Source organism: Neovison vison, chromosome 12 (genome assembly GCF_020171115.1).
Source record: "Neovison vison isolate M4711 chromosome 12, ASM_NN_V1, whole genome shotgun sequence".
Classification (NCBI taxonomy): domain Eukaryota; kingdom Metazoa; phylum Chordata; class Mammalia; order Carnivora; family Mustelidae; genus Neogale; species Neogale vison.
In genome coordinates this window covers 109,299,454-109,443,632 of record NC_058102.1, presented here as the reverse complement: position 1 = coordinate 109,443,632, position 144,179 = coordinate 109,299,454, and the positions used below count along the sequence as shown (strand labels likewise).

General features: G+C 39.2%; 1 protein-coding gene across 1 annotated transcript; it reads right to left on the bottom strand.

Moving 5' to 3' along the window:
• Positions 1–78,709: 78,709 nt before the first annotated feature.
• USP18 (ubiquitin specific peptidase 18) lies at positions 78,710–141,150 on the bottom strand. Its single transcript, XM_044226682.1, is given in 13 exon segments — positions 78,710–79,214; positions 89,209–89,258; positions 90,268–90,399; positions 104,209–104,376; positions 105,056–105,151; positions 105,515–105,661; positions 105,953–106,032; positions 113,616–113,761; positions 120,440–120,536; positions 123,490–123,636; positions 123,639–123,748; positions 141,010–141,098; positions 141,100–141,150. Coding segments are annotated over 13 exon segments (1,359 nt in total). The 3' UTR covers positions 78,710–79,168.
• Between the last annotated feature and the right edge of the window lie 3,029 nt (positions 141,151–144,179).

Sequence of the window (144,179 nt, the reverse complement as noted above, 5' to 3'; positions counted from 1 at the left end):
TTGAGCATCTTTTCATGTGTCTGTTGGCCATTTCTGTGATGTCTATTCAGGTCTTCTGCCCATTGTTAACTGGATTTTTATTTTTAGGTGTTGAGTTCTATAATTTATTTATATATTTTGGATATAAACCCCTTATAAGATATGTCACTTGCAAATATCTTCTCCAATTCTGTAAGTTGCCTTTTAGTTTTGTTCATTGTTTCCTTCTACACAGATTTTTATGCCAATAAAGTCCTCATAGCTTACTTTTTGCTTTTGTTTCCCTTGCCTCAAGAGACATATCTAGTTAGAAGTTACTAGGGCCATGTGGAAGGTGTTAGTTATTGTGTTCTTCTCTATGAATTCAATAGTTTCCTGACTTATTTTGATCTTTTATCTATTTTTAATTTACTTTGGGTGTGATATAATAAAATTGTCCAATTTCATTATTTTGCTTGTTGCTGTTTTCCCAACATCATTTGTTGAAGAAACTTTTTTTCCACTGGATATTTTTTCCTGCTTCATTGAAAATTAATTATCCATATATTTGAGGGTTCATTTCTGGGTTTTATATTCTCTTCCATTGATCTATGTGTCTGTTTTTGTGCAAGTACCATAGTGTCTTGAACACTAGAGCTTTGTAATATAATTTGAAGTCTGGAATTGTGATGTCTCCAGCATTACTTTTATTTTTCAAGTTTACTTTGTGAATTTGGGGGGGGGGCTGTTGTGGTTCCATACCAGTTTTAGGATTATTCATTCTAGCTCTGTGAAAGCTGCTGGTGCCATTTTGATAGGACTTGGATTATATGTGTAGATTACTGTGGTGGTGTAGACATTTTAACTATATTCATCCTTCTGATCAGTAAAAATTGAGTTTTTCCATTTCTTTGTGTCATCTTCAAATTCTTCCATCAGTGTTTTATAGTCTTAAGAGTACACCTCTTTTATCTCTTTTGTTAAGATGTCTGTACACTGATTCTAGAAATTTTTGGTGGAATCGCTTGTGTGTCCTATATAGAGCATCATGTGATCGGCAAATGAAAGACTGACTTCTTCCTTGCTGATTTGAATGTCTTTTTTAGTTGTTGTTGTTTTGTTTCGTTGCATGCTTACTGTGCCTAGGACTTCCAGTACTATGTTAAATAACATTGGTGAGAATGTACATCACTGTCCTGTTCCTGACTAAAGAGGAAAATAACTGTTTTTCCTGATTGATGATGTTATTGGATGTTTGTTTTTCATAAATGGCCTTTACTGTTTTGAGGTATGTTCACTCTCACACTACTTTTTTGACAGTTTTTATTATAAGCGGATGTTGTCCTTTATTAAATACCTTCTCTGCACCTATTTAGAGGATCATATGGTTTTTAATCCTTTTAAACAAAATTTATTAATATGGTATATCACATAGCTTTACTTGTGAATACCAAACCACCCTTGCAGCTCAGGAATAAATCCTACTTGATCTTGGTAAATGATCTTTAAGATTTGGTTTACTGGTATTTTTTGATTTTTGTTTTTTTGGGTTTTGTTTTGTTTTTATTTTTGTTTTTGTTTTGAGAATTTTTGAATCAGTGTTCATCAGGGAAATTAACCTGTGTTCTCTTTTTTCATGTAGTCTTGATCTGTATTTGGTATCAGGTGAATGCTGACATAATAGAATGAATTTTGAAGTTGCCTTTGTTTATATTTTTTGGAAGAGTTTGAGATGAAGAGGTATTAGATCACCTTTAAATATTTGGTAGCAATCACCTGGGAAGTCATCTGGCTCTGGACTTCAGTTTGTTAAGAGATTTTTGATTATTGATGCTATTTCTTTGCTGGTTATCAGTGTGTTCAAGTTTCATCTTTTTTCTGTTTCAGTTTTGGTATTTTAAATGTTTCTAGAAATTTATCCATTTCTTTCCATTTGTCCAATTAGTTAGCATGTATTTTTTTCATAATATTCTTTTTTAAAAAATTTATTTATTTATTTGAGAGAGAGACAGTGAGAGAGAGCATGAGCGAGGAGAAGGTCAGAGAGAGAAGCAGACTCCCCATGGAGCTGGGAGCCCGATGCGGGACTTGATCCCAGGAATCCAGGGTCATGACCTGAGCCGAAGGCAGTTGTCCAACCAACTGAGCCACCCAGGCGTCCCCATAATATTCTTTTATAATTGTATTTCCATGGTGTTAACTGCTATTTCTCCTAATTTCTGAGTTTATTTATTTGGGTCCTTCATCTTTGCTTTTTGATAAGTCTGGGTACAGGTTTATCAATGTTATTAGTTTTTTTTTTTTCAAAGAACATGTTCCTTGCTTCAATGATCTGTTCTACTGTTTTCTTAGATTCTATAACATTTATTTCTGCTCTAATCTTTACTATACCCCTTCTTCTGCTGGTTTAGGCTTAGTTTGTTGTTCCTTTTCTAGCTCCTTTAGATGTAACTTTAGGTTGTTTATTTGAAAATCTTCTTCCTTTTTGATGTAGTATGGACATAGCTCTATACATCTCTCTTAGGACTGTTTTTGCTAAATCCTAAAGGTTTTGGACTCTCCTGTTTTTATTTTCATTTTTTTCCACGTGTTTTTTTTTCTTCTTTGACTTCCTGTTTGACCAATTCTTTATTTAATAACATGAGGTTTAACATCTTTCCAAATTTTTCCTGGTGATTGACTTCCAGTTTCATCTCATTGTTCAGAAAGTATGCATAGCATGATCTCAATGTTTTGTACTTGTGAATGCCTTATTTGTGACCTAGTATGTGATCTGTTCTGGGGAATGTCGAACATGCTCCTGAAAATAATGTGTACTCTGTTGTCTTGTGATGAATGTTCTGAATATATCTTTTAAGGTCAGCTAGTGCAGGCTGTCATTCAAAGCTACTGATGATCTGTCCGTTAATGTAAGTGAAGTGTTAAAGTCCCCTATTATTATTGTATTATCATAATTGTGCTCCTTTATGTTCATTGTTAATTGTGTTATATATTTTGTTGCTCCCAAGTTGGGACATAAAGATTTATAATTGTTAGATATCATTGTTGGTGGTCCCCTTTATTATGCTATAGTGCACTTCTTGATTTCTTGTTACAGTCTGGTTTAAAACCTAGGTATTTTTAAAGGTTTTATTTATTAGAGAGAAAGACAGACAGAGCAGAGATAGCATTGGCTGGGTGAGAGGCAGATGGGGAGGGAAAGATGGACTTTCTGCTACGTATCCCAGGACCCTGGGATCATGACCTGAGCAGAAGGCAGATGCTTAACAAATGGAGCCACACAAGTACCAAAAACCTGTTTTGTTTTTTGTTTTTGTTTTTTCTTTCCTGATGTAAGTATTGCTACTCTAGCTTTCTTTTGAAATCCATTTGCATGATAAGTGGTTATCCATTCCCTCACATTCACTCTGCAAATGTCTTTAGATCTAAAACAAGTCTTGTGGGGAACCTGGGTGGCTTGTTCAGTTAAGCATCTGACTTCAGCTCAGGGGATCAGGTCATGATCTCAGGTTCCTAGGATCGAGCCCTGCATATGACTCCCCTCTCAATGAGGAGTCTGCTTCTCCCTCTTCCTCTGCCCCACCCCTGTTCATGATCTCTATCTCTCTATTCTCTTCCTCCCTCTTTCAAATAAATAAATACAATATTTAAAAAAATAAAATAAGGGTCTTACAGGCAACATGTAGATAGGTATCTTTCTCTCTCACTCTTTTTAATCCATTTTGCCACCCTATGTCTGTGATTGGATAATTTAGGCCATTTACACTCGGAGTAATTATTTTTATAGTAGTTTTTAAAAGACTATTTATTTGAGAGAGGGAGAGAGAGAAAGAGAGAGCAAGCACAAGTAAGGATGAGAGGGAGAAGCAGGTTCCCTGCTGAGAAGGGAGCCTGATACAGGCTCAATCCCAGGACCCTGGACTCATGACCTAAGCCAAAGTCAAACCCTTAAAGTATTGAACTACCTAGGCCCCCTTCAGAGGAATAACTGATATATATATATAGATATAGATATAGATATAGATATTCATTTTTTAAACTTTTTTAATCATCTTTCATCTTTTAACTTTTTTAACTTTTTGCTATTTTTTTCTGGAGATTTTTATGTTCCTTTCTAGTCTTTGTCACTTTTGGAATTTCCTTCCCACTCTACTTAGAGTGCACCCTTTCAGACCGCTTGTAGGACTGGTTTAGTGGTCACAGACTGCTTTAGATTTTGCATGTGTGGGAAAATAACTCTCCTTCTATCCTGAATGATAACCTTGATGGATAGAGTATCCTTGGCTGCCTATTTTTTTCCTCACCCTCCATATTGAATATAGTATGCCACTGCCTCCTGACTTTCCAGCAATCTGTGGAGAGATCTGCTGCTAACACTATGGATATTTCCTTGTCAATTAGGGACTTCTTTTATCTTGCTGTTTTTAGGATTTTCTTTCTTTATATTTTGCAAATTTAACTCGATGGTGTTCTATTTTGTCAAATTTGATGAGAGTTCTCTGTGTCTCCTGAGTTTAGAAGTCTGTTTTCTTCTCCAGATTAGGGAAGTTTTCACTTGTAATTTTCTTAAACAAAGCTTCTGCCCCCCTTCTCTCTCTTCTTTTCTTGGGATCCCTATGATATGAATAGTATTATACTTGATGGAGTCATTGAATCTCATAAATCTACTTTAATGATCTAAAATTTTCTTTCTCTCTTTGTTCAGCTTCATTATTATATCCACTTGGTTTTGAAGTTCACTTATTACATTTTTCATTTTGGCCTGATTTCTTTAGCTCTTCTATCTCTGTGGAAATGGTCTCCCTGAAGACTCTGATGCTTTACTCAAGCCCAGCTTGTCTCCTCATGATTATTGTTTTCAATTTTGGATTAGGCATTTTACTTATATCTGTTTCAATTAAATCTCTGGACATAACCTTTTCTGGGTCTTTCTCTTGGAACAAATTCCTACATTTTGGCATTTTTTTGAGGTCTCTATGTTCTTCTCTGTGTTAAGAAAACCTGCCATGTTTGCTGCTCCTGAGACTAATGGCTTTGTGAAGATGAGGTCATATAGTGTCCAGTGCCTGGCACTTCAGGGAATGTCTCTCGTATGTCTTGCATGTGCTCTGTTGCTATGATAGGACTATTCTATGTTTCTGGCCAGTCCTCCACAGAGTTTCTCCTTGCCTGCAGTGGGGAATGTTTGGACCTTAGCCAGGGTTGGTGAGTTTTAACTGTCCTTTAACCCTTCAAAAAGAGACCTAATGCTATTTCTATTAGAATTGAAACTTTGAAGAATTTTATGGTCTATAGATATGTTGTGTGCAAATTTGTGGTGGTCTTCTGGGGGAGGGGCCCACTGCTCTTGACATTAGGCACACCTACCCTAGAAGAGAAATATCAATAGAGTGCAGCAGGCTGGGGATATGGTGTCAGCAGGTTAGCCAGCCGGTGTTGGTACTGTGCTACTTTGTAAATCTGGTTTATGCTAAGGGACATGGGATGGTAACTCTGCCAGCCTGCTCCTTTATTCATGGAGACGGAAATCCGTTCTTGCTTCTCCAAATGAAGCACTTTCAGAGGAGCAAATAATTTCTCCTCATGCATCACAGATGTTTTTCAGATTGGTGAAATCACACTGAATGTCTCTGGGTTGCTTGTCTGTTTGGATCTAGTCAAACCAGCTTCCTTTAAGAATTCCAAGTTTCAGGAATCTGGGGTGGTGGAGACTTATGATTAATCTCTTGGAAAGGGTCTCTCCATGTGGACTGATCCATATTTGACTCAGAAGAGAATTTGTGTCAGACTGCAGAAGCAGAGCACTAGGAACATGTTGGCTAAACAGCTCTTGTCCTGGTTAGCAGGTGTATCTACACCTACTCTGAGTAACAGAGGAAGAAAATGACATCTGCTGATTCTTTTGCCCCCAGAGAGACATGGCCACCTCACACAGATACAATACAAAATGTTCAGTAGCCTCTCTCTGTGTTCTTTAGGCCATCCCCAGATCATGCAGTGAGCTCAAGACTGTTTGCCTGCCTCAGCTCCAGGAGTAGGGTAGCATCAGGTCTCTATCATATCCAAGCCTGAGGACGCTTGAAACTCCACTCTTTGAGCCTCATTGCTTGTAAAATCACAAAATTCAAGAACTCATTTTTCCAGCCCATTCCTTTAGTGAACTGTCTTCCTTGTGCTTTTCCCTATGCTCTCCACTCTCTTTAGCCTTTCTCTATAATGATGATGGTCCCTTCTCTTCCACAGCACCCGAGATCCCTTTCTTCACGAAACAATATCTCCACACTTCCTACTTTCAATGAAGTGGACTCTTCTCTCCCTCTACTTGGTCATTTTGTACTATCAATTTTCAGGTAGATTTCTTGTGTATTCAGAATGATTTGATAGTTATCTTGATGTGTTAAAGGTACGAGGTATTCCTAGGGTCCTCCTGATACATTGCTAGCTTAGCTCCACTCCATTTTTTTGTGTTTCTTAAATTCCACATGTGTGAAATCATATAGTATTTGTTTTACTCTGATTACTTATTTCATTTAAGATAATACACTCTAGGTCCAACAATGTTGTTGCAAACTATCTTTAATGTATACTATTATATGTAATAAAATATTTATAACATAGTATATATCTACTATATATATATATAATCTATATATATATAATCTATATATATATAATCTTTATTCATTCAACTATCAATGAACAGTGCATTTTGGTTGCTTCCACATCTTGACTATTGTAAAAAATGATGTGATAATCATAGAGATGGATGTATCTTTTCAAACTAGTGTTTTCATTTTCTTTAGGTAAATACTCATTATTAGAATTACGGCATCCTGTGGTAATGATGATTTTAATTATTTGAGGAGCCTCTATTGTATTTTCTATGGTGGTTGCATCAATTGGCATTCCCATCAAGAGTAAATAAATGCTAATTTTCCCATCTTACCAATACTCCTTATTTTTGGTTTTTGATTTTAGACGTTCGGCAGGCATAATGCAGTATCTCATTTTGGTTGTAATCTGCATTTACCTTGAAAATTAATGATGTTGACCATCTCTCCATATGTGTTTTTCATCTATATGACTTTAGAAAAATATCTATTTAAGTCTTCTTCCCATTTTTACTTCGATTATTTGCTTTTTGGGTGTAGAATAATATAAATTTTTTATCTCTTTGGATATTAAACACTCATTGGATATGTAATTTGCAATTATCTTATCACACTTAGTTGGCTGTATTTCTTTTTTTTTTCTTTTTTCCAATTTATTTATTTTCAGAAAAACAGTATTCATTATTTTTTCACCACACCCAGTGCTCCATGCAAGCTGTGCCCTCTATAATACCCACCACCTGGTACCCCAACCTCCCACCCCCCCGCCACTTCAAACCCCTCAGACTGTTTTTCAGAGTCCATAGTCTCTCATGGTTCATCTCCCCTTCCAATTTACCCAAAAGCACATATCCTCCCCAATGTCCATAACCTTCCCCCCTTCTCCCAACCCCCCTCCCCCCAGCAACCCACAGTTTGTTTCGTGAGATTAAGAGTCACTTATGGTTTGTCTCCCTCCCTATCCCATCTTGTTTCATGGATTCTTCTCCTACCCACTTAAGCCCCCATGTTGCATCACCACTCCCTCATATCAGGGAGATCATATGATAGTTGTCTTTCTCCGCTTGACTTATTTCGCTAAGCATGATACGCTCTAGTTCCATCCATGTTGTCGCAAATGGCAAGATTTCGTTTCTTTTGATGGCTGCATAGTATTCCATTGTGTATATATACCACGTCTTCTTGATCCATTCATCTGTTGATGGACATCTAGGTTCTTTCCATAGTTTGGCTATTGTGGACATTGCTGCTATAAACATTCGGGTGCACGTGCCCCTTTGGATCACTACGTTTGTATCTTTAGGGTAAATTCCCAGTAGTGCAATTGCTGGGTCATAGGGCAGTTCTATTTTCAACATTTTGAGGAATCTCCATGCTGTTTTCCAGAGTGGTTGCACCAGCTTGCATTCCCACCAACAGTGTAGGAGGGTTCCCCTTTCTCCACATCCTCGCCAGCATCTGTCATTTCCTGACTTGTTGATTTTAGCCATTCTGACTGGTGTGAGGTGATATCTCATTGTGGTTTTGATTTGTATTTCCCTGATGCCGAGTGATATGGAGCACTTTTTCATGTGTCTGTTGGCCATCTGGATGTCTTCTTGGCAGAAACATCTGTTCATGTCCTCTGCCCATTTCTTGATTGGATTATTTGTTCTTTGGGTGTTGAGTTTGTTAAGTTCTTTATAGATTTTGGACACTAGTCCTTTATCTGATATGTCGTTTGCAAATATCTTCTCCCATTCTGTCAGTTGTCTTTTGGTTTTGTTAACTGTTTCCTTTGCTGTGCAAAAGCTTTTGATTTTGATGAAATCCCAAAAGTTCATTTTTGCCCTTGCTTCCCTTGCCTTTGGCGATGTTCCTAGGAAGATGTTGCTGCGGCTGAGGTCGAAGAGGTTGCTGCCTGTTTTCTCCTCAAGGATTTTGATGGATTCCTTTCTCACATTGGGGTCCTTAATCCATTTTGAATCTATTTTTGTGTGTGGTGTAAGGAAATGGTCCAGTTTCATTTTTCTGCACGTGGCTGTCCAATTTTCCCAACACCATTTATTGAAGAGGCTGTCTTTTTTCCATTGGACATTCTTTCCTGCTTTGTGGAAGATTAGTTGACCATAGAGTTGAGGGTCTATTTCTGGGCTCTCTATTCTGTTCCATTGGTCTATGTGTCTGTTTTTGTGCCAGTACCATGCTGTCTTGATGATGACAGCTTTGTAATAAAGCTTGAAGTCCGGAATTGTGATGCCACCAACTTTGGCTTTGTTTTTCAATATCCCTTTGGCTATTCGAGGTCTTTTCTGGTTCCATATAAATTTTAAAATTATTTGTTCCATTTCTTTGAAAAAGATGGATGGTACTTTGATAGGAATTGCATTAAATGTGTAGATTGCTTTAGGTAGCATAGACATTTTCACAATATTTATTCTTCCAATCCAGGAGCATGGAACATTTTTCCATTTCTTTGTGTCTTCCTCAATTTCTTTCATGAGTACTTTATAGTTTTCTGAGTATAGATTCTTAGCCTCTTTGGTTAGGTTTATTCCTAGGTATCTTATGGTTTGGGGTGCAATTGTAAATGGGATTGACTCCTTAATTTCTCTTTCTTCTGTCTTGTTGTTGGTGTAGAGAAGTGCAACTGATTTCTGTGCATTGATCTTATATCCTGACACTTTACTGAATTCCTGTACAAGTTCTAGCAGTTTTGGAGTGGAGTCTTTTGGGTGTTCCACATAGAGTATCATATCATCTGCGAAGAGTGATAATTTGACTTCTTCTTTGCCGATTTGGATGCCTTTAATTTCCTTTTGTTGTCTGATTGCTGAGGCTAGGACTTCTAGTACTATGTTGAATAGCAGTGGTGATAATGGACATCCCTGCCGTGTTCCTGACCTTAGTGGAAAAGCTTTCAGTTTTTCTCCATTGAGAATGATATTTGCAGTGGGTTTTTCATAGATGGCTTTGATGATATTGAGGTATGTGCCCTCTATCCCTACACTTTGAAGGGTTTTGATCAGGAAGGGATGCTGTACTTTGTCAAATGCTTTTTCAGCATCTATTGAGAGTATCATATGGTTCTTGTTCTTTCTTTTATTGATGTGTTGTATCACATTGACTGATTTGCGGATGTTGAACCAACCTTGCAGCCCTGGAATAAATCCCACTTGGTCGTGGTGAATAATCCTTTTAATGTACTGTTGAATCCTATTGGCTAGTATTTTGGTGAGAATTTTTGCATCTGTGTTCATCAAGGATATTGGTCTATAGCTCTCTTTTTTGATGGGATCCTTGTCTGGTTTTGGGATCAAGGTGATGCTGGCCTCATAAAATGAGTTTGGGAGTTTTCCTTCCATTTCTATTTTTTGGAACAGTTTCAGGAGAATAGGAATTAGTTCCTCTTTAAATGTTTGGTAGAATTCCCCCGGGAAGCCATCTGGCCCTGGGCTTTTGTTTGTTTGGAGATTTTTAATGGCTGTTTCAATCTCCTTACTGGTTATGGGTCTGTTCAGGCTTTCTATTTCTTCCTGGTTCAGTTTTGGTAGTTTATATGTTTCTAGGAATGCATCCATTTCTTCCAGGTTGTCAAATTTGTTGGCGTAGAGTTGCTCATAGTATGTTCTTATAATAGTTTGTATTTCTTTGGTGTTAGTTGTGATCTCTCCTCTTTCATTCATGATTTTATTTATTTGGGTCCTTTCTCTTTTCTTTTTGATAAGTCTGGCCAAGGGTTTATCAATTTTATTAATTCTTTCAAAGAACCAGCTCCTTGTTTGGTTGATTTGTTCTATTGTTTTTTTGGTTTCTATTTCATTGATTTCTGCTCTGATCTTTATGATTTCTCTTCTCCTGCTGGGCTTAGGGTTTCTTTCTTGTTCTTTCTCCAGCTCCTTTAGGTGTAGGGTTAGGTTGTGTACCTGAGACCTTTCTTGTTTCTTGAGAAAAGCTTGTACCGCTATATATTTTCCTCTCAGGACTGCCTTTGTTGTGTCCCACAGATTTTGAACCGTTGTATTTTCATTATCATTTGTTTCCATGATTTTTTTCAATTCTTCTTTAATTTCCCGGTTGACCCATTCATTCTTTAGAAGCATGCTCTTTAGTCTCCATGTATTTGGGTTCTTTCCAAACTTCCTCTTGTGGTTGAGTTCTAGCTTCAGAGCATTGTGGTCTGAAAATATGCAGGGAATGATCCCAATCTTTTGATACAGGTTGAGTCCTGATTTAGGACCGAGGATGTGATCTATTCTGGAGAATGTTCCATGTGCACTAGAGAAGAATGTGTATTCTGTTGCTTTGGGATGAAATGTTCTGAATATATCTGTGATGTCCATCTCATCCAGTGTATCATTTAAGGCCTTTATTTCCCTGTTGATCTTTTGCTTGGATGATCTGTCCATTTCAGTGAGGGGAGTGTTAAAGTCCCCTACTATAATTGTATTATTGTTGATGTGTTTCTTTATTTTGTTATTAATTGGTTTATATAGTTGGCTGCGCCCACGTTGGGGGCATAGATATTTAAAATTGTTAGATCTTCTTGTTGGACAGACCCTTTGAGTATGATATAGTGTCCTTCCTCATCTCTTATTATAGTCTTTGGCTTAAAATCTAATTGATCTGATATAAGGATTGCCACTCCTGCTTTTTTCTGATGTCCATTAGCATGGTAAATTCTTTTCCACCCCCTCACTTTAAGTCTGGAGGTGTCCTCGGGTTTAAAATGAGTTTCTTGGAGGCAACATATAGATGGGTTTTGTTTTTTTATCCATTCTGATACCCTGTGTCTTTTGATTGGGGCATTTAGCCCATTAACATTCAGGGTAACTATTGAGAGATATGATTTTAGTGCCATTGTATTGCCTGTAAGGTGACTGTTACTGTATATTGTCTCTGTTCCTTTCTGATCTACCACTTGTAGGCTCTCTCTTTGCTTAGAGGACCCCTTTCAGTATTTCCTGTAGCACTGGTTTGGTGTTTGCAAATTCTTTCAGTTTTTGTTTGTCCTGGAAGCTTTTAATCTCTCCTTCTATTTTCAATGATAGCCTAGCTGGATATAGTATTCTTGGCTGCATGTTTTTCTCGTTTAGTGCTCTGAAAATATCATGCCAGCTCTTTCTGGCCTGCCAGGTCTCTGTGGATAAGTCAGCTGCCAATCTAATACTTTTACCATTGTATGTTACAGACTTCTTTTCCCGGGCTGCTTTCAGGATTTTCTCTTTGTCACTAAGGCTTGTAAATTTTACTATTAGGTGACGGGGTGTGGGCCTACTCTTATTGATTTTGAGGGGTGTTCTCTGAACCTCCTGAATTTTGATACTCGTTCCCTTTGCCATATTGGGGAAATTCTCCCCAATAATTCTCTCCAGTATACCTTCTGCTCCCCTCTCTCTTTCTTCTTCTTCTGGAATCCCAATTATTCTAATGTTGTTTCGTCTTATGGTGTCACTTATCTCTGGAATTCTCCCCTCATGGTCCAGTAGCTGTTTGTCCCTCTTTTGCTCAGCTTCTTTATTCTCTGTCATTTGGTCTTCTATATCGCTAATTCTTTCTTCTGCCTCATTTATCCTAGCAGTGAGAGCCTCCATTTTTTATTGAACCTCATTAATAGCTTTTTTGATTTCAACTTTGTTAGATTTTAGTTCTTTTATTTCTCCAGAAAGGGCTTTTATATCTCTGGAGAGGGTTTCTCTAATATCTTGCATGCCTTTTTCAAGCCCGGCTATAACCTTGAGAATTGTCATTTTGAACTCTAGATCTGACATATTACCAATGTCTGTATTGATTAGGTCCCTAGCCTTCAGTACTGCCTCTTGTTCTTTTTTTTGTTGTGAATTTTTCCGTCTTGTCATTTTGTCCAGCTAAGAGTATATGAAGGAGCAAGTAAAATACTAAAAGGGTGGCAGCAATCCCAGGAAAATATGCTTTAACCAAATCAGAAGAGATCCCAAATCGTGAGGGGGGAATTCTCCCCCCTCACGATTGGGTGAGGGATCTCCTCTGATTGGGATCTCCTTTGATTGGGATCTCCCAATCTCTTCCGATTGGGATCTCTTCTGATTTGGGGATAAAAAGAGGTTCAAAAAGAAAGAAAGAAAAAAAGAATTAAAAAAAAGAGATTGAATTAAAAATTCAATCAAGAATTTAAAAAAGAATTAAGAAAAAAAAGATTGAAGAGATTAGGATCTCTTCTGATTTGGGGATAAAAAAGGTTCAAAAAGAAAGAAAGAAAAAAAAGGAAAAAAAAAGAATTAAAAAAAAGAAAATGAATAAACAAAAGTATAAAAAAGAAAAATATATATATTAGATAATCTAGTTAAAAAACGTTAAAAGAGAAAAGGGTAAAAGTTATAAAAAATTTTAGCAGAAGAAGAGAAAAAAAATGAAAAAGAAAAAAATTAAATTAACTGCAAGACTGAAAAATCACAGGCAGAAAGCCATGAGTTCCGTGGTTTGTTTTCTCCTCCTCTGGAATTCTGCTGCTCTCTCCTTGGTATTGAAACTGCACTCCTTGGTAGGTGAACTTGGTCTTGCCTGGATTTCTTGTTGATCTTCTGGGGGAGGGGCCTGGTGTAGTGATTCTCAAGTGTCTTTGCCCCAGGCGGAATTACACCGCCCTTACCAGGGGCCGGGCTGAGTGATCTGCTCGGCTTTGCTTTCAGGAGCTTTTGTTCCCTGAGCGCTTTCCGTAGAGTTCCAGAGGACAGGAATACAAATGGCGGCCTCCTGGTCTCCGGCCCTGAGGAGCCGAGAGCCCGGGGCCCCGCTCCCCTGTGCGCCCTCAGCGAACAGCTCCCAGTAACTCGCGTCTGCCCAACCTCCGGCCGCGCTCCGAGCTCACCGAGCCCGCGGCCGGTTCAAGGCAACTCCAAGCTGCGAGCTTACTGTCGGCTCTGTCTCTGAGGCCGGCTTTCCCGTTCCAATATCCGCAAGCTCTGCGACACTCGGACACCCCCGATCCTTCTGTGACCCCGCTGGACCTGAGGTCACGCCGACCCCATGTGGGCTTCGCCCCGGTTTAGCCTCTGGAGCGATGTCCCTCAGCGGAACAGACTTTTAAAAGTCCTGATTTTGTGCTCCGTTGCTCCGCCGCTTGCCGGGAGCCGGCCCCTCCCCCCGGGGTCTATCTTCCCGTCGCTTTGGATTCACTTCTCCGCCAGTCCTACCTTTCAGAAAGTGGTTGTTTTTCTGTTTCTAGAATTGCTGTTCTTCTTCTCCTCGATCTGCCGATGGATTTGCAGGTGTTTGCAATCTTTAGATAAGCTCTCTAGCTGATCTCCTGCTAGCTGAGGTAGTCTCAGCCTGCTACTTCTCCGCCATCTTGACTCCTCTCATTACTTAATTCCTTAGCTGTCTAAAACTTTTTACCTTGAGGTAGTCCCAATAGTTTAATTTTGCTTTTGTTTTCCTTGCCAGAGGAGACATATCTAGAAAATGTTTCTATAACTGATGTCAAATAAATTCCTGCCTATATTTTCTTCTAGAATTTTATTGTTTAAAGTCTTAATTTTATGTCTTTAACCCATTTAAGTTTATTTTTGTTTGTGGTCTAAGAAAGTGATCCCTTCTCATCACTTATATTCAACAGGGTACTGAAAGTCCTAGCCACAGCAATCAGACAAGAACAAGAGATAAGAGGCATTCAAATTAGTAAGGAATTATTAAACTTTTATTATTGACAGATGGCATAATTATATATGTAGAAAACCTCAACGATTCTAAACAAACAAACAAACAAAAAGCCTACTAAACATACTAGAACTAATAAATAAATTTAGTAAGTTCCAGGATACAAAATTAACATACAGAAATCTGTTGTATTCCTAGAGAGTAATAATAAGAGGAGAGGTGTGTAGGGGGATGAGTGAAATAAGTGATGAGGAAAAAAAAAAGAATAAGGAGGGCACTTGTCATGAGCACTATCTGTTGTAATGAATTGGACAATCATTATATTATACACCTGAAATAAATCTACCACTCTATGTTAACTATACTTGAATCAAAAAACAAAAACTTAATAGAATGTGTAAAAATAAAAATAAAACAACCTTATTTAAGTTGCATATGAACAAATAAAACACTTGGGAATAAATTTAACTAAAAAGTAAAAAACTTGTACTCCAAAAACAAACCATTGATAGAAGATAATCAAGAGGACAAAAACAAATGGAAAAAATAAAAACCAGTCTGCTCATGGATTGGAAGAAAGAATATTGTCAAAATTTCTCTACTACCTAAAGATATTTACATATTAATATAATACCTGTCAAAATACCAACATAATAATTTACAGAAGTAGAACAAATCATTCTAAAATTTGCATGTAACCACAGAAAATCCTGAAATGCCAAAGGAATCATGAAAAAAAAGATAAAAACTGGAGTTATCACAATATTAATCTTCATGATATATTGGAAGTCTCTAATCAAAGCAGTATCTTACTGGCACAGAAACTGACACATAGATCATCATAACAGAATACAGATTCCAGAAATAAACATAGCATTGACACTAAGTTAATATGGAACAAAAATTGCTAGAATACATGAGGGGAATAACACATCTCTTCAACAAATGTTGGGAAAGGTAGATGGGTACATAAAAAAGAATGAAACTGGGGCACCTGGGTGGCTCAGTGGGTTAAGCCTCTGCTTCGGCTCAGGTCATGATCCCAGGGTCCTGGGATCAAGACTCACATTGGGCTCTCTGCTCAGCAGGGAGCCTGCTCCTTCCCCCTCCCCTCTCTCTGCCTGCCTGGCTGCCTATTTGTGATCTCTGTCTGTCAAATAAATCAATAAAATCTTTAAAAAAAAAAGAATGAAACTACAACACTTTCTTGTATCACACACACACAAATAAACACTTTGGCTCTTTTTTTAAATTTATTTTTAAAATTTCTTATCAGTGTACCAGAAATCATTGTTTATGTTACACAACCAATGTTCCATGCAATAGGTGCCCTCCATAATACCCACCAGCAGGACCACCCAACCTCCCACTGCCCGCCCCTTCAATCCCCTCAGATTGTTTTTCAGAGTCCATAGTTTCTCATAGTTTGTCTCCCCCTTCAATTTCCCACAACTCCCTTCTTCTCTCCATTTCCCCATGTCCTTGTGTAATTCCTTATGCTCCACAAATAAGTGAAACCATATGATAATTGACTCTCTCTGCTTGACTTATTTCACTCAGCATAATCTCTTCTAGTTCCTCCCTTGTTGATAAAAAAGTTGGGTATTCATCCTTTCTGATGGAAGCATAATATTCCATAGTGTATATGGACCACATCTTCCTTATCCATTGGTCTGTTGAAGGGCATCTGGGTTCTTTCCACAGTTCGGCCACCATGGCAATTGCTGCTATGAACATTGTGGTACAGATGGCCCTTCTTTTCACTACGTATGTATCTTTGGGGTAAATACCAAATTTAGTCCAAATCTACCCTGCAATTGCAGGGTCGTAGGGTAGCTCTATTTCTAATTTCTTAAGGAATCTCCACACTGTTTTCCAAAGTGGTTGTACCAACTTTCATTCCCACCAACAGAGGAGGAGAGTTCCCTTTTCTCCACATCTTCTACAACACACGTTGTTTCCTGTCTTGTTAATTTTGGCCATTCTAACTGGTATAATGTGGTTTTGATTTGAAACTCCCTGATAGCTAGTGATGATCAACATTTTTTCATGTGTCTGATAGCCATTTGTATGCCTTCATTGGAGAATTGTCTGTTCATGTCTTTTGCTCATTTTTTGACATGATTATCTGTATTGTGTGTGTTGAGTTTGAGGTGTTCTTTATAGATCTTGGACATCAGCCCTTTTTCCATACTGCCATTAGTGAATATCTTCTCCCATTCCGTGGGTTGCCTTTTTGATTTGTTGACTGTTTATTTGGCTGTGCAGAAGCTTTTGATCTTGATGAAGTCCCAAAAGTTCATTTTTGCTTTTGTTTCCTTTGCCTTGGAGATATGTCTTGAAAGAAGTTGATGTGGCTGTTGTCAAAGAGGTTACTGCCTACAATCTCCTCTATGATTCTGATGTATTCCTGCCTCACCTTGAGGTCTTTTAATCATTTCGACTTTATCTTTGTGTATGGTGTAAGAGAATGGTCGAGTTTCATTCTTCTACATATAGCTCTCCAACGTTCCCAGAAACACTATTAAAGAGACTTTTTTCCACTGTACATTTTCTCCTGTTTTGTCAAAGATTATTTGACCGCAGAATTGAGGGTCAAAATCTGGGCTCTCGGGACGCCTGGGTGGCGCAGTTGGTTGGACGACTGACTTCAGCTCAGGGCGTGATCCTGGAGTCCCGGGATCGAGTCCCACATCAGGCTCCCAGCTCCATAGGGGAGTCTGCTTCGCTCTCTGACCTTCTCGCTCGTGCTCTCTCTCACTGTCTCTCTCTCTCAAATAAATAAAATAAAATCTTTAAAAAAAAAATCTGGGCTCTCTACTCTGTTCCACAGGTCTATGTGTCTTTTTTTTTTTATGCCAGTACCATGCTATGTTGGTGATCACAGCTTTGTAGTAAAGCTTGAAATCAGGCAACATGATGCCCCCAGTTTTGTGTTTCTTTTCCAAGATTTCCACAGCAAGTTGGGGTTTCTTCTGATTCCATACAAAATTTAGGCTTGTTTGTTCCAGCTCTTTATAAAATTCTGGTGGAATGATGATCTGAATGGCATTGAAAGTATAGATTGCTCTAGGCAGTAGAGACATTTTAACAATGTTTATTTTTCTGATCCATGTGCATGGAATGGTCTTCCATCTTTTTGTGTCTTCTTCAGTTTCTTTCATGAGTGTTCTGTAGTGCCTTCCCTCATTAGTTAGGTTTATTCCTAGGTATCTTATGGTTCTTGTTGCTATACGAAATTGAATCAATTCTCTAATTTTCCTTTCTGTATTTTCATTGTAAGTGTAAAAGAAAGCAACTGATTTCTGTACATTGACTTTGTAACCTGCCTCATTACTGAATTAATGTATGAGTTCTGGTAGTTTTCGGGTAGAGTATTTTGGGTTTTCCATATAAAGTACCATGTCATCTGTAAAGAGAAAGAATTTGACTTCTTTTCTTTTTAACTTTTTAATTGTGCCTACCAACACATTTATTTTTTATAATTTATTTTCAGCGTAACAGTATTCATTGTTTTTGCACCACACCCAGTGTTCCATGAAATCCGTGCCCACTCCAATACCCACCACCTGGTTCCCCCAACCTCCCACTCCCCACCCCTTCAAAACCCTCAGATTGTTTTCCAGAGTCCATAGTTTCTAATGGTTCACTTCCCCTTACAATTTTCCTCAACTCCCGTCTCCTCTCCATCTCCCCTTGTCCTCCAGCTTATTTGTTATGCTCCACAAATAAGTGAAACCATATGATAATTGACTCTCTCTGCTTGAATTATTTCACTCAGCATAATCTCTTTCAGTCCCTTCCATGTTGCTACAAAATTTGGGTATTCATCCTTTCTGATGGAGGCATAATACTCCCTAGTGTATATGGACCACATCTTCCTTATTCATTCATCCGTTGAAGGGCATCTTGGTTCATTCCACAGTTTGGGGACCATGGCCATTGCTGCTATAAACACTGGGGAACAGATGGCACTTCTTTTCACTCCATCTGTATCCAAGGGGTAAATACCCAGTAGTGCAATTGCAGGGTCATAGGGAAGCTCTATTTTTAATTTCTTGAGGAATCTCCCCATTGTTCTCAAAAGTGGCTGAACCAACGTGCATTCCCACCAACAGTGTAAGAGGGTTCCCCTTTCTCCACATCCCCTCCAACAATGTTGTTTCCTGTCTTGCTGATTTTGGCCATTCTAACTGGTGTAAGGTGATACCTCAATGTGGTTTTTTTGTTGTTGTTTTTTGTTTGTTTGTTTGTTTTCCAATTTATTTACTTTCAGAAAAACATTATTCATTATTTTTTCACCACAGCCAGTGCTCCATGCAAGCCGTGCCCTCTATAACACCCACCACCTGGTACCCCAACCTCCCACCCCCCCCGCCACTTCAAACCTCTCAGATTGTTTTTCAGAGTCCATAGTCTCTCAAGGTTCACCTCCCCTTCCACTTTACCCAAATTCCCTACTCCTCTCTAACGCCCCTTGTCCTCCATGCTATTTGTTATGCTCCACAAATAAGTGAAACCATATGATAATTGACTCTCTCTGCTTGACTGATTTCACTCAGCATAATCTCTTCCAGTCCCGTCCATGTTGCTACAAAAGTTGGGTATTCATCCTTTCTGATGGAGGCATAATACTCCATAGTATATATGGACCACATCTTCCTTGTTTGTCTTGTTTTTAATTTGGCAAACACCTGTATGCTTATTTCTTATTTTTTAAAGATTTATTTATTTCATCAGGGGCCCACATGTAGGGGAGAAGAAGAGGGAGAGAGAATCCTGAAGCAGACTTCCTGCTGAGCACAGAGCCTAACTCAAGGCTAGATCCCAGGACCCTGAGATCATGACCTGAGCCAAAATCAAGAGTCAGTTGCTTAAGCCACCCAGGTGCCCCTGTATGTTTATTTTTATAAAAGCACCACAAGTATTCTATAAATAGTGAGTACCTCTGATGTATCCACATGGTGTAGTTGGAAATACCCCTGGTCACAGAATCCAAGTAATTAGGAGAGGGACAGAGATGACTATTTGACCCTGGGTGAGACACTTAGTCTCTCTGGGTCTCATTTTTTCTAATAAAACAAGGAATGGGATTAGACTGATGACCTATATGATCCTTTCCAGCACTAACATTCTGTGATCCTGAAGTTTACACTTTTGATTTAGACATACTGTTGGCATCTGTTACTTCAAGCAAGGTTTGAAAAAGAAACAACTGGGAAATTTCATTTATGTGGATGAAAAAGAAAAAATGGAGTTGGTTCAGCAAAGAAGTTAAAGGATTTGGGGACTGTGGCTTTGTGTTCAATATTATAACCCTCATAGAAGATAGGATATCAATTATCAGAATTCATCTTCATTCATAAGGACCAGGTTATACGATGTCCTGCTTATTTATTTATTTATTTATTTATTTATTTATTTTCAACATAACAGTATCATTATTTTTTTTCCAATTTATTTATTTTCAGAAAAACGTATTCATTATTTTTTCACCACACCCAGTGCTCCATGCAAGCCGTGTCCTCTATAATACCCACCACCTGGTACCCCAACCTCCCACCCCCCCGCCACTTCAAACCCCTCAGACTGTTTTTCAGAGTCCATAGTCTCTCAAGGTTCACCTCCCCTTCCACTTTACCCAAATTCCCTACTCCTCTCTAACGCCCCTTGTCCTCCATGCTATTTGTTATGCTCCACAAATAAGTGAAACCATATGATAATTGACTCTCTCTGCTTGACTGATTTCACTCAGCATAATCTCTTCCAGTCCCGTCCATGTTGCTACAAAAGTTGGGTATTCATCCTTTCTGATGGAGGCATAATACTCCATAGTGTATATGGACCACATCTTCCTTATCCATTCGTCCGTTGAAGGGCATCTTGGTTCTTTCCATAGTTTGGCGACTGTGGCCATTGCTGCTATAAACATTGGCGAACAGATGGCCCTTCTTTTCACTACATCTGTATTTTTGAGGTAAATACCCAGGAGTGCAATGGCAGGGTCATAGGGAAGTTCTATTTTTAATTTCTTGAGGAATCTCCACACTGTTCTCCAAAGTGGCTGCACCAACATGCATTCCCACCAATGGTGTAAGAGGGTTCCCCTTTCTCCACATCCTCTCCAAAACAGGTTGTTTCCTATCTTGCTAATTTTGGCCATTCTAACTGGTGTAAGGTGGTATCTCAATGTGGTTTTAATTTGAATCTCCCTGATGGCTAGTGATGATCAACGTTTTTTCATGTGTCTGATAGCGATTTGTATGTCTTCATTGGAGAATTGTCTGTTCATATCTTCTGCCCATTTTTTGATATGATTGATTTGTGTGTGTTGAGTTTGAGAAGATCTTTATAGATCCTGGATATCAACCTTTTGTCTGTACTGTCATTTGAAAATATCTTCTCCCATTCCGTGGGTTGCCTCTTTGTTTTTTTGACTGTTTCCTTTGCTGTGCAGAAGCTTTTGATTTTAATGAAGTCCCAAAAGTTAATCTTCCCTTTTTATCCTTTGGTTTTGGAGACATATCTTGGAAAGAAGTTACTGTGGCTGATATCGAAGAGGTTACTGTCTATGTTCTCCTCTTGGATTCAGATGGATACCTGTCTCACATTAAGGTCTTTTATCCATTTTGAGTTTATCTTGGTGTACAGTGTAAGGGAATGGCTGAGTTTCATTTTTCAACATATAGCTGTCCGGTTTTCCCAGCGCCATTTATTAAAGAGACTTTCTTTTTTCCAGTATATATTTTTTCCTGATTTGTCGAAGATTATTAGAGCATAGAGTTGAGGGGCCATATCTGGGCTCTCTACTCTGTTCCACTGGTCTATGTGTCGGTGTTTATGCCAGTACCATGCTGTCTTGGTGATCACAGCTTTGTAATAAAGCTTGAAATTAGGTAACGTGATGTCCTCAGTTTTATTTTTGTTTTTTAACATTTCCTTAGAGATTCGGGGTCTCTTCTGATTCCATACAAATTTTTGGATTATTTGCTCCATCTCTTTGGAAAATACCCGTGGAATTTTGATCGGAATGGCATTAAAAGTGTAGATTTCTCTAGGCAGTATAGACATTTTAACCATGTTTATTCTTCTGATCCAAGAGCATGGAAGGGTCTTCCATCTTTTTATGTCGTCTTCAGTTTCTTTCATGAGTGTTCTGTAGTTCCTCAAGTACAGATTCTTTATCTCCTTGGTTAGGTATATTCTCAGGTATCTTAAGGTTCTTGGTGCTATAGTAAATGGAATTGATCTCTAATTTCCCTTTCTGTATTTTCATTGTTAGTGTATAAGAAAGCCACTGATTTTTGCACATTGACTCTGTATCCTGCCACATTGCTGAATTGCTGTATGAGTTCTAGTAGTTTGGGGGTGGAGTCTTTTGGGTTTTCCATATAAGGAATCATGTGATCTGTGAAGAGAGAGAGTTTGACATCTTCTTTGCCAATTTGGATACCTTTTATTTCTCTTTGTTGTCTGATTGCTGTTGCTAGGACTTCTAATTCTATGTTGAATAAGAGTGGTGAGAATGGGCATCCTTGTCATGTTCCTCCTCTCAACGGGAAGGCTGTGAGCTTTTTCCCATTGAGGATGATATTTGCTGTGGGTCATTCATAGATAGATTTTATGAAGTTCAAGAATGTTCCCTCTATCCCTATACTTTGAAGCGTTTTAATCAGGAACGGATGCTGGATTTTGTCAAATGCTTTTTCTGCATCGATTGAGAGGACCATGTGGTTCTTCTCTCTTCTATTATTAAGTTGTACTATCACATTAATTGATTTGCAAATGTTGAACCATTGTTGTAGCCCAGGAATGAATCCCACCTGGTCATGGTGGATAATGTTTTTAATGTGCTGTTGGATCCTGTTGGCTAGGATCTTGTTGAGAATCTTAGCTTACATATTCATCAGTGATATTAGTCTGAAATTCTCCTTTTTGGTAGGGTCTTTGCCTGGTTTGGGAATCAAGGCAATGCTGGCTTCATAGAGAGAGTCTGGAAATTTTCCTTCTGCTTCAATTTTTTGAAACAACTTCAGGAGAATAAGTGTTATTTCTTCTTTGAATGTTTGGTAGAATTCCCCAGTGAATCCATCAGTTCCTGGGCTCTTCTTTTTTGGGAGGTTTTTGATTACTGCTTCAATCTCGTTACTAGATATCAGTCTATTCAGGTTGGCAAACTCTTCCTGATTCACTTTTGGGAGTTTGTAGTTTTCCAGGAATGCATCCATTTCATTTAGGTTGCTTAGCTTATTGGCATATAACTGTTGAAAATAACTTCTGATGATTGTTTCTACTTTCTTGGTGTTAGTTGTGATCTCTCCCTTTTCATTCAAAATGTTATGAATTTGGGCTTTCTCTCCTTACTTTTGGATTGTTGTGGCCAATGGTTTATCGGTCTTATTGATTGTTTCAAAAACCTGCTCCTAGTTTCATTGATATGATCTACTGTATCTCTGGTTTTTACCTCATTGATCTCAGCTCTAGTCTTGATTGTTTCCCTTCTTATGTGTGGAGTTGGTTTGCTATGACTCTCCAGTTCTTTAAGGTGTAGAGACAGCTGGTGTGTTCTGGATTTTTCAGTTTTTTTAAGGACGGCTTGGAGGGCTATGTATTTCCACTTTAGGACCACCTTTGCTGTATCCCATAGGTTTTGGACTGAAGTGTCTTCATTCTCATTGTTTTCCATGAATTGTTTAAGTTCTTCTTTGATCTCCGAGTTGATCCAAGCATTCTTAAGCAGGGTGGTCTTTAGCTTCCAGGTGTTTGAGTTCCTTTTGAATTTTTCCTTGTGATTGAGCTATAGTTTCAAAGCATTGTGATCTGAGAATGTACAGGTAACTGCACTGGTATCAGTTGAGTCCTGATTTATCACCCAGTATGTGGTCTATTCTGGAGAAGGTTCCATGTGCACTTAAGAACAATGAGGATCCTGTTGTTTTAGGGTGGAATGTTCTGTATATATCTATGAGGTCCATCTTATCCAATGTGTCTTTCAAGGCTCTTGTTTCTTTATTGATTTTCTGCTTCGAAGATCTGTCTATTTCTGAGAGAGGCATGTTAAGATCTCCTACTATTAATGTATTTATATCAATATGATTCTTTATCTTGATGAACAGCTTTCTTATGTAATTGATTGCTCCCATTTTGGGGGCATAGATATTTACAATTGTTAGATCATGTTGGTGGATGGTCCCTTTAAGCATTATGTAGTGTCCTTCTATATCTCTGACTATAGTCCTTAGTTTAAAATCTAATTTATCTGATATGAGAATCGGTACCCCGGCCTTCTTTTGAGGCCCATTAGCATGAAAGATGCTTCTCCATCCTTTCACTTTCAGTCTGGGTGTATCTTTAGATTCAAAACGGGTCTCTTGTAGACAACATATGGATGGGTCCTGTCGTTTTATCCAATCTGCAACCCTGTACAGTTTTGTGGGTGCATTTAGGCCATTCACATTGAGATTGATTATTGATAGATACATTTATATTGACATCGTGTTACCTTTGAAGTCTTTCTTTCTGTAGATTGTCTCTATATTTCTGTTCAATGCTATTAGGGTTTTTCCTCTTTTATAGAACCCCCCTTAATATTTCCTGCAGTGTCGGCTTGGTGGTTGCATAGTCTTTTAAGCCTTGCCGGTCTTGGAAACTCTTTATCTCTCCATCTATTTTGAATGTCAGTCTTGCTGGATAAAGTATTCTTGGTTGCATGTTCTTCTCATTTAGTGCTCTGAATATATCTTGCCAGCCCTCTCTGGCTTGCCAGGTCTCTGTGTATAGGTCTGATGTTATTCTGATGGGCTTTCCTTTGTAAGTAAGGAGCCTCTTTGTCCTAGTGGCTTTCAAGTGATTATACCTACAATTATGATTCCTCAATTTGACTATCACGTGCCTTGATGTTTATCTGGAATATATAATCTTGGGTGGAGTCCTTTCGGCCTCTAGTACATGAATGCTAGTTCCATTTGGGAGATTGGGAAAATGTTCATGAAGAACTTGTTCCACTATATCTTCTAGACTTCTTTCTTTTTCTTCCCCTACAGGGATGCCAATAATTCTGATGTTGGGACGTTTCATGTCCTCGTTTATTTTCCTGATTCTGTTTTTGTGGCTTCTAAGCTGTTTGTTCCAGGCTTCCTCCTGATCCTTTCTCTCTATCTGTTTGTCCTCCAGATCACTAATTCTGTCTTCTCTCTCAGTTACCCTAGCTTTGAGAGAATTTAGATTAGATTGGAACTCATGGAGAGCACTGTGAACCTCATCCCTGGTAGCTTTCAGCTCTTCCCCAACATTGTAAACATCATCTCTGGTCGCTTTCAATTCGGCCCTAATCAAATCCATTTGGTCATCCATGGCTTTCTCCAACCTAGCTATTGCCTGGATAATTGTTAGCCTGAATTCTCTTTCCGACATATTGTCTATGTTGATAGCCATTAGCTCTGTTGCAGAAGGCCCATTCTCTGTATTTTTCTTCTGTTGGGCATTCCTCCTCCTAGTCATTTTGGTGAGATATGGCAGAATGGATGTAGCTGGATGTATCAACCATGGTGCAGTCAAAGTGCACCCGGGAATGCTTCTGAGCAATTAGGATTCCCCACCTAAATGAAAGAAAAAAGAAAATAAAAAGAAAAAAAGAGACAAGAAAGAGAGGGAAGATAAAAGAGAAGGTTCAACCCAAATGGGCCCCAAGGTAACATTTATGAAGTATACAAACAAAAAGACTGATAAAAGTATATGACAAGAGGAAAATAATTATATATATATGTATAAATATATATAATTTTTTTCTTATCATATACTTTCTTTACATATATATACATATACGTATGTATATATGTAATATGTATATTAGATAAATGTATATTTATATTATAAATGTACATTTATATTAAATAAATGTATATTAAATATATGTAAATAAACAAAGAACCTCTTCAAAAAGAACCCCAAGTGTAAGATTTATATACTATCCAGACAAGCACAAAAACACAGAAACACTGGTGGAAGAAAAAGATGGCAGAGTGGTTATAAATTCTCAGTGTGGGCGGGGAAGTTTGTTTTGATTCTTCCTGGATGTATCTTGATATCGTTGTTGAAGGACTCAACTTTCCCAAGATAAAGGGTGAATAAAAATTGGTTTACCTATAGGGGTTGCATTGATTGGGGAAAGGGGATTACCTTGAAGTTTAACTCTATATGAATATTAGAAAGTAAAAATAACAAAGGAATAAACTAGACTAAATTTAAATAGGAGTACATTTAGGAATAAAATTAGGAGTAAACTAGACTAAAATAAACTAGACTAAAATTAAAAAAAAAGAAATTTTAAAAAATAGAAATGCAAAAGAAAAATACAGTTGTATGTATCAAAAAGTTCAGACAGAAGGTTATTATGGAATTTGATGTACTGGACATCTCGTTGTGATGGTAAATAGGTTAAAAATTATCTATATAAAAAAATGAACCAGATAGTGGGAACGAATTAAAAATAAACGTTGTCCTATGAAGTATCGGTGGTTGTTCTCTTGTCGTCTTTTTTTTTTTTTCCTTTCCTGGTTGGTTTTCTGGGGGAGGGGCCTGCCACGTGGGTTTTCAGTCAATGATGTTCTCTGAGTTATGTCCTCCTGCCCACCTCAAGAGGGTGGGCTCTGAGGAAACTCTTTTTTTCAGGCTTTTGCTCTCTGGAGGTTTGTCTGTTTGTTCACTTTTGTTTTTCTCTCTCGCCTTGACCGCTTTTGATGGTTTTTGTAGGTTTAGAGGAAAGCAAACTGCACCCTGACCTCCCTCTCCAAGAGAAGCCTCAGTCTGGCTGCAGAGCCCAAATAAATTCCCCCTTGGCCACTGGCAGAGCAGGTTCCGAGTTGCGGTCCCTGGGGACGCAGGGTTTTTTGCTTGTACCCAAAACCACGGCAGCGGCTGTCTGGGCAGCTCCAGACTGCCAGAGAGGTTCCAAGCAGTGATCGCACACTGAGATTATCCCGCTGGCCTGGGTTGGGAGTGCCTGGTCTTTCTGGGTCCAAGAGCACTGGGCTGGCACCTGTGTGCACGTTTCTCCAGGGAGGGTGCGGTGCGCGACCCGGACTCTGATAGCACGACACAGCACTCAAGTGGGGACTTCAAAAAGGCTGTGCTTTTGCTGGCCAGCGAGGCCCCTAGCCCCTCAGCGGAGCCGGATCCCACGCTCACTCGGGCGCGCTGGTGGCTCAGGTACCAAGACCTGTTTTCTCCACTGCCCTCTCTCTGCATCTGCACCCAGGGTGTCTGTCCTGGATCTGGGGACTTAAGCCCCTGTCCCTAACACCCCGATTCCCACAATCCCCCCGCCCTGTGATCCTTTGCTCTTTTTGAGTACTTTCTACCAGACTCCAAGTTAATGCTGGTCCCCAGACGCAGGGCACTCTCGTATTGGGATATGACTTTCCACTGGGTCACCTCTGGTGGCTCCCTCCCACTTCTATTTATCTTCAATATCAGTCCGACTTTCCCACTACACTTTACCTGCCCAGTGACATCATCTGCTCCTGTAGAGATCCAGACGTGTATAATTCTGATCTCAGGCTGATTTCATGGGTGATCGGAGTTCTTTAGAAGGTAATCAGCTCACTTTAGGGTACAGGTTGAAAGGGCACCTCCTCCTTCTTCCCCGCCATATTGTCTCCCCAGAGAGTTTGCCTTCTTCATTGCCAATTTGAATTCTGTTGTTTCTCTTTGTGTCTGATTGCTGTTGGTAGGACTTCTAATATTATGTTGAACAAGAGTGGTGAGATTGGGCATCCTTGTCGTATTCCTGATCTAAAAAAAAGGAAGGCTGTCGCTGTCAGCTTTTTCCCTTTGAGGATGATATTTGTTGTGTGTTTTTAATAGATAGAATTTTGTGATGTTGAGGAATGTTCCCTTTATCCCTATACTTTGAAGCATTTTATTCAGGAACAGATGCTGGATTTTGTCAAATGCTTTTCCTGCATTCATTGAGCGGACCAAATGGTTCTTCTCTTTTCTTTTATTGATTTGTTCTATCACCTTGATTGATTTGTGAATATTGAACTATCCTTGCAACCCAGGGATGAATCTCGCCTTGTATTGGTGGATAACCTTATTAATGTGCTGTTGGATCCTATTAGTTAGGATCTTGTTGAGAATCATAGCATCCATATTCATCAGTGGTATTGGTCTGAAATTCTCCTTTTTGGTGTTTGCATTGTTTGGAGATCAGGGTGATGCTGGCTTCTAAAAAGAGTCTGGAAGTTTGCCTTCTGCTCAGTTTTTTTGAACCAGCTTCAAGAGAATAGGTATTATTTCTTCTTTGAAGTTTGATAGAATCCGCAGGGGATCCCCCAGGTTCTGGGCTCATGTTTTTTCTGAGGCTTTTGATCACAGCGTCAATCTCGTTACTAGATATTGGTCTATTGAGGTTGTCTATTTCTTCATGGTCCAGTGTTGGAAGTTTACAGTTTACCAGGCATGCATCCCTTCCATCTGTGTTGCTTAACTTATTGTCATATAACTGCTGATAATAATTTCTTTTTTTATTTTTTTAAGTTTATTTATTTTCAGCATAACAGTATCATTATTTTTTCACCACACCCAGTGCTCCATGCAATCCATCCCCTCTATAATACCCACCACCTGGTACCCTGACCTCCCATTCCCCCCACCACTTCAAACCCCTCAGATTGATAATTTCTGATTATTGTTTCTATTTCCTTCGTGTTCATTGTGATCTCTCCCTTTTCATTCATAACTTTATTAATTTTGGTCTTCTCTTTTTTTCCTTTTGGATTAATTTGGCCAATGGTTTATTGACCTTATTGATTCTTCCAAAAAACAGCTTCTAGTTTCATTGATGCCTTCCACTGTATCTCAAATTTTTATCTCATTGATCTCTGCTCTAATCATGATTATTTCCCGTCTTTTGTGTGGAGTTGGCTTAATCTGTTGTTGATTATCTAGTTCTTCAATGTGTAAAGACAGCTGATGTATTCTGGATTTTTCAAATTTTTTGAGGGGGTTTTAATGGCTATGTATTTCCCCTTAGAACCACCTTTGCTGTATCCCATCGGTTTTGGACTGAAGTGTTTTCATTCTCATTGGTTTCCATGGATTGTTTAATTTCTTCTTTGATCTCCTAGTTGATCCAAACATTCTTAAGCAAGGTGGTCTTTAGCTTCCAGGTATTTGAGTTCCTTCCAAACTTTTTCTTGTGGTTGAGCTCCAAATCCAAAGCATTGTGATCTGAGAATATGCAGGGACTAATCTCAATCTTTTGGTATCAGTTGAGCCCTGATTTGTGACCCAGTATGTGCTCTGTTCTGGAGAAGGTTCCATGTGCACTTGAGCAGAATGAGTATTCTGTTGTTTTAGGGTGGAATGTTTTGTATGTATATATGAGGTCCATCTGTTCCAATGTTTCATTCAATGCTCTTGTTTCTTTATTGATTTTCTGCTTAGATGATCTTTCTATTATGGATAGTGGTATGTTAAGATCTGCTACTATTAATATATTTCTATCAATATGACTCTTTCTCTTGATTAACAGTTTTCTTATGTAACTGGCTGTTCCCATAATGGGGGCATAAATATTTACAATTGTTAGATCTTCTTTGTGGATAGTCCCTTTAAGAATGACGTAGAGTCCTTCTGCATCTTTGACTACAGTCGTTAATTTAAAATCTAATTTATCTGATATGAGAATTGCTACACTAGCCTTCTTTTGAAGCCCATTGACATGAAAGATTCTTCTCCGTCCCTTCACTTTTAGTCTGGGTGTATCTTTAGGTTCAAATTGGGTCTCTTGTAGACAACATAAGGATGGTTCTGCCATTTTATCCAATCTGCAACCTTGTGTCATTTCATGGATACATTTAGGCCATTCATGTTGAGAGTGATTATTGAGAGATATGTTTTTATTGACATCGTGTTACCTGTGAATACTTTGTTTGTATAGATTGTCTCCATATATTTCTGTTCAATGATATTCTTGGGTTTTTTCCCTCTTTTATAAACACCCCCTTAATATTTCTTGTAGTTCTGGCTTGGTGGTCACATACTCTTTTAAGCCTTGCCAGTCTTGGAAGCTTCTTATGTCTCCATTCATTCTGAATGTCATTCTTGCTGGATAAAGTATTCTTGGTTGCATTTTCTTCTCATTTAGTGCCCTGAATACATCTTGCCAGCCTTTTCTGGCTTGCCAGGTCTCTGTGGACAGGTCTGGTGTTATTCTGATTGGCCTTTCTCTGTATTTAAGGAATCTCTTTACCCTCGCTGCTTTCAGGAGCTCCTGTCTAAAATTATGGTTCATCATTTTCACAATCAGGTGTCTCAAGGTTTTTCTAGGTTCTGTGATCTTGGGGGCAGACCTTTCAGTCTCTAGGACAGGAACGTTGGTTCCATTCGCTTGATTGGGAAAATTTTCATGGTGAGTTTGTTCAACTATATCATCTAGTCTTCATTCTTTCTCCTGCCCCTCAGGGTTTCCAATAATTCTCACGTTGGGATGTTTTATGGCATCATTTAATTCCCTAATTCTGTTTTCATGGCTTGTAAGCTGTTACTTCCAGGCTTCCTCCTGATGCTTTTTCTCTTTCAGCTTGTCTTCCAGATCACTAATTCCATCTTCTGCCTAAGTTACCCGAGCTTTTAGAAAATTTAGATTAGATTGTAACACATTGAAAACTTTGTTAACATCATCCCTGGTGGCTTTCACTTCTGCCCTAACCACTTCCATTTTGTCATCCATGGTTTTCTCCAACCTACCTGTTGCCTGGATAATTGTTAACCTGAATTCCCTTTCTGACATACTGTTTATGTCCATATCCAATAGCTCTGATGGAGAGGGCCCAATCTCTGAATTTTTCCTCTGTTGGGCATTCCTACTCCTAGTCATTTCGGTGAAAGATGGCTGAATGGGTGTGTAGCTGAATATATCAACAGTGATGCAGACAAGGTGCACTCTGGAAGTCTTCTGAGAAATCAAGGGTCCCCACCAAATAGAAAGAAAAAGGAAAAGAAAAGGGGGGCAGGAAAAAAATAAAAAAAGAAAAAATAAAAGGGAAGGCCCAGCCCAAATGAGCCCCAAAGATATGATTTATGAAGTATAAAAACAAAAACAGATGAACAAAAAGACAGACAAAAGTAGATGACAAAATAAATAAAGAAAGAACCTAGCCAAAATTAACCCCAAGTATAAGATTTATATACTACCAGAACAAAAACAAATACACAGAAACACTGACAGAAGAAAAAGTTGGGAGGGTGGTTATAAACTCTCTGTTTGGGCTAGGAAAGTTATTTTGATTCTTCCTAGATATATCTTGATATCTTTGTTAAAGGATTCACCTTCCCTGAGATAAAAGGGGATTAAAACTGGTTTACATATATGGGTATCATTGATTTGGGAAAGGGGACTGCCTTGAAGCTTAGCTCTATATGAATATAAAATAATAAATAAAATAAAATAAATAAATAGAAATCAAAACAAAACAAAACACAAGTATATACGTCAATAAAGTTGAGGTTTAAAAGTCATTATGGAATTTGATGTACTGAACATCTCATTGTGATGGTAAATAGGTTAAAAATTACATTAAAAAAAAGAAAAGAACCTGAATAGTGGGAACAAATTAAAAATAAAAGTTGTGTTTGTATCTATGAAGTAGTGGTGGCTGTCCTCTTGTTTGTTTGATTGTTTTTGTTTTTTTGTTGTTGGTTTTTTGTTGTTGTTGTTGTTGTTGTTTTGTATTTTGGGGGGGGGTTGGTTGGCCTTCTGGGGAAGGGGTCTACTGCATGGTTTTTCAGGGAGTCTTGCTAGAGTTGAGTCATCCTACTCCCATCAAGGGGCTGGCTGGAAACCATTTTTCAGGCTTTTATTCTCTGGAGGATTTTTGTTTGTTTGTTTGTTTTCTTCCCTTGACAGCTTTTGGTGGTTCTTTGGAGGTTTAAAGGAAAGAAAACTGCACCCAGATCTCCATCTCTGAGTGTAGCCTCAGTCTGTTGCCCTCTGGGTGCTCCAGAGCACATATATTCCCCCTTTGCCACTGGCAGATCATATCCCCAGTCATGGTTTCTGGGGTCACAGGAACTCCTGCTTGTACCCGAACCCATAAGAAAGACTAGCCGAGGCTCTCTGGGCAGGTCCAGACCCCCAGAGAGGTCCCAACCAGAGATAGCCCACTGAAATTTTCAGGCTGCCCCGGGCTGACAGTATTCAGAATCTTGCAGTCCTAGCGAGCACCGGCTAGCACCTGCAGGGACCTCACTCTGGGGAGGGTGTGGAGCCTGACTCAGACCCTGGTCTCACAGTGCCCATGCAGAGTGCAAAAGCCTGTGGTTTTAGAGAGCACTGGCTGGCATCCACACCAGACTCCCTCTCGGGTGCCGCCATCCAGTTGCTCACAGGCGCACCTGTGGCTCAGGGACCAGGACCTGACTTCTTCCTGCACTCTCTAGTTCTGCGCCAGCAGTGTCCTTCCTGGGTTCTCTTTGGTTCTTTTTAAAATAAATGTGTTTATTTGCTTATCTCTGTGATTTAGGAGTTCTTTGTATTTTGTACAAAATACATTTTATCAGATGTGCCATTGATAAATACTGTCTCCCAGTGTGTGGTTTCTCTTCCATTGTTTTTGATATTGCATTTCTCAGATCAGGGATTTCTTATTTTAATGAAGTCCAGATGAACAATTTTTGCTTTTGTGGGTCATGACTTTGGTGCCATGTCTAAAAAGCTTCATTGGGGCACCTATGTGATTCAGTCAGTTAAGACTCTGACTCAAGATTTCAAGTGAGGTCCTCGGCACTCAGTGGAGAGTCTGCTTGGGATTTCCTGTCTCCTCCATCTTCCCTTCTCCCCTACTCTCTCTCTATAATAAATTAGTAAATATAAATATTAAAAATAAAAAAAGACAAAAGAAACCTCATCATACCCAAGGTGATCTAGGTTTTCTCTCATGTTATATTCTAGGATATTGATATGATATGATATTTTAGCCTATATCAATTTTGAATTAATTTTTGAAGAGTGGAGGTTCTATGCAATTTTTTTAACATACAGATGTCCAGTTACTTTGCCCCATTTGTTGAATATACAATTATTGTACATTGGATGCCTTTGATCCTTTTTCAAAGATTTGTTGACTACATTTATGAGTGTCTATTTCTGGATTCCATAATCTATTCCCTTGATCTTTTTGTTATTTTTAACAACACTAAGTTCTTTTGAAAGTTGTAGCTTGTATTAAACTTTGTGATGTCAGTCATCAAGCTTTGTTCTTTTTTAAAAAAAATAATATTAGCAATTCTGGAAATTTTTATTTTGATTGGTATTGCATTGAACATTTACTTTTTTAAAAAAGACTTTACTAAGAGAATGGTCGAGTTTCATTCATCTACATATAGCTGTCCAGTTTTCCCAGCACCATTTATTGAAGAGACTGTATTTTTTACACTGTATATTTTTTCCTGTTTTGTCAAAGATTAATTGACCATAGAGTTGAGGGTCCATATCAGGGCTCTCTACTCTGTTCCACTGGTCTATGTGTCTGTTTTTATGCTAGTACCATGCTGTCTTGGTGATCACAGCTTTGTAATAAAGCTTGAAATCAGGTAAGGTGATGCCGCCAGCTTGATTTTTGTTTTTCAACATTTCCTTAGCGATTCGGGGTCTCTTCTGATTCCATACAAATTTTAGGATTATTTGCTCCAGCTCTTTGAAGAATGCCGGTGGAATTTTGATCGGAATGGCATTAAAAGTATAGATTGCTCTAGGCAGAATAGACATTTTAACAATGTTTATTCTTCTGATCCAAGAGCATGGAATGGTCTTCCATCTTTTTGTGTCTTCTTCAATTTCTTTCATGAGTGTTCTATAGATCCTCAAGTACAGATCCTTTACCTCTTTAGTTAGGTTTATTCAAAGATCAACTCAAAATGGATAAAATACCTCAATGTGAGACAGGAATCCATCAGAATCTTAGAGGAGAACATAGGCAGTAATCTCTTTGATATCAGCCACAGCAACTTCTTTCAAGATACGTCTCCAAAGGCAAAGGAAACAAAAGCGAAAATAAACTTCTGGGACTTCATCAAAATCAAAAGCTTCTGCACAGCAAAGGAAACAGTCAAAAAAACAAAGAGGCAACCCACGGAATGGGAGAAGATATTTGCAAATGACAGTACAGACAAAAGGTTGATATCCAGGATCTATAATGAACTCCTCAAACTCAACCCACACGAAACAGACAAACACATCAAAAAATGGGCAGAAGATATGAACAGACACTTCTCCAATCAAGACATACAAATGGCTATCAGACACATGAAAAAATGCTCATCATCATTAGCCCTCAGGGAGATTCAAATTAAAACCACATTGAGATATCACCTTACACCAGTTAGAATGGCCAAAATTAACAAAACAGGAAACAACATGTGTTGGAGAGGATGTGGAGAAAGGGGAACCCTCTTACACTGTTGGTGGGAATGCAAGTTGGTGCAGCCTCTTTGGAGAACAGTGTGGAGATTCCTCAAGAAATTAAAAATAGAGCTTCCCTACGACCCTGCAATTGCACTCCTGGGTATTTACCCCAAAGATACAGATGTCGTGAAAAGAAGGGCCATCTGTACCCCAATGTTTATAGCAGCAATGGCCACAGTCGCCAAACTATGGAAAGAACCAAGATGCCCTTCAACGGATGAATGGATAAGGAAGATGTGGTCCATATACACTATGGAGTATTATGCCTCCATCAGAAAGGATGAATACCCAACTTTTGTAGCAACATGGAGGGGACTGGAAGAGATTATGCTGAGTGAAATCAGTCAAGCAGAGAGAGTCAATTATCATATGGTTTCACTTATTTGTGGAGCATAACAAATAGCATGGAGGACAAGGGGCGTTAGAGAGTAGTAGGGAATTTGGGTAAATTGGAAGGGGAGGTGAACCATGAGAGACTATGGACTCTGAAAAACAGTCTGAGGGGTTTGAAGTGGCGGGGGGGTGGGAGGTTGGGGTACCAGGTGGTGGGTATTATAGAGGACACGGCTTGCATGGAGCACTGGGTGTGGTGAAAAAATAATGAATAATGTTTTTCTGAAAATAAATAAATTGGAAAAAAAATTAAAAAGAAAAAAAAGAAAAAGAAAAAAAACTAGGATAAATGAAATCACAAATGAGAGAAGAGAAAAAATCAACACCATAGAAATACAATGATAAAGTAATGTAATGAAAAACTACATACCACCAAACTGGAAAACCTGGAAGAAATGGATAAATTCCTAGAAACATATGAATTATCAAACTGAAATAGGAAGTAATAGAAAAAATGAACAGAATTATAATAAGCAAAGAAATTGAGTCATTAATCAAAGATCTTCCAACAAAGATGATCTAGGACCATATGACTTCACAGATGAATTCACCTAAATTTATATAGAAGAGTTAAAATCTATTCATCCAAACTATTCCCTAAAAAATAGAAAACATAAGTAATGCTTCCAAACTCATTCTATGAGGCCATCATTACCCTGATAAAAAACAAATAAAGGTTCTAAGAGGTGCCTGGGTGGCTCAATGGGTTAAAGCCTCTTCCTTTGGCTCAGGTCCTGATCTCAGGGTTCTGGGATCAAGCCCCACATCAGGCTCTCTGCTCTTTGGGGAGCCTGCTTCCCTCTCTCTCTCTCTCTCTCTGCCTGCCTCTCTGCCTACTTGTGATCTCTCTTTATGTCAAATAAATAAATTTTTTAAAAGTCTACTAAAAAATACCTACAGGCTAATATCTCTGAGATACATAGATGCAAAAATTCTCAGTGAAATAGTAGAAAACAAAATCCAACAGCACATCAAAAAAATTCATACACCATGATAAAGTGGGGTTTATTCCTGAGTTTTGAGTGTGGTTCAGTATCTGCAAATCAATCAATGTGCTAGATCACATCAGTAAGAGAAAGGAAAAGAACCGTATAATCATTTCAATAGATGCACGGAAAGCATTTGACAAGTCACAACATACATTCGTGATAAAAATGTTCAACCAAGTAATTTGGAGAGAACATATCTCAACATAATAAAGGCCATTTATGAAAATCCCACAGCTAACATCATATTCAATGGGGAAAACCTGAGAGTTTTTCCTCTATGGTCAATAACATGACAGGTATGTCCAATCAAACAACTGGTACTTAATATAATAATTCAAGTCCTAATCAGAGCAATTTGCAAATAAAAATAAATAAAAGATATCCAAATTGGCAAGGAAGAAGTATAAATTTCACTCTTTGTAGATGACATGATATTCTACATAGAAAACCTACAACCGGGGGGACAAGATGGCGGGGTACTAGGAAGAGGCGTCTTTTCAGCTGGTATCCCAAAGTGAGCTGATTACCTACCAAAGAACTCTGATCACCCATGAAATCAGCCTGAGATCAGAATTATACACGTCTAGATCTCTACAGGGGCAGAAGACGCCAGTGAGCAGGTAAAGCGGAATGGGAACAGCGGACTGATATCGGAAGATAAACAAAAGGGGGAGGGAGCCACCAGAGGCGACCGGTGCAAAAGTAATACCCCGATACGAGCGAGAGTGCCCTGCGTCTGGGGACCAGCATTAACTCAGAGACTGGTTGAAAGCACTCCAAAAGAGCAAAGGATCGCGGGGGCAAATTGTGGGAATCGGGGCGGCTAGGGACAGGGGCTTGAGTCCCCGGTTCCAGACGGCCTCCCCGGCGCGGAGGCAGAGAGAGTGCGGCGGAGAAACCGGCTCCTGGTCCCTAAGCCGCCAGCGTGCCCCAGAGCGCGGGGTTCCGGCTCCTGTGAGGGGATGGGAGCCGGTCTGCAGAACGCGCGCTAGCCCTACCACAAAGCTTGAGATGCGCGTGCACGTCGCTCCAGCTCTCCTGGGTTTCTAAGGCCCTGGGGCGCTTCTTGACCCGGGCCATTGTATCAAAGTCTAAGCCGCGCGCCTGCGAAACTCTTCCCCGGACAGAGGCGCGCAAAAGCCCAGCCTGCGGCTTACGGACCAGCGCCCCGTTCTCAGTGCCCCAGACGCGCGCCCCGACCCACAGCCGCCTCTGAAAAGAGGTGCGCGCAAGCCGGGCACTCCCAGCCCCGGCCAGCGGCAAAATCTCAGTGTGCGATCGCTGCTTGGAACCTCTCTGGCAGTCAGGAGCTCCCAGACAGCCGCCACTGCCTTGGCTTTGGGGAAGAGCAAAAGATCCTGCGCCCCCAGGGTCTTTAACTTGGAACCTGCACTGCCAGCGTCCAAGGGGGAATTTATTCAGCTTCTGCACCCAGACTGAGGCTTCTGAGACGGAGATCAGGAAGTGTTCCAGGGTGCACCTTGACTGCACCAGAGTTGATACATCCAGCTACATCTGTTCAGTCTTCTCCCACCAAAATGACTAGGAGGAGGAATGCCCAACAGAAGAAAAATACAGAGGATGGACCTTCCGCAACAGAGCTAACGGCTATCAACATAGACAATATGTCGGAAAGAGAATTCAGGCTAACAATTATCCAGGCAATAGCTAGGTTGGAGAAAGCCATGGATGACCAAACAGAATTGATTAGAGCCGAACTGAAAGCGACCAGACAGGATGTTCACAATGTTAGGGCGGAGCTTAAAGCTACCAGGGAGGAGGTCCACAATGCTCTCAATGAGTTCCAATCCAATCTAAACTCTCTCAAAGCTAGGGTAACTGAGACAGAAGATAGAATTAGTGATCTGGAAGACAAACAGATAGAGAGAAAGGATCAGGAGGAAGCCTGGAACAAACAGCTTAGATCCCACGAAAGCAGAATTAGGGAAATAAGTGATGCCATGAAGCGTTCCAACGTCAGAATTATTGGAATCCCTGAAGGGGAGGAGAAAGAAAGAAGTCTAGAAGATGTCGTGGAACAAGTCCTTCATGAAAACTTTCCGAGTCTCGCGAATGAAACCAGCGTTCATGTACTAGAGGCTGAACGGTCTCCACCCAAGATTATACACTCCAAAAAAACATCACGACACCTGATAGTCAAATTGAGAAATTATAATTGTAGGTATAATCTCTTGAAAGCTGCCAGGGCAAAGAGGCTCCTTACTTACAGAGGGAAGCCCATCAGAATAACGTCAGACCTGTCCACAGAGACCTGGCAAGCCAGAAGAGGCTGGCAAGATATATTCAGGGCACTAAATGAGAAGAACATGCAGCCAAGAATACTTTATCCAGCAAGACTGACATTCAAAATGGATGGAGAGATAAAGAGTTTCCAAGACCGGCAAGACTTAAAAGACTATGCAACCACCAAGCCGATACTGCAGGAAATATTAAGGGGGGTTCTATAAAAGAGGAAAAATCCCAAGAATAGCATTGAACAGAAATATAGAGACAGTCTACAGAAAGAAAGACTTCAAAGGTAACTCGATGTCAATAAAAACGTATCTATCAATAATCACTCTCAATGTGAATGGCCTCAATGCACCCATAAAACGGCACAGGGTTGCAGATTGGATAAAACGACAGGACCCATCCATATGCTGTCTACAAGAGACCCATTTTGAACCTAAAGATACACGCAGACTGAAAGTGAAGGGGTGGAGAAGCATCTTTCATGCCAATGGGACTCAAAAGAAGGCTGGGGTAGCGATTCTCATATCAGATAAATTAGACTTCAAACTAAAGACTGTAGTCAGAGATACAGAAGGACACTACATAATCCTTAAAGGGACTATCCACCAAGATGATCTAACAATTGTAAATATCTATGCTCCCAATATGGGAGCAGCCAATTACTTAAGAAAACTGTTAATCAAGATAAAGAGTCATATTGATATGAATACACTAATCGTAGGTGATCTTAACACGCCTCTTTCAGAATTAGACAGATCATCGAAGCAGAAAATCAATAAAGAAACAAGAGCATTGAACGACACATTGGACCAGATGGACCTCATAGATATATACAGAACATTCCACCCTAAAACAGCAGAATACTCATTCTTCTCAAGTGCACACGGAACCTTCTCCAGAATAGACCACATACTGGGTCACAAATCAGGACTCAGCCGATACCAAAAGACTGAGATTATTCCCTGCATATTCTCAGATCACAATGCTTTGAAACTGGAGCTCAATCACAAGGAAAAGTTCAGAAGGAACTCAAACACCTGGAAGCTAAAGACCACCTTGCTTGAGAATGTTTGGATCAATCAGGAGATCAAAGAAGAACTGAAACAATTCATGGAAACCAATGAGAATGAAGACACTTCGGTCCAAAACCTATGGGATACAGCAAAGGCGGTCCTAAGGGGAAAATATATAGCCATCCAAGCCTTGCTCAAAAAAATTGAAAAATCCAGAACACACCAGCTGTCTCTACACCTTAAAGAACTGGAGGATCAACAACAAATCAAACCAACTCCACACATAAGAAGGGAAATCATCAAGATTAGAGCTGAGATCAATGAGGGAGAAACCAGAGATACAGTAGAACGTATCAATGAAACTAGAAGCTGGTTTTTTGAAAGAATCAATAAGATCGATAAGCCACTGGCTACACTAATCCAAAAGAAAAGAGAGAAATCCCAAATTCATAAAATGATGAATGAAAGGGGAGAGATCACAACTAACACCAAGGAAGTAGAAACAATCATCAGAAGTTACTACGAACAGTTATATGCCAATAAGCTTAGCAACCTAGAAGAAATGGATGCATTCCTGGAAAAATATAAACTACCAAAATTGAACCAGGAAGAAATCGACAACCTGAATAGACCGATATCTAATAACGAGATTGAAGCAGTGATCAAAAATCTCCCAAAAAACAAGAGCCCAGGACCTGACGGATTCCCTGGGGAATTCTACCAAACCTTCCAAGAAGAAATAACACCTATTCTCCTGAAGCTGTTTCAAAAAATTGAAGCAGAAGGAAAACTTCCAGACTCTTTCTATGAAGCCAGCATTACCCTGATCCCCAAACCAGGCAAGGACCCTACCAAAAAGGAGAATTTAAGACCAATATCACTGATGAATATGGATGCTAAGATTCTCAACAAGATCCTAGCCAACAGGATCCAACAACACATTAAAAAGATTATCCACCATGATCAGGTGGGATTCATCCCTGGGCTACAAGGATGGTTCAACATTCGTAAATCAATCAATGTGATACAACAAATTAATAGGAGAAGAGAGAAGAACCACATGGTCCTCTCAATTGATGCAGAAAAAGCATTTGACAAAATCCAACATCCGTTCCTGATTAAAACGCTTCAAAGTATAGGGATAGAGGGAACATTCCTGAACCTCATCAAATCTATCTATGAAAGACCCACAGCAAATATCATCCTCAATGGGAAAAAGCTTGCAGCCTTCCCGTTGAGATCAGGAACAAGACAAGGATGCCCACTTTCACCACTCTTGTTCAACATAGTATTAGAAGTCCTAGCAACAGCAATCAGACAACAGAGAGAAATAAAAGGTATCCAAATTGGTAATGAAGAAGTCAAACTCTCTCTCTTCGCAGATGACATGATTCTTTATATGGAAAACCCAAAAGACTCCACCCCCAAACTACTAGAACTCATACAGCAATTCAGCAGCGTGGCAGGATACAAAGTCAATGTGCAGAAATCAGTGGCTTTCTTATACACTAACAAGGAAAATACAGAAAGGGAAATTAGAGAATCGATTCCATTTACTATAGCACCAAGAACCATAAGATACCTGGGAATAAACCTAACTAAAGAGGTAAAGGATCTATACTTGAGGAACTATAGAACACTCATGAAAGAAATGGAAGAAGACACAAAAAGATGGAAGACCATTCCATGCTCTTGGATCGGAAGAATAAACATCGTTAAAATGTCTATACTGCCTAGAGCAATCTATACTTTTAATGCCATTCCGATCAAAATTCCACCGGCATTCTTCAAAGAGCTGGAGCAAATAAATCAAAAATTTGTATGGAATCAGAAGAGACCCCGAATCGCTAAGGAAACGTTGAAAAACAAAAATAAAGCTGGCGGCATCACCTTACCTGATTTCAAGCTTTATTACAAAGCTGTGATCACCAAGACAGCATGGTACTGGCATAAAAACAGACACATAGACCAGTGGAACAGAGTAGAGAGCCCTGATATGGACCCTCAACTCTATGGTCAATTAATCTTCGACAAAACAGGAAAAAATATACAGTGGAAAAAAGACAGTCTCTTCAATAAATGGTGCTGGGAAAGCTGGACAGCTATATGTAGAAGAATGAAACTCGACCATTCTCTTACACCGTACACAAAGATCAACTCAAAATGGATAAAAGACCTCAACGTGAGACAGGAATCTATCAGAATCTTAGAGGAGAACATAGGCAGTAATCTCTTCGATATCAGCCACAGCAACTTCTTTCAAGATACGTCTCCAAAGGCAAAGGAAACAAAAGCGAAAATAGACTTCTGGGACTTCATCAAAATCAAAAGCTTCTGCACAGCAAAGGAAACAGTCAAAAAAACAAAGAGGCAACCCACGGAATGGGAGAAGATATTTGCAAATGACAGTACAGACAAAAGGTTGATATCCAGGATCTATAATGAACTCCTCAAACTCAACCCACACGAAACAGACAAACACATCAAAAAATGGGCAGAAGATATGAACAGACACTTCTCCAATCAAGACATACAAATGGCTATCAGACACATGAAAAAATGCTCATCATCATTAGCCCTCAGGGAGATTCAAATTAAAACCACATTGAGATATCACCTTACACCAGTTAGAATGGCCAAAATTAACAAAACAGGAAACAACATGTGTTGGAGAGGATGTGGAGAAAGGGGAACCCTCTTACACTGTTGGTGGGAATGCAAGTTGGTGCAGCCTCTTTGGAGAACAGTGTGGAGATTCCTCAAGAAATTAAAAATAGAGCTTCCCTACGACCCTGCAATTGCACTCCTGGGTATTACCCCAAAGATACAGATGTCGTGAAAAGAAGGGCCATCTGTACCCCAATGTTTATAGCAGCAATGGCCACAGTCGCCAAACTATGGAAAGAACCAAGATGCCCTTCAACGGATGAATGGATAAGGAAGATGTGGTCCATATACACTATGGAGTATTATGCCTCCATCAGAAAGGACGAATATCCAACTTTTGTAGCAACATGGACGGGACTGGAAGAGATTATGCTGAGTGAAATCAGTCAAGCAGAGAGAGTCAATTATCATATGGTTTCACTCATTTGTGGAGCATAACCAATAGCATGGAGGACAAGGGGCGTTAGAGAGTAGTAGGGAATTTGGGTAAATTGGAAGGGGAGGTGAACCATGAGAGACTATGGACTCTGAAAAACAGTCTGAGGGGTCTGAAGTGGCGGGGGGGTGGGAGGTTGGGGTACCAGGTGGTGGGTATTATAGAGGGCACAGCTTGCATGGAGCACTGGGTGTGGTGAAAAAATAATGAATACTGTTTTTCTGAAAATAAATAAATTGGGAAGAAAAAAAAAAAAAAAGAAAACCTACAACCACCAAAAAATTGCTAGAACTGATACACAAATTTAGTAAAGTCACACGATACAAAATCAAAGTAGTGAAATCAGTTGCATTTCTACACACAATAATGAAGCAGCAGAAAAAGAACTTATGAAAAAAACCAGTTTATAATTGCACCAAAAATAATAAGATACCTAGGAATAACCTAGCCAAAGTAGTGAAAAACCTTTACCCTGAAAACGATAAAACTCTGATTAAATAAATTGAAAAAGACACAAAGAAATGGAAAGACATTCCATGCTTATAAATTGGAAGAATAAATATTATTAAAATGTCTATATTACCCAAAGCAATGTGTACATTCAATGGATTCTCTATCAAAATGCCAACAGCAGGGCACCTGGGTGGCTCAGTCATTAAGCATCTGCCTTTGGCTCAGGTCATGATCCTGGGGTCCTAGGATAAGTCCCACATCAGGCTCCCTGTTTGGTGGAGAGCCTTCTTCTCCCTCTCCCTCTACCACTGCTTGTGTTCCCTCTCTGGCTGTCTTCTTTTGTCAAATAAATAAATTTAAAAATCTTTAAAATATCTTTAAAATATTTAAAATAAAGTATTTTCCACAGAACTAAAAGAAATAATCCTAAAATCTGTATGGAAACACAAAAGTCCTCGAATAGCCAAAGCAGTCTTGAGGAACAAAAGCAAAGTTGGAGACATCACAATTCCAGACTTCAATTATATTAAAAGGTGGAGTAATTAAAAAAAAGCATGATACTGGCATAAAAATAGATATGCATATCAATATAAAAAATAGGGAAAACCCAGAAATGAACCCACAACTGTATGGTCAATTACTCTTTGACAAAGAAGAAAATAATATCAAATATTAAAGAGAGAGGGGGGACAAGTGGCGGGGGAGTAGGAAGAGGCGCCTTTTCAGCTGGTACCCCAAAGTGAGCTGATTACCTACCAAAGAACTCCGATCACCCATGAAATCAGCCTGAGATCAGAATTATACACGTCTGGATCTCTACAGGGGCAGAAGATGCCAGTGGGCAGGCAAAGCGGAATGGGAACAGTGGACTGATATCGGAAGATAAACAAAAGGGGGAGGGAGCCACCAGAGGCGACCGGTTGGAAAGTAATACCCCAATACGAGCGAGAGTGCCCTGCATCTGGGGACCAGCATTAACTCGGAGACTGGTTGAAAGCACTCCAAAAGAGCAAAGGATCACGGGGGGAAATTGTGGGAATTGGGGCGGCTAGGGACAGGGGCTTAAGTCCCCGGTCCCAGGACAGCCTCCCCGGTGCTGAGGCAGAGAGAGTGCGGTGGAGAAACCGCTCTTGGTCCCTAAGCCGCCAGCGCGCCAGAGAATGCGTGGGTTCTAGTTCCTGGGAGGGGATGGGAGCCGCGCCGGTCGGCAGAACGTGAGCTAACCCTACCACAAAGCTTGAGATACATGCGCATGTCGCTCATGCTCCCCTGAGTTACAAAGGCCCGGCCAGTGCTCTTTGACCCACGCCATTGTTTCAAAGCCTAAGCCGCGCGCCCGAAACTCTTCCCCTGACAGAGGCGTGCAAAACCCCAGCCTGGGGCTTACGGACCAGCGCCCCGTTCTCAGTGCCCCAGACGAGCGCCCGACCCATAGCCACCTCTGAAAAGAGGTGCGTGCAAGCCAGGCACTCCCAGCCCGGGCCGGCGGCAAAATCTCAGTGTGCGATTGCTGCTTGGAACCTCTCTGGCGGTCGGGAGCTCCCAGACAGCCACCACTCCCTTGGCTTTGGGTACGAGCAAAAGATCCTGTGCCCCCAGGGTCTGCAACTTGGAACCTGCTCTGCCAGTGGCCAAGGGGGAATTTATTCAGCTTCTGCACCCAGACTGAGGCTTCTCTCTGAGAGGGAGATCAGGGTGCGGTTTGATTTCTTCTAATACTATAAAAACCATCAAAGGCAGTCAAGGTGAGAGGAAAAAAAGTGAACAAGCATAAAAACCGCCAGAGAACAAAGCCTGAAAAAAACCAGTTTCCCCAGAGCCCACCCCCTTGAGGGGGGCGGGAGGACTCAACTCAGGAAACATCATTGACTGACAACCCACGTGGCAGGCCCCTCCCCCAGAAAACAAACCAAGAAAGAAAAAAAAAGGACTACAAGAGAACAACCACTACTTCATAGGAAAACTTGTATTGCTCACTCGTTTCCACTATTCCGGTTCATATTTTTTTTTTTACACATAGGTAATTTTTTAACCTATTTACCATCACAGCGAGCTGTACAGTACATCAAATTCCATAACACCTTTCTAACCTGAACTTTTTGATACATACACCTATGTTTTCCTTTTGCATTTTTATTTTTTGAATTCCTTTTTTAAAAATTTTAGTTTAGTTTAGTCTAGTATATTCCTTTTTATTTTTATCCTCTAATATTCATATAGAGTTAACTTCAAAGTAATCCCCTTTCCCCAATCAATACTACCCCTATAGGTAAACCAATTTTTAATCCCCTTTATCTTAGGAAAGTTGAGTCCTTTAACAAATATATCAAGATACATCCAGGAAGAATCAAAACAACCTTCCTCGCACACACTGAGAATTTATAAGAACTCTCCCATCTTCTTCCACCAGTGTTTCTATGTTTTTTGTGTTTGTCCTGATAGCATATAAATTTTACACTTGTGGTTCTTTTTGACGAGGTTCTTTCTTTATTTGCATATATATTTTTTCTTTCTCTTGCCATATACTTGTATCAGTCTTTTTTTCCCCCAATTTATTTATTTTCAGAAAAACAGTATTCATTATTTTTTCACCACACCCAGTGCTCCATGCAAGCCGTGTACCCCAACCTCCCACCCCCCCGCCACTTCAAACCCCTCAGACTGTTTTTCAGAGTCCATAGTCTCTCATGGTTCACCTCCCCTTCCAATTCACCCAAATTCCCTACTCCTCTCTAACGCCCCTTGTCCTCCATGCTATTGGTTAAGCTCCACAAATGAGTGAAACCATATGATAATTGACTCTCTCTGCTTGACTGATTTCACTCAGCATAATCTCTTCCAGTCCCGTCCATGTTGCTACAAAAGTTGGATATTCGTCCTTTCTGATGGAGGCATAATACTCCATAGTGTATATGGACCACATCTTCCTTATCCATTCCTCCGTTGAAGGGCATCTTGGTTCTTTCCATAGTTTGGCGACTGTGGCCATTGCTGCTATAAACATTGGGGTACAGATGGCCCTTCTTTTCACGACATCTGTATCTTTGGGTACAGATTTACTTTGGGTAAATACCCAGGAGTGCAATTGCAGGGTCATAGGGAAGCTCTATTTTTAATTTCTTGAGGAATCTCCACACTGTTCTCCAAAGAGGCTGCACCAACTTGCATTCCCACCAACACTGTAAGAGGGTTCCCCTTTCTCCACATCCTCTCCAACACATGTTGTTCCCTGTTTTGTTAATTTTGGCCATTCTAACTGGTGTAAGGTGATATCTCAATGTGGTTTTAATTTGAATCTCCCTGAGGGCTAATGATGATGAGCATTTTTTCATGTGTCTGATAGCCATTTGTATGTCTTGATTGGAGAAGTGTCTGTTCATATCTTCTGCCCATTTTTTGATGTGTTTGTCTGTTTCGTGTGGGTTGAGTTTGAGGAGTTCATTATAGATCCTGGATATCAACCTTTTGTCTGTACTGTCATTTGCAAATATCTTCTCCCATTCCGTGGGTTGCTTCTTTGTTTTTTTGACTGTTTCCTTTGCTGTGCAGAAGCTTTTGATTTTGATGAAGTCCCAGAAGTTTATTTTCGCTTTTGTTTCCTTTGCCTTTGGAGACGTATCTTGAAAGAAGTTGCTGTGGCTGATATCAAAGAGATTTCTGCCTATGTTCTCCTCTAAGATTCTGATGGATTCCTGTCTCACGTTGAGGTCTTTTATCCATTTTGAGTTGATCTTTGTGTACGGTGTAAGAGAATGGTCGAGTTTCATTCTTCTACATATAGCTGTCCAATTTTCCCAGCACCATTTATTGAAGAGACTGTATTTTTTACACTGTATATTTTTTCCTGTTTTGTCGAAGATTAATTGACCATAGAGTTGAGGGTCCATATCAGGGCTCTCTACTCTGTTCCACTGGTCTATGTGTCTGTTTTTATGCCAGTACCATGCTGTCTTGGTGATCACAGCTTTGTAATAAAGCTTGAAATCAGGTAAGGTGATGCCGCCAGCTTGATTTTTGTTTTTCAACATTTCCTTAGCGATTCGGGGTCTCTTCTGATTCCATACAATTTTTAGGATTATTTGCTCCAGCTCTTTGAAGAATGCCGGTGGAATTTTGATCGGAATGGCATTAAAAGTATAGATTGCTCTAGGCAGAATAGACATTTTAACAATGTTTATTCTTCCGATCCAAGAGCATGGAATGGTCTTCCATCTTTTTGTGTCTTCTTCAATTTCTTTCATGAGTGTTCTATAGTTCCTCAAGTATAGATCCTTTACCTCTTTAGTTAGGTTTATTCCCAGGTATCTTATGGTTCTTGGTGCTAAAGTAAATGGAATCCATTCTCTAATTTCCCTTTCTGTATTTTCATTCTTAGTGTATAAGAAAGCCACTGGTTTCTGCACATTGACTTTGTATCCTGCCACGCTGCTGAATTGCTGTATGAGTTCTAGTAGTTTGGGGGTGGAGTCTTTTGGGTTTTCCATATAAAGAATCATGTCATCTGCGAAGAGAGAGTTTGACTTCTTCATTACCAATTTGGATACCTTTTATTTCTCTCTGTTGTCTGATTGCTGTTGCTAGGACTTCTAATACTATGTTGAACAAGAGTGGTGAAAGTGGGCATCCTTGTCTTGTTCCTGATCTCAATGGGAAGGCTGCAAGCTTTTTCCCATTGAGGATGATATTTGCTGTGGGTCTTTCATAGATAGATTTGATGAGGTTCAGGAATGTTCCCTCTATCCCTATACTTTGAAGCATTTTAATCAGGAACAGATACTGGATTTTGTCAAATGCTTTTTCTGCATCAATTGAGAGGACCATGTGGTTCTTCTCTCTTCTCCTATTAATTTGTTGTATCACATTGATTGATTTACGAATGTTGAACCATCCTTGTAGCCCAGGGATGAATCCCACCTGATCATGGTGGATAATCTTTTTAATGTGTTGTTGGATCCTGTTGGCTAGGATCTTGTTGATAATTTTAGCATCCATATTCATCAGTGATATTGGTCTTAAATTCTCCTTTTTGGTAGGGTCCTTGCCTGGTTTGGGGATCAGGGTAATGCTGGCTTCATAGAAAGAGTCTGGAAGTTTTCCTTCTGCTTCAATTTTTTGAAACAGCTTCAGGAGAATAGGTGTTATTTCTTCTTGGAAGGTTTGATAGAATTCCCCAGGGAATCCGTCAGGTCCTGGGCTCTTGTTTTTTGGGAGGTTTTTGATCATTGCTTCAATCTCATTATTAGATATCAGTCTATTCAGGTTGTCGATTTCTTCCTGGTTCAATGTTGGTAGTTTATATTTTTCCAGGAATGCATCCATTTCATCTAGGTTGCTACAAAGAAAATTGTATTGTATTACAAGATTGGCACAAAGGTTAAGAAAGTAAATAGGAACATATATATTACATATGGAATAGTAATGTCTATATATGAAGATATAGACTAATAGGTTAAAATTCACATTGAATTCCCTAGAGCTCCCACAAAAAGGAAAACAACAAATATATATATAACAAATGAGATAAAAATGAACACAAAATGAGATTTTAAAATATTTCATTAACTTTAGATATTTTCCATAGTAGGATGCACCAATTTATATCCCCAACAGTGTATAAGAGTTCTCTGTTCTCCATAAACTTACAAACACTTGTTATTTTTTCTCCTTTATTTTTAAATTTTTATTTATTTTTTAAATTTCTTTTCACTGTTCCATAATTCATTATTTATTTATCACACCCAGCGCTCCATCCAATACATGCCCTCCATAATACCCATTACCAGGCTCACCCAAACTCCCACTCCCGCCCTCCAAACCCCTCAGATTGTTTTTCAGAATCTGTAGTCTCTTATGGTTTATCTCCCTACCCAATTTCCCCAAACTCCCTTCTCTTCTCCTTCTCCCCATGTCCTCCAAGTTATTTTTTATGTTCCATAAATAAGCAAAACCATATGATAATTGACTCTCTCTGCTTAACATATTTCACTCAGCATAATCACTTCCAGTCCTGTCCATGTTGGTACATGGATAATTCCTTTCTGATGGAGGCATAACATTCCATTGTATATATGGACCACATCCTCCTTATCCATTGGTCCACTGGAGGGCATCAGTTCTTTCACAGTTTGTTGACTGTGGCCCTTGGTGATATGAACACTGGGGTAGAGAAGTCCCTTCTTTTCAGTACATTTGTATCTTTGGGGTAAATACCCAGTAGTGCAATTGTAGGGTCATAGGGAAGCTCTATTTTTAATTCCTTAAGGAATCTCCACAGTGTTTTCTGAAGTGGCTGTACCAACTTCCATTCCCATCAACAGTGTAGGAAGGTTCTCCCCTTGCCACATCCTCTACAACACACGTTGTTAACATTCTTGTTAATTTTGGCCATTCTAACTGTTCTAAGTTGGTATCTCAATGTGGTTTTGATTTGAATCTCCTGATGGTTAGGGATGATAAACATTTTTTTCATGTGTCTGTTTGCCATTTGTATATATTCATTGGAGAAGTGTCTGTTCATGTCCTCTGTCCATTTTTTTATATAATTATCTGTGTTGTGTGTTGAGATTGAGTAGTTCTTTATAGATCCTGGATATCAGCTTTTTCTCTGTACTGTCATTTGTGAATAACTTCTCACATTCCATGACTTGCCTTTTTGTTTGGATGACTGTTTCCTTTGCTGTGCAGAAGCTTCTGATCTTGATGAAGACCCAAAAGTTCATATTCGCTTTTGTTTCCTTTGTCTTTGAGACGTATCTTGAAAGAAGTTGCTGTGGCTGATGTTGAAGAGGTTACTGCATCTGTTCTCCTCTAGGATTCTGTTGGATTCCTACCTCACGTTGAGGTCTTTTAATCATTTTGAGTGTATCTTTGTGTATGGTGTAAGAGAATGGTCGAGTTTGATTCTTCTACACTTAGCTGTCCTATTGTACCAGCACCATTTATTGAAGAGATTCTTTTTTCCACTGTATATTTTTTCCTGTTTTGTCAAAGATTATTTGGCCATAGAGTGGAGGGTCTATATCTGGGCTCTCTACTCTGTCCCACTCGTCTATGTGTCTGTTTTTTTTTTTTTTTTTTTTTGCCAGTACCATGCTGTCTTGGTGATCATAGCTTTGTAGTAAAGCTTGAAATCAGGCAACATAATGCCCCCAGTTTTGTGTTTCTTTTTCACCATTTCCTTAGCAATTCGGGGTCTCCTCTGATTCCATACAAGTTTCAAGATTGTTTGGCCCAGCTCTTTGAAAAATGTCAGTGGAATTTAAATCGGACTGTCATTGGAGTACAGATTGCTCTGAGCAGTATAGACATTTTAGCAATATTTATTTGTCTGATCAATGAGCATGGAATGTTCTTCCATCTTTTTGTGTTTTATTGGATTTCTTTCATGAGTGTTCTGTAGTTCCTTGAGTACAGATCCTTTCCCTCTTTGGTTAGGTTCATTCCTATTAATCTTATGGTTCTTGGTGCTATAGGAAGCGGAATTGATTCTCTAATTTTCCTCTCTGTATTTTCATTGTGAGTGTATAAGAAAGCAACTGATTTTTGTACATTGATTTTGTATCCTGCCACACTCCTGAATTGCTGAATGAGTTCTAGCAGTTTGGGAGTGGAGTCTTTTGGGTTTTCCACATAGAGTATCATAGCATCTGTGAAGAGAGAGAGTTTGACTTCTTCATTGCCAATTTGAATACATTTTATTTCTCTTTGTTGTCTGATTGCTGTTGCTAGGATTTCTAATACTATGTTGAACAAGAGTGGTGAAAATGGGCATCCTTGTCGTGTTCCTGATCTCAACGGGAAGGCTGCAAGCTTTTTCCCATTGAGGATGATATTTACTGTGTGTTTTTCATAGATAGATTTTATGAAGTTCAGGAATTTTCCCTCTATCCCTATACTTTGAAGCATTTTAATGAGGAATGGATGCTGGATTTTGTCAAATGCTTTTTCTGCATCAATTGAGAGGACCATGTGGTTCTTCTCTCTTCTCTTATTGATTTGTTCTATCACATTGGTTGATTTGCGAATGTTGGGCCATCCTTACAACCCAGGTATGAATCCCACCTGGTCATGGTTGATAATCTTTTTAATGTGCTGTTGGATACTGTTTGCTAGGATCTTGTTGAGAATCTTAGCATTCATATATTCATTAGGGATATTGGTATGAAATTCTCCATTTTGTTGGGGTCTTTGCCTTGTTTGAGGATCAGGGTAATGTGGCTTCATAAAAAGAGTCTGAAAGTTTTCCTTCTGCTTCAATTTCTGAAACAGCTTCAGGTAAATAAGTAGTATGTCTTCTTTGAAAGTTCTGTAAAGCTCCCCCAGGGAATAATCAAGTCCTGGGCTCTCGTTTTTTGGGAGGTTTTTGATCACTGCTTCAATTTGATTACTAGGTATTGATCTATTCAGGTTGTGAATTCCTTCCTGAATTCATTTTGGAAGTTCATAGATATCCAGGAAGGCATCCATTCCATCTAAGTTACTTAGCGTACTGGCATATAATTGTTGATGATAATTTCTGATGATTGTTTCTGTCTCCTTCGTGTTCGTTGTGATCGCTTCCTTTTCATTCATAATTTTATTAATTTGGGTCTTCTTTCTTGTCTTTTGCAATAGTTTGGCCAATGGTTCATCGATAATATTGATTCTTTCAAAAAACCAGATTCTGGTTTCATTGATGCTTTCTTCTCTATCTTTAGTTTCTATCCAATTGATCTCTGCTCTAATCTTGATTATTTCCCTTCTTGTGTGTGGAGTTGGCTTAATTTGTTGTTGATTCTGTAGTTCTGTAAGGTGTAGAGACAGCTGGTATATTCTGGATTTTTCAAAATTTTTGAGGGAGGCTTGAATTTATGTATTTCCACCTTAAGACTGCCTTTTCTGTATCCCATAGGTTTTCGACCAAAGTGTCTTCATTTTCATTGGTTTCCATGAGTTGTTTTACTTCTTCTTTGATTTCCTGGTTGATCCAAGCTTTCTTAAGCAAGATGGTCTTAACTTCCAGGTGTTTGAATTACTTCCAAACGTTTCCTTGTGGTTGAGCTCCAGTTTCAAAGCATTGTGATCTGAGAATATGCAGGGAATAATCTCAATCTTTTGGTATTGGTTGAGTTCTGATTTGTGACCCAGTATATGGTCTGTTCTGGAGAAGGTTCCATGTGTACTCAAACAGAATGAGTGTTCTGTTGTTTTAGGGTGGAATGTTCTGTATCTATCTACGAGGTCCATCTGGTCTGATGTGTCATTCAATGCTCTTGTTTCTTTATTGATTTTCTGCTTGGATGATCTATTACTGAGAGTGGCATGTTAAGATCTCCTATTATTAATGTATTCATATCAAAATGACTCTTTATCTTGATTAACAGTTTCCCAATGTAATTGGCTGCTCCCACATTGGGGGCATAAATATTTACAATTGTTAGATCTTCTTGGTGGATAGTTCCTTTAAGAATAATGTAGTGTTTTTCTGTATCTCTGACTAAAGTCTTTAGTCTAAAATCTAATTTATCTGATATGAGAATCATTACCCCAGCCTTCTTTTGAGGCCCATTGGCATGAAAGATGTTTCTCCTTCTTTTCACTTTCAGTCTGGATGTATCAATAGGTTCAAAATGTGTTGTGGCCGGCACGACAACACGACCAGGGTCAAGAGGGTAAGAGGATGGTGAGACGAAGACAAGATGTAAAGAGATGGGGATAGGAGGGACACAGTGGATGATGTCCAAGTAGTGCCAATTTTATTACGAAGTGTGCATAATTATATAGAAAGCAGAAACATTTTGGGAGACTAACCGCCCACCACATACCAAAAATAGTTTCTCCAGGCTCTTGTTTACCAGTTCCCTTAGGTTAAACATGCAGACATCCTGCCACCAGCATGTTGCTTACTTATGGATAAGTTCCCTATTGATGAAGGGCCTGAAGAAGGGCGCCAGGTGCATTTTATGACCCATGCAAGAACAGCAAGGTCCAGGCATGGATTTAAGACGTAGGCCTGAATTGTCATGTGCCTGATAAACCCCAATGGGTAGTCATGTAGGCGATCATGAGACTCATAGCACAGACCCTTTCTCAGCGCTACTCAACCTTTCCATTGCTGAGGTTGCTCTTAATGTCAGGAAGGCACAAGTCAGGGCCTGGTTTGGCTCATATCTTAAGCTTCTGTGTGGCTTCCCACAAAAATGTGTGTCTTGTAGACAACATATGGATGGTTCCTGTCATATTATCCATTCTGCAACCCTGTGCCAGTTTATGGGCATATTTAGGCATTTCACATTGAGAGTGATTATTGAGCGACACGTCTTTATTGACTCGTGTTAACTGTGAAGTCTTTGTCTCTGTACACTGTCTCCATAAATTTCTGTTCAATTATATTCTTCATGTTTTTCCTCTTTTATAGAAGCCTTCCCTTTAATATTTCTTGTAGCTTGGTGGTCACTTACTCTTTTAAACCATGCCAGTCTTTGAAGCTCTTTATCTCTCCATCCATTTTGAATGCCATTCTTGCTGGATGAAGTATTCTTGGTTGGTTTTTCCTCTGTTGGACATTCCTCCTCTTAGTCATTTTGTTTAAAGGTGGCTGAATGTATGTGTAGCTGAATATATCAACCATTGTGCAGGCAAATTCTACCCTGTTCTTCTCATTTAGTGCCCCGAATACATCTTGTCAGCCCTTTCTGGCTTGCTGGGTCTCTGTGGATAGGTCTAATGTTATTCTGTCTGGTTGTCCTCTGTATGAAAATTATCTCTTCTCCCTAGCTGTTTTCAAGTGCTCTTATCTCAAATTTTGATTCATCATTTTCACAACCAGTTGTCTCGAGGTCTTTCAAGAGTCCAGGATTTTGGGGGCAGACTTTTCTGCCTCTAGTACATGAACGCTGGTTCCATTCACCAGTTTCAAAAAATTTTCATAAAGAATTTGTTCAACTCTATCCTCTAGTCTTCTTTCTTTCTCCTCCCCATCAGGGATTCCAATAATTCTGACGTTGGAATGTTTCATGGCATTATTTATTTCCCTAATTCTGTTTACATGGCTTCTAAGCTGTTTTTTCAGGCTTCCTCTGGATGCTTTTTCCCTATCACTTTGTCCTCTAGGGCACTAATTTTATCTTCTGCTTCAACTACCTTAGCTGTTAGAAAAGTTAGATTAGATTGGACTTCATTGAGAGCATTGTTAACATCTTCTCTGGTGTCTTTCACTTCTGCCCTAATCAATTCCATTTTGTCATCAAAGGCTCTCTCAAACCTACCTATTGCCTGGATAATTTTTAGCCTGAGTTCCCTTTCGAAAATACTGTTTATGTCAATATGCAATAGGTCTAATGGAGAGGGCCCAGTCTCTGAATTTTTCCTCTGTTGGACATTCCTCCTCTTAATCCTTTTGTTGAAAGATAGCTGAATGTATGTGTAGCTGAATATATCAACCATTGTGCAGGCAAACTCTACCCTGGATAGCTTCTGAGCAATCGGGAGTCCCGCCAAAATGAAAGAAAAAAGTAAAAAAGAGAGAGAGAGAGAGAGAGAGAGAGAAGAAATAAATAAATATATATATATATATATATTTATATATATATAAATATATATATATATTTTATATATATATATAAAAGAAAAGACCCAGACCTAATGGGCTCCAAAGGTAAGATTTATAAAGTATATAAACAAAAATAGACAAAGAAAAGACTGACAATAGTAGAGGACAAGAAAAATAAATAAATTTAAAAACCCAGCCAAAGGGGGACAAGATGGCGAGGAAGTAGGAGGAGGCGCCTTTTCAACTTGAACCCCAAAGTGAGCTGATTACCTACCAAAGAACTCCAGTCACCCATGAAATCAGCCTGAGATCAGAATTATACACGTCTGGATCTCTACAAGGGGAGAAGACACCAGTGGGCAGGTAAAGCAAAGTGGGAATGGCAACTGATATCAGAAGATAAACAAAAGGGTGAGGGAGCCACCAGAGGTGACCAGTTGGAAAGTAATACCCCAATACAAGCTAGAGTGCCCTGCGTCTGGGGACCAGCATTAACTCGGAGACTGGTTGAAAGCACTCCAAAAGAGCAAAGGATCTCGGGGGGAAATTGTGGGAATCGGGGCGGCTAGGGACAGGGGCTTAAGTCCCCCGTCCCAGGACAGCCTCCCGTGGCGCTGAGGCAGAGAGTGCGGCGGAGAAACCAGCTCTTGGTCCCTAAGCTGCCAGTGTGCCCCCAAGAACCGTAGGGTTAGTTTCCTGTGAGGGGATGGGAGCCACGCCCGGTGGCAGAACGCGAGAGCCCTGCTATAGAGCCTGAGATAGTCCCCTGAGAGAGGTATAAAGGCCCAGCCAGTGCCCTTTGATATGCGCCATTGTTTCAGAGCCTGCACCAAACTCTCCCCCCAGAGAGGTGCACGAAGGCCCAGCCTGGTGCTCTTGGACCTGTGCCCCGTTCTCAGAGCCTGAGACCCACGCGCGAACCTCAGCCTCCCCTGAAATTGGTGCGCGCAAGCCGGGTGCTCTTAGACCCAGAAAGACCAGGCACTCCCAACCCCGGGCCAGTGGGAAAATCTCAGTGTGTGATCACTGCTTGGAACCTCGCTGGCAGTCTGGAGATGCCAAGAAAGCCGCCGCTGCCGTGGCTTTGGGTACAGGCAGAAGATCCTGCATCCCAAGGGACTGTGACTCGGAACCTGCTCTGCCAGTGGCCTATGGGGAATTTATATGGGCTCTGCAACACCCTCAGAAGAACAGACTGAGGCTTCTCTCTGAGAGGGAGGTCAGGGTGCAGTTTGCTTTCCTCTAAACTACAAAAACCATCAAAAGCAGTCAAGGGTAGAGGGGAAAAAAAAAGTGAACAAACATAGAAACCTCCAGAGAAAAAGCCTGAAAAAAAAATAAAGTTTCCTCAAAGCACACCCCCTTGAGGGGGACTGGAGGACTTAACTCAGGGAACATCATTGAAAACCCGCTTAGCAGGCCCCTCCCCCAGAACACCAACCAGGAAAGAAAAAAAAAAAAAAGAAAAAGACTACAAGAGAACCACCAACACTACTTCATAGGAGAACTTTTATTTTTAATTTATTCCCACTATTCTGGCTTATTTTTCTTCATATAGATAATTTTTAACCTATTTACCATCACAGTGAGATGTCCAGTACATCAAATTCCATAATAACCTTCTAACCTGAACTTTTTGATACATACACCTGTATATTTCTTTTGCATTTCTATTTTTTGAATTTCTTTTTTATAAATTTTAGTTCAGTTTAGTCTAGTTTATTCCTCTTTTATTTTTATTTTCTAATATTCATATAGACTTAAATTTCAAAGTAATCCCCTTTCCCCAATCAATACTACTCCTATAGGTAAACCAATTTTTAATCCCCTTTTATCTTAGGAAAGTTGAGTCCTTTAACAAAGATATCAAAATACATCAGAAAAGAATCAAAACAACCTTCCTCACCCACACTGAGAATTTATACCACTCTCCCATCTTTTTCTTCCACCACTGTTACTGTGTTTTTTTGTTTGTATGGATAGTATATAAATCTTACACTTGGGGTACTTTTTGACAAGGTTCTTCCTTTATTTGCATATATATATAATTTTTCTCTTGTTATATACTTTTTTTATAATAAAGCAATTTATTTCCCTATATACTAGCGATGACAAGTTGAAAATTGAAATTTAATTTCAATTAAATTTCTATTTATAGAAAATTTCTATTTATACAAAAGATAATGAAAGAAGTTGAAGAAGAACTAAATAGAGAAATTAAACTTATCCATGGGTTTTTAATGCTCAATATTGTTTTGTCTGTAGATCCATAGCTCAATGCATTTCTTTTTTTTTCCAATTTATTTATTTTCAGAAAAACAATTTTCATTACTTTTTCACCACACCCAGTGCTCCATGCAAGCCGTGCCCTCTATATAATACCCACCACCTGGTACCACAACCTCCCACCCCCCCGCCATTTCAAACCCCTCAGACTGTTTTTCAGAGTCCATAGTCTCTCATGGTTCACCTCCCCTTCCAATTTACCCAAATTCCCTTCTCCTCTCTAACGCCCCTTGTCCTCCATGCTATATACTTTTATCAGTCTTTTTTTTTCTGTTTTTGTTTGTATTCTTCATAAATGTTACGTAGGGGCCATTTGGGCTGAACCTTCTCTTTCATCTTCCCTTTCTTTCCTGTCTCTCTCTCTCTCTCTTTATCTTCTTGTTATTTTCTTCTTTCTCTCATTTGGTTGAGGAATCCTGATTGCTCAGAAGTGTTCCAGGGTGCGCCCAGACTGCACCACAGTCGGTACATCCAGCTACATCTATTCAGTCAACTCTCACAAAAATGACTAAGAGGAATGCCCAACAGAAGAAAAATACAGAAGATGGACTTTCTGCAACAGAGCTAACAGCTATCAACATAGACAGTATGTCAGAAAGAGAATTCAGGCTAACAATTACCAGGCAATAGCTATGTTGGAGAAAGCCATGGATGATGAAATGGAATTGATTAGGGCCAGGCTGAAAGCGACCAAAGAGGATGCTCACAATGCTAGGAAAGAGCTAAAAGCTACCAGGGATGAGCTTCACAATGCTCTCAATGAGTTCCAATCTAATCTAAATTCTCTCAAACCTAGGGTAACTGAGACAGAAGATAGAATTAGTGATCTGGAGGACAAACAGATAGAGAGAAAGGATCAGGAGGAAGCCTGGAACAAACGGCTTAGAAACCACGAAAACAGAATCCGGGAAGTAAATGAGGTCATGAAACATTCCAACGTCAGAATTTTTGGAATCCCTGAAGGGAAGGAGAAGGAAAGAAGTCTATAAGCTATAGTGGAACAAGTTCTTCATGAAAATTTTTCCAATCTCATGAATGGAACCAGCGTTCATGTACTAGAGGCCAAATGGTCTCCACCCAAGATTATACATTCCAGAAAATATCAAGGCACCTGACCGTCAAATTGAGGAATCATAATTGTAGATATAATCTCTTGAAAGCCACTAGGACAAAGAGGCTCCATACTGACAGAGAAAAGCCCATCAGAATAACGTCAGACCTGTCCTCAGAGACCTGGCAAGCCAGAAGGGGCTGGCAAGATATATTCAGGGCAATAATGAGAAGAACATGCACACAAGAATACGTGATCCAGAAAGACTGACATTCAAAATGGATGGAGAGATAAAGAGTTTCCAAGACCGGCAACGCTTAAAAGACTATGCAACCACCAAACCGACACTGCAGGAAATATTAAGGGGGGTTCTATAAAAAAGGAAAATCCTAAGAATAGCGTTAAACAGAAATATAGAGAAAATCTACAGAAAGAAAGACTTCAAAGGTAACACGATGTCAATAAAAATGTATCTATCAATAATCACTCTCAATGTGAATGGCCTAAATGTGCCCATAAAATGGCACAGGGTTGCATATTGGATAAAACGACAGGACCCATCCATATGTTGTTTACAAGAGACCCATTTTGAGCCTAAAGCTACACCCAGACTGAAAATGAAGGAATGGAGAAGCATTTTTCATGCCAATGGGCCTCAAAGAAGGCTGGGGTAGTGATTCTCATATAAGATAAATTAGATTTTAAACTGAAGACTGTAGTTAGAGATAAAGAAGGACAGTACATAATTCTTAAAGGGACTATCCACTAAGACGATCTACAATTGTAAATATCTATGCCCCCAATATGGAAGCCACCATTTACATAAGAAAACTGTTAATCAAGATAAAGAGTAATATTGACATGAATACATTAATAGTAGGAGATCTTAACACACCTCTCTCATGAATAGACAGATCATCGAAGCAAAAAATCAAAAAGAAACAATAGCATTGAATGTTACATTGGACCAGATGGACCTCATAGATAAATACAGAACATTCCACCCTAAAACAACAGAATACACATTCTTCTCAAGTGCACATGGAATCTTCTCCAGAATAGACCACATACTGTGTCACAAATCAGGACTTAACCAATACCAAAAGAATGAGATTATTCCCTGCACATTCTGAGATCACAATGCTTTGAAACTGGAGCACAATCACAAGGAAAATTACAGGAGGAACTCGAACACCTGGAAGCTAAAGACCACCTTGCTTAGGAATGCTTGGATCAACCAGCAGATCAAAGAAGAACTGAAAAAATTCATGGAAACCAATGAGAATGAAGACGCTTCGGTCCAAAACCTATGGGATACAGCAAAGGTGGTCCTAAGGAGAAAATACATAGCCATTCAAGCCACCCTCAAAAAATTAGAAAAATGCAGAACATATCAGCTGTCTCTACACCTTAAAGAACTGGAGAATCAACAACAAATCAAACCAACTCCACACATAAGAAGGGAAATAATCAAGATTAGAGCTGAGATCATGAGGTAGAAACCAGAGATACTGTAGAACATATCAATGAAACTAGAAGCTGGTTGTTAGAAAGAATCAATGAGATAGATAAACCATTGGCCACACTAATCCAAAAGAAAAGAGAAAGCCCAAATTCATAAAATTATGAATGAAAAGGGAGAGATCACAACGAACACCAAAGAAGTAGAAACAATCATCAGAAGTTACTATCAACAGTTATATGCCAATAAGCTTAGCAAACTAGATGAAATGGATGCATTCCTGGAAAAATATAAACTCCCAACATTGAACCAGGAAGAAATCGACAACCTGAATAGACCGATATCTAGTAACGAGATTGAAGCAGTGATCAAAAACCTCCCAAAAAACAATAGCCCAGGACCCGATGGATTCCCTGGGGAATTCTACCAAGCCTTCAAGGAAGAAATAACACCTATTCTCCTGAAGCTGTTTCAAAAAATTGAAGCAGAAGGAAAACTTCCAGACTCTTTCTATGAAGCCAGCATTAGCCTGATCCCCAAACCAGGTAAAGACCCTACCAAAAAGGAGAACATCAGACCAATATCGCTGATGAATATGGATGCTAAAATTCTCAACAAGATCCTAGCAAACAGTATACCACAGCAAATTAAAAAGATTATCCACCATGACCAGGTGGGATTCATTCCTGGGCTACAAGGATGGTTCAACATTCACAAATCAACCAATGTGATAGAACAAATCAATAAGAGAAGAGAGAAGAACCACATGGTCCTCTCAATCGATGCAGAAAAAGCATTTGACAAAATCCAACATCTGTTCCTAATTAAAACGTTTCAAAGCATAGGTATAGAGGGAACATTTCTGAAATTCATCAAATCTATCTATGAAAGATCCACAGCAAATATCATCCTCAATGGGAAAAAACTTGCAGACTTCCCATTGTGATCAGGAACACGATAAGGATGCCCACTCTCACCACTGTTGTTCAACATATTATTAGAAGTCCTAAAAACAGCAATCAGACAACAGAGAGAAATAAAAGGTATCCAAATTGGCAATGAAGAAGTCAAACTCTCTCTCTTCACAGATGACATGATTCTTTATATGGAAAACCCAAAAGACTCTATCCCAAACTACTAGAACTCATACAGCAATTCAGCAACATGGCAGGATACAAAGTCAATGTACAGAAATCAGTGGCTTTCTTACACAATAACAATGAAAATATAGAAAAGGAAATTAGAGAATTGATTCCATTTACTATAGCACCAAGAACAGTAACATACCTGGGAATAAACCTAACCAAAGAGGTAAAGGATCTGTACTTGAGGAATTACAGAACACTCATGAAAGAAACTGAAGAAGACATAAAAAGAAGAAAGACCATTCCATTCTCTTGGATCGGAAGAATAAACATCATTAAAATGTCTATACTACCTAGAGCAATCTATACTTTAATAGCCATTCCAAACAAAATTACACCGGTATTCTTCAAGGAGCAGGAGCAAATAATCCAAAAATTTGTATGGAATCAGGAGACCCCAAATCTATAAGGAAATGTTGAAAAACAAAACAAAACAAAACAAAACGGGGGACATCACATTACCTGATTTTAAGCTTTACTACAAAGCCATGATCACCAAGAGTGCATGGTACTGGCATAAAAGCAGACACATAGACCAGTGGAACAGAGTAGAGAGCCCAGATATGGATCCTCAACTCTATGGTCAAATAATCTTCGTCAAAAGAGGAAAAAAATATACAGTGGAAAAAATACAGTCTCTTCAATAAATGGTATTGGGAAAACTGGGCAGCTATATGTAGAAGAATAAAACTCGACCATTCTCTTACACCAAACTCAATGGATAAAAGACCACAGTGTGAGACAGGAATCCATCAGAATCCTTGAGGAGAACATAGGCAGTAATCACTTCGATATCAGCCACAGCAACTTCTTTCAAGATATGTCTCCAAAGGCAAAGGAAACGAAATTGGTAATGAAGAAGTCAAACTCTCTCTCTTTGCAGATGACTTGATTCTTTATATGGAAAACCCAAAAGACTCCACCCCCAAACTACTAGAACTCATACAGCAATTCAGCAACGTGGCAGGTTACAAAGTCAATGTGCAGAAATCAGTGGCTTTCTTATACACTAACAATGAAAATACAGAAAGGGAAATTAGAGAATCGATTCCATTTACTATAGCACCAAGAACCATAAGATACCTGGGAATAAACCTAACTAAAGAAGAAAGGATCTGTATTTGAGGAACTACAGAACACTAATGAAAGAAATTGAAGAAGACACAAATAGATGGAAGACCATTCCATGCTCTTGGATCGGAAGAATAAACATTGTTAAAATGTCTATACTGCCTAGAGCAATCTCTACTTTTAATGCCATTCCGATCAAAATTCCACCGGCATTCTTCAAAGAGCTGGAGCAAATAATCCTAAAATTTGTATGGAATCAGAAGAGACCCCGAAGCTAAGGAAATGTTGAAAAACAAAAATCAAGCTGGCGGCATCACCTTACCTGATTTCAAGCTTTATTACTAAGCTGTGATCACCAAGACAGCATGGTACTGGCATAAAAACAGACACATAGACCAGTGGAACAGAGTAGAGAGCCTTGATATGGACCCTCAGCTCTATGGTCAATTAATCTTCGACAAAACAGGAAAAAATATACAGTGGAAAAAAGACAGTCTCTTCAATAAATGGTGCTGGGAAAACTGGACAGCTATATGTAGAAGAATGAAACTCGACATTCTCTTACAGCGTACACAAAGATCAACTCAAAATGGATAAAAGACCTCAACGTGAGACAGGAATCTATCAGAATCTTAGAGGAGAGCATAGGCAGTAATCTCTTTGATATCAGCCACAGCAACTTCTTTCAAGATACGTCTCCAAAGGCAAAGGAAACAAAAGCGAAAATAAACTTCTGGGACTTCATCAAAATCAAAAGCTTCTGCACAGCAAAGGAAACAGTCAAAAAAACAAAGAAGCAACCCACGGAATGGGAGAAGATATTTGCAAATGACAGTACAGACAAAAGGTTGATATCCAGGATCTATAATGAACTCCTCAAACTCAACACACACGAAACAGACAAACACATCAAAAAATGGGCAGAAGATATGAACAGACACTTCTCCAATCAAGACATACAAATGGCTATCAGACACATGAAAAAATGCTCATCATCATTAGCCCTCAGGGAGATTCAAATTAAAACCACATTGAGAGGGACAAGATGGCGGGGTACTAGGAAGAGGCGTCTTTTCAGCTGGTACCCCAAAGTGAGCTGATTACCTACCAAAGAACTCTGATCACCCATGAAATCAGCCTGAGATCAGAATTATACACGTCTGGATCTCTACAGGGGCAGAAGACGCCAGTGAGCAGGTAAAGCGGAATGGGAACAGCGGACTGATATCGGAAGATAAACAAAAGGGGGAGGGAGCCACCAGAGGCGACCGGTGCAAAAGTAATACCCCGATACGAGCGAGAGTGCCCTGCGTCTGGGGACCAGCATTAACTCGGAGACTGGTTGAAAGCACTCCAAAAGAGCAAAGGATCGCGGGGGCAAACTGTGGGAATCGGGGCGGCTAGGGACAGGGGCTTGAGTCCCCGGTTCCAGACGGCCTCCCCGGCGCGGAGGCAGAGAGAGTGCGGCGGAGAAACCGGCTCCTGGTCCCTAAGCCGCCAGCGTGCCCCAGAGCGCGGGGTTCCGGCTCCTGTGAGGGGATGGGAGCCGGTCTGCAGAACGCGCGCTAGCCCTACCACAAAGCTTGAGATGCGCGTGCACGTCGCTCCAGCTCTCCTGGGTTTCTAAGGCCCTGGGGCGCTTCTTGACCCGGGCCATTGTTTCAAAGTCTAAGCCTCGCGCCCGCGAAACTCTTCCCCGGACAGAGGCGCGCAAAAGCCCAGCCTGCGGCTTACGGACCAGCGCCCCGTTCTCAGTGCCCCAGACGCGCGCCCGACCCACAGCCGCCTCTGAAAAGAGGTGCGCGCAAGCCGGGCACTCCCAGCCCCGGCCAGCGGCAAAATCTCAGTGTGCGATCGCTGCTTGGAACCTCTCTGGCGGTCAGGAGCTCCCAGACAGCCACCACTGCCTTGGCTTTGGGGACGAGCAAAAGATCCTGCGCCCTCAGGGTCTTTAACTTGGAACCTGCACTGCCAGCATCCAAGGGGGAATTTATTCAGCTTCTGCACCCAGACTGAGGCTTCTGAGACGGAGATCAGGAAGTGTTCCAGGGTGCACCTTGACTGCACCAGAGTTGATACATCCAGCTACATCTGTTCAGTCTTCTCCCACCAAAATGACTAGGAGGAGGAATGCCCAACAGAAGAAAAATACAGAGGATGGACCTTCCGCAACAGAGCTAACGGCTATCAACATAGACAATATGTCGGAAAGAGAATTCAGGCTAACAATTATCCAGGCAATAGCTAGGTTGGAGAAAGCCATGGATGACCAAACAGAATTGATTAGAGCCGAACTGAAAGCGACCAGACAGGATGTTCACAATGTTAGGGCGGAGCTTAAAGCTACCAGGGAGGAGGTCCACAATGCTCTCAATGAGTTCCAATCCAATCTAAACTCTCTCAAAGCTAGGGTAACTGAGACAGAAGATAGAATTAGTGATCTGGAAGACAAACAGATAGAGAGAAAGGATCAGGAGGAAGCCTGGAACAAACAGCTTAGATCCCACGAAAGCAGAATTAGGGAAATAAGTGATGCCATGAAGCGTTCCAACGTCAGAATTATTGGAATTCCTGAAGGGGAGGAGAAAGAAAGAAGTCTAGAAGATGTCGTGGAACAAGTCCTTCATGAAAACTTTCCGAATCTCGCGAATGAAACCAGCGTTCATGTACTAGAGGCTGAACGGTCTCCACCCAAGATTATACACTCCAAAAAAACATCACGACACCTGATAGTCAAATTGAGAAATTATAATTGTAGGTATAATCTCTTGAAAGCTGCCAGGGCAAAGAGGCTCCTTACTTACAGAGGGAAGCCCATCAGAATAACGTCAGACCTGTCCACAGAGACCTGGCAAGCCAGAAGAGGCTGGCAAGATATATTCAGGGCACTAAATGAGAAGAACATGCAGCCAAGAATACTTTATCCAGCAAGACTGACATTCAAAATGGATGGAGAGATAAAGAGTTTCCAAGACCGGCAAGACTTAAAAGACTATGCAACCACCAAGCCGATACTGCAGGAAATATTAAGGGGGGTTCTATAAAAGAGGAAAAATCCCAAGAATAGCATTGAACAGAAATATAGAGACAGTCTACAGAAAGAAAGACTTCAAAGGTAACTCGATGTCAATAAAAACGTATCTATCAATAATCACTCTCAATGTGAATGGCCTCAATGCACCCATAAAACGGCACAGGGTTGCAGATTGGATAAAACGACAGGACCCATCCATATGCTGTCTACAAGAGACCCATTTTGAACCTAAAGATACACGCAGACTGAAAGTGAAGGGGTGGAGAAGCATCTTTCATGCCAATGGGACTCAAAAGAAGGCTGGGGTAGCGATTCTCATATCAGATAAATTAGACTTCAAACTAAAGACTGTAGTCAGAGATACAGAAGGACACTACATAATCCTTAAAGGGACTATCCACCAAGATGATCTAACAATTGTAAATATCTATGCTCCCAATATGGGAGCAGCCAATTACTTAAGAAAACTGTTAATCAAGATAAAGAGTCATATTGATATGAATACACTAATCGTAGGTGATCTTAACACGCCTCTTTCAGAATTAGACAGATCATCGAAGCAGAAAATCAATAAAGAAACAAGAGCATTGAACGACACATTGGACCAGATGGACCTCATAGATATATACAGAACATTCCACCCTAAAACAGCAGAATACTCATTCTTCTCAAGTGCACACGGAACCTTCTCCAGAATAGACCACATACTGGGTCACAAATCAGGACTCAGCCGATACCAAAAGACTGAGATTATTCCCTGCATATTCTCAGATCACAATGCTTTGAAACTGGAGCTCAATCACAAGGAAAAGTTCAGAAGGAACTCAAACACCTGGAAGCTAAAGACCACCTTGCTTAAGAATGCTTGGATCAACCAGGAGATCAAAGAAGAACTGAAACAATTCATGGAAACCAATGAGAATGAAGACACTTCGGTCCAAAACCTATGGGATACAGCAAAGGCGGTCCTAAGGGGAAAATATATAGCCATCCAAGCCTTGCTCAAAAAAATTGAAAAATCCAGAACACACCAGCTGTCTCTACACCTTAAAGAACTGGAGGATCAACAACAAATCAAACCAACTCCACACATAAGAAGGGAAATCATCAAGATTAGAGCTGAGATCAATGAGGGAGAAACCAGAGATACAGTAGAACGTATCAATGAAACTAGAAGCTGGTTTTTTGAAAGAATCAATAAGATCGATAAGCCACTGGCTACACTAATCCAAAAGAAAAGAGAGAAATCCCAAATTCATAAAATTATGAATGAAAGGGGAGAGATCACAACTAACACCAAGGAAGTAGAAACAATCATCAGAAGTTACTACGAACAGTTATATGCCAATAAGCTTAGCAACCTAGAAGAAATGGATGCATTCCTGGAAAAATATAAACTACCAAAATTGAACCAGGAAGAAATCGACAACCTGAATAGACCGATATCTAATAACGAGATTGAAGCAGTGATCAAAAATCTCCCAAAAAACAAGAGCCCAGGACCTGACGGATTCCCTGGGGAATTCTACCAAACCTTCCAAGAAGAAATAACACCTATTCTCCTGAAGCTGTTTCAAAAAATTGAAGCAGAAGGAAAACTTCCAGACTCTTTCTATGAAGCCAGCATTACCCTGATCCCCAAACCAGGCAAGGACCCTACCAAAAAGGAGAATTTCAGACCAATATCACTGATGAATATGGATGCTAAGATTCTCAACAAGTTCCTAGCCAACAGGATCCAACAACACATTAAAAAGATTATCCACCATGATCAGGTGGGATTCATCCCTGGGCTACAAGGATGGTTCAACATTCGTAAATCAATCAATGTGATACAACAAATTAATAGGAGAAGAGAGAAGAACCACATGGTCCTCTCAATTGATGCAGAAAAAGCATTTGACAAAATCCAACATCCGTTCCTGATTAAAACGCTTCAAAGTATAGGGATAGAGGGAACATTCCTGAACCTCATCAAATCTATCTATGAAAGACCCACAGCAAATATCATCCTCAATGGGAAAAAGCTTGCAGCCTTCCCGTTGAGATCAGGAACAAGACAAGGATGCCCACTTTCACCACTCTTGTTCAACATAGTATTAGAAGTCCTAGCAACAGCAATCAGACAACAGAGAGAAATAAAAGGTATCCAAATTGGTAATGAAGAAGTCAAACTCTCTCTCTTCGCAGATGACATGATTCTTTATATGGAAAACCCAAAAGACTCCACCCCCAAACTACTAGAACTCATAAAGCAATTCAGCAGCGTGGCAGGATACAAAGTCAATGTGCAGAAATCAGTGGCTTTCTTATACACTAACAAGGAAAATACAGAAAGGGAAATTAGAGAATCGATTCCATTTACTATAGCACCAAGAACCATAAGATACCTGGGAATAAACCTAACTAAAGAGGTAAAGGATCTATACTTGAGGAACTATAGAACACTCATGAAAGAAATTGAAGAAGACACAAAAAGATGGAAGACCATTCCATGCTCTTGGATCGGAAGAATAAACATTGTTAAAATGTCTATACTGCCTAGAGCAATCTATACTTTTAATGCCATTCCGATCAAAATTCCACCGGCATTCTTCAAAGAGCTGGAGCAAATAATCCAAAAATTTGTATGGAATCAGAAGAGACCCCGAATCGCTAAGGAAACGTTGAAAAACAAAAATAAAGCTGGCAGCATCACCTTACCTGATTTCAAGCTTTATTACAAAGCTGTGATCACCAAGACAGCATGGTACTGGCATAAAAACAGACACATAGACCAGTGGAACAGAGTAGAGAGCCCTGATATGGACCCTCAACTCTATGGTCAATTAATCTTCGACAAAACAGGAAAAAATATACAGTGGAAAAAAGACAGTCTCTTCAATAAATGGTGCTGGGAAAACTGGACAGCTATATGTAGAAGAATGAAACTCGACCATTCTCTTACACCGTACACAAAGATCAACTCAAAATGGATAAAAGACCTCAACGTGAGACAGGAATCTATCAGAATCTTAGAGGAGAACATAGGCAGTAATCTCTTCGATATCAGCCACAGCAACTTCTTTCAAGATACGTCTCCAAAGGCAAAGGAAACAAAAGCGAAAATAGACTTCTGGGACTTCATCAAAATCAAAAGCTTCTGCACAGCAAAGGAAACAGTCAAAAAAACAAAGAGGCAACCCACGGAATGGGAGAAGATATTTGCAAATGACAGTACAGACAAAAGGTTGATATCCAGGATCTATAATGAACTCCTCAAACTCAACCCACACGAAACAGACAAACACATCAAAAAATGGGCAGAAGATATGAACAGACACTTCTCCAATCAAGAAATACAAATGGCTATCAGACACATGAAAAAATGCTCATCATCATTAGCCCTCAGGGAGATTCAAATTAAAACCACATTGAGATATCACCTTACACCAGTTAGAATGGCCAAAATTAACAAAACAGGAAACAACATGTGTTGGAGAGGATGTGGAGAAAGGGGAACCCTCTTACACTGTTGGTGGGAATGCAAGTTGGTGCAGCCTCTTTGGAGAACAGTGTGGAGATTCCTCAAGAAATTAAAAATAGAGCTTCCCTACGACCCTGCAATTGCACTCCTGGGTATTTACCCCAAAGATACAGATGTCGTGAAAAGAAGGGCCATCTGTACCCCAATGTTTATAGCAGCAATGGCCACAGTCGCCAAAGTATGGAAAGAACCAAGATGCCCTTCAACGGATGAATGGATAAGGAAGATGTGGTCCATATACACTATGGAGTATTATGCCTCCATCAGAAAGGACAAATATCCAACTTTTGTAGCAACATGGACGGGACTGGAAGAGATTATGCTGAGTGAAATCAGTCAAGCAGAGAGAGTCAATTATCATATGGTTTCACTCATTTGTGGAGCATAACCAATAGCATGGAGGACAAGGGGCGTTAGAGAGTAGTAGGGAATTTGGGTAAATTGGAAGGGGAGGTGAACCATGAGAGACTATGGACTCTGAAAAACAGTCTGAGGGGTTTGAAGTGGCGGGGGGGTGGGAGGTTGGGGTACCAGGTGGTGGGTATTATAGAGGGCACAGCTTGCATGGAGCACTGGGTGTGGTGAAAAAATAATGAATACTGTTTTTATGAAAATAAATAAATTGGGAAAAAAAAAAAAAACCACATTGAGATATCACCTTACACCAGTTAGAATGGCCAAAATTAACAAAACAGGAAACAACATGTGTTGGAGAGGATGTGGAGAAAGAGGAACCCTCTTACACTGTTGGTGGCAATGCAAGTTGGTGCAGCCTCTTTGGAGAACAGTGTGGAGATTCCTCAAGAAATTAAAAATTGAGCTTCCCTACGACCCTGCAATTGCACTCCTGGGTATTTACCCCAAAGATACAGATTTCGTGAAAAGAAGGGCCATCTGTACCCCAATGATTATAGCAGCAATGGCCACAGTCGCCAAACTATGGAAAGAACCAAGATGCCCTTCAACGGATGAATGGATAAGGAAGATGTGGTCCATATACACTATGGAGTATTATGCCTCCATCAGAAAGGACGAATATCCAACTTTTGTAGCAACATGGACGGGACTGGAAGAGACTATGCTGAGTGAAATCAGTCAAGCAGAGAGAGTCAATTATCATATGGTTTCACTCATTTGTGGAGCATAACCAATAGCATGGAGGACAAGGGGCGTTAGAGAGTAGTAGGGAATTTGGGTAAATTGGAAGGGGAGGTGAACCATGAGAGACTATGGACTCTGAAAAACAGTCTGAGGGGTTTGAAGTGGCGGGGGGGTGGGAGGTTGGGGTACCAGGTGGTGGGTATTATAGAGGGCACAGCTTGCATGGAGCACTGGGTGTGGTGAAAAAATAATGAATACTGTTTTTCTGAAAATAAATAAATTGGGAAAAATATATATATATAAAAAAAAGATACGTCTCCAAAGGCAAAGGAAACAAAAGCGAAAATAAACTTCTGGGACTTCATCAAAATCAAAAGCTTCTTCACAGCAAAGGAAACAGTCAAAAAAACAAAGAAGCAACCCACGGAATGGGAGAAGATATTTGCAAATGACAGTACAGACAAAAGGTTGATATCCAGGATCTATAATGAACTCCTCAAACTCAACACACACGAAACAGACAAACACATCAAAAAATGGGCAGAAGGCTAATGATGATGAGCATTTTTTCATGTGTCTGATAGCCATTTGTATTTCTTGATTGGAGAAGTGTCTGTTCATATCTTCTGCCCATTTTTTGATGTGTTTGTCTGTTTCGTGTGGGTTGAGTTTGAGGAGTTCATTATAGATCCTGGATATCAACCTTTTGTCTGTACTGTCATTTGCAAATATCTTCTCCCATTCCGTGGGTTGCCTCTTTGTTTTTTTGACTGTTTCCTTTGCTGTGCAGAAGCTTTTGATTTTGATGAAGTCCCAGAAGTCTATTTTCGCTTTTGTTTCCTTTGCCTTTGGAGACGTATCTTGAAAGAAGTTGCTGTGGCTGATATCGAAGAGATTACTGCCTATGTTCTCCTCTAAGATTCTGATAGATTCCTGTCTCACGTTGAGGTCTTTTATCCATTTTGAGTTGATCTTTGTGTACGGTGTAAGAGAATGGTCGAGTTTCATTCTTCTACATATAGCTGTCCAGTTTTCCCAGCACCATTTATTGAAGAGACTGTCTTTTTTCCACTGTATATTTTTTCCTGTTTTGTCGAAGATTAATTGACCATAGAGTTGAGGGTCCATATCAGGGCTCTCTACTCTGTTCCACTGGTCGATGTGTCTGTTTTTATGCCAGTACCATGCTGTCTTGGTGATCACAGCTTTGTAATAAAGCTTGAAATCAGGTAAGGTGATGCCGCCAGCTTTATTTTTGTTTTTCAACGTTTCCTTAGCGATTCGGGGTCTCTTCTGATTTCATACAAATTTTTGGATTATTTGCTCCAGCTCTTTGAAGAATGCCGGTGGAATTTTGATCGGAATGATATCACCTTACACCAGTTAGAATGGCCAAAATTAACAAAACAGGAAACAACATGTGTTGGAGAGGATGTGGAGAAAGGGGAACCCTCTTACACTGTTGGTGGGAATGCAAGTTGGTGCAGCCTCTTTGGAGAACAGTGTGGAGATTCCTCAAGAAATTAAAAATAGAGCTTCCCTACGACCCTGCAATTGCACTCCTGGGTATTTACCCCAAAGATACAGATGTCGTGAAAAGAAGGGCCATCTGTACCCCAATGTTTATAGCAGCAATGGCCACAGTCGCCACACTATGGAAAGAACCAAGATGCCCTTCAACGGATGAATGGATAAGGAAGATGTGGTCCATATACACTATGGAGTATTATGCCTCCATCAGAAAGGACGAATATCCAACTTTTGTAGCAACATGGACGGGACTGGAAGAGATTATGCTGAGTGAAATCAGTCAAGCAGAGAGAGTCAATTATCATATGGTTTCACTCATTTGTGGAGCATAACCAATAGCATGGAGGACAAGGGGCGTTAGAGAGTAGTAGGGAATTTGGGTAAATTGGAAGGGGAGGTGAACCATGAGAGACTATGGACTCTGAAAAACAGTCTGAGGGGTTTGAAGTGGCGGGGGGGGTGGGAGGTTGGGGTACCAGGTGGTGGGTATTATAGAGGGCACAGCTTGCATGGAGCACTGGGTGTGGTGAAAAAATAATGAATACTGTTTTTCTGAAAATAAATAAATTGGGAAAAAAAAATGGGCAGAAGATATGAACAGACACTTCTCCAATCAAGACATACAAATGGCTATCAGACACATGAAAAAATGCTCATCATCATTAGCCCTCAGGGAGATTCAAATTAAAACCACATTGAGATATCACCTTACACCAGTTAGAATGGCCAAAATTAACAAAACAGGAAACAACATGTGTTGGAGAGGATGTGGAAAAGGGGAACCCTCTTACACTGTTGGTGGGAATGCAAGTTGGTGCAGCCTCTTTGGAGAACAGTGTGGAGATTCCTCAAGAAATTAAAAATAGAGCTTCCCTATGACCCTGCCATTGCACTCCTGGGTATTTACCCCAAAGATACAGATGTCGTGAAAAGAAGGGCCATCTGTACCCCAATGTTTATAGCAGCAATGGCCACAGTCGCCAAACTATGGAAAGAACCAAGGTGCCCTTCAACGGACGAATGGATAAGGAAGATGTGGTCCATATACACTATGGAGTATTATGCCTCCATCAGAAAAGATGAATACCCAACTTTTGTAGCAACATGGACGGGACTGGAAGAGATTATGCTGAGTGAAATAAGTCAAGCAGAGAGAGTCAATTATCATATGGTTTCACTTATTTGTGGAGCATAACCAATAGCATGGAGGACAAGGGGCGTTAGAGAGGAGTAGGGAATTTGGGTAAATTGGAAGGGGAGGTGAACCATGAGAGACTATGGATTCTGAAAAACAGTCTGAGGGGTTTGAAGTGGCGGGGGGGGTGGGAGGTTGGGGTACCAGGTGGTGGGTATTATGGAGGGCACATCTTGCATGGAGCACTGGGTGTGGTGAAAAAATAATGAATACTGTTTTTCTGAAAATAAATAAATTGGAAAAAAAGAAAGAAACAAATAGATAAACATTGGGGAAGGAAGGAAAAACAAAATAAGATGAAAATAAAGATGGAGGAATACCATAAGCGACACTGAACTCTAAGAAACAAACTAGGATTGCTGGAGGGTAGGTGGGTGGAGGAAAGAGGTAGTTGGGTGATGGGCATTAAGTAGGACACTTGATGTAATGTAATGTAATGAGCACTGGTGTTATATGCAAATAATGAATCACTAAATTTACACTGGTAACTAATAATACAGTATATGTTAACTAAATTAAATTTAAAAGTATTTTTTAAATAAAATAATTTTTAAAACCACAATGGGATTTCTTCTCTCATCTATCAGAATGGCTAAAATTAACAACTTAGGAAGCAGCAGATGTTGGTGAGTGCAGAAAAATGGGAACCCTCTTACAGTGTTGGTAGGAATGGAAACTGGTACAGCCACTCCAGGAAACAGGATAGACATTCCTCAAAAAGTTAAAAGTAGAACTATCCTATGACACAGCAATTGTACTACAAGATATCTATCCAAAAGATATAAACATAGTGAATCGAAGAGGGCACATGCCCCTCAATGTTTATAGCAGCAATGTCCATAATAGCCAAAATTTGGAAAGAGCCCAAATGCCCAACAACAGATGAATGGATAAAGAAGATGTGGTGTAGATATACAACTGAATATTACTCAGCCATCAAAAAGAATGAAATCTTGCTATTTGCAATGACATGGATGGAACTAGAAGGTATTATGCTAAGCGAAGTAAGAGAAAGACAAATATTCAATTTCACTCATATGTGGAATTTAGAAACAAAACAGATGAACATACGGGAAGGGAAGGAAAAAATAAGATAAAAACAGAGAGGGAGGCAAACCATAAGAGACTCTTAACTATAGAGAATAGACAGGGTTGCTGCAGGGGAGGTGGGTGGGAAGATGGTGTAAATGGGTTATGGGAGGGCACTTGTTTTGATGAGCACTGGGTGTTTTATATATAAGTGAAGAGTCACTAAATTCTATTCCTGAAACTAATACTATACTATATGTTAACTAAATTGAATTTCAATAAATCTAGGAAGAAAAAAGTTAAAATAAAAATAGCAAACTCTTGGGGAGCCTGGGTAGCTCAGTTGATTAAGCAACTGACTTGATTTCAGCTCAGGGTATGATCTCAGGGACCTGGGATTGAACCTCACACTGGAATCTACATTCTGCAGGGAGTCTGCTTCAGAACTGTCTCTCTTGCTCTTCCTCTACCCCTCACTCCTGCCGTTCTCACTTTCCTCTCTCTAAAATTTGAAAAGTTGAACACTATATCAAAAACGAATGTACTATATGTTGACTAATTGAACATAATTTTTAAAAAGCTGCATTCTACACTCACACACCATAAAATGAAAATAAAATGCTTATCAGTTAAAAATAATAAAATAAAGGAAAAAATATTTATATAAAAAGGAAAACACAACAAGAACAAAGGACATCACAAGAAATTCACAGAAGAAAAATAAATGATCAATAAACATGGAGAGAAGTTTAACTGTCTTAATCTATAAAGATCAAATTTAATCCAGATTCTTCAGAATGACAAAAGATAAAACTTGAAATCTGGTGTTACTAACCCTTTGTCAACTATGTCATTTGCAGGGGTAGTTGTAAAGAAGTTGTAAAACTCAATACCCAAAAAACAATCCAGTTTGAAAATGGGTGGAAGACATAAATAGACACTTTTCCAAAGAAGATATATAGATGGCTAACAGACACATGAAAAAATGTTCATCATCACTAGCCTTCGGGAGATTCAAATCAAAACCACATTGAGATACCACCAGTTAGAAAGGCCAAAATTAACAAGATAGTAAACAACGTGTGTTGGGAGAAGATGTAGACAAAGGGGAACCTTCTTACACTGTTGGTGGGAATGAAAGTTGGTACAGCCACTTTGGAAAACATTGTGGAGATTCCTTAAGAAATCAAAAATAGAGCTTCCCTATGACCCTGCAATTGCACTACTGGGTATTTACCACAAAGATACAGATGTCGTGAAAAGAAGGGCCATCTGTACCCCAATGTTCATAGCAGCAATGGCCACAGTCGACTAACTGTGGCAAGAACCAAGATGCTCTTCAACAAAAGAATGGATAAAGATGTGGCGCATTTATACAATGGAGTATTATGCCTCCATCAGAAAGGATGAATACCCAACTTTTGTAGCAACATGGACGGGACTGGAAGAGATTATGCTGAGTGAAATAAGTCAACGAGAGAGTCAATTATCATATGGTTTCATTTATTTGTGGAGAATAGGGAATAATATGGAGGTCATAGGGAGATGGAGAGGAGAAGGGAGTTGGGGGAAATTGGAGGGGGAGATGAACCATGAGAGACTATGGACTCTGAAAAACAATCTGAGGATTTTGGAGGGGTGGGGGGTGGGAGGTTGGGTGAGCGTGGTGGTGGGTACTAGAGGGCACTTATTGCATGGTACAGTGGGTGTGTTACATAAATAATGAATTCTGGTACACTGAAAAGAAATTTTTAAAATAAATACAAAATTAAAAAGAAAAAACTTGGGGGAAAAGAAGCCTAGAGGCACCTAGGTGGCTCAGTCTGTTAAGCGTCTGACTCAATCTCCGCTCAGGTCTAGATCTCAGAGTCACAAGTTCAAGCTCCATGGTGGGCTCCATTGCTGGGCACGGAGCCTACGTTAAAAAAAAAAAAAGGCAACAGCATAACATAAGTTATTGGTGTTAATTGGAGTCAATTTATCAGTATCTAGTACTATTTTAGAAACCCATGCCTTGACCTAATTTTATTTCTCAGTACCTGCAGAAATAGTTATACATGTACAAAAAGATGTTTTTTTTTTCCAATTTATTTATTTTCAGAAAAACAGTATTCATTATTTTTTCACCACACCCAGTGCTCCATGCAAGCTGTGCCCTCTATAATACCCACCACCTGGTACCCCAACCTCCCACCCCCCCACCACTTCAAACCCCTCAGATTGTTTTTCAGAGTCCATAGTCTCTCATGGTTCATCTCCTCTTCCAATTTACCCCAAAGCACATACCCTCCCCAATGTCCATAACCCTACCCCCCTTCTCCCAACCCCCCTTCCCCCAGCAACCCACAGTTTGTTTCGTGAGATTAAGAGTCACTTATGGTTTGTCTCCCTCCCTATCCCATCTTGTTTCATGGATTCTTCTCCTACCCACTTAAGCCCCCATGTTGCATCACCACTCCCTCATATCAGGGAGATCATATGATAGTTGTCTTTCTCCGCTTGACTTATTTCGCTAAGCATGATACGCTCTAGTTCCATCCATGTTGTCGCAAATGGCAAGATTTCGTTTCTTTTGATGGCTGCATAGTATTCCATTGTGTATATATACCACATCTTCTTTATCCATTCATCTGTTGATGGACATCTAGGTTCTTTCCATAGTTTGGCTATTGTGGATATTGCTGCTATAAACATTCGGGTGCACGTGCCCCTTTGGATCACTATGTTTGTATCTTTAGGGTAAATTCCCAGTAGTGCAATTGCTGGGTCATAGGGCAGTTCTATTTTCAACATTTTGAGGAACCTCCATGCTGTTTTCCAGAGGGGTTGCACACAAAAAGATGTTTAAAGGAGGTCATTCGTTCTGCATTTCTTAAATACTGAAGAAATTTTGAAATGTCCTTAACATTCACCAATATGAGAATCTAAAAAATATAGTATACCTATCTATGGAATTAAATGCAACTTTTCCAAGAAGATTTTCTAGGACATTGAGTGAATAACTTATGTAAAAATTATGTATGTGATATATGTATGCAAATGCATAGAAAACAGCCTAGTGACAAACACACCTTGCACTGCACTGAATAGTGTCACACAAAAATCCATGTCTTTCTAGAACCCTAGAATGTAAACTTATTTGGAAATAGAGTCTTCACAGATAAAATTAACCAAGTAAAAATGGGGTCACAGTGGATTAGGGTGGGACATAAATCCAATGACTGCTATACTTATACAAATGTCATATGAAGACATACAGGGAAGAAGATCATGTGAAGATGGAGACAGAGAGTTGACATTAGCTACAGGTCAATGAACAACAAGGACTGCTGGTAACCACCAGAAACTAGGAAAGAAGCCTGGAGCAGATTCTCCCTCTGAGACTCCAGAAGGAATCAACCTTGCCAACACCTTACTTTGAACTTCTGATCTCCTTGAACCATGAGAGAGAGAAATTTGCTGTCTTAAGCCACCCATTTTGTGATAATTTGCTATGGCAGTGCTAGGAAGCTAATTTACACCTGTTTAATAATGGTTAGCTCTACAGAAGAGATTCTATATATTTCTATATTGCTTGAATATTTTACAGTGAGAATTTGTTATTGCATGGCTAATTATTTTGCCAATAAAAATAAATAACCCACATTTTATATTGGAATTTTTGACTCTGCCATTTATCAAATATGAAATCTTGAGTACATCATTAAACATATGAATGTCTCAGCTGTTTCTTTTGTAAAATGGGGATAGTAACATCTACCCTCCTCACCTTCCAGGGTGGTACTGGAGTCCCCATGGACCCTTTTTGTCTCATTGTCCACATCCATTTCTCCCCCAAAATGGCTCTAGAGACTTTAGCATTTACACTACCATCTCTGTCTCTAATTCCTGTTGCCAGGCTCTAGAAGATTCATTTTACAAAAAAATATTTTACCACTATATATTCCTTTCCTTTCTGAAACCCTTCAATGTTTCCTCATTACCTATTAAATTGAATCCAAACTTCTTAGCAGTTCAAGACCTACTATATTCTGAGCATCACCTACCACCTAGACTTATCAGTCTCCAATGCTTCCTTGGTAGAGGGAAGCCAGGTTTGTGGATAATCTTTGAACCTTGAGCCTTGCCTTTTTCAGCCATATCATTGTGTATGCTTACCCATATACATGAACTATCCTCCATCCTAACCCCCTTTCCAGTTTCATGGCTTCTCCCGTGGCCCCACAATAGAAGTATTTCATTGTCCTTTAACTCCTGAAGCACATTCCTCTGTATTTAATGTATATTAATCACCCCACCCCAATAAAACGGCAAACTCTTTTTGAGAAGAAGAAATTTATTCACCATGGTGCCTAGCACGCTATTTTTTTTTCAATTTATTTATTTTTAGAAAAACAGTATTCATTATTTTTTCACCACACCCAGTGCTCCATGCAAGCCATGCCCTCTATAATACCCACCACCTGGTACCACAACCTCCCACCCCCCCGCCACTTCAAAACCTTCAGATTGTTTTTCAGAGTCTCGTGGTTCACCTCCCTATCCAATTTACCCCAACTCCCTTCTCCGCTCTAACACCCCTTGTCCTCCCTGCTATTTGTTATGCTCCACAAATAAGTGAAACCATATGATAACTGGCTCTCTCTGCTTGACTTATTTCACTCAGCATAATCTCTTCCAGTCCCGTCCATGTTGCTACAAAAGGTGGGTATTCATCCTTTCTGATGGAGGCATGATACTCCATAGTGTATATGGACCACATCTTCCTTATCCATTCATCCGTTGAAGGGCATCTTGGTTCTTTCTATAGTTTGGCGACCATGGCCATTGCTGCTATAAACATTGGGGTACAGATGGCCCTTCTTTTCACGACATCTGTATCTTTGGGGTAAATACCCAGGAGTGCAATTGCAGGGTCATAGGGAAGCTCAATTTTTAATTTCTTGAGGAATCTCCACACTGTTCTCCAAAGAGGCTGCACCAACTTGCATTCCCACCAACACTGTAAGAGGGTTCCCCTTTCTCCACATCCTCTCCAACACATGCTGTTTCCTGTTTTGTTAATTTTGGCCATTCTAACTGGTGTAAGGTGATATCTCAATGTGGTTTTAATTTGAATCTCCCTGAGGGCTAATTATGATGAGCATTTTTTCATGTGTCTGATAGCCATTTGTATGTCTTGATTGGAGAAGTGTCTGTTCATATCTTCTGCCCATTTTTTGATGTGTTTGTCTGTTTCGTGTGGGTTGAGTTTGAGGAGTTCATTATAGATCCTGGATATCAACCTTTTGTCTGTACTGTCATTTGCAAATATCTTCTCCCATTCCGTGGGTTGCTTCTTTGTTTTTTTGACTGTTTCCTTTGCTGTGCAGAAGCTTTTGATTTTGATGAAGTCCCAGAAGTTTATTTTCGCTTTTGTTTCCTTTGCCTTTGGAGACGTATCTTGAAAGAAGTTGCTGTGGCTGATATCGAAGAGATTACTGCCTATGTTCTCCTCTAGGATTCTGATGGATTCCTGTCTCACGTTGAGGTCTTTTATCCATTTTGAGTTGATCTTTGTGTACGGTGTAAGAGAATAGTCGAGTTTCATTCTTCTACATATAGCTGTCCAGTTTTCCCAGCACCATTTATTGAAGAGACTGTCTTTTTTCCACTGTATATTTTTTCCTGTTTTGTCGAAGATTAATTGACCATAGAGTTGAGGGTCCATATCAGGGCTCTCTACTCTGTTCCACTGGTCTATGTGTCTGTTTTTATGCCAGTACCATGCTGTCTTGGTGATCACAGATTTGTAATAAAGCTTGAAATCAGGTAAGGGGATGCCGCCAGCTTTTTGTTTTTCAACATATCCTTAGCGATTCAGGGTCTCTTCTGATTCCATACAAATTTTAGGATTATTTGCTCCAGCTCTTTGAAGAATGCCGGTGGAATTTTGATCGGAATGGCATTAAAAGTATAGATTGCTCTAGGCAGTATAGACATTTTAACAATGTTTATTCTTCCGATCCAAGAGCATGGAATGGTCTTCCATCTATTTGTGTCTTCTTCCATTTCTTTCATGAGTGCTCTGTAGTTCATCAAGTACAGATCCTTTACCTCTTTGGTTAGGTTTATTCCCAGGTATCTTATGGTTCTTGGTGCTATAGTAAATGGAATCCATTCTCTAATATCCCTTTCTGTATTTTCATTGTTAGTGTATAAGAAAGCCACTGATTTCTGCACATTGACTTTGTATCCTGCTACGTTGCTGAATTGCTGTATGAGTTCTAGTAGTTTGGGGGTGGAGTCTTTTGGGTTTTCCATATTAAGAATCATGTCATCTGCTAAGAGAGAAAGTTTGACTTCTTCATTACCAATTTGGATACCTTTTATTTCTCTTTGTTGTCTGATTGCTGTTGCTAGGACTTCTAATACTATGTTGAACAAGAGTGGTGAAAGTGGGCATCCTTGTCTTGTTCCTGATCTCAACGGGAAGGCTGCAAGCTTTTTCCCATTGAGGATGATATTGCTGTGGGTCTTTCATAGATAGATTTGATGAGGTTCAGGAATGTTCCCTCTATCCCTATACTTTGAAGCGTTTTAATCAGTAATGGATCCTAGCACGCTAGTTTAAGGAGAGTAGGTGATCAGTATGTATTTGTCACATAAATGAATAGCAGTGACAAAACATTTGACTTTTATAGAATTGATATGTGTTCTAAAATAGCTTTAAAGGTAGATTTTTTTTAAGATTTTATTTATTTATTTGACAGACAGAGATCACAAGTAGGCAGAGAGGCAGGCAGAGAGAGAGGAGGAAGCAGGCTCCCTGCTGAGCAGAGAGCCCGATGGGGGCTCATTCCCGGACCCTGGGATCATGACCTGAGCTGAAGGCAGAGGCTTTAACCCACTGAGCCACCCAGGGTCCCCCTAAAATAGTTTTAAATTATAAACAAAAATCATATTCTACCAGTACATACCAGTACTGTCACAGTAGCTGTAAAATACTGAAATACCTCCCTATCATTGCCCCTTGCCCCCTGAATGCCTCCCACTGCCATTGTAGGCCTGGTTTCTCCTCCCGTAGGAGCATCTGGACTCCCACACTACCCTAACTAAAGAATTAATATATTCCACAGCAAGGAGCACTCTCTTCCCCAGCCATATGGCCAAAGGTCTAGAGGTGGAAGTATCTATTCTGACTGATCAAGACCCCTGCAAAGTTACTGTTAAATTACCCCTTATTATAAACAATTTACACAATTTGAAAATGAGGCTTCTTCTCACTGCAAAATTTCATGGAAGAGTCAACAGATCCAGGGATAGAGAGGAAAATGAAATTCTGTCAGTCTCTGAAGTTTTAGGGTAGGTCCATTAGGACTCAGTCTTCATGTAAACCAGAAGATAAGCAGTTTCTCTCCTAGAAGAAAAAAATGCAACAGCATAACAGAAATGAAACATTCATAGTTAATTGACACATTACTAATTCATGATAGGACAAGAATCAGAAAAGTTTCTGGTTGTTGAATCAAGTCAGTGCTAGGAGAAAACAGTATTTAGAATTCATGGGTTTTCCTCATGATTCTTTAGTTCTTCAGTTTTAAATTTTTTCCTTTTTACCTAATTTCTTATTTTATTAACTCTTTTTCTAGGTCTTTTTTAATTGATAGTTTTAAAGTTACATCATATATATTTATCATTTTTGACTGCTTTCATTGTATTCAATTTTATTTGCCTATATACATATAGTTTTTTTCTTTCTTTACAATTTGGGACCTAGTTTCTTCTGACAAACAGACCAAAATACACCCAGGATCTAGTTTATTATTCTGTTCTGTTCACCTTCTGTTTAATTTTATTGTTTCTTTTATTATTTTTATTTTTTTAATTTTATTTTTTCAGTGTTCCAAGATTCATTATTTATGCACCACACTCAGTGCTCCATGCAATAGGTGCCCTCCTTAAGAGAGCCCAGATATAGACCCACAACTCTATAGTCAAATAATCTTCAACAAAGCAAAAAAAAAAAAAACCAGTGGAAAAAAGACAGCCTCTTCAATAAATGGTGCTGGGAAAATCTATAAAGAACTCCTCAAACTCAACACTCAAAAAACAGACAATTACATCAGAAAATGGGCAGCAGACATGAACAGATGCTTCTCCAAAGAAGATACACACATGGCTAACAGACACATGAAAAAATGTTTCCTTTTTCTTTTCTCTTTTCTGGTTTCTAATTTCTTCCAATTTGTTTAGTGTATATCTTTCTAGAGTCACTGTTGCTATTTTTACCTTTTCTGGTCTCTTTCATCTAATCTTCTGTGACATATGACAATGCAGAAGAACTCAACCAAAAAAGAGAACAATAGACAGTACTCACTGCCAGGGATTTAATCAATGTGGATATAAGTAAGATGTCAGAATCAGAATCTGATAATAAAACAGAACTAGAATGATAATAAAGATACTATGTGTCTTGAAAAAAGCAAAGAAGATATCGGAAAATCTCTTTCTGGAGAAACAGAAGAATTAAAATCTAATCAGATTGAAATAAAAAAAGGTATTACTGAGATGCAATGCAAAATGGAGGCTCTAACTGCTAGGATAAATGAAGCAGAAGAGAGAGTCAGTGATAAAGGTAAAATTATGGAGAATAAAAAAGCTGAAAAAAAGAGATAAACAACTATTGGATCACTAGGGAAGAATTCAAGAGATAAGTGACACCACAGAGAAAAACAATACTACAATAATTGGGGTCTCAGAGGAAAAAGAGACAGGAAGGGGGAAGAAGGTTTACTTGAGCAAAATATAGAGGAGAACTTCCCTAAATTGAAAGGAAACAGGCATTCAAGTCCAGGAGGCACAAAGAATTCCCCTCAAAAATAAGTCAACATCTTAATATATAATAATGAAGCTTGCAATTTTCAGAGACAAACAGAAAACCCTGAATGCAGCTTAAGACAACAGATGCTTAATCTACAAGGGTAAAAACATAAGGCTGGCAGCAGACCTATCCATAGATCCGACAGGCCAGAAAGGACTGGAATGATACATTCAACATGCTAAAGGGGAAAAATATGCAGCCAAGAATACTTTTTTTTTAATAAATGTTACTTTTATTTGTTGTTATTATTATGTTTGTGCACCGCAGAGCCTTCTATGCATGTGCATATTTATCTTTTTTCCTTTTTTTTTAAATTATTATTTATTTATTTATTTTCAGAAAAACAGTATTCATTATTTTTTCACCACACCCAGTGCTCCATGCAAGCCGTGCCCTCTATAATACCCACCGCCTGGTACCCCAACCTCCCACCCCCACGCCACTTCAAACCACTCAGATTGTTTTTCAGAGTCCATAGTCTCTCATGGTTCACCTCCCCTTCCAATTTACCCAAATTCCCTACTACTCTCTAACATCCCTTGTCCTCCATGCTATTTGTTATGCTCCACAAATAAGTGAAACCATATGATAACTGGCTCTCTCTGCTTGACTTATTTCACTCAGCATAATCTCTTCCAGTCCCGTCCATATTGCTACAAAAGTTGGGTATTCATCCTTTCTGATGGAGGCATAATACTCCATAGTGTATATGGACCACATCTTCCTTATCCATTCGTCCGTTGAAGGGCATCTTGGTTCTTTCCATAGTTTGGCGACTGTGGCCATTGCTGCTATAAACATTGGGGTACAGATGGCCCTTCTTTTCACAACATCTGTGTCTTTGGGGTAAATACCCAGGAGTGCAATTGCAGGGTCATAGGGAAGCTCTATTTTTAATTTCTTGAGGAATCTCCACACTGTTCTCCAAAGAGGCTGCACCAACTTGCATTCCCACCAACAGTGTAAGAGGGTTCCCCTTTCTCCACATCCTCTCCAACACATGCTGTTTCCCGTTTTGTTAATTTTGGCCATTCTAACTGGTGTAAGGTGATATCTCAATGTGGTTTTAATTTGAATCTCCCTGAGGGCTAATGATGATGAGCATTTTTTCATGTGTCTGATAGCCATTTGTATGTCTTGATTGGAGAAGTGTCTGTTCATATCTTCTGCCCATTTTTTGATGTGTTTTTCTGTTTTATGTGGGTTGAGTTTGAGGAGTTCATTATAGATCCTGGATATCAACCTTTTGTCTGTACTGTCATTTGCAAATATCTTCTCCCATTCCGTGGGTTGCCTCTTTGTTTTTTTGACTGTTTCCTTTGCAGCCAAGAATACTTTATCCAGCAAGTCATTCAGAGTGGAAGAAGTGATAAAGAATCAGGACAAAAAAAAGAAGAAGAAGAAGAGCCAGGACAAACAAAAACCAAAAGAATCACTAAACCAACCCTGTAAGAAACATTAAAGGGGATAATTTAAGCAAAGAGAGAGCCCAAAAGTAACATACACCAGAAAGGAAAGATAATCTAGAGAAACAGCAACTTTATAGGTAATAAAATGGCACTAACTTCATATCTTTCAATAATTATTCCCAATGTAAATGGACTAAATGCTCCAATCAAAAGACATAGGGAATCAGAAAGAAAAAAAAACACAAGACCCATCAAAATGCTGTCTATAAAAGACAAAGTTTAGACCAAAAACACCTCCAAATTGAAAGTGAGGAAGTGGTGGGCCCCCACGGTGGCTCAGTCATTAAGCATCTGCCTTCGGATCAGGTCATGATCCCAGCGTCCTGGGATCGAGCCCTACATCAGCCTCCCTGCTGCTCAGCGGGAAGCCTGCTTCTCCCTCTCCCACTCCCCCAGTTTGTGTTCTTGTTCTCTCTCTCTCTCTCTCTCTCTCTCTCTCAGTTTGTGTTCTTGTTTTCTCTCTCTCTCTCTCTCTCTCTCTCTCTCTGTGTGTGTGTGTGTGTGTGTCAAATAAATGAATAAAAATCTTTTTTTAAGTACCATCAGGGAAATTCAAATAAAAACCACACTGAGATACCACCTTACACCAGTTAGAATGGCCAAAATTAACAAGACAGGAAACAACTAATGTTGTAAAGGATGTAAAGAAAGGGGAACCCTCTTACACTGTTGGTGGGGATGCAAGTTGGTGCAGCCACTTTGGAAAACAGTGTGAAGAGTCCTCAAAAAATTAAAAATACTTCTGCCCTATGACCCAGCAATTGCACTACTGAGTATTTACCACAAAGATACAGATGTAGTGAAAAAAAGAGCCATCTGTACCCCAATGTTCATAGCAGCAATGGCCACAATTGCCAAACTGTAGAAAGAGCCAAGATACCCTTCAATGGACAAATGGATAAAGAAGATGTGGTACATAAATACAATGGAATATTATGCCTCCATCAAAATGGATGAATACCCAACTTTTGTATCAACATGGATGGGACTAGAGGAGATTATGTTGAGTGACATAAGTCAATCAGAGAAAGTCAATTATATGGTTTCACTTACTTGTGGAACATAAGAAATAACACGGGGGACATTAGGAGAAGGAAGGGAAAAGGGAATTGGGGGAAACTGGAGGGGGAGATGAACCAGGAGAGACTGTGGACTCTGAGAAACAAACTGAGGGTTTTAGATGGGATGAGGTAGGGGGATGGATGAGCCTGGTGGTAGGTATTAAGGAGGGGACGTACTGCATGGAGCACTGGGTGTAGTACATTAAACAATAAATTTTGGAACACTGAAAAATTAAATAAATTATAAAAAATTTAAAAATTTAAATAAGTGAGGAAGTGGAGAGCCATTCATCATGCTAATGGAAATCCAAAAAGGCTGAAGTAGTCATCCTCATATCAAACTAGATTTTAGACCAAGGACATAATAAGTGATGAAGAAGGACACTATATCATAATCAAAGGGTATATCTAACAAGAAGATCTAGCAACTGTAAATATTTATGCCCCCAGCTTGGAGCAGCCAATTAACAAAATTAAAGAAACATAATAATAACAATATTATGGGACTTTAACACCCCACTCACAGTAATGGGCATATCATCTAAGCAAAAGATCAACCAGAAAACAAGGGATTTGAATGACACACTGGACCATAGGGATGTCACTGATATATAGAGAGCATTCCATCCTCAAGCAACAGAATACACATTCTGGAACATTCTCCAGAAAAGATCATATATTAGTTCACAAATCAGGTTTCAACCAGTATAAAAGACTTGGATTATTCCCTTCATATTTTCAGACCACAGTGCTTTAAAACTTGAACTCCAGAAAATTTGGAAGGCACACAGTACCTGGAGGTTAAAGAGCATCCTACTAAAGATTATTAATGGGTCAATCAGAAAATTAAAGAAGAATTTTTAAAAATTCATGGAAACAAATGAAAATGAAAATACAACTGCTCAAATCTTTGGGATGTAGCAAAGACAGTCCTAGAGAAAAGTACATAGCAATACAGACCTTTCTCAAGAAACAAGAAAAGTCTCACATATACATGCTAAATGTACACCTAAAGAAGCTAGAGAAAGAACTGCAAAACAAAGTCTAAAACCAGCTGGAGAAGAGAAGATGAGAGCAGAAATCAATGATACAACCCAGACGTGCAAGCCCCCTTTCCAGTGTTCTTGCCCCCCCTCCTCTCTGAGTTCCCTTGTCCCCTCCCCTCCTGAGGGTAGTTCCCAAGCTGTAAGCCTCTGGATGGTCTCATGCTGTGAGGGTCTTCCCCTCACAAGCAATCCTGTTTGAGCCACACCCAATAAATCTTGTTGTGTGTTACTGCCAAAAAAAAAAAAAGATACAGAAATTTAAAAAAAAACAAAACAGTAAAACAGATAAGTGAAATCAGGAACTGGTTCTTTAAAAGGATTAATAAGATTGACAAACCCATAGCCAGACTTATCAAAAGAGAGAGAGAGAGAGAGAGAAAATGAGAGAGGCCCCAAATTAATAAAATCATGAATGAAAGAGGAGAGATCACAACCAACAAAAAATAAATACAATTTTAAGAATACAGAGCAATGATATGCCAACAAATTAGGCAATCTGGAAGAAAAGGATGCATTCCTAGAAACATATAAATTACCAAAACTGAAATAGGAAGAAATTAAAAAAAAACATGATCGGACCCATAACGAGCAAGGAAGCTAATGTAGTAATGAAAAAACTTCCCAAATAACAGAGTCCGGGGCTGGATGGCTTCCCAGATGAATTCCACCAAACGCTTAAAGAAGAAATCATTATTCTTCTGTTTCAAAAAATGGAAATGTAGGAAAACTTCTAAACTCACTATAAGAGGCCAGCATTACCTTGATCCCTAAACCAAAGACCCCATCAAAAAGGAGAATTACAGACCAATATCCCTGATGAACATGGATGCAAAAATTCTCACCAAGATACTAGCCAATAGGATCCAACAGTACATTCAAAGGATTATTCACCAGGACCAAGTGGGATTTATTCCTGGGCTGCAAGGGTGGTTCAATATCTGCAAATCAGTCAGTTGATACACCACATTAATAAAAGAAAGGAAAAGGATGATATAATTCTCTCAATTGATGCAGAAAATGCATCTGACAAAATACAGTATCATTTCTGTATTAAAATTAAAACTTTTCACAGTGTAGGGATAGAGAGAACAGACCTCAATATCATAAAAGCCACCTATATGGCAATTCACAGACCTGTACCCCTGGGGCTAATAATACATTATATGTTTATTAAAAAAATTAAAAATTATATAAAAAAATAAAAGCCATCTGTAAAGAGCTCACATTGACCATCATCCTCAAAGGGGAAAAAACTAAGAGCTTTTCCCCCATGGTCAGGAATATGACAGAGATGTCCACTATCACCACTGTTTTTCAACATAGTACTCAAAGTTCTAGCATCAGCTATCAGACAACAAAAAAACAAATAAAAGACATCCAAAACACCAAAGAAGTCAAACTTTCACTCTTCACAGATGGCAGAATACTGTATGTGAAAAGCCCTAAAGATTCCACCAAAAAACTGCTAGAACTGATATGGGAATTCAGCAAAGTGGCAGAATTTAAAAAAAAAAAAAACAATGCACAAAAGTTCATTGCAATTCTGTACAGTAGTAATGAGGCAGCAGAAAGGGAAACCAAGGAATCTATCCCATTTCCAATTGCACCAAAACCAGATAAGATACCTAGGAAAAACCTAATCAAAGAGGCAAAAGATTTGTACTATGAAAACTATAGAACACTTATGAATGAAATTAAGGAAGAAACAAAGACATGGAAAAATGTTCTGTGCTCACAGACTTGAAAAACAAATACGTTAAAATGTATATGCTACCCAGAGAAATCCATCCATTCAGTGCAAATCCTATCAAAATGCCACCAGCATTTCTCACTGAGTGGGAACAAATAATCCTAAAATGTGTATGGAACTAGAAAAGACCCTGAATACCCAGAGGAATGTTGAAAAAGAAAACCAAAGCTGGTGGCATCACAGTCTGGGTTTCAAGCTATCTTACAAAGCTGTAATCATCAAGACAATATTTTATTGGCACAAAAACAGACACATAGACCAATGGAACAGAATAGAGAACCTATAAAAGGACCCTTATCTCTGTGGTCAACCAATTTTTGACAAAGCAGGAACAAATACCCAATGGGGGGAAAAAAGTCTCTTCCATAAATGGTGCCAGGAACATTGGACCATCACATGCAGAAGAATGAAACTGGACCATTCTCTTACATCATATGCAAAGATAAACTCAATGTGTGTGGAAGATCTAACATGAGACAGGAATCCACCAAAATCCTAGAGGAGAACCAACATCTTTGACCTCGGCTGCAGTAACTTCTTGCAGACACATCCCCAGAGGCAAAGAAAACAAAGGCAAAAAGGAAAAAAGGACTTCTTCAAGATAAAAAGCTTCTGCACAGCAAAGGAAACAGTCAACAAAACAAAGAGGCAACCCACAGAATGGGAGACGATGTTTGCAAATGACATTACAGATAAAGGGCTAGTATTCAAGATCTATAAAGAACTTCTCAAACTTAGCACCCAAAAACCAAATAATCCAGTCAAAAACTAGACAGAATATATGAACAGATGTTTCTCCAAAGAAGACATACAAATGGCTAACAGACACATGAAAAACGTTCAACATCACTAGCCATCAGGGAAATTCAAATCAAAACCACACTGAGATAACCATCTTACACCAGTTAGAATGGCAAAAATCAACAAGGCAGGAAACAACAAAAGTTGGCAAGAATGTGGAGAAAGGGGAACTCTCTTACACTGTTGGTGGGAATGCAAGCTAGTACAGTAACTCTGGAAAACAGTATGGAGGTTCTTCAAGATGTTAAAAATAGAGCTACCCTCCGACCCAGCAATTGAACTACTAAGTATTTACCCCAAAGATACAGACACCGTGAAAAGAAGGAGCATCTGCACCCCAGTGTTCATAGCAGCAATGTCCACAATATGCGGAAGGAACTGTGATGCCCTTCAACAGATGAGTGGATAAAGAAGATGTGGTTCACCTCTTACACTGTTGGTTGGAATGCAAGTTGGTGCAACCACTTTGGAAAACAGTGTGGAGATTCCTTAAGAAATTAAATATAGAGCTACCATATGACCCTGCAATTACGCTACTGGGTATTTACCACAAAGATACAGATGTAGTGAAAAGAAGGGCCATCTGTACCCCAGTGATCACAGCAGCAATGGTCAGTCACCAAACTGTGGAAAAAACCAAGATGCCCTTCAACAGATGAGTGGATAAAGAAGATATGGTCCATATATACTATGGAGTATTATGCCTCCATCAGAAAGGATGAATACCCAACTTTTGTATCAACATAGATGGGGCTAGAAGAGATTATGCTAAGTGAGATAAGTCAAGCAGAGAAAGTCAATTATCATATGGTTTCACTTACCTGTAGATCATAGAGAATAACATGGAGGACATTAGGAGAAGGAAAGGAAAAGTGAATTGAGAGAAATGGGAGAGGGATATGAACCATGAGAGATTGTGGACTCTGAGAAATAAAGGGTTTTGGAGGGGAGAGGACTGGGAGGTTGGGAGAGCCTGGTGGTGGGTATTATGGAGCACTGGGTGTGGTGCATAAATGATGAATTCTGGAACACTGAAATTAAAGACAAATAAATAAATAAAAAGAAGATGTGGTTCATATATACTATGGAATATTATTCAGCCATCAAAAAGGATAAATACCCACCATTTGTATTGATATGGATGCAACTGGAAGGGATTATGCTAAGTGAAATAAGTCAAGCAAAGAAAGTCAATTATATAATATATAAATAACATAAAATATAAAATATATTATATTGTATATGAATATATATAAATAAATTATATATTATAAAATATAAATATATAAATATATGGTTTCAGTCAGATGTGGAACATATGGAATAGCACTGAGGACCATAGGGAAAGGGAAGGAAAACTGAAGGGGGAGAGATCAGAGAGAGAGAAAATCATTAGAGACTCTGGACTCTGGGAAACAATCTGAGGGTTTCAGAGGGAAGAGTGGTAAGGTATGGGGCAGCTGGATGATGGATATTAAGGAGGGCACATGTGATGAGCAATGGGTGTTATATGCAACTAGTGAATCACTGAACACTACATCAAAAACTAATGAAGTACTATGTAGTGGCTAACTGAACATAATTTTTAAAAAGATGAAAAATAATAAAACCTTCATCCTGTAGCACCTGGGTGGCTCAGTCAGTTAAGTGTCTGCCTTCGGCTCAGGTCATGATCCCAATGTCCTGGGATCAAGCCCTGCATCGGGCTTCCTGCTCAGTGGAGAGTCTGTTTCTCCCTCTGCCAGCTACTCTCCATGCTTGTGCTCTCTCTCTCAAATAAATTTTAAGAATCTTTAAAAAAAAACTTAATCCAGCTTTTTTTCTCTAGCTGGCCCTCTGTAGTCATTGGTTTTCAAAAATACATTTATAGCTATTTACTAAATGCAAGCCACTATATTGGCCAAAGAAAAAGAGAAGAAAGAACCTTAATCCCAAATATTTCATGGTCTAATATAAAATAAAGTTATACATACAAACAGTTACAAACAGGGTGATCCTTGTTATAAAGGACATATGCTAAAATTGCAGGACAAGAATATGAGAAAACCCTACAAATCCAGCATCAATCAGTGAATGCTTTACAGTGTAAGAAAAGCCATGAGCAGAGATATTAAAGCATAAGTGGGTGTTTGCCCCAATAATAAATTAGGAGAGAGAAAAACAGACCAGGAACTGCAAGTGCAAGCCATTGGAAGATATGATGCTGGCGAGCTAGTTATACTTTAGTATTATTGGCATCTAAATTGTGAAAAATGTATGGTACGGTGAGATGTAATGAGATGAGGCTGAAGAATCACTGGGGAGTTATCCAAATACAAGTGGAAGCTAAATCCATAGGTTTCATACAGTAAAAGAACCCTTCATAAACTCATTTGGTTTCCATCACTCAAACACTTCTCTTACCAGCGGTAGTTATGATTTCCATAAGTACACTGGATGTCTTCCCAGGATACCTGGAAGTACATAAATAGATGAAGTGAATCATCCAGCTAGCATATGTTAAGCACCCAGAGAGTACGGGGTGCTACATTGTATCCTTCCTCACTCATCCAGACAAACCCACACTTAAGTACCTCTCAAGGCCTGGATCATTCAGTGATAGGACGCCATGTTTACGAATGCACTTTTAGTACCCTGTTCCCTCTATTTAAACTTGATTGTGCTTGGTTCTAACTTATATATATCTAACTCTTCTTACTTTTCTTAAGTCTCCCACAAAGCATGAAGACACCAAAAACCTAGACATTGAGCTAAGTGAACTCTCAGAGGGCTATATACCGAATGGGTACTTCATGCAGAAAAGGATTTTAAGCAGAATCATACCTATATAGAGAACAAACTGATGGTTGCCAGGGGAGAGGCAGGGATGGGAAAGAGAGGTAAAGGGAAGCGGAAGATACAGGCTTCCAGTTATGGAATGAGTAAGTCACAGGAATAAAAGGCACAGTATAGGGCACCTGTGTTTCTCAGTCAGTTTAGCATTTGACTCTTGATTTCAGTTCATGTCATATTCTCAGGGTCATGAGCCCCACATAAGGGCTCTGTGCAGAGCCTGCTTGGGGTCTCTCGCTATGCCCCACCCACTTGCTCTCTCTCTCTCTTCTTATCTCTCTCTCTTCCTCTCTCTTTTCTTAAAAAGAAAAGGTACAGCATAAGAAATATTGTCAGTGATACTGTGATAGCATTGTACAGTGACACATGGTAGCTACACTTGCAATGAGCACAGCATAATGTATGAACTTGTTGAATCACCATATTGTACATCTGGAACTAAGGTAACATTGTGCAACTGTACTTGAATTTTAAAAAGCTTTTTATAAAGAAAAGGAATGTTTAAAGGCCCTACACAAAGAGAGAACTAGCCCACAGTGTGTGTTGACCTTGAGGACCCATCTAGTTCGGTCAAAATTTATTACAGGTGGCTAATCCAGGACAAGAGGAAATTTTGCACAATGTTCTCACCCAAGAAACATTGGAATCGTTGAAGCAGAACCATTTTCCATCCACAGAATTCTGGATATAGGCACAGTAATGACCAAAGTCAGCTGCCCCCACGTGGGCAATCACAGCAAAGAGCTCATACTGTCTTCCAAGCTGGAAGGACATAAGGTACAAAATTATTCACCCATCATGCCTCCTTTTCTAACTGTAGTCTAGAATAAAGAAACATTATTTCATCACATTGCAGGCACCAGTACTTCAAGGGGGCTAGAAAATAGTCTTTGAACTAAAAAATCTCATGATTAATTAAGCCACAATTATAATACCATGCACCAAAAAAGGAGAAGAAATAATCATCTGAGAAAAGCTCCCCAGAGAAAACATGCCTTGAATTGATCTTGAAGGATAAACAAGACTAGCAGACAAATTCTAAGTAGGGGGTATACTCAAATAGGCCCCAAAATTCCAAAGACTTGGCAACACAGCACAACAGAGCATGTTGAGGAAATGGGAGGCATGGAGGATGCTGGGAAGTCACAAGATATGTGGTTACAAAGATCAAGTCAAGAATTAGAACTTTAGAGGCACCTAGGTGGCTCAGTTGGTTAAGTGTCTGCCTTTGGTTCGGGTCATGATCCAGGGGTCCTGGGATCAAGCCCTGTGTCAGGCTCCCTGCTCAGTGGGAAGCCTGATTCTCTCTCTGCCCCTCCCCCTGCTCATGCTTTCTCTCTCTTGCTTATGTAAATAAATAAAATCTTTTTTAAAAAAAAGAATTAAAACTTTATTTTTTTAATACTTTCAAGTTTTTATTTAAATTCTGGTTAGTCACACAGAAAGGATATGGTAAAGGAACAGTAAATAAAGCCTAAGCCAAGCAGGAGAAGAGAAATAATATAGAGCAGAAATCAGAGAAATAGAAACTAGAAGAGCAGAACAGATCAATGAAACTAGAAGCTGATTCTATGAAAGAATTAAGAAAATTGATAAATGTCAGGCCAGACTTAATCTAAAGAAAAGAGAAAGGACCCAAATTAATAAAATCATGAATGAAAGGTGAGAAATAATGACCAATACCAAGGAAATAGAGAATTATTAGACTTATTATCAGCAGTTTTATGCCAACAAACTAGGCAATCTAGAAGGAATGGATGCATTCCTGGAAACTTATAAACTACCAAGAGTGAAACAGGAAGACATAGACAATCTAAACAGAGCAATAATCAGCAAGGAAATTGAAATAGTAATCAAAAACCTTCCAAAAAGTGAGAGTCCAGAGCCAAATGGATTCCCAGGGGAATTCTACCAAACATTTAAAGAAGAAATCATACCTATTCTAGTGAGGCTGTTCCAAAAAAATAGAAATGGGAAGAAAACTTCCAAACTTGCTCTATGAGGCCTGTATTACCCTGATCCCAAAACCAGACAAAGACCCCATCAAAAAAGAGAATTATAGACCAAAATCCCTGATGAACATGGATGCAAAAATACTGAAGATCCAGTTTTCCCAGCACCATTTATTGAAGAGACTGTCTTTTATCCACTGTATATTTTTTCCTGTTTTGTCGAAGATTAATTGACCATAGAGTTGAGGGTCCATATCAGGGCTCTCTACTCTGTTCCACTGGTCTATGTGTCTGTTTTTATGCCAGTACCATGCTGTCTTGGTGATCACAGCTTTGTAATAAAGCTTGAAATCAGGTAAGGTGATGCCGCCAGCTTGATTTTTGTTTTTCAACATTTCCTTAGCGATTCGGGGTCTCTTCTGATTCCATACAAATTTTAGGATTATTTGCTCCAGCTCTTTGAAGAATGCCGGTGGAATTTTGATCGGAATGGCATTAAAAGTATAGATTGCTCTAGGCAGTATAGACATTTTAACAATGTTTATTCTTCCGATCCAAGAGCATGGAATGGTCTTCCATCTTTTTGTGTCTTCTTCAATTTCTTTCATGAGTGTTCTATAGTTCCTCAAGTATAGATCCTTTACCTCTTTAGTTAGGTTTATTCCCAGGTATCTTATGGTTCTTGGTGCTATAGTAAATGGAATCGATTCTCTAATTTCCCTTTCTGTATTTTCATTGTTAGTGTATAAGAAAGCCACTGATTTCTGCACATTGACTTTGTATCCTGCCACGCTGCTGAATTGCTGTATGAGTTCTAGTAGTTTGGGGGTGGAGTCTTTTGGGTTTTCCATATAAAGAATCATGTCATCTGCGAAGAGAGAGAGTTTGACTTCTTCATTACCAATTTGGATACCTTTTATTTCTCTCTGTTGTCTGATTGCTGTTGCTAGGACTTCTAATACTATGTTGAACAAGAGTGGTGAAAGTGGGCATCCTTGTCTTGTTCCTGATCTCAACGGGAAGGCTTCAAGCTTTTTCCCATTGAGGATGATATTTGCTGTGGGTCTTTCATAGATAGATTTGATGAGGTTCAGAAATGTTCCCTCTATCCCTATACTTTGAAGCGTTTTAATCAGGAACGGATGTTGGATTTTGTCAAATGCTTTTTCTGCATCAATTGAGAGGACCATGTGGTTCTTCTCTCTTCTCATATTAATTTGTTGTATCACATTGATTGATTTGCGAATGTTGAACCATCCTTGTAGCCCAGGGATGAATCCCACCTGATCATGGTGGATAATCTTTTTAATGTGTTGTTGGATCCTGTTGGCTAGGATCTTGTTGAGAATCTTAGCATCCATATTCATCAGTGATATTGGTCTGAAACTCTCCTTTTTGGTAGGGTCCTTGCCTGGTTTGGGGATCAGGGTAATGCTGGCTTCATAGAAAGAGTCTGGAAGTTTTCCTTCTGCTTCAATTTTTTGAAACAGCTTCAGGAGAATAGGTGTTATTTCTTCTTGGAAGGTTTGGTAGAATTCCCCAGGGAATCCGTCAGATCCTGGGCTCTTGTTTTTTGGGAGATTTTTGATCACTGCTTCAATCTCGTTATTAGATATCGGTCTATTCAGGTTGTTGATTTCTTCCTGGTTCAATTTTGGACAGCTATATGTAGAAGAATGAAACTCGACCATTCTCTTACACCGTACACAAAGATCAACTCAAAATGGATAAAAGACCTCAACGTGAGACAGGAATCTATCAGAATCTTAGAGGAGAACATAGGCAGTAATCTCTTCGATATCAGCCACAGCAACTTCTTTCAAGATACGTCTCCAAAGGCAAAGGAAACAAAAGCGAAAATAAACTTCTGGGACTTCATCAAAATCAAAAGCTTCTGCACAGCAAAGGAAACAGTCAAAAAAACAAAGAGGCAACCCACGGAATGGGAGAAGATATTTGCAAATGACAGTACAGACAAAAGGTTGATATCCAGGATCTATAATGAACTCCTCAAACTCAACCCACACGAAACAGACAAACACATCAAAAAATGGGCAGAAGATATGAACAGACACTTCTCCAATCAAGACATACAAATGGCTATCAGACACATGAAAAAATGCTCATCATCATTAGCCCTCAGGGAGATTCAAATTAAAACCACATTGAGATATCACCTTACACCAGTTAGAATGGCCAAAATTAACAAAACAGGAAACAACATGTGTTGGAGAGGATGTGGAGAAAGGGGAACCCTCTTACAGTGTTGGTGGGAATGCAAGTTGGTGCAGCCTCTTTGGAGAACAGTGTGGAGATTCCTCAAGAAATTAAAAATAGAGCTTCCCTACGACCCTGCAATTGCACTCCTGGGTATTTACCCCAAAGATACAGATGTCGTGAAAAGAAGGGCCATCTGTACCCCAATGTTTATAGCAGCAATGGCCACAGTCGCCAAACTATGGAAAGAACCAAGATGCCCTTCAACGGATGAGTGGATAAGGAAGATGTGGTCCATATACACTATGGAGTATTATGCCTCCATCAGAAAGGACGAATATCCAACTTTTGTAGCAATATGGACGGGACTGGAAGAGATTATGCTGAGTGAAATCAGTCAAGCAGAGAGAGTCAATTATCATATGGTTTCACTCATTTGTGGAGCATAACCAATAGCATGGAGGACAAGGGGCGTTAGAGAGTAGTAGGGAATTTGGGTAAATTGGAAGGGGAGGTGAACCATGAGAGACTATGGACTCTGAAAAACAATCTGAGGGGTTTGAAGTGGCGGGGGGGTGGGAGGTTGGGGTACCAGGTGGTGGGTATTATAGAGGGCATAGCTTGCATGGAGCACTGGGTGTGGTGAAAAAATAATGAATACTGTTTTTCTGAAAATAAATAAATTGGGGAAAAAAAAAACCCAGAAAAAAAAAAATACTGAAGATCAAGCCAATAGGATCCAATAGCACATGAAAAGGATTATTCACCATGATCTGGTGGGATTTATTCCTGGCATGCTAGGGTGGTTCAACGTTCACAAATCAATCAATGTAATAGATCATATTAACAAAAGAAGAGACAAGAACCATATTATCCTCTCAACTGATGCAGAAAACGCATTTCACAAAATACAACACCCTTTCCCAATGAAACCTCTTAAAAATACAGAGATAGAGGGAACATACCTCAGCATCATAAAGCCATCTATGAAAAGCCCACTGCACACATCATTCTCAATGGAGAAAAACCTGAGACTTTTTCCCTTAAGGTCAGAAACATGACAGGGAGGGCCATTGTCACCACTTTTGCTCAACACAGTACTAGAAGTCTTAGCCTCAGCAATCAGATAATAAAAAGAAATAAAAGGCACTCAAATTGGCAAAGAAGTCAAACTCTCTCTCTTCACAGATGACATGATACTTTTTATGGAAAATCCAAAACACCCCTAAATTACTAGAACTAATACAGCAATTCAGCAATGTGGCAATATACAAACCTATTGCACAGAAATCAACTGCATTTATATACACTAACAAAGTGAATGAACAAAAGAGGAATTAGGGAATTGATTCCATTTACAATAGCACCCAAAACCATAAAATACCTGGGAATAAATCTAACCAAGGAGGTAAGGGATCTAAATTCTAGAAACTACCAAATACTTAGAGAAATTGAGCAAGACACAAAAAGTTGGAAAAACAGTCCATGCTCATGGACTGGAAAAATAAACACTGTGAAAAGTTCTGTGCTACCTAGAATAATCTATGCTTTCAGGGTATTTCCTATTAAAATACCATTGACATTTTTCACAGAGCAGGAACAAATAATTCTTAAATTTGTATGGAACCAGAAAAGACCCTGAATACCCAGAGGAATGTTGAAAAAGAAAGCCAAAGCTGGTGGCATCACGATGACCAACTTCAAGCTGTCTTACAAAGCTGATATACAAGACAGCATGGTATGGGCACAAAAACAAACACATAGACCAATGGCACAGAATAGAGATCCCAGAAATGAACCCTCTTCTCTATAATCTTCAACAAAGCAGGAAAGAATATCCAATGGAAAAAAAGACAGTCTCTTCCATAAATGGTGCTGGGAACATTAGACAGTCACATACAGAAGAATGAAACTGTACCATTCTCTTACACCATATGCAAAGATGAACTCAAGGTGGGAGGAAGACCTAATTTGAGATAGGAATCCATTAAAATCCTAGAGGAGAACACAGGCAGCAACCTCTTTGACCTTGGCTGCAGCCAACTTCTTCTGCAACTTCTTGCAGACACATCCCCAGAGGCAAGGAAAACAAAGGCAAAAATGAACTTTGGGACTTCATCAAGATAAAAATCTTCTGCACAGTAAAGGAAACAGTCAACAAAACTAAGAGGCAATCCAGGAATGGGAGAAGATATTTGAAAATGACATAAATATTTGCAAATGGCATGAAGGGCTGGTATCCAAGATCTATAAAGAACTTCTCAAACTCAACATCCAAAAAAAAACAAATAATCCAGTCAAAAATAGACAGAAGACATGAACATACACTTCTCCAAAGAAGGCATACAAATGGCTAACAGAAACATGAAAAAGTGTTCAACATCACTAGCCATCAGGGAAATACAAATCTAAACTACACTGAGATATCACTTTACACCAGATAGAAGGGAAAAAATCAACAAGACAGGAAAAAAGTGTGGGCAAGGATGTGGAGAAAGGGGGACCCTTTTACACTATTGATGAGAATGCATGCTTAGTACAGCCACTCTGGAAAACAGTATAGAGATTCCTCAAGATGTTAAAAATAGAGCTACCCTATGACCCAGCAATTGAACTACTAGGTATTTACTCCAAAGATACAGACATAGTGAAAAGAAGGGGCATGTGCACCCCAATGTTCATAGCAGCAATGTCCACAATAGCCAAACTGTGAAAGGAGCTGAGATGCCCTTCAACAGATGAATGGATAAAGATGATGTATTTCATATATACAATGGAATATTACTCAGCCATCAGAAAGGATGAATACCCCCTATTTGCATTGACATGGATGGAGCTGGAGGGGATTATGTTAAGTGAAATAAGTCAAGCAGAGAAAGAAAATTATCTTATGGTTCCATTCATAAGTGGAACATAAGGAATAGCATGGAGGACCACAGGGGAAGAAAGGGGAAACTGAATGGGAAGAAATCAGAGAAGGAGACAAACCATGAGAGACTCTGGACACCAGAAACCAACTGAGATTACAGAAGGGAAGGGCTTGGGGATTGAGTAACCCAGTGATGGGTACTAAGGAGGGCACATATTGCATGGGTCTTATATGTAAACAATGAATCTTGGAACACTACATCAAAAACTATGTACAGTATGATGGCTAACATAACATAAAAATAATAATAAAAAATTTAAAAATTTTTAAAAAGGGAATTTTGACACTGGGAAAAAATCATTTTTTTCAAAAATAATTGGTTATGAAGTACCTGGGTGGCTCGGTTGGTTGAATGCCTGACTACTGATTTTGGCTCAGGTTATGATCTCAGGGTCTTGAAAGAGCCCCATGTCCTTCTCTGTGCTCATCAGGGAGTCTGCTTGAGATTCTCTCTCCCTCTTCCCTTCCCTCTGCTCATGCTGTCTCTCTCGCTCTCTCTTCCTCCCTCAAATAAATAAATAAATAAATAAATAAATAAAAATTTAAAAAGCAAACAAATCTAAACATTGGCTGGGCATCAATGATATTATGAAATTATGAGATGCACTGTTGGTGGGAGTGAAAACTGTTACAGCCACTGTGGAAAACAGTACGGAGATTCCCCCAAAAAGTTAAAATGGAGCTACTCTACAATCTGATAATCACATTACTGGGTATTGACCCCAAAAAATTACAAAACACTAATTCAAAGGTGTATATGCCCCCTGATGATTATAGCAACATTATTTACAATAGCCAAGATATAGAAACAGCCCAAGTATCCATCAATTGATAAATGGATAAAGATGTGATATACACACACATACACACACAATGGAATATTATTCAGCCATTAAAAGAATGAAATTTTGCCATTTGCAACAATATGGATAGAGCAAGAGAGCATAATGCTAAGTGAAATAAGTCAGTCAGAGAATGCCAAATACCACATGATTTTACTCATATGAAACAAACTGAGGCTTTTAGAGAGGAGGGTGGGTGAGCCTGGTGGTGCATATTAAGGAGGGCACATATTGCATGAAGCACTGGGTGTGGTACATAAACAATGAATTCTCAAACACTGAAAAAATAAAAATAAAATAAAATAAATAAAATAATAAAAATGATATGTGGAATTTAAGAAACAAAACAAATGAACAAAGAAAAAAAAGGAGAGAGTCAAACCAAGAAATGAACTCTTAACCATGGAGAACAAACATATGGTTTGGGTGGGTTGGTAGGTGGGTAGGTGGGAAACGGTTGAAAGAAGTGATGAGGATTAAGAATACTCTTATCAAAAAAAAATTTTTTAAGAGTACACTTGGGGCTCCTGGGTGGCTCAGGTGGCTAAGTGACTGCCTTCAGCTTGGGTTATGATCCCAAGGTCCTGGGATCGAGCCCCACATGGGGCTCCCTCTTCAGTGAGGAGTCTGCTTCTCCCTCTCCTGCTCCCCTGCTTGTGCTCTCTCTCTGTCAAATAAATAAATAAAACCTTTAAAAAAAGAGTACACTTATCACCATGAGCACTGAGTATAGAATTGTTAAATCACTATATCATACACCTGGATTTTATATATATACATATATATAATATATATGTAATTATATGTATAATATATAATATAATACTGTATGGTAACTATACTGGAATTAAAATTTAAAATTTTAAATGATAAAAAAGAAATTATGAGATAGAATTGGTCACATCTAGAGAAAGAGCTTAGTCTTTAGAAAGACATAATGAAATACTTCAAATGAAAGAGCAGAGTCTGGGACTTGCTTCAGAATAATCCAGTAGGGGGTTGGAGAAAGAAGAGGGTGAGGATGTTGGTAAAGCTAGATTGGTCATGGGTTTTGATAACGTTTAAACTACTTATGGACATGGGAATTCGCTGTATAATTCTTTGCTATTTTGGTATGTATACAAGATTTTCAATCACAATGTCTTTTTTTTCCAATTTATTTATTTTCAGAAAAACATTATTCATTATTTTTTCACCACACCCATTGCTCCATGCAAGCCGTGCCCTATGTAATACCCACCACCTGGTACCCCAACCTCCCACCCCCCCGCCACTTCAAACCCCTCAGATTGTTTTTCAGAGTCCATAGTCTCTCCTCTTCCAATTTACCCAAATTCCCTTCTCTCTAACGCCCCTTGTCCTCCATGCTATTGGTTATGCTCCACAAATAAGTGAAACCGTATGATAACTGGCTCTCTCTGCTTGACTTATTTCACTCAGCATAATCTCTTCCAGTCCTGTCCATGTTGCTACAAAAGTTGGGTATTCATCCTTTCTGATGGAGGCATAATACTCCATAGTGTATATGGACCACATCTTCCTTATCCATTCGTCCGTTGAAGGGCATCTTGGTTCTTTCCATAGTTTGGCGACCGTGGCCATTGCTGCTATAAACATTGGGGTACAGATGGCCCTTCTTTTCATGACATCTGTATCTTTGGGGTAAATACCCAGGAGTGCAATGGCAGGGTCATAGGGAAGCTCTATTTTTAATTTCTTGAAGAATCTCCACACTGTTCTCCAAAGAGGCTGCACCAACCTGCATTCCCACCAACAGTGTAAGAGGGTTCCCCTTTCTCCACATCCTCTCCAACACATGCTGTTTCCTGTTTTGTTAATTTTGGCCATTCTAACTGGTGTAAGGTGATATCTCAATGTGGTTTTAATTTGAATCTCCCTGAGGGCTAATGATGATGAGCATTTTTTCATGTATCTGATAGCCATTTGTATGTCTTGATTGGAGAAGTGTCTGTTCATATCTTCTGCCCATTTTTTGATGTGTTTGTCTGTTTCATGTGGGTTGAGTTTGAGGAGTTCATTATAGATCCTGGATATCAACCTTTTGTCTGTACTGTCATTTGCAAATATCTTCTCCCATTCCGTGGTTTGCCTCTTTGTTTTTTTTTTTTTTTTTGACTGTTTCCTTTGCTGTGCCGAAGCTTTTGATTTAGATGAAGTCCCAAAAGTTTATTTTCGCTTTTGTTTCCTTTGCCTTTGGAGACGTATCTTGAAAGAAGTTGCTGTGGCTGATATCGAAGAGTACTGCCTATGCTCTCCTCTAGGATTCTGATGGATTCCTGTCTCACGTTGAGGTCTTTTATCCATTTTGAGTTGATCTTTGTGTATGGTGTAAGAGAATGGTTGTTTCATTCTTCTACATATAGCTGTCCAGTTTTCCCAGCACCATTTATTGAAGAGAATGTCTTTTTTCCACTGTATATTTTTTCCTGTTTTGTCAAAGATTAATTGACCATAGAGTAGAGGGTCCATACCTGGGCTCTCTACTCTGTTCCACTGGTCTATGTGTCTGTTTTTATGCCAGTACCATGCTGTATAGCATTTAACAATTAACAATTTAACAATGTTTATTCTTCCGATCCAAGAGAATGGAATGGTCTTCCATCTATTTGTGTCTTCTTCAATTTCTTTCATGAGTGTTCTGTAGTTCCTCAAGTACAGATCCTTTACCTCTTTAGTTAGGTTTATTCCCAGGTATCTTATGGTTCTTGGTGCTATAGTAAATGGAATCAATTCTCTAATTTCCCTTTCTGTATTTTCATTGTTAGTGTATAAGAAAGCCACTGATTTCTGCACATTGACTTTGTATCCTGCCACGTTGCTGAATTGCTGTATGAGTTCTAGTAGTTTGGGGGTGGAGTCTTTTGGGTTTTCCATATAAAGAATCATGTCATCTGCGAAGAGAGAGAGTTTGACTTCTTCATTACCAATTTGGATACCTTTTATTTCTCTCTGTTGTCTGATTGCTGTTGCTAGGACTTCTAATAATATGTTGAACAAGAGTGGTGAAAGTGGGCATCCTTGTCTTGTTCCTGATCTCAACGGGAAGGCTTCAAGCTTTTTCCCATTGAGGATGATATTTGCTGTGGGTCTTTCATAGATAGATTTGATGAGGTTCAGGAATGTTCCCTCTATCCCTATACTTTGAAGCGTTTTAATTAGGAACGGATGCTGGATTTTGTCAAATGCTTTTTCTGCATCAATTGAGAGGACCATGTGGTTCTTCTCTCTTCTCATATTAATTTGTTGTATCACATTGATTGATTTGCGAATGTTGAACCATCCTTGTAGCCCAGGGATGAATCCCACCTGATCATGGTGGATAATCTTTTTAATGTGCTGTTGGATCCTGTTGGCTAGAATCTTGTTGAGAATCTTAGCATCCATATTCATCAGTGATATTGGTCTAAAATTCTCCTTTTTGGTAGGGTCCTTGCCTGGTTTGGGGATCAGGGTAATGCTGGCTTCATAAAAAGAGTCTGGAAGTTTTCCTTCTGCTTCAATTTTTTGAAACAGCTTCAGGAGAATAGGTGTTATTTCTTCTTTGAAGGTTTGGTAGAATTCCCCAGGGAATCCATCAGGTCCTGAGCTCTTGTTTTTTGGGAGGTTTTTGATCACTGCTTCAATCTCGTTATTAGATATCGGTCTATTCCACAATGTCTTTTTAAGTGGAAAAAAATTTTTATTTAAATTCAGTTAGCTGAGGCACCTGGGTGGCTCACTCATTAAGCATTTGCCTTCAGCTCAGGTCATAGTTCCAGATCCTGGCATTAAGCTCCCCATCAGGCTGCCTGCTCAGCAGGAAGACTACTTCTCCCTCTCACACTCTGCCTGCTTATGTTCCCTCTCTTTCTGTGTCTCTCTCAGATAAATGGATAAAATCTATTTTAATTAATTAATTAATTCAATTACCCAAGATGTAGTACATCGTTAGTTTTTGATAGAACATTTTAGGATTCATTAGTTAAAAATTTTAAGATGTTATTTCATCTGTTTTGTTTCTTATTAAATGCCACATACAAGTGAAATCATAAGGCATTGTCTTTCCCTGACTTATTTTGCTTAGCATAATACCCTCTAATTCCTTCCAGATGAACATAAGGGAAAGGAAAGAAAATTAAAATAAGATGAAAATAGGGAGCCAACCATAAGAGACACTTAATTCCAGGAAACAAATGGAGGGTTGCTGGAGGAGAGGTGGGTTGGAGGAAGGAGTAATTGGGTGGTGGGCATTAAGGAGGGCACTTGTAATGCACACTGGGTGTTATATGCAACTTACCAATTACTAAATTCTACCCCTGAAACTAATAATACAGTATATGTAAACTAAATTGTATTTAAATAATTTTTGGAAAGATATTTCATTATGATATACTTCATAGTATACAAATAGAAATAAGGAAAACTCAAAGAATAGAAAATGAGAATCTTATGAAACATATATGTACTAAATAGGTAAAGAAACCATGTTATATAGAAGCTATTATATTATTAGGCCTCAGTTTTTATTTTTTATTTTTTCAATTTAAATTTCTCATTATTTCAGTTAGCCAATATATAGCACATCATTAGTTTCTGGTATAGTGAAATTTTTTTAATTTAAATTGATAGATATATCTCTCTTCCTTATCTATTCATCTGTCAATGGAATCTCGGCTTTTTCCATAGTTTGGCTATTGTGGACATTGTTGCTATAAACATTGGGGTGCAAATGCCCCTTCAGATCATGATGTTTGTGTCCTTTGGATAAATACCTAACAGTGAAATTGCTGGCCCATAGGGTGGCTCTGTTTTTAACTTTTTGGGGAACCTCCATACTGTTCTCCAGAGTGCCCGCACCAGCTTGCATTCCCACCAACCCTTCCTCCACATCCTCACTAACATCTGTTGTTTCCGACTTGTTCATTTTAACCATTCAGACTGGTGTGGGCTGGTATCTCATTGAGGTTTTGATTTGTATTTCCCTGATGCTGAGTGCTGTGGAACATTTTTTTCATGTGTCTGTTGTAGGCCTCATTTTTAAGATACCCTGTTTCTACAGCATGAATAGTAAAGAGCATGAAAAAAACAGTCCATATATATATACACACTATATGTATATATAATTCTATATTACTAAATATACATGTAGCAATACATATTTAGCAATATAGAATTTACTAAATGTAACATTTCAAACCTAAAAAAAGGTATTTATGTTATATTTTTTCTCAGAATTTCCCAGTTAAGTTATTAGGTCAGGAAAACTGAATTCAACTTTACTCTGATTAAATTTGGCCCAATGAACTGGCTCTTTTGTTACTATCCTCAAAGTGGGTATAAGCTGTTTTAAAAAGAAAGGTTGGTATTATGTTTAGAACCCAAGATCTTGCGTTTACTTATGTATATATGTATTATATACTTCATTTAAGGAGAAGGCCCTGAATTATGGATTCCTCCCATTCCTTAGTGCTGTGAGGGTTATGAACAAAGTCCAATACTTAGAAATAATCGGAGTGGGGAGATGAACCATGAAAGACTGTGGATTCTGAGAAACAAACTGAGGGTTTTTGAGGTGGGGTGATCCTGGTGGTGGGTATTAAGGAGGGCACGTATTGCATGGAGCACTGGATGTGATGCATAAACAATGAATCTTGGAACACTGAAAAAATTAAATGCAATTTTTTAAAAAAAGAAATAATGTTTTGAGTCTTTTTTATTTAAATTCAATTAATTAACATATATTATTAGTTTCAGAGGTAGAGTTCAGTGATTCATCAGTTGTATATAACACTTAGTGCTCATTACATCACATGCCCTCTTTAATGCCCATCACCCTGTCACCTCATCCCCTCATCACCTCCCACCCTCCACCAACCCTCAGTTTATTTCCTGTGGTTAAGAGTCTTTTATGGTTTGTTTCCCTCTGATTATGTCTTGTTTTATTTTTCCCTCCCTTCCCCTATGTTCACCTGTTTTGTTTCTTAACTCCACATGTGAGTGAAATTATATAATTGTCTTTCTCTGACTTATTTCACTTAGTATAATGCCCTCTAGTTCCATCCATATTGTTGCAAATGGTAAGATTTCATATTTTTTTATGGCCGAGTAATATAGCATTGTATATATGTACCACATCTTTCTTTATCCATTCATCTGGCACCAGCACCCCAATGTTTATAGCAGAAATGTCCATAATAGCCAAACTAGGGAAAGAACTCAGATGTCCATTGACAGAAGTATTTTGAATCTTATAAGAAAAGCAACCACATACAGCAAACGTTGGTGATAAGTAGTATGGTAACAACAAGCCATCATTTTTTAATTTAAGAACACATTGGTTTCCATCATTAAAATACTGTTTTAAAAAAATAAATGTTTCTTGAACATATGAATGTGTTTCTATGAATCACACCAAGCAGCTGCTGGTGAGTTTTCCTCCCTTTGTGTGCCCCAAGCATGTCCAACATAGGCTGTGATTTATGAGATGCTATAATGGCAAAGATGAGATGACCAAAAGTGCTATGTCTGTTGAGTGCGTGACTTTAAGCATCTTAGGGGAAGAGAGGCAAAATCAAGCAGACAAGGGGTCTGAAGAGATGGAGGATGGAACGGCATTTAAGGAGCTTCTCACCTGTTCCTCAGCATTACAGAGGCCTTCTTCAATCACAAGGACCTGACTTAAATCCAAGGTCTGGGGGAAATAGAGTGAGTGGCAAATCTTTTCTGTCTGAGAATTCCTGATGGAGAACCGCAAGAGGTGGATTGTCAAGGTCTGGGGCAAATGGGTCAGCTTCAAGACCTGAAAAAGCAAAATTACTATGGAGATGAAGTCCTAAGGCACTTGAAATGGGTAGATTTAGAGAAATACCAGGGCCAATGGTGTGTTCTTCTTCTCCAAAATGTATCAGAATGATATAATACAGAATTAAGGGCTCCCATCTGCTGAATCTGTTGAGCTCTTCACAGAAATCATGAGCAGCCATAGGGTTCTGCACAAGAACCAGGAACCACAGGAACTAGAGTCTGCTCTAGAGAGCTAGTCTAACTCTGCATGGAAAACTGCCTGCTGCTCTTGGACTTTCTCTTATCTTTTTTTTTAAGATTTTATTTATTTATTTTGTCAGTGAGAGAGAGTGCACACAAGCAGGGAGAGCAGTAGGCAAATGAGAAGACTCCCCGACGAGCAGGAAGCCCAAAGCAGGACTCAATCCCAGGACCCTGGGATCATGACCAGAGCTGAAGGCAGATTCTTAACCAACTGAACCACCCAGGTATCCCTTCTCTTATTATCTTTTAAAAGGCTCTTCCCCTCTCAGTGATGGGCCTCTGAAAATCAGGATCCCCAGATCCCAGATACTAGCCAGAATATAGATTCCCGCCCTCAACCAACACATGGTACCCTCTATGAAGGCTCTATCAGGAAATCCACTAAAGGCAACCCCAAACTATGGCAGCGTCTGGTTTCAGAGAGTGAGTACCTGTTTCCCACAAGTCTTTTTCCCACATTTCTCACAGAAACATTTGCTTTTGCCTGATAATTCCCTGGGTTGGAAGAAACATCGAAGGGCATCCTCCTGTTTCAGAAGATCAAAGAAAAATCAGAGTTAGTATTTACCACACTACAAATGAGGTTAAAAGTTTTTCTTCTGGCTCTCTCCATGTCCTCCCCCCTGGCCCAGTGTGGTGCATGTGGCAGGATCTCCAAAAGGACCTAGTGACTGGATTGATAAATAGGAGGGAGCACTTGTTAAGGTAGCAGTGTGAGAAGAGAAAGTAAAAGGAAACAAAATTTTTTTCACCAAATCAAAGGAGAAACAGAACTGTACAAAGGAAATAGAAATTACTTTTTAAAAGGTAATGGTGGATTAAAGAAGTAAGGGCACACTGGCAGCACCGGGTTTATGGGAACAGAAAATTCACCAAAAGAAATCCTTTACCAGTGTTTTCAGAGGTTTTGAGTCCATATCAAAAAGAGGAAGGGGGAGGGTCAACATGCTACTGTTTCTGCTCCTTTCCACAGTACATTCAAGGCAAACCAAGGACTCCTTCACCCGGATTGTATACAGGGCCTGCAGCCTCTCTACCTGTGAGAGAGAGAAGGTGAGAGGAAAGAAGGGTACAAAGTCATAAACAAAACAAGTCAAGTCAATTTCCAGAAATTGTAGCCATCAAACAGAAGCTCCAAAAATGGTAGTCACTGATGCTCTTTGCTCTTCAAAAAGGTGCAAAATAATAACAATAATAATATTATGGAATTGTGATAAGCATCATATGTGGATTTCTCTTTTAATCCTCTCTATACATTATATTGATTGATGGATGAGCTAAATGAGCAGCATCTTAAACTTCTGAGTTCTCTGGTTCTAGGATCTCACCAGGTCCACATCTGTGATTTGGTCCTTAATTAGGTTCCAGACCGTGAGGTAGAGTTGAGCAGCATCATGCTGGACAAACACTGGACAAAGAGAAAAGTAACAGCCCGATCAGTGAGGTCACCAAGGGACAATTCTCATGCATGTCCTTGTGCTCTTGCTACCTACATGTACATGAACATTCACCATTTTGTCCTCTCCCAGCCCTCAATATCACCACCAACCCCCACTTTAGTTAGGCACTAAAAATGAAAAATAAGCTTGTTTATTTTTTTAGGAGCTCAGTAAATATTCTTTATTTATTTATTTATTTTTATTTTTTATTTTAAATTTCTTTTCAGTGTACCAGAATTCATTGTTTATGTACCACACCCAGTGCTCCATGCAATACGTGCCCTCCATAATAACCACCACTAGGCTCACCAAACCTCCTCCCCGCCGCCCCTCCAAAACCCTCAGATTGTTTTTCAGAGTCCATAGTCTCTCATGGTTCGTCTCCCCCTCCAGTTTCCCTCAACTCCCTTCTCTCGTCTCCATCTCCCCATGTCCTCCATGTTATTTCTTATGCTCCACAAATAAGTGAAACCATATGATAATTGACTCTCTCTGCTTGACTTATTTCACTCAGAATAATCTCTTCCAGTCCCATCCATGTTCCTACAAAAGTTGGGTATTCACAACTCCTCTTAAAATTCAAAATCCAGTCTGACTGCATCATAGAAGTTTCCTTTTTTCTGACCAGCCATCCATGCCTACTGGCCTCTACTGGGGTACCCAGCCACATAAAACCAATATTCTATAGTGGATTCTTTCCAATTTCCAAGCCAAGCCAACACCTTATTTGGACTCTAATGACCATTCATTTCTCTGTATTTTTATTTAATTTCTTTTTCATTCCCCATAAATTGAGCAGTTTCCCAATACTCATATCTGACCCAGGTCTTCCCCAAAGGTATCTGGGAGGACAAGAAAGGAAAGAACTGTCTCAGTGTTAGATGATGCTGACTAAGAGGAAACAGGAATTAAACAGATTTTTCATATGTTATGTAAGAAGCCTAAAAGACAGATATAAATGAATTTCTATTGTTTAACAGAAACCTAGGAATACAAAGAACATGAAAAACACACTGAGGACTATTTTATAAAAGAATATATGTCTGCCAACATGCAAAGACACTGCAAGAAAAGGTAGTTATTATAAATGTATTAAATATTCATATCAGCTATCTCAATACCTTTTTATTTCCCTTATTATACTTATCACAGTTTGTACTTAACATTTTTTATTTCATTTTGTTTTGTTTGACTTTTGTTTTGGCCTGTTTCTTCTCAAGATTATAAGCTCCATGGAAGCAAAGACCCTATCAGTCTTGTTCCTTTATCTGCAATACTAGCACAATACCTGGCACACAATAGGTGAACACTATCTATGAGCTGAATGAATTAATTAATCCATATTTTAAGGTAATAACCCCCAAACCTAAAGACAAACAGAGTGGAACTAGGGTTGAACTATGCTGTCTCCAGGGAATTCTTTACAGAAGACTGCCTGCCATGAAGCCAACACTGGATATAAAGATAGATCTCCTTGTCATGTAAAGACATTTTGCCTCTTCTGATCATACCAGAGCCAAGAGTCCTGATTTGTCTAAAAAATACAGGGATATCTGCCCAACCCATAATTTAGTTAACACCTGCTATGTGAAAGGCATTGCACATACTAGAGAAAGTTACTATCCCCAAGAAACTTATATTCTAGTGGAGGACAAGTATCCACAAAGTCATAATTTAAAGAATAAGAAAAATTCCCTAAAGTAATCAAACTGCTATGAAAATTGATATAAAAGTGAAAATACAACTGGAATGATAGAGTGAGGAGCTCTATAAATCTAATCCTCCAGAAAAGCAATGAAAATCCTGGCAAAAAAAAATTATAAAAATCATTTTTTCAGAACTCTAAAAATTACCCAAAGGTTTAAAAATTCTTAGGAATATTTATTCAACAAACGCAGCAGAACCTACATAAGAAGAACAGAATTTCAGACTTTTCAACCTGGTCTATTTCCATTTCCTTCTTCCCAGCTCTGTAGTAGCTTTGAAAATAAGAAAACCTGCAATCATATAGGCTGTGAAAACCAGAAGCCTTGCAACCAAGAAAGAGACAGAGTGGGATGGGAGTTCCTCAAAAAGTTCCATACTGAAAGCATTTTTATTATTTGACTTGTCTTGCAGCTTTATGGAAAAGCACCCTGTGATGGAGGTTGTCATTATTTGACCTGACTCAGAGCTTAAAATCCTATTCCCAGGATATTTGTCAAAATAAATCAAAGATAGTTAATATTGTGATTACCTAAGGTTGTAATAACAGATAGGGGAAAAAAAAAGAGACCAGCTGAAACTTAAAAGATGGATCTGAGGGACGCCTGGGTGGCTCAGTTGGTTGGACGACTGCCTTCGGCTCAGGGCGTGATCCTGGAGTCCCGGGATCGAGTCCCACATCGGGCTCCCAGCTCCATGGGAAGTCTGCTTCGCTCTCTGACCTTCTCCTCGCTCATGCTCTCTCTCACTGTCTCTCTCTCTCAAATAAATAAATAAATAATCTTTAAAAAAAAAAAAAAACTTCTTTAAAAAAAAAAAAAGATGGATCTGAGTACTGAGATGTCCATAGTGGACTTCTAAATCTCTGACATATTCTTGGTGATCTGGAAGGCCATTTGTAGGCCTTTAAAGAAATCGCTGACCAATCATTAGGTGACATTCAACTAACCAAACAGAATCTTTAATGGCCACACACAATAGGAAACATAGCCTTTACAGAATTAGTCCAGGAAAGTCATTAAACAAATAGCAACAACAAAACAACAGCAACAACCTCATTGTCAGAGTTTCTGATTTCCACTGTTGCCACATTATATTATCTAAAATGTTTAGTTTTTAACAAAAAATTACAAGACATACAATGAAGCAGAAAAGTGTGGTACACACACACACAAATAGCAATCAGTAGAAACTATCACTGAGAAGATCCAGATGTTAGTCTCACTAGACTTTAATCTTTTTTAATATTTTATTTATTTATTTACAGAGAGAGAGAGACAGTGAAAGAGGGAACACAGGGGGAGTGGGAAAGGGAGAATCTGGCTCCCCACTGAGAAGGGAGCCTGATGCAGGGCTCTATCCGAGGACCCTGAGATCATGACCTGAGCCCAAAGCAGATGCTTAATGACTAAACCACCCAGGCACTTTAGTCTCACTAGAATTTAGATTAGTTATAATTTGTTCAAAGAACTAAATAAAACAATATCGAAATAACTAAAGTATGAAAGCAATGTCTCACCAAACACAGAATATCAATAAAGAAAAAATTATTTTAAAAATCCAAATAGAAATTCTTGAACTGAAAAATACAGTAACAGAAATGAAGAGTTTTCAAGAAGTGGTCAATAGCAGATTTGAGCTGGCAGAAAAAAAGAATTATCAAACTTGAAAACAGGTCAATGAAGTCATACAGTCTGAGGAATGAAGAGAAAAATGAATGAGGATAAATGTACAGAGCACCAATGGGCTCAATGATGAATTCTACCAAACATTTATGGAATAAATTATACCAGCTCTCAAAAAAACTCTTCACAAGATAGAAACAGAGGAATTTGCCCTATAAGGTCATCATTCTCCTAATACAACAACCAGACAAAGACATTACAAGAAAGAATACTAGGGTCAATATCTCTCATGAACATAGATACAAAAATCCACAAGAAAATATTAGCAAATAGAATCCAACAAAATATAAAAATTATATACAACAACCAAGTGAGATTTACCCCAGGTATGCAAGACTAGCCCAACATCTGAAAACTAATTAATATAATCCATCACATCAATACACTAAAAACAAAATTCAAATGATTTTATTAATAGATGCCAAAAAAGCATCTGACAAAATCCAACATTCATTCATGATAAAAACTCTCAGCCAATTAGAAACTGAGAGGGGCTTCCCAAGTTTGATAGGGAAAAAAAAACCTACAGCCAACATCACACTTAATGGTGAGAAATTTTTCTGCGAAGATCAGGAAAAAGATAAGAGTGTCCCTTATCACCACTCCTTTCAGTGGAATTGGAAGTCCTAGCTAATGCAGTAAGACAATGAGAGGAAATAAAAAGTATACTGATTGGAAAGAAAAATTAAGAATGTCCTTATTCACAGGTGACATGATCATCTACGTAGAAAATTCAGAAGAATCAACAAAAAACTCCTGGAACTAGGAGTTGGATACAACTGGAACTGACTTGGATACAAGTTAAATATATAAAGGTAAAGATACAGGTAAATATATATCAGCAATGAACTGGGGATTTTTTCCTTTTTTTTTATTATTATGTTCAACTAGCCAACATATAGAACATCATTAGTTTTTTTATTAAGGGGAATTTTAAATTAAAAACATAATATTGTTTATGTTAGAAACCATGAAAATGAAATGCCTAGATATAAATCTAACCAAATATATACACGATCTCTATGAGAAAAACTATAAACTCTGATGACAGAAATCAAAAGAATTACATAAATCGAGAGATATCCCATGTTCATGGAAAGAAGGATTCAATATTGTCAAGGTGCCAATTCTTACATATTGATCTATAGACTCATTGTAATTTCAGTCAAGATCCCAGCAATTTATTCTGTGGATATTGACAAAGTGATTCTAAAGTCTATTTGGAGAGGCAAAGACCCAGAATATCCACATGCAAACAAAAAAATCTATACACAGAACTTAAATCCCTTAAGAAAACAAATTCAAAATGTGTAATAAACTTAAATGTAAAATGCAAAACTATAGAGGTCCTAAATATAATACAGGAGAAAATCTAGAAGAACTTGTGTTTGGTGATTACTTTTTAATGCAACTCCAATGTACAAGCAACAAAAGGGAGAAGTGGTATACTGATCTCATTAAAAATAAACATTTCTTCTCTGTGAAAGATACTGTCAAGAGCATGAGACAACAAGCCACAGACTGAGAGAAAATATTTCCAAAAGGCATATCTTACAAAGGACTGTTACCCAAAATACACAATTCTTCAAACTCAACAATAAGACCAAAAAAAAACCTAAATAAAAAATGGATAAGAAACATGAATAGACATCTCATGAAAGACAATATTCAAATGGCAAATAAGCACATGAAGTAGTGCATGGCATATGTGAAAGAGAATTAAAGAGGGCAGGTGATACAATAAGCACTGGGTGTTATAGTGAATTAATGAATCACTGAATATTATATCAAACCAAATGATGTACTATACTGGCTAATTTAATTTAAATGAAAAAATAATAAAAAAGAGAAATTGCAAATTAAAATAGTGAGATACATCTACAAACCTATCAGAATGGCCAAAATTTAAAACACCAACATAGTACTAGAAGTCCTAGCCTCATTTTTCAGACAACAGAAAGAAATAGAAAACATTCAAATTGGCAAAGAAGAACTAAAACATATTCATCAGGGATATTGGTGTGAGATTCTCCTTTTTGATGGGTTCTTTGCCTGGGTGGGTTTTGGGTAATGCTGGCTTCATAGAAAGAGTCTAGAAGTTTTCCTTCATGAAAAAAATGTTCAACACCATTAGCCATCAGGGAAATTCAAATCAAAACCACATTGAGATACCACATTATACCAGTTAGAATAGCTGAAATTAACAAGACAAGAAACAACAAAAGCTGGAGAGGATGTGGAGAAAGGGAAACCCCCTTACACTATTGGTGGGAATGCAAGTTGGTGCAACTACTTTGGAAAACAGTGTGGCGGTTCCTTAAGAAATTAAATATAGAGCTACCATATGACCCTGCAATTACACTACTGGGTATTTACCCCAAAGACACAGATGTAGTGAAAAGAAGGGCTGTCTGTACCCCAGTGATCACAGCAGCAATGGCCAGTCACCAAACTGTGGAAAAAACCAAGATGCCCTTCAACAGATGAGTGGATAAAGAAGATACGGTCCATATATACAAAGGAATATTACACCTCCATCAGAAAGGATGAATACCCAACATTTGTATCAACATGGACGGGACTGGAAGAGATTATGCTGAGTGAAATAAGTCAAGCAGAGAAAGTCAATTATCATATAGTTTCACTTACTTGTGAGCATAGAAAATAACATGGAGGACATTAGCAGAAGGAAAGGAAAAGTGAACTGGGAGAAATGGAAGCGGGAGACGAACCATGAGAGTACTGTGGACGCTGAGAAACAAACTGAGTGTTTGGGAAGGGAGGGGGTGGGGGGAAGGGTGATCCGGGTGGTGGGTATTAAAGGAGGGCACATATTGCATGGAACACTGGGTATGGGGTATAAACAATGAATCTTGGAACACAGAAAAAATAAAATAAATTTTTTTAAAAATTGGAAGGGGAGGTGAACCATGAGAGACTATGGACTCTGAAAAACAATCTGAGGAGTTTGAAGCGGCAGGGGGTGGGAGGCTGGGGGAACCAGGTGGTGGGTATTAGAGAGGGCACGGATTGCATGGAGCCCTGGGTGTGGTGCAAAAACAAGGAATACTGTTATGCTGAAAATAAAAATTAAAAAAAAGTAAAAAAAATTTTTTTAAGTGACAAAATCATAAAACACCTAAGAACAACAACAACAAAAAAGAAATAAAATGGAGGAGTATAGAGAGAGGGAGGGGAAAATATAACAAGATTAAGTCAGAAAAGGAGATAAACCATAAAAGAGTCTTAACTAGAGGAAACACCTGAGGGTTGTTAGAAGAGAAGGGGTGGAAATGTCCAATATAATGAGCATTGGATATTATACACAACTGTTGAGTCTGCTTTTGAAACTAATAATACACTATATGTTAATTAATTGAATGTAAATAAAATTTTAAAAAATAAAGAAATAGTGGCTGAGACTTCCCAAATCTAGGGAGAGATTTAGACATCAAAGTTCATGAAGCTCTTAGGTCCCCAGACACATTCAACTCAAACAGATATTCTCCAAGACACATCAATAGCAAAACTTTTAAAAATCAGTGACAAGCAACTAATGAATCATTGAATATACATCAAAAATTAATGATGTACTTACTATATGTTGGCTAATTGAACTTAATAAAAAAAATCATTGACAAGGATTAAAATCATTATGAGAAAAGGACCTTATCACTTACAAGGGAAGCTCCCATAAGGCTGTCATTGGAATTTTTAGCACAAACCTCACATGTCAAGAGACAGTGGAATGACATATTCAAAGTGATAAAAGGAAAACACTGCCAGTCAAGAAAACTTAACTTTAGAAATGAGAGAGAGATAAAGACCTTCCCAAACAAATGCTGAGGGAGTTCATCACTACACTTGCTTTACAAGAAATTGCTAAAGGGAGCTCAGTTTAACCCAAAGAAAGGACCCTAACTGTAAAAAGGAAAATGACTGAATCAGTCATTTTGAAACTTCTTACAAAGAAAAGCATAGGTCCAGAATTGGCTTAATTCTACCAAACACCTAAAGAACTAATACCTATCCCTTCACAAATGCCTCCAAAACAAAGAAGAGGAGGTAACAGCAGCTGACTCATTCATTGAGGCACTCCCCCTCCTTCCCCTTCCTAACTTCTTCCCCCTCCCTCTCTTTCAGAGCTGAGAAGGCTATCTTACTTGGAACATTGTACTTCTGGAGACAGTAGGCAAGCTCCATAGGTTGCACTGCTTTCTGCCGGCTGTCCTGCATCTTCTCCAGTAGTAAAAGCAACTGGAAGGGGACACTTCTACTCTGCTCTTCTGTTCCACTTGGTACTTTTATCCTGCCAAATAAGAACATCCATGAACCTTCTTATCCCCACAGTTCTCAGTGCTAGATACATACTGGAATCACTTGGGAGAGCTTCCAAAACTCTCTATGCCCAGGCCACTTGGGAGACTAACAAAATCAGAATTTTTTTTTTAGTTAGAATTTCTGATGGTGGGGCCCAGTTATCAGAATTTTTGTTTCCCAGATGATTTAAATGTATACAAGGTTGAGAAGCACCAAATTAGCTAACTGGCTAGGGAGAGTATCTTTACAAGGGGGGGATAAGACAACTCTTGCCTTACCCCTCTCCCCACTCTGCCCAATAATCGCACTTAAATGAAGGGCAAATGAAGAGAGTCTTGGGTCCACATCAAGGTGGCAATACAGCAAAATGTCCAGGCTGAAGTACTCCAAAGTGAAAAGGCAAATACCAATTTAGGTCCTGGCAATAAAGGGCATGAAGGAATGTCAGGGTTTTTTTTTTAAATAACCTATTTAATTATAGGTATCTCTCATTGCCCAACCCAATAGAAGGAGGAGCACAACTAGTCCCAGGAACACAACTAGATAACTATCAAGTAGACCTGAAGACAGAACAAACTCCGCAACTAAAGGGAAAAAAGAGGCCACATCAAGGAATGTAGAAAGTGCAGAGATGTGGTTTAGGGGAGAAAAAGACTGCAGGTGCTGCAGAGGGAAGGGAGTCATGGTCATGGAGAAAGGTGAGAAAGAGGAGTACACAGGAGAACACACAAGGAGAACATTTCCCCAAAGCCATTGGTTTAGAAAATGATAGGGGTAAAATTTCATGAGTTCTTGCAATCAGCATCTGGAACCACAGCCAGAGATCAGAGGGCCAGAGCCAAGATCAGAGGGCTTGACTGGGATAAAGCCTAGAGGTCACTGTGCTGTTCATGGAGAGAAGGCAGGAAACAACCTGAGGGGCAGACAGCATGGAAACAGGGATTTAAAGCATGCCTGGGGCACACAGTGGGGATATTATTTGCTCCTCTCAGAGCACATCCCTGAGAGGAAGCATGTACAGGGACATCATTCAGGAATAAAAGAGACAGGTGGCACCATTTCCCTCCCCTACCCTTCAGCATGAACACAGAGCCACCTGTGGGAAGCAGGTGTACCAACACTGGCTGCCTAACTTACCTACACCAAGACCCATACTTCTGAGCTCCAGTAAAACAACCCTTCTCAGTCATGTTTCCCTAAGTCCCAGAGTGGTGAGCCCCTCCCCCAGAAGACCAGCACAAACCCCTGCGCATAGCACACTTCCCAACCAGAAAGTCCTGCAGGACCTCAGTTGTGGAGGAGGTGGTGACGGGTTTCATTTCACAAGCAAACCAGGGCACACCTAGTTAAAACTCACCACCTAGTTAAAATTCAGGCCAGAGATAAAACACTGATAACAGCAGGCAAGGAGAGCTTCTTTAAATGACTGGCCTAAAGGATAGGGCAACCAAAACAACAACAGAGCACATACAGCACACACAGGAGACACTCCCTGAAGCAGCAGGCCCTGGACATTATAGGACCTCTCTTTATTAGGTCATTCTTTCAGGAAGAGGAGACACAACTGACTTTTCTTTTTTTTTTCTTTTTTTTTTAAAGATTTTATTTATTTATTTTACAGAGAGAAATCACAAGTAGATGGAGAGGCAGGCAGAGAGAGAGAGAGAGAAGCAGGCTCCCTGCTGAGCAGAGAGCCCGATGCGGGACCCGAGCCGAAGGCAGCGGCTTAACCCACTGAGCCACCCAGGCGCCCCACAACTGACTTTTCTAACACAGAGAAGCAGGCAGAGATTTAGACACAACAGGAAGACACAGGAATTTATCCCAAATGAAAGAATAAGGTAAGGCCATAGCTAGAGATCTGAATGAAACAGATACAAGTAACATGCCTGAGGGAAAATTTAAAGCAATGATTATAAGGATACTCATTGGGCTTGAGAAAAGAATGAAAGACATCAGTGAGACCCTTATCACAGAGATAAAAGAGTTAAAGAAAAAAACAAAGATGAAGAGTGCAATAAATGAAATTAGAAACCTGCCTGACGCAATGAACAGCAGACTGGAAGAACCAGAGGAATGAATTAATGACTTAGAAAACAAAGTAATGGAAAGCAATGAAGCTGAACAGAAGGAAAAAAAAAGAATTATGTAACATGAGCATAGATTTACAGAACTCAGGAACTGAGTTATTAAGTGTAATAACATTTGTTTTATAGGAGTCCCAGAAGAAGAGGGAGAACAGGGGACAGAAAATTTATTTAAGAATAAAATTGCTGAGGGACGCCTGGGTGGCTCAGTTGGTTAAGCAGCTGCCTTCAGCTCAGGTCATGATCCCAGCGTCCTGGGATCAAGTTCCACATCGGGCTCCTTGCTCGGCAGGGAGCCTGCTTCTCCCTCTGCCTCTGCCTGCCATTCTGTCTGCCTGTGCTTGCTCTCTCGCCCTCTTTCTCTGATAAATAAATAAAATCTTAAAAAAAATAAATAAAATTGCTGAAAGAGTTTCTAGGACAAACAAAAGCCAAAAGAATATGTGAACATTAAACCAGCCCTACAAGAATTATCAAAAGGTATCCCTTCAGTGAACAGAGAGCCCAAAAGTAACAAAAACCGGAAAGGAACAGAGACAATCTACGTGAACAGCAACTATACAGGTAATACAATGGCACTCACTTCTTATCTTTCAATAATTACTCTGAATATAAATGGACTAAATGCTCCAATCAAAATACAGGGTATCAGGAAGGATAAAAACACAAGACCCATCAATAAGCTGCTTACAAGACACTCACTTTAGGCCCAAAGACACCTCCAGATTGAAAGTGAAGGAGTGGAGAAAAATCTATCATGCTGATGGACACCTAAACAAAGCTGGAGTAGCCATCCTTGTATCAGACAAACTATTTTAAACCAAAGACTGTAATAAGAGATGAAGAAAGACAGTCTATCATAATAAAATATCAACCTCAATGGAGAAAACCTGAGAGCTTTTCCCCCAAGGTCATGAACAGGACAGAGACAGAACACTCTCACCACCGCTGTTCAACATAGTACCAGAAGTCCTAGCCTCAGCAATCAGGCAACAAAAAGAAATAAAAGGCATCCAAATAGGAAAAAAAAAGTCAAACACTCACACCTCACAGCTGACATGACACTCTATGTGGAAAACCCAAAAGACTCCACCAAAACACTGTAAAATACAGGAACTCAGCTAAGTGGCAAGATATAAAATCAATGCATAAAAATCAGTTGCATTTCTATGAACTAACAAGGAGGCAGAAGAAAGAGGAATGAAGGAACCAATCACCTTTACAATTACACCAATAACCATAAGGTATCAAGGAATAAGCCTAACCAAAGAGGTGTGCATATGTGTGTGATATAATGGAATATTACTTTGCCATAAAAAATAATGAATTCTTGCCAATTGCAACAACACAGATAGAGGAAGCAACAATATGCTAAATGAAAATAAGTCAGTCAGAGAAAGACAAAACCATATGATTGCTCTAATTTATGTAATTTTTAAAAAATGAGCATGGGGTAAAAAGAAAGAGAGAGGTCAACTAAGAAGCAGACTCTTAACTTCAGAGAACAAAATGCTGGTTACTAGAAGGGAGGTGGGTAGGGGGATGGGTGCAATATATGACGTAAATTAAGGAAGGCACTTGTGGTGGGCACCAAGTGATGTAGGGAAGTGTTGAATCACTATAATGAACCCCTGAAACTAATATTACATGGTGTGTTAACTAACTGGCATTTAAATTAAAAACTTAGTGCTGAGTGAAATAAGTCAAGCAGAGAGAGTCAGTTATCATATGGTTTCACTTATTTGTGGAGCATAACAAATAGCATGGAGGACAAGGGGCGTTAGAGAGGAGAAGGGAATTGGGGTAAATTGGAAGGGGAGGTGAACCATGAGAGACTATGGACTCTGAAAAACAATCTGAGGGGTTTGAAGTGGCGGGGGGGTGGGAGGTTGGGGTACCAGGTGGTGGGTATTATAGAGGGCACGGCTTGCATGGAGCACTGGGTGTGGTGAAAAAATAATGAATACTGTTTTTCTGAAAATAAATAAATTGGAAGAAATAATTAATTAATTAATTAATTAATTAAAAACTTAGGGGCACCTGTGTGGCTCAGTGGGTTAAAGCCTCTGCCTTCAGCTCAGGTCATGATCCCGGGGTCCTGGGATCAAGCCCTGCATTGGGCTTTCTGCTCAGCAGGGAGCCTGCTTCCTCCTCTCTCTCTGCCTGCCTCTCTATCTATTTGTGATCTCTGTCTGTCAAATAAATAAATAAATAACATTTTTTAAATTAATTAATTAATTAGAACCTTTAAAAAATCTAGCGGCAAGAAAAAACTTACTAAAAATAATTTAATCAAGTAATAATAAACATTTTTTAAAAGAATGTGTGATGAAGTATGTACATGTATAAATATATATACACACTTATATACACTGTGTGTGTGTGTGTGTGTGTGTGTTCTGTTTGAGAGTAATCAATAGAGAGATGCAGGGGCCTACTTGTTGATTTATTCCTTCTCTGATATTTCTGATATTGGTCTAGTCCCAACACTGTTTTAACCAAATCAGTGGCTGTCAATCCTGGCTGTAGTTTCAAATCACCTGGGGAGTCTTTAAAAGCACCAGTGCCCATATGTGGAATTTAAGAAACAAAACAGGGGCATCACGTTGCCTGATTTCAAGCTTTATTACAAAGCTGTGATCACCAAGACAGCATGGTACTGGCACAAAAACAGATACACAGGCCAGTGGAATAGAGTAGAGAGTCTAGATATGGACCCGCAACTCTATGATCAAATAATCTTTGACAATAAATGGTGCTGGGAAAATTGGACAGCTACGTATAGAAGAATGAAAATCGACAATTCTCTTACACCTTGCACAGTAATGAACTTGAAATGGATAAAAGACCTCAACATGAGGCAGGATTCTATCAAAATCCTACAGGAGAACATAGGCAGTAACCTCTTTGACATCGGACACAGCAACTTCTTTCAAGACACGTCTCCAAAGGCAAAAGAAACAAAAGCGAAAATGAACTTTGGGGACTTAAACAAGATATAAAGCTTTTGCACAGCAAAGGAAACAGTCAACAAAACAAAGAGGCAACCAATGGAATGGGAGAAGATACTCACAAATGACACTACAGACAAAGGGTTGATATCCAAGATCTATAAAGAAATTCTCAAACTCAACACCCTAAAAACAGATAAACATATCAAAAATGGGCAGAAGACATGAACAGACACTTCTCTAAAGAAGATATACAAATGGCTAACAGACACATGAAAAAATCTTCATCATCATTAGCCATCAGGGAGACTCAAATCAAAACCACATTGAGATACCACCTTACACCAGTTAGAATGGCCAAAATTAACAAGACAAGAAACAAGTGTTGGCAAAGATGTGGAGAAAGGGGAACCCTCTTACACTGTTGGTGGCAATGCAAGTTGGTGCAGCCTCTTTGGAGAACAGTGTGGAGATTCCTCAAGAAATTAAAAATAGAGCTACCCTATGACCCTGCAATTGCACTCCTGGGTATTTACCCCAAAGACACAGATGTTGTGAAAAGAAGGGCCATCTGTACCCCAATGTTTATAGCAGCAATGGCCACAGTCGCCAAACTATGGAAAGAACCAAGATGCCCTTCAACGGATGAATGGATAAGGAAGATGTGGTCCATATACACTATGGAGTATTATGCCTCCATCAGAAAGGATGAATACCCAACTTTTATAGCAATATGGACGGGACTGGAAGAGATTATGCTGAGTGAAATAAGTCAAGCAGAGAGAGTCAGTTATCATATGGTTTCACTTATTTGTGGAGCATAACAAATAGCATGGAGGACAAGGGGTGTTAGAGAGGACTAGGGAATTTGGGTAAATTGGAAGGGGAGGTGAACCATGAGAGACTATGGACTCTGAAAAACAATCTGAGGGGTTTGAAGTGGCGGGGGGGTTGGAGGTTGGGGTACCAGGTGGTGGGTATTATAGAGGGCACGGCTTACATGGAGCACTGGGTGTGGTGAAAAAATAATGAATACTGTTTTTCTGAAAATAAATAAATTGGAAAATAAATAAATAAATAAATAAAAGAAACAAAACAAGTGAACATAGGGGGGAGGGAAGGAAAAATAAAATAAGAAAAAATTGGAGAGGGAGAAAAACCATAAGAGACTCTTAACTGTAGGAAACAAACAGGCTTGTTGGAGGGGAGATGGGTGGGGGGATTGGGTAACTGGGTGATGGGCATTAAAGGGGGCACTTGATGAAGTGAGCACTAGGTATTATATGCAACTGATGAACCACGAAATTCTACCTCTAAAACTAGTAATAAACTATATGTTAATTAAATGAATTTTAAATTTAAAAACAAGACAAAAAATTAATTAATTAAAGTAAACAATAAAAGTACTAGTACCTGAACCCCATCCTAGACCAACCGAAACCAAATATCTGGTGGTGGAAATAGGTATTCATATTTCTTTTTAAACTTCTTAGGTGGTTACAGAGTGTGGTCTAGATTGTTTAGAACAAGATCTTTTCTCTGGCAACCATTCAAAGATTTTTTAAAGTATAAGTCACTATGAGAAATTGAACATATGAAAATGTAGAATAATATACATGTTAGTCTTACCTCTTCAATATCTTGGTGAAGCCCACATTCATAATTAATACCTGAATCAGAGAGTTAAGACAGCATGTCTGGCCAATGTTGTGTAAACCAACGAGGCCTATACAGGAAAGAGAAAAAAACATACTGAGGACAAGGGCAAGCTAAGGGACTTAACAAAAATCAGATGGTTTTCTAAGATCTACTAAGGTCATGAAATCCTGCAAAATACTCTCAGAGGTACAAAGACTTCACAAAAGAGCTTGCAAACAAACTGGAGAGGAGAGATAAAAGCATGCGATTCTGAAAAGCAAAATAGTAAGTCAAAGTGCCACCTGCTGTGCCTTATTTGGATGTCTGTGGAGTCTTGGAAGCTTGACTACCTTAAGTTCTCCTAAAAACAGACCTGGAGAACTTGTTTGGAGGTTCTAGAAGGGGAGCACAGTGACTTGTGTACCCATGACAGAACAGCCCTCCTGTATCAGGGAAAGTTGTCCTCTTTGGACTGAGCATGCAGCTTCAGGAGGGATGCATGTGGAGTGGTGAGGGAGGAAGGGGACACCTGCCTTGACAGTCAGATCAGCCAAATCAACCCTGGAAATCAATGAGGTGACAGATCTCACAGCCAGATCACCCTCACATCCAACAGTAAAACGTTTAATAATTCAATAGGAAAAGAGAGTTGTCACAAGAAACACTATTATAATTGACTTTATCTGCTCGACTTATTTCATGCAGCATAATCTTCTCCAGTCCCGTCCATGTTGATAGAAAAGTTGGGCATTCATCCTTTTTGAAGGCTGAGTAATATTCCATTATATATATGGACCACATCTTTATCCATTTGTCTGTTGAAAGGCATCTTAGCTCTTTCCACAGTTTGGTGATTGTGGACATTGCTACTATAAACATTAGTGTACATATGGCCCTTCTTTTCACTGCATCTGTATCTTTGGGGTAAATACCCGTAGTGCAATTGCAGGGTCATAAGGTAGCTCTATTTTTAATTTTTGAGGAATCTCCACACTGTTTTCCATAGTGGCTACACCAACTTGCATTCCCACCAGCAGTGTGGGACATAAGGAATTACATAGACGACATTAGGAAAAGAAAAGGAAAAGTGAATTGGGGGAAATCGGAGGGGGAGACAAACCATGAGAGACTGGGGACTCCAAGAAACAAACAGTATTTTAGAGGGGAGGAGGTAGGGGGATAGGTGAGCCCGGTGGTGGGTATTAAGGAGTTCACGTATTGCATGGAGCACTGGGTGTGGTTCATAAACAATGAATCTTGGAACTCTGAAAAAATAAAATAAAATTTAAAAAAAGAAACAGTATTATGCAATGTCAAATGAGTAGTACAAGCAATCGTTGTAAGAGCAAAGACAAAGAAAGAAACATTACAGAAAGCATAACTAGGAGCATTTTGAGTTCTTCCCATTCAAGCTGTTCCCTACAGAGTTGAGTCAGAATGGGCATCTATGGAGCTCATAGATAAAAGTAATTTCCTAGCTAGTCTATTTCAGACTCCAGTGGAAAGGCTGAAAGATCAGGGGGGAATACAAACGTAGTGATCCAAAGGGGCACGTGCACCCGAATGTTTATAGCAGCAATGTCCACAATAGCCAAACTATGGAAAGAACCTAGATGTCCATCAACAGATGAATGGATCAAGAAGATGTGGTATATATACACAATGGAATACTATGCAGCCATCAAAAGAAACGAAATCTTGCCATTTGCGACAACATGGATGGAACTAGAGCGTATTATGCTTAGCGAAATAAGTCAAGCGGAGAAAGACAACTATCATATGATCTCCCTGATATGAGGGAGTGGTAATGCAACATGGGGGCTTAAGTGGGTAGGAGAAGAATCCATGAAACAAGATGGGATAGGGAGGGAGACAAACCATAAGTGACTCTTAATCTCACGAAACAAACTGTGGGTTGCTGGGGGGAGGGGGGTTGGGAGAAGGGAGGTAGGGTTATGAACATTGGGGAGGGTATGTGCTTTTGGGTAAATTGGAAGGGGAGATGAACCATGAGAGACTATGGACTCTGAAAAACAATCTGAGGGGTTTGAAGTGGCGGGGGGGTGGGAGGTTGGGGTACCAGGTGGTGGGTATTATAGAGGGCACAGCTTGCATGGAGCACTGGGTGTGGTGAAAAAATAATGAATACTGTTTTTCTGAAAATAAATAAATTGGAAAAAAAAAAGAAATCAGGGGGGAAAAAAGATCTGGGGGAAATTCACTAATCTAAGCTCACTTCCAGAGGCCAGATGCCAAAAGGAACTTATGAAGATGTGAGAAAACCAAAAAAGACAGCATTTCTCTGATGTACTAGGAACCAACCTCTCTTTTCCCAACTCAACTTGGACACAGCTGACAGCACAAGGTGAGTAATTTAAGAGGGAGGGAATACCACTAATCTCAGAGTTCCTGAGGAAGTAGTTTTGAGTGTGTGATTAAGATGAAAAAAATCCAGGGACAGCAAGTAATCACAGATTTTGGTTCCTGAATCAGCAGAAAGAAGCACCTTGCCTCTAGATATCCTAGCACACAGGTGTAACAGTAAAGGCAAGAACTAATGCTGGCTGCTGTTATATGCCAAGCTAACTCAAAGCACTTTCCACAGATTATCTCACTTACCCCTCCCAACAACCCTATGTGCTCAGTACTATGATTATTCCCATTATACAGATGCAGAAATGGAGGCATAAGAAATCAGGAGTCTTGGGACGCCTGGGTGGCTCAGTTGGTTAAGCAGTGACCTTCAGCTCGGGTCCTGGGATCGAGTCCAGGATCGAGTCCCACATCGGGCTCCTTGCTTGGCAGGGAGCCTGCTTCTCCCTCTGCCTCTGCCTTCCTCTCTGTCTGCCTGTGCTCGCTTGCTCTCTCTCCCTCTGTCTCTGACAAATAAATAAATAAAATCTTTTAAAAACAAAAAAAAAAAAAGAAAAGAAAAGAAATCAGGAGTTTTTAACCACAAAGATCTACTACTTCAGAGTATAGTGGGTGAGCAAAGCATTTCTATGCAATCGAAAAGAGAAAAATGTGAGGAATCTAATGACCATGGGGAGAGTCCCAGGCACTGAGGCGCTCCTTTAACTGCTCCTTCTTCCTCTTCATGTTGTTCTCTTTCTTCTTCTCAATGGGTTCTGCTGAGAAATGCTGAGTCTCAGCCAGGATGCACTGGCAAATTTCCTCAGACACTCCAAACCTGACTCATTAGCGATCACTCCAAAATCCCCAGGCCACTGGCTGCCCAGCCTGTCTTCAGGACTGCACACTTCCGGGAAGAGCTCACATAAGTCAGCATTGGTGGGAGTTCTGTGAAAACACACCAGAAGTAGGTAAGGATAAGGGAAGAGGGAAAGCATATTCACGTAATCAGTTCTAATTCCAAAGAGACAAGTCAGACGTGGATGGAACTCTAGTGTATTATGCTAAATGAAATAAGTCAGAGAAGGACAAATACTGTATGATCTCACTCATATGTGGAATTTAAGAAAGAAAGTAGATGAACATATGGGAAGGGGGAAAGAGAAAAAGGAGAGAGGAAAACAAGCTATAAGTGACTCTTAAGGGAAGAGAACAAACTGAGGGTTGATGGAGGGAGATTTGGGGGAGATGGGCTAGATGGGTGATGGGTGTTAAAGAAGGCACTTATTTGCAATGACATGGATGGAACTAGAGAGTATTATGATAACTAAAGTAAGTCAGAGAAAGACAAATACCATATGTTTTCACTTATATGTGAAATTTAAGAAACAAAACAGATGAACAAAAGGGAAGGAAAAATAAAATAAGATAGAAACAGAGAGAGGGGGGTGCCTGGGTGGCTCAGTCGGTTGGGCATCTGCCTTCAGCTCAGGTCATGATCCCAAGGTCCTGAGATCAGACCCCACATCTGGATTCCTGCTCAGCAAGGAGCCTGCTTCTTCCTCTCCCACTGCAGCTCACCCTGATTTTTCTCTCTCTGCCAAATAACTAAGTAAAATCTTAAATTAAAAAAAAAAAACAGAGAGAGGCAAACCTTAAGAGAATCTTAGCTATAGGAAACAAGCAAGGTTGCTGGAGGGGAGGTGGATGGGATGATGGGGTAACTGGGTGATGGACATTAAGAAGGGCACTTGATGTAATGAGCACTGGGTGTTATACGCAACTGATGAATCACCACATTCTACCCCTGAACTAATAATACACTATATGTTAACTAAATGGAATTTAAATTAAAATTTTAGAGAGGGGACGCCTGGGTGGCTCAGTGGGTTAAGCCGCTGCCTTCGGCTCAGGTCGTGATCTCGGGGTCCTGGGATCTAGTCCCGCATCGGGCTCTCTGCTCAGCGGGGAGCCTGCTTCCTCCTCTCTCTCTGCCTGCCTCTCTGCCTACTTGTGATCTCTCTCTGTCAAATAAATAAATAAAATCTTAAAAAAAAAGATTTAAAAAAATTTAGAGAGGGAGAGAAGGAGGGAGAGAGGGAAAAAGGGCTGACTTGTGATGAGCACTGGGTTATATGTAAGTAAAAAATCACTGAATTCTACTCCAAAAACCAATACTGCACTGTCTGGTTTTTTTGAAACAGAGTGAGAGAGAGACCACAAGAGTGGGGTGAGGGGTAGAGGGAGAAGCAGGCCCCCCACGAGGAGGGAGCCTGATGCAGGGCTCAATCCCAGGACTCTGGGATCATGACCTGAGCTGAAGGCAGACACTTAACCAACTGAGTCACTGAGATGCCCCTACTGCACTGTATGTTAACTAACAAAATTTTTTAAAAAACAGACAAGTCTTGGAAAGAAATGTTTGACTTATAAAGCTCTAGGGCTAGAAATGACAACTAGGCTAGACTCTCCTTACCTTTGTCTCACATGTTTCCAATTTCTTCTTCTTCAGAACAGACTGCCATATAACTCTTTGCCACAGGTTCTCTACTCTGGCAAATAGCACAACATGCACCAAGGGGGTCCAGATCAGAAACCTGGGAGTCTCCTTTCTCCTCACTCCCTGGCCCAAACAATCATTGAGGACTGTCAACTCCACCATCTAAAGGCTGCTCACAAGCAATCTCCTTGTTATCCGTACCCTTGACTTCCTGGGAAGCCTGTCCTGACTCCTCATATGAAGCCTACATGTTGTCTGTGTGTCCATATACCTTGTACTCAGAGCTAATCAAATAATTGGTTCACTATATTCTATTGTGGGGAATAGCTATCTCTCCACTTGTACTGGACAGTGATGTACCACTCACACTCTTCCTGCAGGACCAACATGATTTCTTAGGCTGAGGGGAACACAGCTTGACAGCTCCCCACTCAGTCCCTGTCCAATAATCTACCCTTGAAAAGAAGTTTATCCCTATACAATGAGTGGACAATAGCAGGTATAAAATCTTACCACCTTGCCTCAAGATGAAATAGCTTTGAAGGGTCAGCCAGCCCCAGAGTCCCCCTTAAGAGCAGCTGAGGCCTCTGCTGCAACTATTTGGCAGCCCTTCCCTCTGTCTTTCCCTGCTTTGCTCACATCTCCCAGATGTTGTTCCCAAGGGTACTCCCCAGTAATCTCCTGCATACCCATCTCAGAGTTTCAGCATCTGACCTGAGACCCTAAACTGTGAGCATCTGGAAGGCAGGGAGTATGTATCTTCAACTGTTTCCTTTACACTTAGCACAGAGTTTCGTGGGCATTCAGTAAATAACCACTGAATGAATGAATGAACACATGAAAGAATAAGGACTTGTATGGAACAAAGAAATGTTTTCAAATACTAAAAAGGCTATCATGTGGAAGTGATATAATTAGACTTACTTAGATTTCTTGTCTTTGGGGCATGAAGATGGAGGAGGTCAAACTACTTAAAATGTGAAAACTACTAAGAAATAGATTTAATTTCAAAATAAAGAAAGTCAACTCCAGCAGCAGTAATTTGTCAGTAAGCAGAAGCTGGGCTAGCCCTTGAAAGAGAGAATACAGACAGGAATTGAAGGGTGGGTGGAGTGTGAGATCTCTTGTTTGCCTTCCAAACCTGAAGCCTGTGATTCTCTCTAGTTATTCATTTTAATTCAAGTGGAAGCATTCAAATATGTCCCACTGAATTATGTATTCTGGAGAATTACCATGGCAGCTGGAAAGAGAAATCACTGCTGTTCTTAGAGAAAACAGTTCCTTCGTACATACACAAATGCTCACCAAGGAAAGAAATATATGTATTTTTCAAGATTTTCATTATAATTTTTAAGGTTGTTTTTCTCAAATAGTGCTAACTTATGAAGGACATTTGTAAAATGTAGAAATACAAAATGAAGAAAACATCAATCACTCATTGTCCCAGGACCTAAGGATAACCACTACTTGGTATGTAACAATCTTTTTTCCTATAAATAAACAAACAAACAAACATTTATTTATGTGAGTGTGTGTGTGTGTGTGTGTGTGTGTGTGTGTGTGTGTGTGTGTGTGTTTGAGAGAGAGAGAGCGGGAGAGGAATAGGAGAGGAAGAGGGAATCCCCAAGCAAGCTCCACAGTTAATGCCAAGTTCCACTCAGCGCTCAGTCTCACGATCCTGAGATCATGACCTGAGCCAAAATCAAGAACCAAATACTTAACCAACTGAGCCACCCAGGTGTCCTCTTTCCTAAATATTTTTGACATGGCTGATATTTTACTGTTTTTCTCATTTCACATTGTAACATAACTTTTCCCAAGCTCTTTATAAATACCTTTTGATGACTAATGTAGCAATAAAACATTGTGGAATATTCTGGTTATTTTTCAATTTTTTATAATTATAGCAAATACACTATAGTGACCATTTTTAGGCATAAAACTTTTCTCTACCTATTTGATGTCCCTCATGCAAACTAAAGTCTATGGACACAACAAAACTTAGCTATAAATGAGGTCATATTAACCACATAAAGCAAATCCCCCTACTCTTTTACTTTCTCCTGACAATACAGATTTCAGCCACCTGTAAATGTTCCCAAGCATATTTTAGACTTTCAGGAGGAGACTCTTACATGTTTTGGAACAGGTGACAATTATTGTACACTGCCACTACCACTCCAGAGAATCCGTGGAGTACCGCAAGGCAATGCAAGGTAAAACAATTAATGAATTAAGGTTCCCTCCTCTTTCCAAGTAGGGGCTTGATGTGGAAGTGGGATACATGCCCAGCTCCTCCAACTGCCTTGTGCCCTTTGATTTCACTGAACTCTTTCCGAAAGGGCTTACACTTCCGCCTACAGCTGCTCTCTGTCCAGGGTTCCGTGCCCAGGTCCTTGCCCAGGTCTAAGCTGGGAAATATAAATTATATTGTCTTCTCTATGTCTCCCTTCTCTCCACTCAGAGGCACTTATGAAAGGTTTCCTCAGTTGTTTCCCTGACTCCATGCCAGTAACTCTGCAGCCCTCCAATTTATTTGACCAGTAGAAACAACCAGCTGTTGAAAGAAAGAAAGAAAGTGAAAAGAAAGAAAAGAAAAGAAACAACCAGATGTTAAATCAAACTTTAAAACAGATGCTTAGAAATGTAATTACAATGGGGTAATTGGGTGATGGGCATTAAGGAGGTCATAGGATGTGATGAGCACTGGGTGTTACACACAACTGATGGACTATTGAACGCTACATCTGAAACTAATGATGTAGTTAATAAGACAACCCAATAGACAGAAGAATGGGTACATAAGCTGTAATAAATTTATACAAATGAAATAATATTCATCAGTTGCATTTGAAGGAACTATAGCACATGTCATAGTATGGGGACTCTTAGAAACATAATGTTGAGTCAAAATATATTCAAACTCAGGGAAAATAGAATATTATGTTGCTTAGGCATCAGTATATATGTGTGTAATAAGACTTTTTAAATAAATAGTGAAACCACAAGGATCAAGTAATGACTGACCTCTGGTGCACAGGCAGAAGGATGAAACAAGTGTGTTATTGTGTTATTGCTAGCAACAGTCTAGTTTGGGGATGAAGAGGTTTCCTAAGGGCTTTGTTATTAATTAAGTAAGTAATTAATTGAGACTTGGGGTCAAGGCTAATGGTCTGAGGAAGACGTGGTCTAACATATGCCAGAAAGAATCATTCACTCTGCAGAGATCTCATGCCACAGCTCAAGCAGTTAAGGCAGAACTAACACGAACGACAAATCTGAATTTATGACAAGTCACTTTGTCTATTTTCCCCAACAACACTCAGTTTTAACTAACTATGATGAGGAGTCCTTAAATAGAGACGCACTGGGGTGCCTGGGTGGCTCAGTTGGTTAAATGTCTGCCTTCAGCTCAGGTTATGATACCAGGGTCCTGAGATCGAGTCCCACATTGGGCTCCTTGCTCAGCAGAAAACCTGCTTGTCCTTCTGCCCATTCTGCCTGCCACTGTGCCTTCTTGTGCTCTTTCAAATAAATAAATAAAATCTTTTAAAAAAATGATTTAAGGATGGCACATAATGGATGGATCTCTGGGTGTGGTGCATAAACAATGAATCTTGGAACACTGAAAAAAAGAAGATAAAATTTTAAACATGATTTATAGGAATTTAAAAATAAGTAAATAAATTCTTAAAGATTATTTTCTTCAGTATTATGAATGCTGGTATACCAATTTTATAAAGCATAGAAGTGATACATTCTTAACTTTATTAGTTGAAATTATTTTTTAATTTAATAAATAGCTGTAAGGGACACCTGGGTGGCTCAGTTGGTTGGGCAGCTGCCTTCAGCTCAGGTCATGATCCCAGCGTCCTGGGATCGAGTCCCACATCGAGCTCCTTGCTCAGCAGGGAGCCTGCTTCTCTCTCTGTCTCTGCCTGCCACTCTGTCTGCCTGTGCTCGCTCTCTCTCTCTCTCTCTCTCTGACAAATAAATAAAATCTTTAAAATTAAAAATAATAATAATAATAAATAGCTGTAAGCCCCCAAAAGATAACTTATACACTGGGCGCCTGGGTGGCTCAGTGGGTTGAAGCCTCTGCCTTCAGCTCAGGTCATGATCCCAGCATCCTGGGATCGAGTCCTGCATCGGGCTGTCTGCTCAGCAGGAAGCCCCTCTCTGCCTACTTGTAATCTCTGTCTATCAAATAAATTAAATAAATAAAAAATTTAAAAAATTTTTTAAAAAGATACCTCATACACTATTTAGCAAATTTATTCTCTTTATGTATTAATTTTCAATTTCTTTTTTTAAGATTTTAAAATAATAGTTTTATACATAAAAGTATGGCCCAAACTATCCATTATTACAACATTTAACTTATGCACTAAAAATTATGCTCTTATATTTCAACATAAAAGTATATGAGATTTTCTACCCTCAATCATGTGTGTAGTATTTGCCACTGCATATACTCAGATATTAACAGCTAATCCATGTTGACCTCCCTTTTGTCACACTGATTACACATCGTTGTAACCAATGCGATCACTTGATCATGCACAAGTCCAAGGACTCCAGAAATGCTACTTAAGTGGTGTTTTGTTAATTGAACTTTCAAGCACTGGGGCCAGAATTGAAGCCAAGGAGTAGATGTTGGCTGAATAATGACACTGAAGCCACACTTTCAGGCTTTTCTACTTAATCTGAAAAATTTAAGTCTTCATATAAGTTAGAATTCCTCTGGATACAGTGCCACTTTCATTGAATGTCCTGGCCATAGGCGCGAGTGAATGATATTTCCATGTTTTAGGTTTTTCATATTATGTCTTTTATTTTATGTTGTTTAATATGTGTTCATTTTTATTTACTTGGTACACTGCTTGGTAGTCTTTTTTCAGCTCATTTTTACCTGGATATTCTTTACATATTCCACAGGGGGGACAGTGCCTACATACCCAAACTTGGTCTGGCTATTTAATTTTTTCCATGAGAAGACACTACAATAAGAGATTTGTGACAGCACATCTCCACGTATATATATATTTAATTGATTGACTGATTTGACAGAGGGGGGAGGAAGAGAGTACACACGCACAAGCAGGCAGAGCTGTGGGAAAAGGGAGAAGGAGAAGCAGGCTCCAAGATGAGCAGAGAGACTGACGTGGGACTCGATCCCAGGACCCTGGGATCATGACCTGAGCCAAAGGCAGATGCTTAACTGACTAAGCCACCCAGGCACCCCCATTTTTTTTATTTTTATACACCTTTCCATTTCATATCAGAATCAGCTACATCTTTCCAATGGTACTGTTGCACTTTAATACTTATTATTAAGAACTGTATTTAAATTTTAATTATTTATTCCCAATGCCACAGTGTTTCAAGAAAAAGATCCAATCTATAAATTCTTCACATCTTGTGAAGATGAATTAAAAGCAGAATGTCAACTTTATAACCTAAAATTATCATGAGGTGAAAAATCCCAAATATATATACTAAAAAGTCAATAATAAATCATCCCTCAATCCAAGTATGATAAAGAATAGTTTAAAATCTGAAAAAAGAAAAAAAGTTTAAAGACTAATAGGATACCCATAACAGAGTTTGCTCTCACTAGTCAAACTTCAAAAATCATATACTACACAAACTGAATCAAGCACACAGCGCTTTTAGTGTTTAGTCTACTTATGAAAGCTAAAAACTGTTATCCAAATGATTGCTTTAGATTGTCACTCAATTTGATAGTTGGAAATGAAACTTTTAAGAATTGTCCAAAATTTGAATCTTAGAGACAACATTGTTCTGGAAAATATTCTGCTAAAAATAATTTTCCTGAATTATATTCTGTTGGCCACAACAGGCACAAAAAATTGATATTTTAAATGTGCCATTTCTATATTATGTACATCAGATATCTATTTGAACAGGCAGAAACAACCAGAGTCTTTAAAATTCAAGAGCATGGTGGATATTGAATTCAGCCAGGATTCTCTCCTTGCAAATCTGATTGAAGAAATATTTATGGACTGAAAAACCAGTTTTTAAAATGTCAATAACATCAACAGTGGAACAAACAAGATGGAAGCTCTGAGTTGTTTAGGAATCATGAACATACAGTCATGGCCTGCTTCATGAGTGTACAAACTGTGTAGTTCCAGAGACCTATGCTCAGGAGATCCCAGGCTTGGTTTAATGCTTGCCTTGTTATAGACTTGAAATTCTTAATAATTTTTAACAAGGAACTCCACATTTTTACTTTACCGTAGGACTGGCAAGTTATGTAGACTGTCCTGCATATAGTGATTTGCTCATATTGTTCAGTATATATTCATAAAGTAATTATAGCACAGAAAAATGAAACAGAAATTCTGGCCAAAGGAGAAAGTCAGCAGTTCTTCATCAATCAAACACACACTACTTGATACGAAAGAGATTTTGGAATTGTCCTGTTGGGTACTCACATGAGATGTTCAAGCACTATGGAATGATAGACATTATGTGCTTAGAAGGCTACTCTAACCACACCAAAAAAGCCTAATGCTATAGTTTACAGAACTTAATGCCTTCAGTTTTGTTCACTGAAACCTACTGGAATAATCAAACTAAAAGTCCTCTTGAGAATCCAAATATTTCTCATTGATACCTGCTGCAAGATATTCCCATCCTTCTATTCCAATGAAGATACTGAAATTGGTGTGCATTTAAGTAAAGATGGGGTCAGATGGCAGAATGGTAACCAAATAAAACTCAGCCTTTTAGTGTTCTGTCAAAATGTGCCAAAATGTAGGCAGATGCCATCATGACTATAAAAACACAGTCTAATGTAAAAGTTTTTCTGAATGTATAGTAATTTTCAATATGTTTTCTCAATTAGTGCATACTAAAATAACAATTATTGGGACGCCTGGGTGGCTCAGTGGGTTAAGCCGCTGCCTTCGGCTTGGGTCATAATCTCAGGGTCCTGGGATCGAGTCCCGCATCGGGCTCTCTTCTCAGCAGGGAGCCTGCTTCTCTCTCTCTCTCTCTCTCTCTCTCTGCCTGCCTCTCTATCTACTTGTGATCTCTCTCTGTCAAATAAATAAATAAAATCTTTAAAAAAAATAAAATAAAATAACAATTATTATTTTGAGAGTGGTAGGTCTTGATTTTTTGTTTTGTTAAAATATTGGGAACACCTGGTCTTATATCTTGCTACTTAAAAAGCAGGTCTCTACAGGAGTCCATTAAAAACCTAGAGGAGAGCACAGGCAGCAACCTCTTTGACCTCGTCCACAGCAAATTCTTACTAGACACATCTCCAAAAGCAAGGGAAACAAAGGCAAAAATGAACTCTTGGGACTTCATCAAGATAAAAAGCTTTTACACAGTGAAGGAAACAACAAAACTAAAAGGCAACCTACAGAATCGGAGAAGATATTTGCAAATGGCGAATTGGATAAACGGTTAGTATCCAAAATCTATAAAGAACTTATTGAACTCAACACCCAAAAAACAAATAACTTCTGTCAAGTAATGGCCAGAAGACACGAACAGTCATTTCTCCAAAGAAGACATACAAATGGCCAACAGACATATGAAACAATACTCCACATCACTCAGCATCAGGGAAATACAAATCAAAACCTCAATGAGATACCACCTCACATTTGTCAGAATGGCTAAAATGAACAAGTCAAGAAATAACAGATATTGGTGAGAATGCAAAGAAAGAGGAGCCTCCTCACACTTTGGTGGGAATGCAAGCTGGTATAGTCCCTCCAGAAAATAATGTGGAGGTTCCTTAAAAAGTTAAAAATAGAGCTACCCTCAATACGACCCAGCAATTACACTGCTAGGTATTTATACAAAGGATATAAACATAGTGATTCAAAAGGTCACATACACCCTAATATTTATAGCAGCAATGTCCACAATAGCCAAACAATGGAAGGAGCCCAGATGTCCATCAACAGATGAATGGATAAAAAAGTGGTGTATATATACAATGGAATACTACTCACCCATCAAAAAATGAATACTTACACTTACATCGACATGGTTGGAATTAGAGGGTATTACACCAAGCAAAATAAATCAGAGAAAGAGAAACACCATATGATTTCCCGAATATGTGGAATTTAAGAAACAGAACAGATGAACACTGGGGAAGGGAAGGAAAAATAAAATAAGATGAAAACAGAGAGGAAGGCAAACCATAAGAGACTGTTAACTCCAGGACACAAACTGAGGGTTGCTGGAGAGGGGGTAAGATGAGGTGATTGGGTGATAAGCATTAAGGAGGGCACTTGATTGTAATAAGCACCAGTATTATATGCAACTGATAAATCACTATATCCTACCCCAAAACTAACAATATATTATATGTTAACTAAATTGAATTTAAATTAAAAATAAAAAAAAATAAAAGCAGGTCTCCAGACCAGCAGCATCAGCATCACCTGTAAGTCTATTTAAAAAACAGAATATTGGGCTGCACAGCAGACCTACTAAATTGAATCTGCATGTTGACAAGATTCCTGGCTCTTTATATATGCAATAAAGTTTGAGAAGATGTTTTAGACAACAGGTACTAAAGACGCTTAGGATGTCAAGGGTTGACGAGTGTCATGCAGGTTTCTTTTCTTTTTTTTTTTAAGTTGTACTAGCCACCATACAGTACACCATTAGTTTTTTCCTTATTATTATTTTTTATTATGTTATGTTAGTTACCATATAGTACGTGGTTAGTTTTTGATGTAATGTTCCATGATTCATTGTTTACATGTAATACCCAGTGCTCCATGAGATACATGTCCTCCTTAATACCCATCACTGGACCAAGGCAAGAAACAACAAATGTTGGAGGGGATGTGGAGAAAGGGGAATCTTCTTACACTGTTGGTGGGAATGTAAGTTGGTACAGATACTTTGGAAAACAGGGTGGAGGTTCCTCAAAAAATTAAAAAGAGACATCATGAATTGTTGATGTAATATTCCATGATTCATTGTTTGCATATAATACCCAGTGCTCCATGAAACATACAGATTTCAACACAAGACAAAAATCTTTAATTAGTTTCATGAAGAATCTTCTGTATTAGTTTCCTTAAAAGTGCATGATTTCCTGGTTGTTTCATTTGCATTTAAGGAAGTCATTAATGAAAACCTCATGTTGCTTATTTATGGAGATATGGAAGACAGAACACTCTTGGTCCAGGTCTAGCAGCCCCAAACAGCTTTCCTAACTTAGCCACTGCACAAGCATTCCACACTCTGCCACTGGGAGTACAAGCTGCTAAAGCCAGCCTTGACACAAATTTGGCAACATTTATTACAACCTCAACAATGACCATAGTGAACATCTGTCATTTCTGCCAGGCCTCTGCCCCTTCTTTTGGTAGCAGAATCACCTCTTCCTTTTAAAAACTAATGTATTGTTGGACACTACATCAAAAACCAATGATGTACTCTATGTTGGCTAGTTGAACATAATTTTTTAAAAAACCTGTTTCCATTCTCATACTCTGATACTATTCCAGGATCCTGAGACCATGACCTGAGCTGAAGGCAGATGCTTAATTAGCAGAACCACCCAGGTGCCCCTCCTCTGCTGTTGTTGTTGTTTTTTTTAAGATTTTATTTATTTACTTGAGAGACAGATCACAAGTAGGCAGAGAGGCAGGCAGAGAGAGAGGAGGAAGCAGGCTCCCCGCTGAGCAGAGAGCCTGATGAGGGGCTCGATCCCAGGACCCTGGGTTCATGACCTGAGCCAAAGGCAGAGGCTTAACCCACTGAGCCACCCAGGCGCCCCTCCTCTGCTGTTTTTAAAATTAGCTTGAAAAGACTTTCTGTCCTTGTAGCTGAAAGAGTACTAATTAATACTGATGAAGAAAATAATCAATGGGTGAAATAAGTGATGGGGATTTAAGGAGTGCACTTGTCACAATGAGCACTGGATGATGTATGGAATGTTGAATCACTCTATTGTAGAACTGAAATTAATACTGGACTTAAAATATAAACTTAATAAATAAAAATAATCAAAGATACATATAAAGATCTATGTAAGAGATTCATTTTTATGGCCTATTTTCCTTATGTATTTTACAAATAAAATGAAATACTGATGAGAAAAAGTGAAGCATTTAGGAAAATGGGGTGCAATAATTCCATTAATATTTTGTCTATCCTTTTAAATATCTTTTTGCTCCTCATTACTTAACACTAGATGATTTTTCAAAGGGAGATTTTTTTTATAAGTACAATATAATTTTATTTTTTGCTTATAAAATTGTGGGTTTATATGCATATAGAAGAACAGGGAGGCTATACTCTAATACATTACCAGTGATGAGAATATCAGTAAATTTTTAACATTCTTCTTTTCTGATATTTCCCTTTAAAAACAGTTTAATTATTATGAGCTACAAAAATAACATTTAAATAAAGCTCTTTAATGAAAGGTAACTTAGAAATTACATTACAGAAAAATTAGAAAAACAAAAAGAATGACCCCATTAATAAACCTAATAAATTCTCATTCTCAAGGAACTGGGTATTTTTCTTTGCAGGATTTTTCTAGCTATAATTTTTCCTTTGTGTTATAGCTATTAAAGTATATGTACCATTTTGCATCCTGTTTTTTTTTTTGTTTATCTCTAAATTTTTTTTTCCAATTTATTTATTTTCAGAAAAACAGTATTCATTATTTTTTCACCACACCCAGTGCTCCATGCAAGCTGTGCCCTCTATAATACCCACCACCTGGTACCCCAACCTCCCACCCACCCCCCCGCCACTTCAAACCCCTCAGACTGTTTTTCAGAGTCCATAGTCTCTCATGGTTTGCCTCCCCTTCTAATTTACCCAAAAGCACATACCCTCCCCAATGTCCATAACCCTACCCCCCTTCTCCCAACCCCCCTCCCCCCAAAAGGGAGATTTTTTTGTTGTTGTCCATTGAAAAAAGGAAAAGGACAATTTCAAATTCAAGAGCTGAAGCATTATTTACAATGGCCAAAACAGAAAAAAAATAGGAAATGCAACAATAAAAGTTAGTAAATTACAACACTCTCACAAAATGAAATACTATGGTGACATTACAATCATTTTAGACTAAGAAAGATGGGGAAGTGACTATAACACTTCATTGAATAAAAAAAGAAATTATATGAAAATCATATGGTATGACCTAATTTTTTTTAAAGATTTTATTTATTTATTTGAGAGAGAGACAGCAAGAGAGGGAACACAAGCAGGGAGAGGAGATAGAGAAGCATACTCCCCCTGAGCAGGGAGTCCCATGTGGGGCTTGATCCCAGGACCCTAGGAAGATGACCTGAGCCCAAGGCAGACACTTAACAACTGAGCCATCCAGGCCCCCCAAACCTAATTTTTTAAAACATAAATATAACTACAGAAGGAGAGAGGAAAGACTGGGATGAAATATACCAAAAATGTCATTAAATAGAGATTTCATTGGTGGGATTACAAATCAATTTTTTCATTTTTTTATTATTTCTCTTAATTTCCAAATTTCTTATAATTAATTAATATGCAATTTTAAAATAAGCAATAATTCATTTAGGGGATAGATTTACCATTTCTCAAGGGAACCTTACGTTGGCAATACTGTTCCTATTTCAAGATCCAAAAAATTAACAAATTAGGGATGAGAAGAACTGTTAGAATTTCTTTTTCTTAATTCTTTTACAAAATGTGAAGCAAAGGTGAAAATCAGAAGTTGGGAAAAATCTAAATATAAAGGTGGCATATATTAATAAATCATGTTAAATGACTCAGATAATAATCTCTTTTACTTTGTACTTATTTTCAGTAATCATAAACAGTCTTAATAAATAGTCTCGTAGAGTCAATTATCATATGGTTTCACTTATTTGTGGAGCATAACAAATAGCATGGAGGACATGGGGAGTTAGAGAGGAGAAGGGAGTTGGAGGAAATTGGAAGGGGAGGTGAACCATGAGAGACTATGGACTCTGAAAAACAATCTGAGGGGTTTGAAGTGGCGGGGGGGGGGGTGGGAGGTTGGGGTACCAGGTATTATAGAGGGCACGGATTGCATAGAGCACTGGATGTAGTGCAAAAATAATGAATACTGTTATGCTGAAAATAAATAAATTATAAATAAATAAATAAATAGTCTCGTAATAAGTTAAATAAATAAATAAAAACAATTTCATAATCTGAGGAACCTCAGCCTGAAGGGTTAAAACTAAGAGAGAAATGATGGCAGTTAGCAATTCCATGAGCAAGAAATAGGATTCTAAGACCACACAGAGAGAAATCTGATGAAACAGTATAGAAAAGGACCGGCCTGTGTTTTCCAGAGACATTGTTCTGTACTTTGTCAAGACCTCAAAACTGGGATGTTTGGGTGGCAGTCCACTGAGCATCTGCCTTCAGCTCCGGTCATGATCTCAGGGTCCTGGTATTGAGTCCCACATGGGGGGGGGGGTTCCTCCTCAGTAGGGGGCCAGCTCCTCCCTCTGCCTGCAGCTCCCCCTTCTTGTACTCTCATGCTCTCTCGCTCTCTCTGTCTGGCAAATAAATAAGTAAGTCTTAAAAAAAAAAAAAAACTCAAAACTCTTTATGTCAGCCAAATATAGCAGTAAACCCCAGTGGAGAGTATCATTTGGGCAGGCTGGAAAGCCAGATTCCAAGAGGAAAATCTTCAGAGCTGATCAGAGGGGAAATAAGTAGGTGTGGCTACAAAAGGAAGGAAAATGAAACCTAGAGATCTAAGAAGGATGAAGAAAGGCGGAGCTGTGAGGGAGTGGTGATGCAACATGGGGGCTTAAGTGGGTAGGAGAAGAATCCATGAAACAAGATGGGATAGGGAGGGAGACAAACCATAAGTGACTCTTAATCTCACGAAACAAACTGTGGGTTGCTGGGGGGAGGGGGGTTGGGAGAAGGGAGGTAGGGTTATGGACATTGGGGAGGGTATGTGCTTTTGGGTAAATTGGAAGGGGAGATGAACCATGAGAGACTATGGACTCTGAAAAACAATCTGAGGGGTTTGAAGTGGCGGGGGGGGGGAGGTTGGGGTACCAGGTGGTGGGTATTATAGAGGGCACAGCTTGCATGGAGCACTGGGTGTGGTGAAAAAATAATGAATACTGTTTTTCTGAAAATAAATAAATTGGAAAAAAAAATTTAAAAAAAAAAAAAAAAGAAAGGTGGAGCTGGCAGAGAATACTCTGTTGAGCTAAGTTGGTGGTGATTAGCACGTACCAGAGAAAAAAGGATGGTTTTATTCCAATGAAGCTGAATTTTCAAACTCAAGCCCTGACTCAAAAAATTGACTCCAACAGAGGATTTTTAGGGCAGTGAAATTATTCCATATGATACTATAATGGTAGATACACGTCATTATACATTTGTTAAAACTCATACAATGCACAACACCAAGAGTGAACCCTATTGTAAAGCATGAACTTTTGATGATAATCATGTGTCACTGTTGGCTCATCAGTTGCAGCAAATGTACCACTTTGGTGTCAGATGATGATAATGGTTAAAACGAGGGTCAGGAGAGGGGTAAGATATATGGGAACTCTGTACATCCCACCCAAATTTGCTGTGGACCTAAAACTGCTCTGGAAAATAGTCTATTATTTATTAAATGCTTATTGGTTCCAAAGAACTAAACTAATCTAGTCCCCAACCTTCCCCAAATTTTTACTCTTAAAATAAGTAAAAGACATGAATGATAGAAGCAGGTCTAAGTCCACCATCATTGTAGCCACAGAATCAATCAGGGACTTCCAAGAAACAGCAAAAAATGCGATGCAGGAAACCTGGCTGGTCTGTGTCTTTAACTGGGCTCTTCACCCACAACTAGGCTCTCTCTCCATAAGGAAAACCGACTGTCTCGAAATGCCCTAAGAGGAACAAAATTAACATGCCTAGAATATGATACCTCATAGTGGTTTGTATCCACATACAAATACAACCCATCATGGCAATAACAAATTTAGACCTCATCCTTTAATCATTTGTTGTATGTTTCTTAAGTAATGGTAATATGCTCTGTCCATGAATTAGAACCATACCAGAGGAAACCCCAGATAAGAGGGAATGAATCTTGGGACCACTCTCTCTAAAAGAATCAGCCCACGTGGAAGGCATTAGGACTTACCCTCTTTGAGGCTGTGTACATGTTAAGTGTTTCCCCTTTGCAAGCCCATCTTTGTGTAAAAGTGCCAAAAGCACATGTTGTGATGAGCACTGGGTGTTATACGCAATGGAAGAATCCTTGAACACTACATCAAAAGCTAATGATGTACCATATGTTGGCTAATCAAACATAATAATAAAAAATTAAAAAGTTTAAATTTTAAAAAATAAAAATGCCAAAAGCAAAGCACATTTTTAATAGTGAAAAAGGAAAAACAAAACAGAGTGTTGGTTTTTTTTTAGTTCTTGATAGTGCTCCATAAATCAAAATAGCACTATATACATACATTACTCTTCTACCCATTTTGTTCCTATAAACTAGGATATCTAGATAGCCCAGATATCTAGATTTAAACACCCTCCCCTGACCTCCCTCTGCCACTACATAACACTATAAAAGAAAGTTTCCAAATGTTTTAAAGCATTTGCCTTGTTTAAAGGGCACCTGGGTAACTCAGTTGTTTAAGTGTTTGACTCTTAATTTTGGCTCAGGCTGTGACTTCAGGGTCCTGAGATTGAGCCCAGGATGGGGCTCTGTGCTGAGCATAGAGCCTGCTTAAGATTTTCTCTCTCTCTCTCTTTTTCTCTTCCAGTGCCCCTCTCCCTCCTCAAAAAATAAAAATAATAAAACAAAATATAAATAATTTGCCTGTTTTCTGGAACAATTTCAAAGAATAACTACCTCAAAGCTATAAATAATGCAACTAAAGCCACTGTTTTAATTTCCAAACACTTTGAACCCAGATTTTCAAAAGTCATAGAATGGAGTTTTATGTTTAAACATCTAAATTCAGCTTTCTTCCAGGAAAAAAAGGCGAGGAGGTTGGAGGGGGATTAAGACTAAAATATTCCTTATTTGCACAATTTGACAAAATCTTCCAAATTTCTCAGTATAGATGCCCACTGACCCAGCAATTCCACTTCTAGGAATTTTTCACAAATATATTTGTATATTCACATGAATGTGTACATAAATGTGTACTGCTGCATCATCTATACCAGTAAAAACTAGAAACAGCATAAATGCCTATTAATGGTTTAAATAAATGATGCACGCACCATATTATGCACCAATTTTTTTAAATGAGGATGACCTAGCTATACATCTTGCCGTGAAAAGAGATCCATCTGTGGGAAAAGGCAAATTACAAAACAATATTAATAACTTGTATGGATGAAAATTTCTAGTAAAGTATACCGAAAAATGATACAGAGTTGTGGAGTAAGAGAAATTTCTGTTTCTACTTTACTCACCTGTCTGCATTTTTTTTCCAATTTTTTTACAAGGTTACACCACTTTTGGAATTTCTTTTTAAATTAAACACAAAACGCAAGAAGCCCAAATAAATATATCAGGTTGTAAAAAAAATTCATTGACCCAATATATGTATGTAATAAATATAGACCATTATTATAATTTGCAAAAATCCAAATAAATCCCTTGATTGCCCTGGTGGCATCTGAGTAAAGCCCCGTTGGATGTCGTCCCTGGAAAGAAAGCTTTGAAAATGAACACCAAACTTGCCTGGACTTCCAGGGAAGCGTCAAACCTCCACCGCGAAGATGGATGCTTGGGAAACAGAAAAAGCTTCTGTAGCCTTGCTGGCAGCCGGGGTTGGCGGAGAATGCACATGCACAGCAGAGCTGGGCCGGCTAGTCCAGTCATCTAGCCTAGAGTTTAGATCGTGGGACGCCCCTGCAAGGTTCGCTCAGGCCCCGCCCACCAGCGGCCGCCCAGCTTTCGTTTCCCACTGAATGGAAAGTGAAACTCAGCGGGAGTCAGCTGTGCCCAGCGCCTCCGCATGGGGAGCAAGAGCGATGCACTGCCCATCCCGGCCGCTGGGAGACCCAGTGGTCACTGGGGTTTCGCTTTTCAACAGGTATGCTGTGCTTCCGGGGCTTGCCCTTTGCCTGCTAGGGCAAACATACATGGGCCTTTTTATCCGGCATTTTATGGTCATTGAGAGGGCACTTAATGTGAGGAGCAGTGGGTATTACAGAAACTGATCAATTATTCAACACGACCTATGAAACTAATGATGTATTTGCTGTAAAAATAGCTTTTCTCTAAAAAGTTAGCTGGCTAATTGAAAAAATTAGCCAACTAACTAAACTAAAAATTAGTTGGCTAATTGAATTTAAGTTTTAAAAAAAGGGTGTGTCTTACAGTCTTTTGGTGTTTCACAGTATACATTTTGCCTTTCATAATATAATTTCTGAAATTGTGTATCTTAAAATCGATGGCTTGTTGATTCAGTGAAATGTGGCACATGGGTGTAATGTCCTTATTCCTTGATTCTGCTGCTGTTCCGCAGAGCCAGCAGAGGACAGCCGTGGTGAATGGTGAAGCAAAGAGGAGAGAGGAAGTAAACTGTTTATTCCTCAGAACTTAAAATGAGACGATCTAACAAAAGGGTGTTCTTTGAAAGCATTGGCTGACATTTCTCAAAACCAGGCAAGAAAGAGTTTAAATTGAAACTGGCTGATAGTTGCCTCAAAAGAAAGTTAGGTTGGGGGGGGGGCGGCGCCTGGGTGGCTCAGTCCCTAAGCGGCTGCCTTTGGCTGGAGTCCTGATCCTGGGGTTCTGGGATCAAGCCCTGTTCAGCGAGGACCCTGCTTCTCCCTCTCACTCTGCACCACCCCCGCTTGTGCTCTTGCTCACTCTTTCTCAAATAAATGAAATATTTAAAGAGGAGAAGAAGAAAGGAAGGAAGAAAGAGAAGGAGAGAAGGAAGGAAAGAAAGAGAGAAGGAAGGAGAGAGAGAAAAAAGAAAGAGAAGAAAGAAAGAAAGAAAAGGAGGGAAAGAGAGACAGAGAGAAAGAAAGTTTGTGCCCTAAGAAGCATTTTCTATAACTTGCACAGTTTCACTGAAAATCACAGGTGGATTTCCTTCTCTTTTTCCTTTTTGATTCCAAGTGCAAGACAAGAAGCCACACCTAACTACCTCACTTGAAAACTGCCTAAATTTGGTCGCAGAGAAAAACCCTTAGCTGACTTTATGCGATTATCAAGTTCTCCTTTGCTGTGGAAAGCTACTTTTAAAGAAAAGCTATTTGTACAAGATGAGGAAAAATTTATAGAACCTGTTAAAAATTTATAGAACCTGTTAATTTTCATTCTAGGAAAAGGACAGGCTAAGGGAAGTGGTGTTTTAAGAAAAAGAAAAAAATATCAATGACTAATAAAGTACATATTAGTATTTCTTTACATAGTTCATTTCTCCACGAACACTTCTGGTTTCATGTGACTTGTTTGCTCATTCTCCTCCATAACTCTTTCCCTTGTCTGTTTTCTTCTGCATTTTATCAAGACATGCTTTTTGTATTTTAAACCTTATTTTATTTTGCATGGTTCCAAAAATAAATTATAAGTTTGATTTTCAGGTGTGTAGATTGAATCTCTGTCATAGAACTTTTTTGGGTAAACACAATCTGTTAAGAAGTGAGTGGAGATAAACTGAAGCAGTCAAACAGAACCATAATCTGTTTTAGTTCTACCCTGAAATTCATGCCAGGAAATTAAAACTAAAACAGATTATGATTTGGCATCTATTACCTTTCCTAAATTATTCTCTATTCTCTGGCAATTTATTGCCTTTATTAATTAAATGTTTTATTTTTTGGAAAGTAATATTAAACATACAGAAAAGTTACAAAAGTATAACAATGATCCCATATACTCTTTACTTATTATTAACATTGTGGCACAGTTGCTTTATTACTTTTTTCTCTTGTGTACACACAGGCACACACACACACCCTATATGTATAATATTTTAAATCAGTGTTCTTTTGTTTGCTGAACTATTGGAAAGGAAATTGCCTATCAAGACTCACTACCCATAATAATCCAATGTATCTCCTAAGACCAAAGAAATTTTCTTACATTAAGTGAGAGCAATTCTCAAAATCAGAAAATTTAATATTGATAAAATACAATTTTCTAACACATACACTAAATATTTAAATGTTGCCAATTATCCCAATTTGTCCTTTATATTAACTCTTTTTTTACCAACACAAAATCCAAGCTATAATATTATTCATTTGGGTTTTTTTTTTCAATTTATTTATTTTCAGAAAAACATTATTCATTATTTTTTCACCACACCCAGTGCTCCATGCAAGCCATGCCCTCTATAATACCCACCACCTGGTACCCCAACCTCCTACCCCCCCGCCACTTCAAACCCCTCAGATTGTTCTTCAGAGTCCATAGTCTCTCATGGTTCAGGTTTTTATTTTTTTTAAGATTTTATTTATTTATTTGACAGACAGAGATCGCAAGTAGGCAGAGGGGCAGGCCAAGAGAGAGGAGGAAGCAGACTCCCCACTGAACAGGGAGCCCAACATGGGGCTCAATCCGAGGACCCTGAGACCATGACCTGAGCTGAAAGACAGAGGCTTTAACCCACTGAGCCACCCAGGCATCCCTCATTTGGGTTTTTATTATTAAATGTTTTATTTTGACAAAATTGTGGAGTCACATGCGGCTATAACAAATACAACAGAGAAATTCCAGTTTCTACAACCTTTAAAACGATAGCACACATCACAACCAAGATATTGATACCACTGAAGTCATTGTCAATACAGAACATTTCCATCACCACAAGAATCCCTCATGTTGCACTATTATACCCACACCTACTTCCTTCCAGCACTGCTCCCTCCTCATCTGACATTACTCATCTG